General features: G+C 40.0%; 4 protein-coding genes and 1 pseudogene across 8 annotated transcripts; 3 read left to right on the top strand and 2 right to left on the bottom strand.

Moving 5' to 3' along the window:
* Positions 1–42,822: 42,822 nt before the first annotated feature.
* On the top strand, positions 42,823–77,058 carry si:ch211-247n2.1 (calcium-activated potassium channel subunit beta-2). 4 transcript variants are annotated; one of them, XM_047374181.1, is made up of 5 exons: positions 42,823–42,919; positions 69,194–69,301; positions 69,421–69,579; positions 71,091–71,286; positions 74,980–77,058. In XM_047374181.1, exons 2-5 carry the CDS (start codon positions 69,252–69,254, stop codon positions 75,262–75,264), a joined length of 690 nt encoding a protein of 229 aa, XP_047230137.1. In that variant the 5' UTR covers positions 42,823–42,919; positions 69,194–69,251; the 3' UTR covers positions 75,265–77,058. The 4 variants fall into 4 exon arrangements, with proteins under 4 accessions (XP_047230137.1, XP_047230134.1, XP_047230136.1 ...); XM_047374178.1 differs by having other exon boundaries at positions 69,409–69,579; XM_047374180.1 differs by lacking the exon at positions 42,823–42,919 and adding an exon at positions 63,805–64,199.
* A 3,354-nt stretch (positions 77,059–80,412) lies between these two features.
* Positions 80,413–97,966, top strand: LOC124873542 (annotated as a pseudogene).
* A 2,177-nt stretch (positions 97,967–100,143) lies between these two features.
* On the bottom strand, positions 100,144–112,423 carry uhmk1 (U2AF homology motif (UHM) kinase 1). Its single transcript, XM_047374512.1, has 9 exons — positions 111,617–112,423; positions 110,688–110,817; positions 110,078–110,264; positions 109,801–109,992; positions 109,543–109,637; positions 109,391–109,467; positions 109,219–109,317; positions 108,555–108,643; positions 100,144–108,402 (listed from the first exon to the last, which is right to left on the bottom strand). Exons 1-9 carry the CDS (start codon positions 111,912–111,914, stop codon positions 108,256–108,258), a joined length of 1,314 nt encoding a protein of 437 aa, XP_047230468.1. The 5' UTR covers positions 111,915–112,423; the 3' UTR covers positions 100,144–108,255.
* A 2,931-nt stretch (positions 112,424–115,354) lies between these two features.
* On the top strand, positions 115,355–125,418 carry akr1a1b (aldo-keto reductase family 1, member A1b (aldehyde reductase)). The gene is made up of 9 exons (XM_047375229.1): positions 115,355–115,490; positions 119,271–119,366; positions 121,187–121,306; positions 121,667–121,818; positions 122,891–123,086; positions 123,158–123,357; positions 124,698–124,770; positions 124,847–124,933; positions 125,199–125,418. Exons 1-9 carry the CDS (start codon positions 115,422–115,424, stop codon positions 125,262–125,264), a joined length of 1,059 nt encoding a protein of 352 aa, XP_047231185.1. The 5' UTR covers positions 115,355–115,421; the 3' UTR covers positions 125,265–125,418.
* On the bottom strand, positions 125,400–140,278 carry c9h19orf44 (chromosome 9 C19orf44 homolog). 2 transcript variants are annotated; one of them, XM_047375226.1, is made up of 10 exons: positions 139,862–140,278; positions 132,781–132,942; positions 131,325–131,864; positions 128,482–128,836; positions 128,342–128,353; positions 127,548–127,627; positions 126,960–127,410; positions 126,723–126,812; positions 125,882–126,048; positions 125,400–125,768 (listed from the first exon to the last, which is right to left on the bottom strand). In XM_047375226.1, exons 1-10 carry the CDS (start codon positions 139,979–139,981, stop codon positions 125,721–125,723), a joined length of 2,025 nt encoding a protein of 674 aa, XP_047231182.1. In that variant the 5' UTR covers positions 139,982–140,278; the 3' UTR covers positions 125,400–125,720. The 2 variants fall into 2 exon arrangements, with proteins under 2 accessions (XP_047231182.1, XP_047231184.1); XM_047375228.1 differs by lacking the exon at positions 128,342–128,353.
* Between the last annotated feature and the right edge of the window lie 3,901 nt (positions 140,279–144,179).

Below are 144,179 nucleotides of genomic sequence, written 5' to 3'. Positions count from 1 at the left end.
AATATTTTGGATTTTGGGAATTTCTTGGAAAATCCCATGCACACAAGGAAATTCCTTCCAAAAAAGCTGAAATTTGAACTGGAATCCTGCTGGAGAGGCTACAGTGCTAACATATGGTTTAGCATCCAAACAGATGGATTTAAATAAGAGAACAAATGAACCTAAAATGAATTCTTACATATAGATATTGCTGATTTGTGTGGAAAGACAACAATATTAAAATGTAAAAAAAAAAGAAAGAAATGTGCATTGTGTATAGTAGTTATTTGCCTGAAAGCATTTTTCTTTCTATTTCTGAAAATAGAAGTTTTGCCTAAATGATCCAATGTCCTCCATGTGTCTTTTGGTTCTTCCTTTTTATTTTGGCATTGGAAGAACAGAATAACTTAGAATCTGGAAAATTGAACAGGTTGGACTTTAAAGAAAGTGTATATTTTAACTGGCAACGCTAAAGTTTGTCTGCTTATCTGATTTACTTCAGATTGAGACCTTCTGCTTTGAAATGCTGGCAAAGGCTCATGTTTTCTGGGGCAAAGCTTTAAAAAGAATTTAAAATTATTATTGCACTAAATGTTATCATAAATAAAAAATATTCTTCTGTACAAATGAAACACTGCTAATAATAAAGCTTTGTGTTTATTTTCCACAAATGGAAAAGTACCTCTCATGAAGCCTTTTGCCTGTCTGTTTACTGCTGACTTACAGCAGTGGCTTTGTTACTCAGGCTATTTTTATTTGGTCTCCAAAGAAATGCTTTGATCTCTAAATGGTCCTTTCTGTTTGCTAAAATCACTGCTGCTGTTAGAAGAATATATGATGCTCTATTTGCTTTAAATATAAAAAAGGAACCAAGATCTTGTGTTAGCATTCAAACTCTGATAGAAGTGATTCCCTTAAAATAAATAAATACAATACAATTTTAGAGTTTCCAGTTGTTTTTTTTTTTATTTATGTAGCGCCAATTCACAACACATGTTGTCTCAAGGCACTTTACAAAGTCAGTTCAATCCAAGCATGCAGATTTCAGTCATTCCAATTAATCCTAACTGTCAAACTGTTCAGTCAAATTCTGTTTATTATTCAAATTTTAAAGATGGATGCTCATTTTGGATTTTCATCGCCTTATACTTTTACAGTTTTAGTTGTTTTATTCCCAAATATTTCTGTATATGAATAAAACCCATCATGGACCAATGTGTACCCATCTTGGGGATACTCTGTTCCTACTTTAACAACTGATGAGCTAAAGTAGTTTTTGTAATCTACTTATAGTCTTGTGAGAAAATGTGGTTATGTTACAGTGTTGTCCCAAATAGAGTACCTTGACTACAAAAGTACCAAAATGAATCAGGCAAAGCTAAACCAACCTTAAAACACACAAGTCAGCACAACAAGCATATGCTGGCATCTGCACATAAAGCACAGCAGCACTGACTGAAGGTTAGCTGGCTTTTAAATCTCCCACCTATCCATCTGGCCTCCTCATTGGCAACAGTTGTTTAGTGCGTGGTGCTGTCCAAGTGTCCTCCAGCCAATCTTCTTTGGACAGGTAAACCTTGAAGGCCCGTCAGTCCACCAGTAGAGGTAGACAGCCAATCAGCAACAGGAGATGAATTACTAGACAGAAACCTCCCGCATTGAAAGGCAGTACAGGAAAAAGGAAGAAGACCACAAGAGAATGGAGGCAGTACAGGCCTGGGGCCATCACAACTGGCCTAATAGGCTAAGAACCACAATTAGTGAAGGGGCTAATACAAAATCAAATTGGTTAGTTAAATTAGACAAGTAGGATTCAGTGTCTGTGCTGAGCTCTGGAACAAACTCCCTGAAAACCTTCTTTAAAGACTGAAAACATTTAGAAAACAGTGAACTGATGACCTGATCACTGAAAAGTGATTTAATAGTATATATTTCTACATTTGTTTTTTTTATGCAATGTCTTTCAAAGCGGTTTTTGGTATTTTAATGTTTCTCCTTTGCTTTTAGATAAAGCACGTTGTATTACCCAGTGACTTTTTGGTGCTAAGTTAACTTGATTTGCCTTCCCTAGATGTGAGATATGCCCTGTATGATTATTTATCTCCAGAACTCATCAAAAACACCTTAGTACTCAGAGACATAAATGCACATTCAATGGTTAAGTACATGGATATAAAATGAATTGTTTATAGATACAAAACTGAACTAGGATAGGAAGGAAGGGCAACAGGAATGGTACAGTTTGGTAAATGAGCAAGTTGAGATGGTGCCATTAAAAGGTTATTCAACGTTGTTCTTTGTGGAGGTTGTTTTTAAAGTTTAATTTTGCAGACTGATTGTGAGTAGTCAGTATCTTACCTGCAGGCACCAACAATCAGACTAATCTCAGAAATTAAAGTCATGGTAGAAGCTCTGATTGGGGAATTAACTGCTTGTCAAAGCAAGATTGTAAGCTACTGTCACGCTGTCTCTTTTCTTGCCATGTGTGCTTGGATTTTAAAAACATATGCATGTGTTGCATAGATCCAAATGTGAAGAAGATAATAAATATTTTTTTGGAACATCAACTTCGGTCATGTCTTTGAGTATGTGTTTCACTTTTGACCAATTTGAATTGTGGCTGTATATTGTGGTTGAAGGTGTGGGATTTAAATGCATTAAGACAGAGTATGTTACTTTACCAAATATTACTGACTTACTGCATTCTTTCCTTATTTTAAGATAAACTGGCCATCTGGGAATGAAATGTCAGTGCTCTCTGGGTGCCCCAAAGATCTCAAAGCTAAATTAGTCAGAAGCAGGTGATACTGTTGTTGTGACTATGAATCTGAATATATTTTTAAATATTTAATATTAATACTTTAATATTTTATCAAATAATATCTCGGTCTGTTAAGGGTTGTCCTGTGAATACCAGCCCAGTAAGGCGATGGTATTAGGACAAAATAGAAAGGTGTGAGACGGGCTCTGACATTATTGAACAGAAAAACTCTGCACACACAGAATGAATTTACACAATTTCTTAAAATACAAGAATTTATTAACAAAAATAAGTCAACTCAAAGTCAAATATACAGGGGTTGGACAATGAAACTGAAACACCTGTCATTTTAGTGTGGGAGGTTTCAAGGCTAAATTGGACCAGCCTGGTAGCCAGTCTTCATTGATTGCACATTGCACCAGTAAGAGCAGAGTGTGAAGGTTCAATTAGCAGGGTAAGAGCACAGTTTTGCTCAAAATATTGAAATGCACACAACATGATGGGTGACATACCAGAGTTCAAAAGAGGACAAATTGATGCATGTCTTGCTGGCGCATCTGTGACCAAGACAGCAAGTCTTTGTGATGTATCAAGAGCCACGGTATCCAGGGTAATGTCAGCATACCACCAAGAAGGACGAACCACATCCAACAGGATTAACTGTGGACACAAGAGGAAGCTGTCTGAAAGGGATGTTCAGGTGCTAACCCAGATTGTATCCAAAAAGGATGGTTCAAACATTGTATCCTGAAGGCGGTGCCGTGTATCAGGATGACAATGCACCAATACACACAGCAAGACTGTTGAAAGATTGGTTTGATGAACATGAAAGTGAAGTTGAACATCTCCCATGGCCTGCACAGTCACCAGATCTAAATACAGGTCCTTCTCAAAAAATTAGCATATTGTGATAAAGTTCATTATTTTCCATAATGTCATGATGAAAATTTAACATTCATATATTTTAGATTCATTGCACACTAACTGAAGTATTTCAGGTCTTTTATACTCTTAATACAGATGATTTTGTCATACAGCTCATGAAAACCCAAAATTCCTATCTCACAAAATTAGCATATCATTAAAAGGGTCTCTAAACGAGCTATGAACCTAATCATCTGAATCAACGAGTTAACTCTAAACACCTGCAAAAGATTCCTGAGGCCTTTAAAACTCCCAGCCTGGTTTATCACTCAAAACCCCAATCATGGGTAAGACTGCCGACCTGACTGCTGTCCAGAAGGCCACTATCGACACCCTCAAGCAAGAGGGTAAGACACAGAAAGAAATTTCTGAACAAATAGGCTGTTCCCAGAGTGCTGTATCAAGGCACCTCAGTGGGAAGTCTGTGGGAAGGAAAAAGTGTGGCAGAAAACGCTGCACAACGAGAAGAGGTAAGAGGTAACCGGACCCTGAGGAAGATTGTGGAGAAGGGCCGATTCCAGACCTTGGGGGACCTGCGGAAGCAGTGGACTGAGTCTGGAGTAGAAACATCCAGAGCCACCGTGCACAGGCGTGTGCAGGAAATGGGCTACAGGTGCCGCATTCCCCAGACCTGGGCTACAGAGAAGCAGCACTGGTCTGGGGTGCCGTGTCAGCTGCTAGTGTTGGTCCACTGTGTTTTATCAAGGGCAGGGTCAATGCAGCTAGCTATCAGGAGATTTTGGAGCACTTCATGCTTCCATCTGCTGAAAAGCTTTATAGAGATGAAGATTTCATTTTTCAGCACGACCTGGAACCTGCTCACAGTGCCAAAACCACTGGTAAATGGTTTACTGACCATGGTATCACTGTGCTCAATTGGCCTGCCAACTCTCCTGACCTGAACCCCATAGAGAATCTGTGGGATATTGTGAAGAGAACGTTGAGAGACTCAAGACCCAACACTCTGGATGAGCTAAAGGCCGCTATCGAAGCATCCTGGGCCTCCATAAGACCTCAGCAGTGCCACAGGCTGATTGCCTCCATGCCACGTCGCATTGAAGCAGTCATTTCTGCAAAAGGATTCCCGACCAAGTATTGAGTGCATAACTGTACATGATTATGTGAAGGTTGACGTTGTTTGTATTAAAAACACTTTTCTTTTATTGGTCGGATGAAATATGCTAATTTTGTGAGATAGGAATTTTGGGTTTTCATGAGCTGTATGCCAAAATCATCCGTATTAAGACAATGAAAGATCTGAAATATTTCAGTTAGTGTGCAATGAATCTAAAATATATGAATGTTAAATTTTCATCATGACATTATAGAAAATAATGAACTTTATCACAATATGCTAATTTTTTGAGAAGGACCTGTATTATTGAGCCACTTTGGGGTGTTTTGGAGGAGCGAGTCAGGAAACGTTTTCCTCCACCAGTATCACGTAGTGACCTGGCCACTATCCTGCAAGAAGAATGGCTTAAAATCCCTCTGACCACTGTGCAGGACTTGTATATGTCATTCCCAAGACGAACTGACGCTGTATTGGCCACAAAAGGAGGCCCTACATCATACTAATAAATTATTGTGGTCTAAAACCAGGTGTTTCAGTTTCATTGTCCAACCCCTGTATTTCAATCAACAAACTCTTTACTATGCTAAAACAATCCAACTAAACTACCAAGTAGAATTAAAGAATAACGAAGACTAATGGACTCTGTACAATATAAACAAGTTGACTAAGTTAGTTCCAAGACTAACTTCATGTCACTTCCAGATTCTTCAAGATAATCATTGGTTCTCAAACATAAACATGGCTGTTGCATCACTCTTTTCGGTCATGATTTTCAATCATCTTTAATCAACTTGTTTATATTGTACATAGTCCATTAGTCTTCCCTATTCTTTAATTCTACTTGGTAGTTAGGTGGATTGATTTAGCATAGTAAAGGGTTTGTTAATTGAAATATGTTTGACTTTGAGTTAACTTATTTTTGTTAATAAATTCTTGTATTTTAAGAAATTGTGTGAATTCATTCCATGTGTGTGCAGAGTTTATGCTGTTCAATAATGACAGAGCTCGTCTCACACCTTTCTATTTTGTCCTAATACTGTTGCCTTACTAGGCTGGTATTCACAGGATAATCCTTAACAGACCAAAATATTATTTGATAAAATATTAAAATATTAATATTAAATAATATTCTCAGATTCATAATCCTAACAACTCACACCCAGACTACAGAATGTTACCATTTGCAGATATGTGTTGGTGTGTTTTTGCTGTTGCATGAGTATACCTTCTATGTTTCTTTTTTTTAATGCCAGTGTTTAATTCCAAAAGAATTCAAACAATTCTGTTCTTCCAGTTTTGTGAAAGGTGTTGAAACAGCTCACCGCTGCATTCCTGTTAATGGTTAAAACCAAATACATCATATTATTTAATTCATCATTCCCAGCCTTTTGTTTAACTGATTTTCTTTTCAAAATAAGGCTGTATTCTGTTTCACAGCAGTAAATAATTCAGATCAGGATGGTTTCAGGTTATTCTATTCATCCAGTCTAGCATTCACAATTAATGCATTTGTTCTCCAGACATGCTGACTCCGACATTCTCATGGGACAAAAGAGAAAGAGACAGAAAGGAAGGTGAGGACAGCACAGAGGATTGTGGGATGTCGTATACTGGATCTGGACTCGAGTTATGCTGCAGGAGTCCAGAAAAGGGACAGACACGTTGCAACAGACCACACCCACTCGGGTTTGTCCCACTTCCATCAGGAAAACAATTTAGGAACATCACATCAAAAAACAAATAGACTCAGAAACAGTTTCTTTCCTAAAGCATTGAAGGCAATTGTCCCCCTGCAGGCAGACACTAAACATCCCTGCTGACAGTCAAACAAACCACCAGCCCATCTCATACTGTTTCAGCACAAGCTACACTTTATGTGAAGACTAAATACTACATGCCACATTCTATGTAAATATGTTCTATTTTTCTAAACGTGTTTTAAAATTTTGTAAATTTCTTAAGTGTCTGTAGCCTACATGTATACCTTTTGAGCTGGGTCTCAGCTAAATTTCATTATGGTGACATAATGACAATAAAGAATCTTGAGTCTTGAATCTTGAATATTAGTGCTTTTTGTTCGCATCTAGACCACATAAGAACCGATCCAGCTCCAAAACTACAGTACACTGATACTGTCACAGTGGGGTTTTGGAGTGGACCGAAGCGCAGACAAGAGCTTGGAAGCAGCATTTCAAAAAGCAGTCTCTCAGCTTTGATAAAAAAAAAGTCAAAACGTAATAAAACACTGCAGGTACTGAACAGGGTCGAGATCCAAACACTTACATTACAGACACTGCAGGAACATGGAGACTCAAGGCAGGGACGAGGATAAAGGGTCGAGTTGCAATGCAAGGAACCCACGAAAACATAATGAAACAAACCAACTAATATACAGAGAGAAAACAAAGGCAGGTAATCAAAGGAACTAAGGACAGGTGAGGCAAGGAGGCAGGAAGGCAGAGGGAACAGGTGAACCTAATACAAGTGATTAACAAGACACCGAGCAGACCTAAAACAAAACTATAAACAAAGATAAAAATAAAGCATAAGAATCAGGGATGAACATAAACTGAAGGAAACTGAGAAACTGAAGGGAACACAAGAAACACCAAATCTAAGAACGAACAAGGAACCCATAAAGCAAACCAGATTACAGAGTAATGAAACCTAACACCACACAGACTGAACTGACAGGAAGGGAAGCAGAGAACACAAGGACTAGGATGTAAACAAACAAAATGTAAACGATAAGTAAACACAACCTAACCAGAGGGGCTGGAGAAATATGATGATCAGTAAACAAAACAAAACACAAAGTCCAAAATGTCACATCCTGACAGATACCTTGCCATAAATATGAGTGATTTTTCTCAAAGGACATCTATCCCTACTTTAATCAATGGATAATGATGACTTCCAAGTGATGTTTTGTTTATTATTTCCTCCTGCGTAAGTCTTACAATTTCACTCATTGTTTCTGTTTCTTTGTTCTTTATTAGATTGTATCTTGTACCTTTTCTGGCTTGTGGGACTCCTAAGGCGGCTGACGGGTACCGTGAGGCCAAGCGTGCTGCGGCCCGGGCTGTGGCAGAGGCAAAAACTCGGGCCTGGGAGGAGTTCGGTGAGGCCATGGAGAAGGACTACCGGTTGGCCTTGAAGCGATTCTGGCAAACCGTCCGGCGCCTCAGGAGGGGGAAGCAGTGCTTCGCCAACACTGTTTATAGTGGGTGCGGGAGACTGCTGACCTCGACTGAGGACATTATCGGGCGGTGGAAGGAGTACTTCGAGGATCTCCTCAATCCTGCCATCACGCATTCCGTGGTGGAAACAGAGGCTGGGGACTTGGGGTTGGACTCTTTCATCACCCAGGCAGGGGGATCGCACTCCTCAGCTTCCCTGGTAAGGCCTACGCCAGGGTATTGGAGAGGAGAGTCCGACCGATAGTCGAACCTCGGCTTCAGGAGGAGCAGTGTGGTTTTCGTCCCGGCCGTGGAGCACTGGACCAGCTCTATACCCTCTACAGGGTGCTCGAGGGTTCATGGGAGTTTGCCCAACCAGTTCACATGTGTTTTGTGGACCTGGAGAAGGCATTCGACTGTGTCCCTCGTGATGCCCTGTGGGTGGTGCTCCAGGAGTATGGAATCGGGGGCCCTTTATTAGGGGCCATCCGGTCCCTGTACAAGCGGAGCAGGAGTTTGGTCCGCATTGCCGGCACTAAGTCAGACTTGTTCCCGGTGCATGTTGGATTCCGGCAGGGCTGCCCTTTGTCACCGGTCCTGTTCATAACTTTTATGGACAGGATTTCTAGACGCAGCCAAGGGCCGGGGGGGGTCTGGTTTGGGGACCAGTGGATTTCGTCTCTTCTTTTTGCGGATGACGTGGTCCTGCTGGCCCCCTCTAGCCAAGACCTACAGCATGCGCTGTGGTAGTTCGCAGCCGAGTGTGAAGTGGCTGGGATGGGGATCAGCTCCTCCAAGTCCGAGGCCATGGTACTCGACCGGACAAGGGTGGCTTGTCCTCTTCAGGTTGGAGGGGAGTTCCTCCCTCAAGTGGAGGAGTTTAGGTATCTCGGGGTCTTATTTATGAGTGAGGAAAGAATGGAGCGGGAGATCAACAGACGGATTGGTGCGGCTGCCACAGTAATAGGGGCGCTGTGCCGGTCCATTGTGGTGAAGAGAGAGCTGAGCCAAAAAGCAAAGCTCTCAATTTACCGGTCGGTCTACGTTCCTACCCTCACCTATAGCCATGAACCTTGGATCATGACCGAAAGAACGAGATCCCGGATACAAGCGGCTGAAATTAGCTTCCTCCGTAGGGTGGCCGGGCACTCCCTTAGAGATAGGGTGAGGAGCTCGGCCATCCGGGAGGGGCTCGGAGTAGAGCCGCTGCTCCTACACACCGAGAGGAGCCAGTTGAGGTGGCTCGGGCATCTATACCGGATGCCTCCTGGACGCCTTCCTTGGCAGGTGTTCCAGGCACGTCCCACCGGGAGGTGGCCTAGGGGACGGCCCAGGACACGCTGGAGGGACTATGTCTCTCGGCTGGCCTGGGAACGCCTTGGGCTCCCCCTGGAGGAACTGGAGGAGGTGTCTGGAGAGAGGGACGTCTGGGCGTCTCTGCTGAGTCTGCTGCCCCCGCGACCCGGTCCTGGATAAGCGGAAGACGACGAGTACGAGTACCTTTTCTTTTATTTATGCCGAACGGTCTATTATTTTCAAAGAATTCTTTAACATTTCTACCATTTGTATCTATGTGATCACGTCCTCATAAAGTGCTGTGAACATTAACATTAATCTCCACACCATATAATTTTCCTTGAATCTGTCTACTTACCTTGCTCAATATATTATGATTTAATTCTTTACATGTATTATAATAGTTCTTATTTGATATGTTTTCCTCACCTGCCCATATTTTCATAGTTATATACTCATCCTCTTTTCCTATATTGATTGTGTTAAAGCTGAATCAGAATCAGCTTTATTGCCAAGTTCGTACATACAAACAAGGAATTTGACTCTGGTACACTTTGCCCTTTGGTTTTGTTTTTGCATTACAGAATATACAAATTTACAATTTACAATGTACAATATACACATATATAAATAAAAAGGTGCATTTGCAACATCTGTATGCTGTTGTTTGGTACTCTATTGAATGTTCAACAGAGAAACAGCCTGGGGGAAGAAACTGTCTCTGTGGCAGCTGGTTTTAGTGAACAGTGCTTTGTAGCGGCGGCCTGAAGGTAAAGCTCTGAACAGTTTATGTGCAGGGTGTGTGGGATCTGCAGAGATTTTAGCAGCTCTTTTCTTGACCCTAGACCTGTATAAGTCCTGGATGGAGGGAAGGTCAGCCCTGATTATTCTCTCTGCAGTCCTGATTATTTGTTGCAGTCTGGACCTGTCCTGTTTTGTGGATGAGCCAAACCACACTGAGATGGATGAAGACAGGACAGACTGAATGATGGCAGTGTAGAAGATGACCAGCAGCTCCTGTGGAAGCTTGAACTTCTTGAGTTGCCTCAGGAAGTACAGTCTCTGCTGGGCCTTCTTTCGAACAGTGTCTATGTGTGAAGACCATCTCGGGTCCTCAGAGATGGTGGTTCCTAAGAACCTCAAGTGGTCCACGGCCGATACAGTGTTGTTGAGGATGGTGAGGGGTTGTGTGGGGGTGGTGTTCTCCGAAAGTCCACCACCATTTCCACAGTCTTGAGTGGGTTGAGCTCAAGGTAGTTCTGACTACACCAGTGGACCAGCCGATTCACCTGCTGTCTGTATGCAGACTCATCACCGTCCTGGATCAGTCCAATGACAGTGGTGTCGTCTGCAAACTTAAGGAGTTTCACGGACGAGTCCGCTGAGGTGCAGTCATTTGTGTACAGGGACAAGAGGAGTGGGGATAGAACACACCCCTGGGGGCCACCAGTACTTATTGATCTGGTTCGGGAGAAGATGCTCCCCAGTCTCACCTGCTGCTGTCGGTCTGTCAGGAAGCTGTTCATCCACTGACAGGTGGAGGCTGGGACGTTGAGCTGGGTGAGCTTCTGGTGGAGGATGTCTGGCATGATGGTGTTGAAGGCCGAGCTGACGTTTACAAACAGGATCCTGGCGTACGTCCCTGGGTGGTCAAGGTGTTGCAGGATGAAGTGTAGACCTAAGTTAACAGCATCATCTGCCGACCTGTTTGCTCGGTAAGCAAACTGCAGGGGGTCCAGCCTGTGATGTCTTTCAGATGCTTCAACACCAGCCGCTCAAAGGATTTCATGACCACAGACATCAGGGCTACAGGCCTGTAGTCATTTAACCCTAGGATGGTGGGTTTCTTGGGAACCGGGATGATGGTGGATCGTTTGAGGCAGGAGGGGACCTCACACTTCTCCAGTGATTTGTTGAAGATCCTTGTGAAGATCGGAGCAACTTGATTTGCACAGGCTTTCAGGCATGATGAGGAGACGTTATCAGGTCCTCCAGCTTTCTTTGTTTTCATGCGCTGAAAAAGCCTGTTTACATCATCCTCTGAGACCTTTAGTGCAGGCAGAAGATCTGAAGGTAGGGGGTTGGTTACTTTATGGGAGGAATTTGTTCCTGAATGGGATGTAGAGGAGATGGTTTGAGGTGTGAATGGCTTCCTGTCATGTCTGCAGTAGAAGCCATTCAGACAGTTGGCCAGGCGAGGACTCTGCTCAGGATGGGTGGGGGGGCTCCTATAGGCAGTCAGGTTTGTCAGACTGGTCCATACAGCTGAAGTGTCAAAGGTAGAAAGGCTGTTTTTCAGCTTCTCACTGTAGCTTCTCTTAGCTGCTTTGATCTCCTTTGTTAGTATGTTCCTGGCCTGCCTGTACCGCGCCCAATCACCACTGCTGTGAGCTTCTTCCTTTTTCCTGTGCAGATTCCTGAGGTGTGGAGTAAACCATGGCTTATTGTTCCCAAAGGTGCAGAAGGGCTTGGTCTGCACACACATGTCCTCACAGAAACTGATGTATGTTGTCACCACATCAGTTAGTTGGTTTAGGTCAGTGGCTGAGGTTTCAAAAACAGTCCAGTCTCTGCATTCAAAGCAGGCCTGTAGCATCTGCTTTGATTCCTCATTTCACTTCTTAACAGTGTGAACCTTGAGTTTGGAAGCTCTTAGTCTGTCTGTAGGTTGGGATGAGGTGGATTACACAATGATCCGAAAAACCCAGAGCAACCCTGGTAACAGCATGATATGAGTCCTTTAGAGCTGTGTAAAAATGGTCCAGTGTGTTTTGTATAGATTTCATAATTCCTCCACCTCTTCCATCAGATCTACCCTTTCTTATTGCAGTGTACCCATGTAAACAAAGTCAAGTTCTGGTTTTAGGCAGGTTTTTTAAATACACATATGACTGTAATTCCACAGAGTGGTGGAAGCTATGGCATCTAGGTAAGAAAACTATTACCAATAATAACATCACCGAATCAAACTTCAAAAAATCCAAACTAACTATTTAAGAGAGTAAAGAGGAAGAGAAATAATGCAAGAATACAGTCTTTTTATGCCTGTTTCGTTTCATCTATAAATAACTGCACTAATCATGCAGTAACAACTCCCTTGACTCTGAATGCAAACCACACACATTTCTCACTCTCTGTGTTAGCCGCAGTTTCACACTTCCGTTCTGACTTCTCATTCTTTCTCTCTCTCTTTCTTGTTTTTTCTTCACAAATTTTCCCTCACTTTACTCCTGCGTCTCCCTTTTGAACCAATGTTATATTCCAGAATCTCTTTCTCAAAAGCACAACTTGCATTCGTTTAGCTTCTGCACCGCCTTATTACATGTTCACCCCTGTTAGATTCTAACTGTGAAATTATTCAGTAACAGTCTGTTTTTCTCAGCTAATATATTTGACTTCGTTACCAATAACACAAGACCCACAGGCAGTCACCAGCCAAAGGTGATTTGTTATGAATTATTTTAAGGTGAATAGCTATTCAGTAACCTTTGACTTTGCTGAAAATAATGACAATGTGAACAACTTTCTTAGACAAAAAGGACCAGGAGAGAAAATACCTTTTAAGCACTGTTTCCAGCTCATAGGAAATAGTTACAGCAGTAGCTTGTCAGGGGCGCTGTTGTGACTATGAATCTGAGAATATTGTTTAATATTTAATATTAATATTTTAATAGTTTATCAAATAATATTTTGGTCTGTTAAGGGTTATCCTGTGAATACCAGCCCAGTAAGGCGATGGTATTAGGACAAAATAGAAAGGTGTGAGACGAGCTCTGACATTATTGAGCAGCAAAACTCTGCACACACATGGAATGAATTCACACAATTTCTTAAAATACAAGAATTTATTAACAAAAATAAGTCAACTCAAAGTCAAACATATTTCAATCAACAAACTCTTTACAATGCTAAAACAATCCAACTAACTACCAAGCAGAATTAAAGAATAACGAAGACTAATGGGCTATGTACAATATAAACAAGTTTATGTTTATGTTTGACAACCAAGGATTATCTTGAAGAATCTGGAAGTGATGTGAAGTTAGTCTTGGAACTAACTTAGACAACCATTCACAATGCAAGATCAGATAAAATATTATTTTAATAAAATAATGTTTTAAGAATGTTCTGCTGAATAAAACCAACCTTCTGGATGACTAATTCTCAACGGGGTCCCATTAGCTGCCTTTATTTATTAAAATATTTAAAGAAATATTATTAAGGAAATGGTCAAATATTTAAGGAGGTATTTTGGAAAAGAACCAAATCTTTCTGGATAAATGGGCTTACGTATGCAAGCACGTGTTCTAAGCTGTTAGCCGTTAAAGCTAACAAAGGAGGCTGATAGCTTAGCACCAGAATCAAACACATACCTTTAAAAATACCGTTAATAAAAGGGTTAAAATGCATAAGCGCGGAGGGCGCGTTATGATCAATCTTCTTTGTTTGAAATCACCCTTTAAATAAAGTTTGTCTTAACTTTATAAACACACAAACAGAACACAAAACTGAGCATGTGTGCTGCAGATAGCCTGCTAGCACTAAGACTTCATAAAATGAAAAACGTTTAGATCATTTCAATCTAAATCACTTCTATATTATTCTGCCCAAACACTTAACCTCATGAACTGTGGTGAGGAACGTTGTCCAGGCTGGCGAAGTTTGAAGAAACGTCCACAGTCTTTAAACGGTTAGCTACAGCTAACCTCATTAGCTGTGGGGAGTGGCGGCTGTTCTGTCGGCCGGCCAAACTGCACGTTATCGTAACCACGGTGATGCGGCTCCTGTTGTCCTTCTCTCAGGCAGGGAAAACTGCTTCACTCGGCTTGTAGAGACAGCTTCTCTACTGGGGACTTCTCTGGGACAGTTTGCTTCTGCAGGCCTCAGAGAGAAAGTAAGCAATGCTCATACCTTAATTTACCCCTTTTTATGAATGAATCCCGGATTCTTTCAACAGTAATTCATCACACTTAACTTAGTGCATATGATCGATGATCGTATGACACAATTGGATCCAGTTTGAAGAGTTTATGTCTGCTTGCCAGCAAAGAGACGTTTGCGTGGTTGCCTGTTACTGGCAAAATGCTCACATAACAGATCAAGCACGCACAGCCTGTAATCACACTTCATGCAAAAGACCCACTGTGCTTTAATGTTGATAATATAATTAATAGGGAAGAACTAAAGACATTATAAGGCAGATTAAAACCTTCATTTGCAAACAAGATGCTAAAATCACTTCTTCAGCAGGTGAAAAGTCACCACCTTAAGGCAGCTTTTCCATGTGGTGAAAAAGACAACGTATGCTTTAACCTTGTCACTAAACAAAACACATTGCAATACTGACAGTAACATTATGTTAGGATCAGTTTGATTATGTTGTGTAAATGCGAACATATGCCGGGGAAGGTTTTGTTTATGCAGTAGAAATTTATTTTGTGTCACCAAAAACAATTTAAACAATCAAACATGTTGTATATCGTTAAAATATTGGCAAAACAAACAACACGAATTTAGTAAAATCATTGGAAAATAATTCTATTTTTAAATGTTCGCTTTAACTTTTTTGCAGGACTGTTATGTGACGTTATGTTTTAAAATTAGCAAAGCTATAACATACAGATTGCCACCTCCTACAACAATCGGTTTCTATGTTGCTAATATTACGTTCAGGCTTAAATATTGTGGCTGTTTATGGTAAACTCAGAACTCTTCAAACATATAATCTCAAAAAAACAACAGAACCATGTGAGTCTCCAAAAAGAATTAAAAGATCAAGGAAGACAAATTAATTAACAAACAAATTTGTCTTTTATATTGTTAATATTGATTGTCCAATTTGTTGAGCAAGATAACAGAAATAATCTCGTCAGGGCAGATGACAGAGCTGCTGTGAGTAGTCCAACAAAAGTTAACTAACTGTAAAAGTCCAGAAAAGCAAGGGCCGAACGGAACAGAAGAAAAGAATCAGCAACTGGTGACGCAGCGTAACAATCCCCGCATATTTCTAGCAACACAGCAGAGGATCTGTTTGCTTTTCCTCTTGTTCCAACCAGTAGCACATGCAATTTCCTCATTTAAATAGGGCGGTTTGCACCTGCTTTGCACCTGTTATTCATAATACGCACAATCTTTGAAAATCGCATGCAACACGCCCACTTATTGCACGTGCATTTTATTGATAGTACACATAGATTAGCACCCGCTAGTTGGGAACTTTGAAGATCAGGCCCATAGTGTTGTAAATGTAGGCCATAAAAATTCAGTTTTGGTTTCAGAGCCCTACTTCCTCCTGTCTGCTTTGTCCCCTGCAAGCTTAAAACAGAGCTTCTTTTGGCTTTATTTTCATGATGCTGTTTGTTCTCTGATGTTCTCTAACAAACCCCAGAGGCTACTTTAAGTAAGTCTATCACATAAAATTCTAATACAATACACTCAAGCTTATGGTTGCAGTGTGACAAAATGTGAAAAGGTTTATGGTGCCTGAATACTTTTGCAAGGCACTGTAACTCACTTTGTCTTCTATTCTCTCTATGCTGTCTATTCTATGCTTCTGTCATCTATTCCTTCTACAGAAAATCTGAGATGGAAACGGAGGAAATAAAGAAGCCAGAACCTCTTCAGTCTAGAAGTGGTGCAGGTGGAGAGAAGTCTGTGGGTTGGCAGAGAGGCCGGGTCGCTGAGGGCATGTGAAGGCGAGAAGGAACATTAAAAATGTAATGAATTATTAATAACTGCTTGAAGGAGGATGTGAATGTGTGAGGAAGAGACACACATATGTGCTTGCACACACACAAAGGAAGAGATAAATATACTGAAAGACACATACAAAGTGAGAGGACCAGAAATAGCAAGCAAGAAGTGGAGTGCATATGTGAAAGAGCAGGCAACATCCACAGCTGCACTGGGTTCAATGACATAAAGTAAGTGGATTTGAAGTTTTTTTTTTAAGAATTAGACGGTGTTTATTGTCACTAAATCAATCACACATTTACACTTTTAACCAATACTTGTTCTTCAAATCAAAAAAACTTGCTCTGCTTCTATTTCATGAAAAAATAGCCTTAATAAGATGGAGCTGAGTGAGATGAAAAGGAAGAGGAAGCTAATGATTTTGGGCACATTTTTAACTTGGCCATTTCAGATTAAAATAACGTAGGCAGAGCTGTATGCTCTGAGTGAAAAAATCTTAAAAAGCTGATCTCAAGTCCTATGTGTAATAAAGAGGAAAGACACATGACAAAATAATTAAAAACCTGAAGAAAAAAATGCAAAAAGGCATTAAAATACAATAAAATCACTGACATCTGTCATTATACAGAAAACGATCCTGGATCCATCAATCCATCCATCCATTATCTATACCCGCTTCCTTCTTACAGGGTCGTGGGGGAGCTAACGCCTAACTCCATTCCTCAGGCGAGAGGCAGGGTACCCTGTGAATAGGCCAGCCCATCGCAGGGCAACACAGAGACACACAGGACAAACAAACATTCACACCTAAGTGCAATTAAGAGAGACTAATTAACCTAACAGTCATGTTTTTGGACTGCAAGAGGAAGCCGGAGTACCTGGACAAAACCCACGTATTTACTGGGAGAACATGCAAACTCCATGCACAAAGACCCTCGGCGGGAGTCAAACCCAGGACTTTCTTGCAACAGTGCTACCAACTGCGCCACCGTGCAGTCAATCCTGCATCTATTAGTAAAAATTAATATCATCTGGTTTAGTCCCGATTGATGGTCTATAAAAATATTTCTCATTATCAAGGTATAACACAAGAAACCCTTCATAATGGGTAAAAGCAAGGAGCTTTCTCAAGACCTTGACAAGTTTAGTGTTGCCAAACATGCTGATGGTACTCGTTACTGATGTATTTAAATGGCTGAATGTTCCGCGGAGCTTTAATGAATAGAAGAGTTCAGAAATGGAAAGAACATTGTTTGACCATAAACTAGAACTGACCAAATGCTTCTCATAAGACTTTTGATAGAGAAGTTAAATAAATAATCAGACCTTTGGCCCACAGACATGGACCACTCACAGGGCTTTAGAAAGACTTGAAATTAGAAGGTATTTTTCACTCAACATGGCCTCTATGAACACCTACCACACAAGACAGCACTGCTGAAGAAAAAGCACATAGTCTGTCTAGAGACAAAATGACACTAACAACCACAATACCACAACCTGCTGTAGGGATATAATAATTATATTTTTATAATTACATGCAAATTATATGTGATGGAAGCACGAATGGAAAAAAGTACCAAAACAATATTGATAAGAATCTGAAGATGAATTTTGTGGCAAGACAAATGGTATCAGAGAAAGAAAGAAAAGCTGAAGAAAAGGCCCAGACAACCACACTACTCAATTCTTTTAGGAGATCAATGAAACAAGGATCACAGTTCATACAAAATGCCCCTAAAACTTTCAAGTTCTGAAGAGAGATTTTTTGAAAGAATGGGGCAAATGGGCAGTACATGTGACAAGCTTCTACATACAGGACACATCTTAAAACTGTAATGACCAAATAAGGTTTTTCTATTACATATTAATTACATTTTTGTAAGTATGTTAAATACTAATTCTCTGTGCCATACAAGTGCCATAGAAATGATCCCCATTAGAAATAAAGACTAGATTGTCAAAAGTATTGGATCACTTACTTTCACACATATGAACTTGAGTGAAATCCCATTCTTATTTCATAGGGTTTAATATGATGTCAGACCACCCTGTGCAGCTACTACAGCTTCAACTCTTCTGGTGAGGCTATTAACAGGATTTAAAATTGGGTTTATGGGAATATCTGACAATTTTTCCGGTGCACATTTGTGAGGTCGGACACAGGATGAGAAGGCCCAGCTCACAGTTGCCATTCTGATGCATCATAAAGGTATTCAAACGGGCTGATGTTAGGGCATTGTAAACTGGTGTGCAGTCATTTTGGAACAAAATGGGGTCATCCACAAACTGTTTCCACAATATTTGGAACAATAAAATTGCTCAGAAAAACTAAGTATGCTGAAGCATTACAAATTCCTTTAATTGGGCAGAGCCTAACCCCTCCAAAAAAAGCCAACACCATAAAAGGATCTGCATAAAGCTTCATACTTCATACAACACAAGTCAGACAAGTGACATTCTCAGGGCAAACTGGGATATGACTATTGGATTGTTCTAGAGTCCAGTGGTTTGCATTGCACTTAAGGTTTGTATGCAGCTGCTTGGCCAGGGAAGCCCATTCCATCAAGCTCTCCACAGATTGTGCTTGAACTATTCTGAGGGCCACATGACATTGATTGTCATTGTACAATGCACCTGCTTTCTGGTTTTACATGGCCTACTAGTTTAAGGCTAAGTGGCTGTCATCTGCAGTTGCCTCCATTTTCTTAAAATACTACTAACCATTGACTGTGCCATATTTAGCTGTGAGGAAATTGCATGACTGGACTCTTTGCACAGTTGGTATTCTATAATGGAGGAATTCACTGTGTTCCTCAGAATCAGTCTGCACATGCCTAGGTGTTGTATTTTATACATCTGTGGCCATGGAGGATATTAGAACACCTGAATTCAAAGGATTCATGTAAACTCTGTTATGGTGCTTTGTTTTTAAGTTGTAAGGTACGTTTGTACTCATGTTTCTTGTCCTACAGTATTGCGCTTTTTGGCTGTGACAGTGTGAGGTGTTCTTCTATAAGCCCAGCTTGCAAAATAAGATGCTGAATTTATTTATATTAATGCCAAAGCACTTGTGAGAGCTGCAGCAGGTGATGAAATTCGAAGATTTCCCACTATGTGGAAAAATGATAGTTTAAGGCTCTTGCTAAGTGGGTCTTCACACAGGATTATGACTCTGTAATGCTCTATACAACCTGCAGACCATAGTCTACGGGCTATGGTTGATTGAATTTTGGTACATTTGGAAAACCTCCTTCATATTGCGGTCACCACAAAGATGCCATGTCTTTGAGATGCAATGCATGTTCTCAAAATGCTATCACTACATTCATACAGCCTAACAGTGCTCGTACCTACTTCCAGCTCAACTCTGAAAGTTGTTTTCATTCTTCAGAGACCTCTTTCTGGATAATAGCATTACAATACAATGGAATATATGATATGCATATGATATGCATACAGTATAGGGGTCTTTATATACTTACATTGAAGAAAACTAACTTTTGCAACCCTTTGCAAAATGCACAACTTTTGCAATAGTGTTAAAGCTAGAAATTGGTCAACATATTCTCTGTTAGATAGCAATATTGTCATTTTATTTTTTGTTTTATCATTTCCATGGTATCAATGAAAATGAGTATGGCACTGTACAGAAACATTCCATCAGTTCTGCCAAAAGTCTTCCAATATAATGTGTCTGATTATGTGGTCAGCAGCAAAGGAGCTCCTCAAGGCATGGATGACTTTGCAGGTTTCAGGTGTAGGTGGACAAGACATTAAGTACAGGCACCGGTGGAACACTTTATATCATGAAGCAGCACATATCATCCCATCATGAATGAGATTGTAACAAAGGATTGTGGATTTTAGGAGAAACAGTAAAGTGTCCTAAGTTATTTCATAGTAAATGGCCTGAACTTGAACTACAATCAGTCATCCACACATGAATGGTAAGTGGTACTGACAGACGTGACAGCCATACACAGCTGCCAAGTTGGGTGAAGTGTCTTGTCCAGGGACACAACGACTGAGATGGACAGAGCAGGGGTTCGAACCAGCAACCCATTGGTTACAGGACGAACTCATACCACCTGAGCCACAACAGTCCCAAGTGGAGAAGTATAAACAGTTTGGTTCCCTGGACGAGAGATCTAACAGTGATGCTGTCTACAACAAGGAAACTGTGCTTCTTGAGGAAGCTTCAGGTTCTTCAGTGTTTGAGAGCTACAAAACTGCAGCATTTCTTCCTCTTTGTCTGCAGCTCTCAACAGGTTGAATCTTTGAAGAAACCTTGGAACCAAAATGAATTGTGGCCTGCTGTTTGTACAGCCAAAAATAAGACTAGCCACCTGAAACTGGCTGTCTGAAATTCAACAATAAAGTATCTGAGCCAAAGAATCCAAGAAGAGACAGGTTATCTCTAATTATGAAGCAGTTTTCCTTCCATTGCTCTGACAAAGACAGCATCAAAAATCGCAGCTCCGCATGCCCGATGCATGCTTAGTGCGATAGTGCGAGCAGATACTTGCCCCAGCCGCTAGATGAAGATTGGCCGCCACCTCTTCTCTGTTCGTTGGACCTGCTGAGCTCAACGTGCTCAGCTGTTCATCAGAACGGTTCATGATAAGAGGATGTGTCTGGTCAGAGAAAATTAGTTTAGCATAAAACATCTATTTATTGTTTATTTAATTGTGTTTTGCTTTGTTTGTGGTGCTTAACTGCCTTAGTGCTGACAGGCTGCTGAATGTGATGCTACAAAGTTTGCATTGGGTTGTGCTATAAAGTTGCGACAAACTTTATTTGAATCAGTTGTTTAAATGATGATGATTCTTAAACATGAGTTTGCTCGGTTTTGTCTGTGTTTTCCCTTCATCTCCTTTTACTAACCTGAACAAAACATTTCTGCATAGTCCTTATGAACATGCTAAATTGTGTCTATGTTTTCCCAGCTGCTAATGCTAAAGCTAAAGCTCGGTTAATGCTAAGACAGTAGCCACCTTTAGTTCTGCTGCGTTTCCATTCACCTCGTTCTGTTTGTGCCGCAATTGGCCGTAACAAGCCACCAACAATCATACAGACATTAATATTTGTATAAGTACTACTTAAAAGTAAACGTGGAACTAAGAGGTGTTGCTAAATAATGCCACAGCACTACATGCTGTTTATAGAGTCGCTAATTCTGGGTGTAACCACGACGTCTGTCGGTTCGGTCGCCATCTTCTGAATCCATAAACGTTTTTGCTACCATCTTGGCAGTCCATCACTCCATTCTATCAGTTACTATGATGACTAGTTAACGCAACATTAAGAATCAGTCAGTCAGTCTTCTTTTTTTTCTACTGCTCATTCCATAGTGGGTCGCAGGGAAGCTGGTGCCTAGCTCCAACAGTCTACGGGCGAGAGGCGGGGTACACCCTGGACATTAAGAATCAATTGTTCAAAATGTTATTGATTTCTAATTCAGCAAGTGATATTGAAACATTATATCATTAAAATAGTGTGATGCTACCGGTCAAACGTTTTAGACACATTTTTTCATTTAATGTCAGTCAGTCAGTCATTTTCTACCGCTTATTCCATAGTGGGTCGCGGGGGAGCTGGTGCTTATCTCCAACAGTCTACGGGCGAGAGGCGGGGTACACCCTGGACATTAAGAATCAATTGTTCAAATGTTATTGATTTCTAATTCAGCAAGTGATATTGAAACATTATATCATTAAAACAGTGTTTGATGCTACCGGTCAAAGGTTTTAGACACATTTTTTCATTTAATGTTTTTATTTTTATTTTATGACTGTTTACATTGTACATAGATTCTCACTGAAGGTATCAAAACTGTGAATGAACACATTTGGAATTATGTAGCAAAAATGTTTAAATATGTTTTATATTTTAGATTTCTCAGAATAGTCACCCTTTGCTCTCAATGCACCCCTAGGAAGTTCTCTCAAAAGTCTTTGGAAAACCATTTCAGGTAACCACCTCATGAAGCTCATCGAGAGAATGCCAAGAGATCAAAGCAGTCATCAAAGGAAAAGGTGGCTATTTGGAATAATCTGAAATATAAAGATGTTTAGAATCATTTAACACGATTGTTTACTACATAATTCCATATGTGTTTATTCAGAGCCTTGATGCATTCCATGAGAATCAACAATCGAAACAGTAATGAAAATATAGAAAATCAATAAATGGGAAAGTCTATCTAAAATGTTTGACCAGCAGTGTATTTTCCCATCTGCAATTGGTTCTTTGAATAGCAACTTTTGTTCTCTGTTACCTTTTAGCTCGAATTGTGCCTCATTCTAAATTCTTTAAAGAAACCTTGGTTTTAAACATACACATTCACACTAAACTGTATTGTTTTATTAGTTATTGGTGTTTAAGTTTTTTTCTTATTTGTTCCTTTTTAATATTTTTCTGCCATAATTTATCAGTTTTTCTTATTCCTTGCATTTTTGATTAGTAGTATGGTTGCATGTTCTAGCCAAGTTAAAGAGTTTCTTGACTAAAGTATTTTAACTGGAAGTTGAAGTATTTTTTTAATAAATTCATATATTTTGGAGAGAAGTTGTTCGTGTTTATTCTTTATATGTGTAGTGCTTGCTGTTTGAGAAGTGCGTTAATTCACTCCTTCCTTTATTGTTCTATAATACCACACCTCTATTATTGTTGCACAACATAGTGCAGTCACACTTTTCTGTTTTGAGGGTCGTAAATTTGATCCCGTAATCACTTGTTTCATTTTCTTTGGGTAAATCATGCTGAACTCTCTCCCTTGCTCCTAACATGTTGATTGCTGGCTGTATTTAGAAAATAAAAATTAAATAAAATGGAGCTAAATGGACATTTTAAGGTATTTTGTTGAATACAAATGAGGTTAAAAAGTGGCATGTTTAATATTTAACACTATATGATGTAATTTTGTGTTTTAAATATTCCATTAGATTTGCTTGGCTCTAACAACCAGAGAGCATTGGGTTTCTGGGTAGATCAAACCCCTGCTCTAGCAATGATGAATGAGTATAGCAGGACATGTGAGTCATTAGGAAATTGAAGAACCACACAGATTGAGCAAACCTTTTACAGGATCCCATGGATAGCTACTTGCTGCTTGTCACAAAAAAAGCAAGCTGCTAAAGATTAAATAGAAAAAGGTTAGGGGTTAAGTGGCTACCAATAACTTTTGAGACTGAATGTCTGGATGTTATTCCCTACATAACAACTGCAGCTGTTACCAGCTGGAGTGTAACTACTTTTAATAAAAAGCTTCAGTGCCTATAAAGAGTGAAAGCTAAACTAAAAATTAGAATATTGAGAACAGGAAGAGTAAGTCTCTGTATGAATAGATAGTGGATGATTCTACCAGTTTAATATGTTGTGCAACTAGAAATTTGTTTTTATTTGTGAAAGGTACCAATGTAGCTACTGCTTGAGAATCAAACATACATAATATTCCTTCTATTAGCCGTCTTTAATATTTGTAACTTACTTGAGGATGGAATTACAGTAATGGTAAAAGGATAATATAGTCTGTATCAATTGATCCTGTCATCCCATATTTTTACTTAATGACTGAAAACAGGGTGCTCAGTTTTGCGAAATAACACTGCATTGATACATGCATTTAGTTAAAGACAACCCAAATAATTATATGCTCAAAATTGATTTCTTTACTGATATAGGTTACACCAACAGCTGCACCTCCAGTCACCAGTCTGTCAAGCTTCTGAAGTTTGCGGACGACACCACCCTGATCGGACTCATCTCTGATGGTGACGAGTCCGCGTACAGATGGGAAGTGGACCATCTGTTGGACTGGTGCAGCCAGAACAGCCTTGAGCTCAACGCTCTAAAGACAGTGGAGATGGTTGTGAACTTCAGGCAGAACCCAGCCCCACCTGCCCCCATCACCCTCTGTGACTCCACAATTGACACTGTGGAATCTTTCCGCTTCCTGGGAACCATCATCTCCCAGGATCTCAAGTGGGAGCCAAACATCAGCTCCCTCATCAAGAAAGCCCAGCAGAGGATGTTCTTCCTGCGGCAGCTGAAGAAATTCAACCTGCCAAAGACTATGATGGTGCACTTCTACACAGCCATCATTGAGTCCATCCTCACCTCCTCCATCACCATCTGGTACGCCGCTGCTACAGCCAAGGATAAGGGCAGGCTGCAGCGTGTCATTCGGTCTGCTGAGAAGGTGATTGGCTGCAGTCTACTGTCGCTCCAGGAACTGTACACCTCCAGGACCCTGAAGCGGGCAGGGAAGATTCTGGCTGATCCCTCCCACCCCGGTCACAGACTCTTTGAGACTCTCCCCTCTGGCAGGAGGCTGCGGTCCATCCGGACCAAAACCTCACGCCACAAGAACAGTTTTTTCCCATCTGCCACCAGCCTGGTTAACAAAGCCCGGAAACCACACTGACACTCTCCCTTTCCCCCACACCCCCCCTTTTTTTGCTGACAGGACACTTGTAACCTGTAACTATGCGTTACATTAACGCTCAGCTTGGACTCTCTTATACTGGACTCATCTTATACTGCTCTATATTTACTCTCACTCACTTAAAACTGTGCACTTATATTTATATTATATTGTAGATATGTTTGTACTGTTTAACTTGTACTGTATTGCACCGACTACGCCAAAACAAATTCCTTGTATGTCCAAAAACGTACTTGGCAATAAAGCTTTTCTGATTCTGATTCTGAATGGAGGAAGCTTTCTGTGTTTTGGCAATGCGATTTTAAAAGGGGACACCAATGTAGTCATTTGCAAACAAAGGGACTTGGCTGCTGCCCTCTTCGTCTTGTCCCAATCTAGAATGTTTTTCCCATTTGAATTCCCCACAAATCAAACTTTATTTTTTACTTTTATTTTGCTAAAACATTATTCCAAGATATTTCTTTATTTTAGTGGTTTGCTACTTACTGTTTCAAATTTTTTTTTTTTTTACGTGTCCTGTCTGGCAGAGTTGCACTCAGAATTGTTGTCTGAGTGCCGAGAAGAAGCCCAACAGATTGACTTTCACAAGTGGAGCATTACGGCTAATGCTTTAATGCTCTGTTTGATATTTATAAAATAAACTTTATTAGAAACTGCTTTGGAAATTTTTCAATTGTTGGAATACAGAGATAGAAACAAAAAGGAAAACATAAGACGCAAGAAACAGAGAGAGGTGGGGTAAAAAGGAAAAAGGGAGAGAAGGAGAAAAGAATAGAGGAGAAAAAGAAGGATGAAGCGAATACAAGATAAAACTCTAGTAGATTGTTTCTACACCTGCAGAAACATATGTAAGAACAGCTTTTTTACCAAAAGGTGCATGGTACTAATGAATGCAAAATGTATTTAGTGGTAACTGTGGCTCAATATATAACATTTGTGTATCTGTTAACACCTGAATTTAAACATCTGTGGGTTTAGGTGTGAGCGCGCTTGTGTATACAAGGTTTCTCCATAAAAATATGCAATAGGGAGTGTGAGGAGCCACAGACCTGCCCCCCTGGACCCGAGACAGACACTGAGAAGAAGACATCTGAGAAGAAGACATCCAAAGGCCTCCCCAGAGCACGGGAACCCCAGGAGAACCACCACCATGACTACCGCAACCCCTTCAGAGAAGAACAGGGGAGAGTCCCTGGGGAACCACCCAGCAGCCACAGTGCAGAAGCCCCAGGGAGCTGCAGCGACAAGCCCACAGGCCCCACCGGCAGCTGTCTAAGTTGGATCAGATCCAGCCATGAAACCAGAGAACCGAGATCCCGGGACACATCACTCTGGCCTGACAGAGCCCAGGGGCACATGCACCAGCAAGCAGCCACCGGGGGTGAGCCGGCACACACCAAAGCATCCAGCCCCAGACACCGAGAACCACAAGTACACCAGCGGGTAGAGACACAGCCACTGGCAGGGAGTGGGCGGGAAGGAAATAGGCCTCACATTTGATGGGGCGCCTAAACTGATCCAGGAGAGGGATATACAGTTATAATACACATTCCCACCCTCATACGCACACATAAAAAATACTCACACCCATGCACCCAACATAAAGACAAACAACAATGGACATCATACTCTCCATTTCATGATGAAACAGTCCCAACCTCCCAATGAATTCTGATCTCAACCCCATGAGCCCCCCACTCCCCATGAACCCCAACATGAATATCTCCACAGGGCCACCCTCAACCAGGACACAGATATCGAGCACATGCCCCCGAACCCAAACGCCATGAATCCCCTCCCCACAGGGGCACACCCCCACAGATGAGCTCCACCTAGGACTAGATTGTTTAATCTGTTAATTATGAATCGGGGCAAACAAAGATCACATATAGAGTACCTCAAGGCTCCATTCTTGGGTCACTTTTATACAACACCTACATGATCCTCTTAGCTTAGATTATGAAGTGCTAAGACATCTGTTACAATATCTATGTGACAGACATACAATTTTATTATTATTTCTGTGTCACTACTTTGTTCACTGCAGTCACAAACTGAGTGTGTTTAAAGTGTCTATTGGTGAATGGAACTGAACATCATCTGGCTTTAAGCAGAACAGTAATTGGTTTTGTTCCAAAATGCAAGGTTAGCAATAACCACTTAGCTAGACTAAGTGAGTCTAAATACCATAGAGCATGCAACAAAACCTAGGTATGATCATGGACACAAACCTAATCATAACAACCACATGAGGTCTATTACTGATCCAGACAGCTACCACTTAAAAGACAAAATGATCTTTTTTCTAAACAGGACAAAGAACAACCGCTGCAAAATTTTTATTTTTTAGCATGTCAAAATAATGAAGTTGTGTCTAAACAGTCAGTCAGTCATTTTCTACCACTTATTCCATAGTGGGTCGTGGGGGAGCTGGTGCCTATCTCCAGCAGTCTATGGGCGAGAGGCGGGGTACACCCTGGACAGGTTGCCAGTCCATCGCAGGGCAACACACAAACAACCATGCACACTCATTCATACACCTAAGGGCAATTTTAGAGTGACCAATTAACCTAACAGGCATATCTTTGGAAGGAAGCCGGAGTACCCGGTGAGAACCCACACATGCACAGGGAGAACATGCAAACTCCATGCAGAAAGAACCCTGGCCAGGAATTGAACCCAGGACCTTCTTGCTGCAAGGCAACAGTGCTACCAACTGCGCCACCGTGCCGTGTGTGTCTAAACAAGCCTTTTAAAAAATCTTTCAGACGGATAGAATTAAAAAATTTGCGTGTTAGTATAATTTCCTTTTTATGTGATGCTTAAATTTTTACTATTGCTCTTTTAATGTATTGTGTGTTTTGTATGTATTTTTCTTAATGGGCAGGACTCTGTTCCTTTGTTTTCCTGTATAACCTTGTCAATGACCTCGTGCATAAATGCTATACAAACGTACTTGCCTTGCCTTACAATTTTTAGGTAAAAATACTGAATATAGGTCAAACAAGAAATTCTACAGCTGCTTTCTCACTGCATCTCCTCCACAGTCTGTCCTTATGCAACTCAGTGTCCTCACTCAACTCTGACAATGTCAGCTATAAATAGCAGCATGGCCTCCAGTGCTCACAGCTCACATCCAAAGTACTAACACAGAAATACAACTTGACAGCATGTTCTGCACGATAATGACAGAGCTTTCATTTTCAGCTGGAGCAATTCAGTTTGTTCCCAGACTGAATTTGCAATGATAAGTTGCTTGGATACATGTGCATTCATTATTAGAGATAAAAGCATTACATGTTCATAACTTCCTGTTGGGTGACAGGGCAGAGGTTAAAATGTAAACTTGAAGCTGCCATGCAATGCGCATAAAAAGGGACAGCCTTCTTACCAAATTTTGCCTGGACATTTAAATGCAGCCCGACTTCAATGCACCATGCCACTATTAAATCATCTCCTATTCTCTTTTTAAAAGCCTTTCATGTTTTCATCTCTGGCTGTTGTGGATTTTTTCTTGGTTCTGAGTTGGACACCTCTAAAGGCTCTTTTTCTTTGTCTGGAGAAAGACAGAACCAAGGGGCGGGTGGGAGTAGGGGGACCTGGATGTTTTGAGTACCACCATGATTAAAAACGAACACTGACTCATACAGAGTTATGGTCTAACTAGTCTTTTAGATTTGTGAAAAGCATATTACTTGTGTTTGTAGAGAGTAATATGTGTGTAAATATGTTGTAGCAATGGTTTAAAATCTTATAGGTGGCCAAATGTTATGCTGCTGTATGGTGAACAGGTTGCAATGGGAAAAACAGGAACAAGATACATGAAGTGGGCAATTTCTTAAAATTTACATTTAAACACACACAGAGTGTTAAAAGTTTGAGACCATTAACGAAAAACATCCCAAAACAGAACTAATAGTTCCAAAAAAGGACTCAGTGGTGAGAAGCCCCACTGTTCTTGTTAATTACTTTAAAACTTGGACCTCCTTGGTGAAGATGGCATCATGAAGGCCATCCATGCCATGAAAATGGCAAAGTTTTTATAAATCTCGCTTGACATCTGTCTCCAAATGTTTTCAAGGAGATTTAATTAAATCTAGTTTAGATTCAATACAGGGGCCCATGCAGGATGGTCTAAAAGAGAGACAACCTTTGTCCAACGGATATTCTGAACTTGTCATTTTGTCATTAGGCTGTGTCATCACTGAACAGTCGAGGACCTACAGTAAAGATAGCAGCCCCTGCAACATCCCCATATAGTTGGCCATGGTTCCATTCCCTTACCAACCTGAAGCTCCATTGTTCCAACGAAGCAAAAAGCTCCCCAGATTACCATGTAGCTTCCTCTACTGTGCCATGTAGAACACATCTCCAGTACGATATCCTTGTTATGCAAGTAATGTTTGAAGTTATCAGGACTGTCCAAATTAAGTTCTTTCTACTCAGAGAGTAAAACTTTCTTCCGCCTTTCAATGCCGCATGCTTGCTGCTCCCATGTAAAGTCTGAAGAGGCAAGTTTGTGGTGTTAGAGGAGATGAGGAATTTAAAGATGTTTTTTGTTCTTTTAGGTCTAAAACTTTTTTTGTCACAACCCACTAAGTATTATGTAAGAAATTTAAAATGGCTGTCTTACTGTGTCCAACCTATGTTCAAGTTCAAACTCAGTTTTCTTTAATTTGCTTACTCTAGTCGTGGTGTGTCTCATATATTTTTCTTCTTTTTTCATTTTGAAGTTCTACTTACAACCTGGTTATGATCTTACAGCACAAAATAATGAATACTTGTAATTTCTTCCCTGGTCTTAATATTTTGATGCAGATTATATCTCTACATGAATATTGTGATTAGGAAAATATTTCTGCATCTTGTTTTTGTAATGTAGAAAACGTTTCTGGAGGCATGTATTATTTTGAAATATTGTTTTATAACCTTGTATTAACATGAATATACCGTTTGATTTTTTAGGTAGGACTATCCAGGCTGATATCTGTCAGAACAACATCCATAAATTTCATCAACATACAGGTTTTGTCGTCAGTCTTCGGTTAAAAGTAACACCATTCTCCATTCTCGTGTCATCTTGCTCTCAAGAAGTGCCAAGTCTTGGTTTGAACAACATGCAGACAAGAACATGAGAGCCGCATGGTGAATAGAAGAGTACTTACATAGGCAAGTAAATGGACATGGAGCAGGTAGCAACAGCAGGAACCAGTGGTGAGCAATAAAAACCAAAGAGTATAAATACAAAGGTAGGGTGGACAATGGATCAATGAACAAGTGGAGCTAACCAGTAGAAATAGTTGGTGACAAGGAGAATGCAGGGCAACTGAATGAGGGAGGCTAATTAACACAGATGAGCAGGGAGTCCAGGGAAGTAACACCTAAACACAAGAATGAATCATGAACCTAAAGCACAATGAATGAACTAACATGACAACAATTGAAGAACAAAAACAGGAACAATGCAGAAAAACAAACGAGGAACTCAACCTCAACACCTAATACAGGAGAATCATGACACTTGCATTGCTTTCCCTAACATCACTGTAACTTGTTGGTAGTTTGCCATTGAAGAATGTGAATGGGTGCAGTCCTCAAATTTTATGTGTTTTAAAGAACTCCTAAAAATGCTCAACACCGAGACATTAAGATGGTAATTCCCCCCAGTCCACCAGAGGTTTCCACTTCTCTGTGCACATGTTTTATTTGGGACAACAGTGCAGGGTTTATGAAAAGCCCAAAGAATGGAATCAGTCAGTCTTTCTATTTTCAAGTAATTAAACAAGTTTTCATCCTTGCTCTGATCATATATATAAAATAGTCAGTCAGGCTTAGAAAACAAAATCCTTGCTTTGTCTTAGAACCTTGCCAAACCAGAGATATTGTGTAACACAGGCAAAGAATGAAAACAAGTGGTGATATTTCTGTCCTGTTCCAGGCTTCTGCTGCAGCCAAGCTAAGCCATGCCAACTTTATTTATAAGCACTTCAAAAACAGCACAACTGACCAAAGTGCTGAATAAATATATATAAGCATTAAATCAGAAATACAATAAGAAATGTTAAAGATGTTGTAAAACTACTCGATCAAATAAAATGACCTTAGTTTTGCTCGGTTAAAAGCCAATTAAAAGAAATTTGTTTTCAGAGCACATTTAAAACTCCCCAGTGAAAAGGGCCTATCTCATCTCAACTGGTAGTGAGTTCCAAAGCCTTGGAGCAGCTACAGAATAAGCTCTATCACCTCTGAGCTTCTGCAGCTTCCTCAGCACATCCAGTAGAAGCTTGATGACCTGAATGAACAGGCAGGGCAATGTAATTGCAAAAGCTCAGAGAGGTAGGGCAGGGCAAGACCATTTAAAGAGTTAAAAACAAAGAAAATAATCCTAAATTGAACCCTAAAATGAACAGGCAGCCAGTGCGGTGAGGCAAAAACAGGAGTTATGTGCTCTCTCTTTCCTCCAGTTAAAAGATGTGCAGCTGTGCCAGCCACAGACAAGACAGGAATGTCTGTGGGACACCATAGTATAAAGAGTTACAGTAATTGAGGCATGTTGCGATAAATGCATGGATTACAGTTTCCAAGGCCTGTTTTAAAAGATTTTACCAGTTGTCACAGTTGATAAAAACTGGATTTTATCATCGAGCTAATCTGCCTGTCAATATCTAAATCATTGCCCATTTTTACCCAAAGGTGAGTGACAGTAGGTTTTATATACTGAGCCAGAGGGCCAAACTCTACAAAGGACAAACCACTGGAGACCCCAGGACTAAAAACCTAAAACCTCTGTCTATCTGTCATTCAAATTAAGGAATTAAGAGGCTCTTATGTCTTCAAGGCAGTGACTGCAATAGGCTTTGTAGGCGGCAGTATTGCATGTTTCCAGTCATTTGGAACAACTTCTGAGGATAGACAGTTAATAACAGCAAGAACAAAAAGCCTCAAAGTACAGATTATATCTTAAAATAACCTAGGTGGAAGTGCATCCATAACAGAACCTGAGTGCTTCAGATGATTAATAACTTTGTAAACTGTTTAAAGTTACTGGCTCGAACTGGTGAAAAGCAGCAGAGCAGAGAAACTAAGACTGGTGAGGCAGAGGCAGAGGCAGGGTGAGATATCTCAGCCCGAACATTTTCCACCTTATCCACAAGAACGTTCACAGACTCTTCACATGCCTCGAAGAAGGGTTCAGTGCAGACTGTTTGTAGAACATTTCAAACATTCTCACTAGTTTTCAACAATTTGCGAGGTTTGTGGCAGTTTGACAGGATAATATTTAACGAGTGTTTTCTTTTAGCAACAGTCCTTAAAATTGTGAAGTGACACTTGAAGCTAATCCTTTTTCCACTTTTTTCCGCTCTTCGACACTCACATCTAATCGAATGAGTTGATTCATCCAGCCATGAGTCAGACTTAGTTTTAGGCAACCTGGGTTTCAATAGCGCCACAGTGTTCCACCACAGTGGTGGTATGTAACAAAGAGCTAAGGTAATTTGTATGATGACATACAGTCTCAGGCAGACCTATGTTTGTTTGAAGAGCTTAGTGAACTAGACAGCAGTGGGAGGGTTAATAATATGCACTTCCTGAACAGGAGCGCTAGATTTAAAAGCTTTACCAGGACAATGTCAAACAAGGCATGCATTTGGTCTGAAAACACAGATCTTCAAGCTGGAGATAGTCAAACCAAAAGATAACACAAGGTCCAATGTGTGCCCCTGTTCCTGCGTCAACCCATAGACACACTGCATAAAATGAAGAGTCAATGAAGCCTAAAACTTCCTTCACCAAAGATTTGTCAGGACAACAAGCATAAACGTTAAAATTACTGACAATACATTATATTTAGACATTATTCTGATTAAAGTTTGGAAAATTCATTTAAAAAGTCCATATGATATTTGGGTGGTTGGTAAATTACTGTAAAAATTAAATATCGGTTTAAAGTGGCCAATTTCAAACAGAAGATGTTCAAAGCTGGACAGTGTCAAGTAAAGCTATTAAGTGGATCCCAGAATGCAGACAGGTAGGCAGAAGCAGCTCGGTGAGTAGAAAAACGTAATAAAAAGGTGAAAACTTACATTCAGCTTAGATGACTTGAACAGAGCTTGTGTGACAGGAACTTACGAAGAAGCTCTGGAGAACTGGAACCACGGTGGGATCCTGAAGGCTTGGAAACATAAGGAGACCCTGAAGGCTTCGAACCATGATGTGGATGCCTGGAGAACCTTCGATTGAGCTTTGAAGAGCAGCATGGACACCTGAAGAACCCTCAACGATGCTCTGGAGGACAACATGGAAACCTAGAAAACATTCAATGATGCTCTGGAGGACTACATAGAAAACAAGACAACCCTTAACAGGGCTCCGGAGATGTAGATGAAGTAAGTAAGTTGGTAAGTTGGTCCCTCGTCTGAAAGCTCAGGAACATGGACACAGAGTATGTCCTTCTGGACACTCTCGTCAGTGAACTCTGAAACATGAACACGAGGCGGGTCCACCCAGACTCAGCGGTGTGAGCAGAAGCCTCAGACGGACCATCGGAGGCCCTCGGAGGTAGGAGATAAGGTGTCGGCTGATTCCTCAGTGGCGTGAGCTGAGGTGTTGGCCGGACCCTCAATGGCAGGAGGGCAGGTGGTGGCAGGATGGGAGGCGGTGGCCAGACCCTCAGTAGCAGGAGCGGAGGCAGCAGCCAGATCCTCGGTGGAATGAGTGGAGGAAGTGGCTAGACACTTGCCGGCAGGAGCAGAAGCGGTCAGCTTACGGCGCAGAGGAGGAAGAGGCATTGATGTCAGCTGGCCCCGCAGAGGCAGGTGGCAGTTGTGGCTGAGATAGAGGTGATCTGCACTTATAATCAGCCCCTGGAGTCTCATAGCTCTTCTTCATAGCCACTATGTCTGATAAAAGATGTGGCAAAGTTTTTCAACCATGATAAAAACCATAAATCCAGAAGAGTATGACGATCAAATACCAACAGAGCTGAGAGAAAGATTTTCAGAATCATTGTGACCCCTCAGGCATATGGAGGGACAAAAGGGACTAAATTAAATAAATAAATATAACAATAAATAAATAAATGTACCATGAAATATCCGATTAAATAACTTAATTGTAGAATTTTTTTATTTATTGATTTACATAATTAAATAAATATGAATTTATACAAAAAAAGAGCAAAATAATTATATGTATGTTTAGATCATGGCCAGATAGTCCATAGAGGGTTGGCAGTCTCTGGAGCTGTTATTTTGGGGGTCACAGGCTGAAATGTTTGGGAACTCCTTGTATTAGATGATGGGTCATCAGTACAAATTTATGTTTCACACAAATAGTTTTAGGCCTTTGACTAACCTCTAACTGATGTCAAATGTCATTTGTATGAAGTGCTAGGACAAGTTTTTTTTTAACTTACTTGCCAGACCTTGTTTTAAAAGCGGAAAAACTCACATAACTTATTGACCATCGTCAATAAAACAAAACTTCACATTGACTTTTCTAATTTCATTGGCTATTTCATTATAAATCATTTGTTAAAATAAATATTTACCTTTTCAACAAACCAATTTCCATGTTAATCTACAAAACAGATTAGTGCTAAATGCAGTAATGCACTCAATGTGGAACTATTTGGGTTTTTAGCAGATTTCTTTTCACCTTTGTCCCGCACTGGTATTTATTTGTATCATGTAGGATGCAGAAAATCCCTTAGCTGTTTGTGAGAACACTGCTAAAGGTTTCAAATAAGTTGGTAACAAAAATGCAAGAAAGCAATTTGTGAAAAATAGAAGGGTAGACTGAAATGTTCAGATTATATTTTTAAGTACCCACCATAAATCCTGCCAGAAGCTCCTGAACTGCTTCATTATCCACCATGGCTGCCAACAAAAATTGCCAAGCGGAGAGACGGGTCCAGTTAAACCGATACAGCCAACACAAGGTCCAAGCTTTCAGCATGATCTAAGAAAAGTTGTTATTGCAACATTAAACTGATGATATGTATTGAGAACAAGCAAACATTTAGGATGCAGCACCTGATTCAGTTACAGACATGTGAAACAAATATTTCCAGCTCTGATTATGCTCTTTGTAGAGAGAATAATGTATATTAATTTGGATTTGTATGTTCTCTGTACAGCTGTTGTGCTGCCTGTCTCATGACATCTTGAGGCAATACCAGCAGGATATGGCAATTACCAGTAGGAAAAATAGCTAGAGGGAAATAAAAAAATTCAACAAGAATATATATGGATCCATTAAATTCTTAAGCACGATTTATTTTCGGGCTAAGCATCCACTTCAACGTTCATCATGACTTGTGGATCATCATTCTGGCTCAGAAACAAGTCTTTTCCTGCTGGAATGCTCCCTCTGTCTTATGTTTGTCATATCTTATTTCTCATTGTCTTAATCCTCAAGGGAAAAAACTCAACCATATTACATGTAAATGCTGCAGTATCCAAGTCATAATATTCATTCATCTTCTATACCACTTATTCCGTAGCGGGTCACGGGGAGCTGGGGCCTATCTCCAGTAGTCTACCGGCGAGAAGCAGGGTACAGCATTGTGTTTACTAAAACCGACATTCCCATAAAACTTGCATATTTGTGTTAATCAATGTTGCTTACTATTCTCACTACCTACTGTCAGGTCTTACACTTCTTCACTGTGAAATTAGTTGACCTGAATATTAACTATGCACATATGGTAATTTTTTTTTTTATCTACTTTTTTGTGAAATTCTTCAGTATATATTCATATATTCCCTGCAGTTTTTGTTGTTATGATTGTACGGTTGTTAAACACGAAATAGCCCCCTAGCCATTTACTTTAAGATAGAAGAAGTTAACTTTTGTCTTGGCCCTGCTCTAACTACTGTAGGTCTTAGCTTGAAAATTGATTTCTGTTTAATCAAATAAGACGCTACGACACGTAACTAGATATTGATTAAGTATCCTTTAAATCTACAAACCTTCACCCAACATTCTGAACAATAAATCTCTGCTGTTTGTTTTTTGATCTTTGTTGTGTCTTGACATGGTTAGTGGCTAAAGGAATCAGAATCAGAATCAGAATCAGAATCAGAATCAGAATCAGAATCAGAAAAGCGTCAGGGTGGTTTCCGGGCTTTGTTAACCAGGCTGGTGGCAGATGGGAAAAAACTATTCTTGTGGCGTGAGGTTTTGGTCCGGATGGACCGCAGCCTCCTGCCAGAGGGGAGAATCTCAAAGAGTCTGTGACCGGGGTGGGGGGGATCAGCCAGAATCTTCCCTGCCCGCTTCAGGGTCCTGGAGGTGTACAGTTCCTGGAGCGACAGTAGACTGCAGCCAATCACCTTCTCAGCAGACCGAATGACACGCTGCAGCCTGCCCTTATCCTTGGCTGTAGCAGCGGCGTACCAGATGGTGATGGAGGAGGTGAGGATGGACTCAATGATGGCTGTGTAGAAGTGCACCATCATAGTCTTTGGCAGGTTGAATTTCTTCAGCTGCCGCAGGAAGAACATCCTCTGCTGGGCTTTCTTGATGAGGGAGCTGATGTTTGGCTCCCACTTGAGATCCTGGGAGATGATGGTTCCCAGGAAGCGGAAATATTCCACAGTGTCAATTGTGGAGTCACAGAGGGAGATGGGGGCAGGTGGGGCTGGGTTCTGCCTGAAGTCCACAACCATCTCCACTGTCTTTAGAGCGTTGAGCTCAAGGTTGTTCTGGCTGCACCAGTCCAACAGATGGTCCACCTCCCATCTGTACGCGGACTCGTCACCATCAGAGATGAGTCCGATCAGGGTGGTGTCGTCCGCAAACTTCAGAAGCTTGACAGACTGGTGACTGGAGGTGCAGCTGTTGGTGTACAGGGAGAAGAGCAGAGGAGAGAGAACACAGCCTTGGGGGGAACCGGTGCTGATGGTCAGGGAGTCAGAGATGTGCTTCCCCAGCCTCACGCGCTGCTTCCTGTCAGACAGGAAGTCAGTGATCCACCTGCAGGTGGAGTCGGGCACACTCAGCTGGGAGAGCTTCTCCTGTAGCAGAACTGGGATGATGGTGTTGAAGGCAGAGCTGAAATCCACAAACAGGATCCTGGCATAGGTTCCTGTGGAGTCCAGGTGCCGGAGGATGAAGTGAAGGGCTAAGTTGACTGCATCGTCTACAGACCTGTTGGCTCTGTAGGCAAACTGCAGGGGGTCCAGGAGGGGGTCGGTGATGTCTTTTAGGTGTGAGAGCACAAGGCGCTCAAAGGACTTCATCACCACAGAGGTCAGGGCGACGGGTCTGAAGTCATTAAGCCCTGTGGTCCTTGGCTTCTTGGGAACAGGGACGATGGTGGAGGACTTGAAGCAGGCTGGCACATGACATGTCTCCAGTGAGGTGTTAAAAATGTCTGTGAAGACTGGAGACAGCTGATCAGCGCAGTGCTTCAGGCTGGCTGGTGAGACAGAATCCGGACCAGCAGCTTTCCGGGGGTTCTGTCTCCTGAAGAGTTTGTTGACGTCCCTCTCCTGGATGGAAAGAGCCGTCCTCGGCGTGGGTAGGGGGCTGGTGGGGGGGAATTTCAGGGTGGGGGTTGGAGGTGCCAAGGCCCCCTCTTGAGGTTGGAGAGGTGGGGGTGGTGGATTGTGGATTATATCATTAAGAATAAAATATTATACAGTTATGTTTTATTTTACATTATACTTAATTTAGGAATCAAAACTACAGGATGTATCATTGATGATGTGTACGATGTGATCAAAATAGTAGTAAAGCGGTTGGTGGATCCCTGGCCAGATCCCATTTACTGTCCATGATTTTTAACACAGCTATGTTTTGGATTTGTTAATAAACATAATGCATGCTTTTATGCTGAGATTGAGCTCAGTCAAGTGTATTTCTACCCTTTACAAGTCAGGATTTGCTATCAGGACTTAAATCATTTTTATCTTTATGGTATTATACAACAACAACAAAAAAAGAATACGGTAAAACTGATAAATTTTAACAGAATGGTGTTGTTTCTACCAACTAGACTAAGTGGCTGATGACCAGTTTTTAGGACAAATCAATATTCTTTCCATCCACATTAAAATAATCCCAGGCTTCAATAGAGCATTTTGTTTTTCACCACTGTGTGCTTCAGCCAGGCAGAACCAACTCTTCATTTGAAGTGCAGCACACAGCCTCTGGTCTCCCAGGCAACAAGCCAGGTTTCCTGGGGTAACAAATCACCGAAGCTCATTGGTGGGAGGATGAGGAGCTCCCTGCAGCATTCCCATAGCAACCAGCTCTGTGGTTTCTGAGAAATGATGGCATGTTTTTTATAACTCTAACACCAGGCTCAACCCCATACAGACTATGCATACTGCATACATTTCAGAACTGTAAAACACAAACTCCTTTCTCTTCAGTTCTCCTAACTGACAGAAGCAATAAAACGTGTTCTTCCTTGATCTTTCTTTGTTAAACTACTATGGCTTCAAGGTTTCACAAAATTTTATTATTGTTACCGTTGATTTCCTACCTGACTGAAAAGGGCAGATCTCTAAAAAGAACTATGTTTTTGAGCATTTGTGTAGCCTAACTGGGAAAAGAAAAGGGGGAGAAATTAAGGGTTATTTTAATGTTCTTCTCAGCTTTTGAATGATTTTGCTATCAAGAACAAATATTCTCTCTTACTCATCTCCAAAGCATTTGAATCCATACAAAAAACACAATTTTCTCAAAATTCTTTGCAACACATACCATCTAGTCTGCATCTAGAAGTTGTGTTCTATGTTCAGCACTGTAACTTGCAACTTATTTAGTGAGACAAACATTCAGAAATACGGCTGAGTTGTCCATTACTGCAGCTACCACTACCTTTAACAAACACGGCAGCCATGTTTAATTTTGTGGTCAGAGCTGCTGAAGAACTCCATACTTGCAGACAGGTGTGCAAAGTACGCTGCTCTGAAAATGTAATTAAACAGATTTTTCTTTCGCTAGATTAAAAAACAAAAAAGTCTGCATGCACATGGCCTCAGGGATTGCAGTCAAAAAACCCTGTAATATCTATGCCATGCTGGTTGGTAGCGATAATGTCAACATTAACAATATCAGAAGTAAAAGGAAGAAAATAGAAAACACAGTTTTAACCTAACAAAGTACACAAAACAAATGTAGCTTGTGTTTTATTTGGTGTCGTTTACCTTTTTCTGCATTAAATTCTTCAGTTAACATTTAAAGGTTCATTGAATTAAAAGTCTTTGAGTTTGGACAAAGCAAGACAGATGTAGAAAAACCCAGATAAATTGCTCCATTGCTGTTGTGGTCTGCAGCTCAACAAGTCAACGTAGACATGCTACATAATTCTTTGTTATCTTCTCTGGAAATGAGAAATGTACCATAGGCTTGCATTGCTAATTACTGTTATGATGGTCATTGAGTAAAACAATAGGCCAATCCTAGTTTTCTGGCTTGAGGCCTTAAACTGTGGTCGAAACCATTCCTAGATCTAAGTTCTGAGGTCTGACTTAGCTAAATGCAACCAAACATAGTCCTACATTTACATTTGTCTGTGATGCTAAATGTAACTACTTGGATCTCTTATGGTAATCTTGATATCCCAGTTTTTTTGTGCTGTGTAAATTGAAACTGTGGCTCCATCAGGTTAGTGAGCGGATGTAACAGATATGCCTAAGGTAGAACAGCAGTGACACTATTGTGCTCTGTCTGTTTATAGCAAGTTTCCATCATTGATGCATAGCATATTATATTTGTGTCCAAAGGTGTCGAGCAAAAAAACTAAAGGAAATGCAAAAAAACACACATGGGCGATCTTTTATCATCCTAGTCTGACTCAGTGGTTGCCATGGTAATGTGCGAGAAAAAAACACTGAGCAGCAGCACTATGGTTTTCATTACTGATGCAACATTTACCATAACCCCAGCAGCATCCTCCCCCACACATCCACACACACAGATCTGCACAGGCAGAGAGCACTTTCTCACTTTTACCTCCAAGAGTTTGCAGATTTTTTATGTAGGTCACCTCTTTTTGGAAGGAGAGATGGAACAGGAAAATGCATCCCACTACAGTAAATGCTGTTGATTGGACAGAACACACGCATAAAAACACTCAGAAAGTACTCTCAGGACTAATTATGAGTCCTCATCTCTCTGTGATTCTGTGTTTCTCTGGCTCCTACCCACATGAGGGATTCTGGGAGGTTGGATGTATTGTTCTCCTTTGTCCTTTCTTGATTTGACTTTATCTACATTCACTTTACCTCCTACATCCGCCTAGCCTGTGAGCCACATCCCCTTTAATACCTCATCTTTCCTTCCTTGCCTGCGCCAAACACAGTGAAAGAAACACAAATATTAACTAATGCAGAAGGAGCTGGGTGAAGTGGAGTCACTGAGTCCACTTGGATCTGCTAGGGTGGAGTTTGAAAATAGAATGCCGAGTTAAGCCTGAGTGAACCCTGTTTCAAAACATTCCATGTCAGAGGCTGAAACTCTGAAGGATATGTGGAAATATCACCTCCTACAGACAACCAACACCTTGCTCTTGTCTGAATATTTAGCTCCGCAGTGACCCCTGTAGAGCCCTGTGCAACACTGCAGTCATGATTAGTTGTAATATGACTGCCAGACCGTCTCTGCTGACACTCAGTGGTAAGTCTTATAGCAGCTTTTGTTAGAGGACCCAAATTACACAATAATAGAGATTTCCTCCAGTTACACATTATGGTGTGTGTTATGTGTGAAAGTCAGGGCATAGAAGTCTGACTAAAAGACAGCACAATACAGTTAACAATAAAGAAATTATTTGAATTATTTTTATTTCATTACATCACACTCTGTATGAATGCTGTACCATTTTTGTTATTAAGCGTGTAGCTAAAAGCCAGGATCTGAGTAAATTAATCCTTTTGCTGCTTTGTACCAATTTCATATCAATTCTTTGCCATTTTATCTATTTTTAATTCCATTTTGTAGGTACAAACCATAGCACATTAATTCTTTTATAATTTATTTTGGCAAGAATTATGGAGAGAAATGGTCATAAAATGCTCAAACCTCATATGTTATATAATCAAATTGTATATTATAAATTAAAACATTGTCTTACACTCTTTTTTATTTTTATTTTTAATTGATTGACTTGTTTGACTCCCCGTGAGGTTGACTGAGTCTGATTCAGATTTTGACCCCAGATAAAGACAATCATTTTAAATGGCCTCTTTGCAAATATTATTTATTGGAGTCATACAATCACATTTCCTTTTAATAGACAATGACCACATAAGATTAGATTAAATGTTAATTCTCTAAAACAGATATGACGTATCCCACTGTCAGGTAAGAACTGACACATACAGGGGTTGGACAATGAAACTGAAACACCTGTCATTTTAGTGTGGGAGGTTTCATGGCTAAATTGGACCAGCCTGGTAGCCAGTCTTCATTGATTGCACATTGCACCAGTAAGAGCAGAGTGTGAAGGTTCAATTAGCAGGGTAAGAGCACAGTTTTACTCAAAATATTGAAATGCACACAACATTATGGGTGACATCCCAGAGTTCAAAAGAAGACAAATTGTTGGTGCACGTCTTGCTGGCACATCTGTGACCAAGACAGCAAGTCTTTGTGATGTATCAAGAGCCACGGTATCCAGGGTAATGTCAGCATACAACCAAGAAGGACAAACCACATCCAACAGGATTAACTGTGGACGCAAGAGGAAGCTGTCTGAAAAGGATGTTCGGGTGCTAACCCGGATTGTATCCAAAAAACATAAAACCACGGCTGCCCAAATCACGGCAGAATTAAATGTGCACCTCAACTCTCCTGTTTCCACCAGAACTGTCTGTCGGGAGCTCCACAGGGTCAATATACACGGCCGGGCTGCTATAGCCAAACCTTTGGTCACTCATGCCAATGCCAAACGTCGGTTTCAATGGTGCAAGGAGCGCAAATCTTGGGCTGTGGACAATGTGAAACATGTATTGTTCTCTGATGAGTCCACCTTTACTGTTTTCCCCACATCCGGGAGAGTTACGGTGTGGAGAAGCCCCAAGAAGCGTACCAACCAGACTGTTGCATGCCCAGAGTGAAGCATGGGGGTGGATCAGTGATGGTTTGGGCTGCCATATCATGGCATTCCCTTGGTCCAATACTTGTACTAGATGGGCGCGTCACTGCCAAGGACTACCGAACCATTTTTGAGGACCATGTGCATCCAATGGTTCAAACATTGTATCCTGAAGGCGGTGCCGTGTATCAGGATGACAATGCACCAATACACACAGCAAGACTGGTGTACTCTATCAAACAGTGCAGTTAGATTCAGTTATTTATTCAAATTGGTTAAAAAGTTTTTATATCTAAGGAAACCCAGCAGATTGCATCAAGTCTTTGACTTGCAGCATTCACTCCTCCTGGTTGAGAATGTAGCAACAGTGGACAGTTGCTTGCATTTGCAATCCCTCATATTGAGGATGCATGTAGCGACAGTGGAGAGAAAAACTACCTTTTAACAGGCAGAAACCTCCAGCAGAACCTGGATACATTTGTGCTAACTTTATGCATGTGGAAAATCACTTTGCAGATACAAACTGATCATACATGATGCAATTCAGATGTTGGAACAAATAAGAAAATATCTCTGGACTCTATCCTTCACACTACCACTGAATGCATATCCATCATTTATTCCTTCATCTCTGAATGGGGCCTTTAATCAATGTAAAAAGTTGGGATTGTGCTTTGTTAGGGATTTATATATACAGGTTGTGTTTGCATCGTTCCAGCAGCTTCAGGTGAAATATTGATTGATTAACACAGACTTCTTTAGATACCTACAGGTTAGACATTTTGTAAGTACTCATCTATGATGTTTTATGAGAGCTTTCAAAGACTGGATCACATCACTGACTGATACCCTGCACTTGGAGAGGATTCGTTACATTCTTAATGACAGACTGGAGGATTTTGAAAGAATTTGGAAACTGGTGATCTTATATATGGGAAAGACAGTTAGAGTATACTATGCAACTGGTAGCTTTACGGCACCTAGGTAGCACCTACTGGGGTGCTTAATAGGGAGGGGGATTGGGGGTTGGGTTATCCTGTTTCTGAAATTTTAAATGCAGTAATTCCATGTTGATTGTTGACATGTTACATTAATGCCTTCAATAAAGGCATTAATGTAACATGTAACAATTTATTTTTCCATCCCCATTTGCCTTTGGGACCTAAACTGGAGCTGGTATTTGGCAGTTCCAAAACACAGTTCACAGAATATTGTTAAATAACTTTTAATGATTTGAATAAGGAAGAAAAATCAGGTAGCAGGAAAAATAGTTAACCTCTGCTTTCAAATAATTGGATGTGTGTGCAGTTGTGGCCTCCTGCTTTCTGGAAGGTAAAAAAAAAGTTTCCACTTCCTCTTATTCTCCATCTGTTTGCTTATGGGATTCCAGTCCATCCTGTGGACCTGGGTGTTGGCAGCCCTCTCATTCTCTGGCCAGCTGACACAAACAGGAACAACTTTATTCTGCCCAGAAGAGCTTCAGAGAAACCATCATCCTCTGCAGCCAAGGGTTAGACTGATATTATTTATTTCCATTCAGTCCACTTCATCTTTATCCTTGACCTAACACTTTTACACTCTTCACAATGTGACACATTGTCTTGTATATTTCGATTCATTACAGTGGAGGTTGTGGCCCTTCTAAGCCATTGTTAAACTGTTAGATTATATTGTTTAACTTTCAGATTGTATAGCTGGTATGATTCTTTGGTACAATTTTGAAAGCCCATTTGTTTTCACACTTTACTCAGTTATCCCAACTACATCTCAAAAGAGCAGATTATATGAAAAGGTTTTTATAAAAATATACATGGATTTTTCATTTTCTTGACCTACTCTTTTCTTTTTTTTACTTACTTAGTGTCATGTTTATGGTTTTGCTGTGGGACGTGAGGCAGAAAGCAAACACTGAACATGTTGAAATTAACAATAATGAAGTTCACTGACAAATGATCTTATTAACCCTTTAACATCCCACCAGAAAAAAATTCTTACTTAGGAACATTGGGATATAAATAGGACCATGCAAAGAAAGAACTATAAAAATAAAATTATAAAATTATATTAATGAATTTTTCTTTCATATTCAAATATTGAAAGTGAATCTTTTGATCATCTTCAGTCTTAATCAGAATCGTAAACGTATACATTTTAAAATATTGTTTAATGCCACTTCTGCTCTAATATCAAGAAAACTACAAAGGATAATTCATAAAATCCATGATGGAATGCTAGGAGTGTTTGGGATTGCTGTGGCTTATATAGACTATTTAGAGTGATGATAATATCATTTATTTCTGTGCTATAATGCAACAAAGTACTAAAGGGGTTCTGTTTAGACTATTTTAGCTCTGCCACCTACTAGTGGATAAATATGTAATTTCATTTTGAAAGGTTATTCAAGAGGCTCAAGCTGACAAGGTGGTCACAAGTATCGATGTAATTATCAAATAAAAGCATATTAAAACAAAAGTGTTTAAATTGGTCAGTGAGGTATAGTTGGGTAATATGAAAACTGTAAAGGTGTTATGAGATGTAAATTGGAAGTTTTTAACCTTGATTCAAACCATTAATTTTAGAAAAATCTTATGCCATTAGCATTACCACAAGCAAGAATATTGACTCTTAAAATTTTAAAAGTGGTTAAAATGATCCAATTGGGCCCTAAAGTGAACATCAACTTGATTTACAGTTACTTAACAAAACAACGTTTCTAGATGTCCTCTGGATGGGCTACTTTTTTTCAAAGAGAACAGATGAAAGTTATAGGAACCTGCGTGATTTTACATCTGCATTATTTTACTTTAATTCAGCTCAAAAATACTTTATTAATCCCAGTAAGAAATTGATTGTTGATAAAACTCATATAATCTTTGGAGATGTTGTAGATGATGATGTCTGTGGGCAAGAAAGATCTCCTAAAGCACTCTGTCTTTGAGTGGGTCTAAAGAAGACTGTGACTGGAAACACTCTGCTGTTGTATGACAGTCTAATGAAAAAAATGCTCAGTGTTGTCCGTAATGTTCTTTACTTTATAAAGAATCCATCTTTGTACAGTTATCTCTAGAGGTTAGAGAGCAGTTCCCAAAACAGAGCCAGACCTCTTTATCATCTTGTTGAGGTTTATTTAAGCCCTTGGCTCTGATGCTACTACCACGACAAATGATGGCAGAAGAGATCACACTCTTCACAACAGATTTATAGAAGATCTGCAGCATCTTGCTGGAAACACTGAAAGACCGAAGCTTCCTCAAGAAGTAAAGTTTGCTCTGTTCCTTCTTCACCACCTCCACTTGTTGTCCTATGATGGAAATAGTGTTTGAGCTTAGGAAAATGTTTCATCTTTTTGAAAAACTAACAACATGAGAATTTTTATTTTTATTTAAATATGTCGAGTTTTTATTTGCTTTGCAGTTTCTCCTTGCTTTACCATTTGGTTGAAATATATACCCCTAAACCCCACTGACACTTACCATCATTCAATAATCAGTTTATGCAGCGAGGGCCAATGTGTTACTACTGCTGCTGCTGCTGCTCAGTCTAGCAGCATGGGAGGCATGCTGAAGGCTGCCAGTGCTGCTCTATTCATGATACACTTAGTATATGTTGCACATCCTGAACCGCATGATGCAATCATAATGGAATATGAAAACCTAGAGCAAGGACAGGTTTTGAAGACTTCTCCATTTCAGAGTAAGTTTAGATACATCTATTTCAGGCCAGGAATGTCATAAGTTTAGAACATGATGTGTAAACTTGTCATAGTAATAAGTTCTGCCATCTTTTGCACCTCATTAGTAACTGTGAGAATGTTGCTCTAGGAATGCTTACCTAAAGTTGCTTGAATTGCAATTTTTTATTCAGTTTGGAAAAAACCAATTTCTTAACCCAGCCTAAGGAATGAGAATAGGTTAACATGTTTTTTCTTAACTGCTGCAGTTTCTGAGATGTGTGTGCAGCAACATAGTTTTATCAATCGTTGGCAGCTTTGTGGACGTTCACTCGTTTAAAAAAAAGTTTAACCCTTAAAATTTGTGAGCAAATCAATTGTATTTGTAAATTTCTGTCAGCCTAACTTTACAGTAGCAGATAAACCCATAATAAGTATTGTTTGATGCAATGTTATGTAATGTTAGTGTTAAGTAATGCTAAGAGTGCAAGAAAAATATACAGTAATGGGTGTAAAACATTTCTAGTCTGTAATCCTTTAAATATTGGTGACCCTAGACCAGGGGTCTGCAACCTTTACAATCCAAAGGGCATACAGTATCTTCTATGGGATAATCATATTTGTGGAAAATTAAAAAGCACATATTTTCCAATCTAATGACAAGAAAAATACATCTAAAAAATATCACTGGTACCTTTTTGTCATTCTGTTGTAGAAATTCAATACAATTATTACAAAATAAGAAACAGAAAACCTGCATTTGTTATAATATCTCTCTATTTAAAAACATTAGTTTGTTTTAGCCAAAGTTACTAAGAGTCATAACAGAAGGTCCGAAGAGCCACTTGTGGCTCCGGAGCTACAGTTTGCAGACCCCTGTCCTAGATGCTTTTAGTTTTATTTCTTAAATATTATTTTTTATTTTAGGTTAGCTGTAACTATGGTTATTCTGTATCTATTTTCTGGTGCCTTTTTGAACAACAGCAACATGCTTAAATGATGCTTTCCCTTTTCTAAATGTAGTTTGCTTGTTTTTCAGGCTGATATTTGGTTTTAGTACAGGATAGCATTTAGGTCTTTCTTGTTTCCACTGTTTTTGTGTAATCTCAATGTTCAAATGAGCGTACCATGGCTACTATTCTGCAGCTCTTCTGCCAACTGAATTACTTGTACTAGAATGACTCTTCAGCAATCTGGATTATTTTATTAATGCTGCATCGCTAGGAGGAGACAGCAAGTCTGATCACGACTATTAACACCAGCTGTCCCTACCGCTCTATTGCTCATTCTAACAATCACAACAGAAGTGACAGTCTGACACTCACTGTCCTTCACCTCCCTTTCTCTTCTTCTCTATTTTTAATTTCTCACCACATTTACATTTTCCTACAAACTGAGGAAACAAAAATAATGAACTTAAGACTCGATGTGTCTTTTAGCTTTGATTTAAGGTCTCCTCTGACCTATTTCTTCTTTTGTACCACAACAAATATATAAATGGAACAGGAAAAAAATACACCCCTACTATGTAAGGAATATGATGTTGTGAGAAGTAAACACCTCTTTGCAAAAGCAGTGGGACGTTGTTAGGTATTATTTAGTCAACTCAGAGGCAAGAACGATACAGTCAGAGTTACTTGCAGCAAGGGTAGCCCACTTTGCAGTGCAACTACAAAGTTTTGACACCCTATCTCTTTATTTATATACACAATTCAACAGACAGTTCAGACAGAGTGTATGTGTGTGAGACAGAAAGGAGGCTGGTTCTCACAAAGATAACAATAATTCACACACACAGGGAGGAAGGCATAGTGCAGGTGCCTTGCAACACAAAGTTTTTACATGAGTGATAACAAGTTTTCGCACCCATCCAACAGACGTGTGGAGAAGATGTGACTATGTTTCATTAGTATCTACCTTGCTTGTTTGCTTTTTGGAAATATGCCAAAATGGTATTCTGCAAAGTTTTGAAGAAACACACTGAGGGCTAAAGGAAGGTGTAAATATACTTGAACCAAGCAGGATTAGTCACGATTCCTGATGAAATCATAAAAATAAAAGAATAATACTTAATGAAAATAGTGAAACATAATAAAGGAATTTAAAAATCTGCCCTGTTTATGTCATCATTGTACTTTTTCTCATTTCACTTAAGCAACAACTTCTTTCGATTTTCTACTGTAAGGTCATTTTATGAAATACAATGTATGAGTACACTCAGGCTTTCGATGTGATTTATTTACAACATGTCATCATAATCGTCCCCTTCATTTTCGTGCATTTCTACCTGGTTCAGTGTTGCATATGCCACCGTGACTGACTGAGTTACTATTCTTTGTACCATGCATTTGCAACATGGGATAATACATATTGACAGGAGACACAGAAGGCCCATGCATGCTATTACTGCAACTAAGAGAACCTTAAACAGATTTATCCATCCCCCTGTGAGCATCCAATCTAACCAAGAAGAGTTAGGATCTGGGTGGTCATGTGCCATGACATTTTGCAGATTCCGTAGGTTGTTTAATGCTCCCGTTATGTTTGCAGAGTGTATATTATCTGGGATATATGTGCAACAGGTGTTATTCAATAGAACACAAACGTCCCCCGTTGATGCTGTTAGAATATCCAAAGCCATGCGGTTCTGAATTATCATGGCTCGCATAGCGCTCATTTCTGTGTTTTGACCCTCTTCTTCTATTATGGAGTTATTTAGAAACAATCCAAATCGATAACTTAAAGTTTCCACGCGCAGCATTAATTTGCCCACACCTAACCAGTGTAAGAGAGATAATAATGTTTTATCATCTTTAGACCAAAGTTTAAAATCATCTGGGACATTTGTTCCCCAAATGGGGTCATGTGGTTTAACATCTATTTCCCTTTTTGATCTCCTATGTGGTATAACTATAGTCTGCTTACTAAGTACCACAGTGTGATCTGATGTGAAATCTGGGGCACATACACCATACCAGCTGGGTGGAAGTACATAAGCGTTATTACCACATAACCCTTCTATCCAGTATGTGCCGTTTCCGGGATTATTCCTGTAAGTGTAGAAGTGGTTACATTTCGTAGTATTTCCTACAAAATGAGTATGATTCCCTGTAATATTTTGTCTTATGCAGTGTCGATGGTTTCCGGGGTCTGTTACATATGCTTTGAATGGTTCTGATTTCCCTGTAATGTTGAGAGGTTGCCATTGTTTTCTGTTGCAAGTGCAGTTTTCTGGGTCACAACTGTAATTTAATCTCTGGTTACTGAAAGATTGGTCTGGCATAAAAAATTACTTTTTATTTGTATATCCTATCAGGCCCATTGATATGGCGCAACTTGTCTCGGTGAGGTTCATAGCTTTGACATATATAGTGGGGCCTTGGGAATGCACAGGCATTATAGAACACACACAACAATCAGTTTTATTTTGAGTTTTAGCTGTGTCATACACATAACAATACCAGTAATTTTGCAGAAATGGGTGCGTCATGTCCTTCCGTCAGTGTTCTGAGATGGGTCCCGTCTGATGTCCATCTCTTCTGGTTCGGTATCACCTCCTGTGGATCTTGCTTTAGACAGAGAAAGAGTCCTGCTACCAGAATTAAGCTCAGGCTTATCAGTCCTGTCCACATGTTACAGAGAGCCATTTTATAATTGGGCGCAGATCAGCTGTTTTCTTCACCGGTTTGAGACGCTGGGCCATATGGGTCCTCCAACTCCTTTGAACCCGGACTTCCTTCTGCTTACCCCGTCGGTTGGTTTGGCTCCTGTAACGGCAAAACTGGCTTACAGTAGGGGGTGCTCCAATCCTTCCTGTGGAGTGTCTTAATCAGGACCAGGTCTCCAGGCCTCAGGTCATTCTGTGGGATAGGAGCAGAGATTATCGGCAGACCACTGGACATTTGTTCTTCTTTTGTCTGCAACATTTTATTCATCCACTCAGCTAATGAAGTTTCCTGTTGTGCTTTCTCTATGTCATTCATATCAGAAGGCAGAGGAATGTACTATTTCAAATGGAGTGAGGCCAGATTGATTTGGAGTTATTCTCATCCATAGTTTGACCAGAGACAGAGTCTGGCCACGGTCTGCCTGTCTCCTCAACTGTTTTTCTCAGTCTGTTTTTTATTGTTCCATTTGTTCGTTCAACCAGCCCAGCAGATTGTGGGTGGTAAGAACAATGATTTTTTAACTGAAACCCTAATGCTTTAGAGCACAGTTCTATTACATTATTTACAAAATGAGTCCCATTATCTGATCTTATGATTTGTGGGATACCATATGTAGGGAAGAAACGTGTCACTAAACTTTTTGACACCGTGAACGCATCACAGTGTTTTGCAGGGTATATTTCAACCCACTTTGAAAATGCATCTATAACCACTAAACAATATTTCTTTCCCCCTGACCATGATAACTATGAAATCCATGTGTATCGTGTGAAAGGGATGAATTGCTGCTGGGAACTGGCCTCTTTTGGGTCTCATGTTCCCCTGTGGATTATGTTTGATTAGTCAGAAAAATTTAAAGCGTAGAATTGATGTTTCACCAGATGTGACATATTTCTCTGTGACACGTGGCATTTGCCATGAGTCACCACCGCCGCCGTTTTATATAGATTTTTTGGTAAAACGGGTTTGTTTTCTATGTGGTATATATCATCTTTTTTCTCAGCTCTTCTTTTCAGCCAGGCCTTTATTTCAGTACTGGGTGCTGTTTGTTGCGCATCTTTCAGTACTGACATGTCTATAAATAGCAGGCCAGTCATTTTTAGTGTTAGGGGTTCTGTTGCAGCTTTCTTTGCAGTTATGTCAGCAAAAGTATTCCCCTTTGTTTCCATGCTAGAATCTGTTTGGTGAGCCTTACATTTACAGAGTGCTATTTTACCAGGTAGCTGTATTGCTGATAATAATCTTTTCAAAAGATTAAAATGTGTTAACTCTGTTCCTGATGATGTTTTAAAACCTCTATTCTGCCAGATTTTAGCATGGTGATGTACTGATCCAAAAACGTATTGGCTGTCTGTGTATATAGTAAGTATCTGTCCCTCATGTAGTTCACATGCTCTCACTACAGCATACAACTCTGCAGTCTGGGCTGAGCATGTTTTGGGCAAGGATTTAGCTTCTATCATGCTGTCAATGGTTGTCACTGCGTAACCAACTCTATTTTTCCCATATTCATCTTGTGATGCGGGCCCATCTACAAACACAGTTTGTGAGTTAGGCAGTGGCGTTTGGGAAATGTCCTGTCTGGGTTTGGTGTCCTCTTCTACTTTTGCTTTACATGAATGTGGCTGTCCGTCCTCTGCCGTAGGTATTAAGGTACTTGGGTTTAACGGGCCACATCTTTGCAAGGTGATATTTGGTTGTGAGAGTAGTAGAGAAGTTAATGCAATATGTCTTGCATGTGTCAAAAAGGGAAGTGAGGTCTGTAGTAAAACAAGTGAAACAGAATGGGGAACGTTTAACGTCAGCGGGTGGCATAGAACTATTTCAGCTGTTTGCTTCACTGCTTCAGCGGCAGCAGAGCATGCTTGTAAACACGCAGGAAAAGCCCCGGCCACCGCGTCGTTTCTTTGAGTAAAAGGCTAGGGGTCTATCTTTAGACCCAAAGGGTTGTGTCAGTACAGCTTTCATATAGCCCTGACATGAGTCCACGCACAGCGTGAATGGTTGGCTGTAGTCTGGTAAGGCTAATGTAACTGGTTTGCAATAAGTTCTTTAAGTTAATAAATGCTTTTTCCCCCTCTTCTGTCCAAATAATTTTGTCCCTTAATGTCATGTTTATTCCATAAATCATTGATTGTAATGGTTGCACTATGGCTGCATAGTCGGGCAGCCACTCTGCAGAAATTACAAAGTCCTAAAAAGGACATCATTTGCCGTTTTGGGGCTTCCTGTATGGCTGTTTTTCTGCTATTCAGCAGGGAGCGTCCATTCTGTGACAGTGTGTGCCCTAAATAAACCACTTCATTTTTACAAAACTGCAGCTTGTCTCTTGAAGCCTTGTGGCCTGTTTGGTGTAGGTGCTTTAACACAGTAATTGTGGCCTCTTCACAGTGTTTTTCTGTGTCTGATGCTACTAAAATGTCATCCACATATAGCAGAACTTGACTGTGTTCTGGTATTATGCAGGTGCTCATTGAGTACCTTAATGCTTGTGTATATACATGTGGGCTTTCACTGAAACCTTGTGGAAGCCTAGTATAGGTGTATTTCTTTCCTTTACACTGAAAACCAAACAAATGCTGTGATTCTTCATGCAGTGGTACTGTGAAGAAAGCATTACTAAGATCTATTACTGAGAAATACTTTTTATCTGGGGTCAGTGAATGCAGCAATGTGTGCGGATTTGAAACATCTGGAGCTGCATGCTGTACAATATCATTTATTTGTCGGAGATCATGGACCATTCTCAACTTTCCGGTGCTGGCTTTCTGCACTGGAAAAATAGGTGTGTTACACGTAGCTTCAGGGGCTTCTCTTAATATTCCTGATTTTAACATGTCCTGTATTACTGGCTTAATACCTTCCTCGGCTTCTGGCTTTAAGGGGTATTGACGGACTAATGGCCTTTTTTCAGATATTAATTTAACCTTGTATGGTGGGAACCCCTTTATTAGCCCTACATCAGTTGATGATTGGGACCACAGTTCAGGTGGGACAGCTTTCAAGGCAGAGTGTTTTAGATTTTGTTTTTCTTCAGCCAGACACTGTAGCTTTCAGTCAGCTTCATCCATATGCGTTTTTGGATGTACTCTGATCACCCACCCTAGAGTGAGTCTCCAGATCCCTGTATTATGATCTATTTTCCAGTCAGAGTCTGTTGATGCCTCATATCTCCCTCTCTCAGCTCTTTGTAGAAAATGTTCTGAATTCTTCCATTGACCCCCTACAGGTTTAGTCAGTGATAGATGAGGGGTGTGGTCTTTAAACAGTTGTAGTTGTTTTTCCGACAGTAGGACTGAGGCAGAGGATTTCCCTGTTTTGGGGTCAACATACAGATGCTGTATGGTAACGGTTTGATTATTATCTCTATGAAAAACAGTGTCATATTGATAATCTGGCCCTGGAGTGTTTTTGTAACTCATAGTCACATGGAGTTCAGTGTCTGGCATGTACTGAGTTTGTTGAAAAATTTGTTTTTCTCTTGTTTTTCTTAGCAGCTCTCTAGCTGTTGGGGATGGTCCTAGATCTAGAGACCAGTAATAGTGTGGTTGTGAGGACCCGTGCACAACTAGGGCTCCCTCCTCAACAATAGCTTTCATGCCTGTTTCTGTAGACACGATGTTTATGTGTAACTTCTGCATAATGTCTCTCCCTAGCAGATTTACTGGACATTTCTGACTGATTAGAACGGGAGCCTGGCATGTGGATCCTGTTTCAGGCTCTTTTATGATCATCGGTGTGCTTAGATAATGGACCTCTGATGTACCGGCTGCAGATCTAACATGTACTGCAGTGTTAGAATATTTTACTCCAGGTGGGGGTTCAGTTAATACTGTCCTACATGCCCCCGTGTCACACAAGCAGTTGTACACTTTTTCATTTATTATTATGTTCTTGTAGGGTAAATCTTGTGATTTGCTTAACGCTATCAATTCTAAGGCTGCTTGTATATCAACTTCTTCCATATCAGAGTTATCTTCTTCCCCTGCAGAGGGCTGAGGCTGTAATTGTCAATTTTGGTTGGAGTTGGGGTTGTATACCGGTTTCTCCTGACAATCTCTTGCAAAATGTCCTTGCTTGTTGCAAAGCCAACAGTTCTCATCTCTTGCTCTGGAGCTTTGTAAGTTTATTTTGCATCCTCTTGCGTAATGCCCTGTTTTGCCACATCTCTGACACACAATGCTTTGTGTGTTTTTGAAATCTCCCCCTCCTCTGCTCCCTCCGCCTCTAAATCTTCCCCTCCCCCTTGACGAGTGTGTTGCAATGTTATTAAACCATCTTGCATTGTGAATGTGTCTGTTTTCCTGTGTTGTTGCATTTTGTGTGCATGGTCTGCATATTCCAACGCCTGGGTGACAGTGCCTGTATTCTGGTGTACCCAATGTTTATCTATGTACCGTCTGAGCTCAGGTTTTAATCCTTGCAAAAACGCTCTCTTCAGCTGCTGTTGATATGCCCCGCCTTCTACCTCATTGTATGGTATAGCAGAGTTTGCTCTGAAAACACGTCTCATTATATCCCAAAAATCTTGTGGGTCTTCCTCATCTTTCTGTTTACATTGTGAGATTTTGCCGTAATCTGCTGTCTGTGTGTATTCTGTTCTGATTCGGTCATAAAGGATGCGTAAGGCATCTCTTAAATCCGCTGAATTGTGCACCATTGAATTTCCCTGGGCATCATTTCCAGTGAAATCTCCGGCTGCTCTACACCAGCGATGGCCAAAGAGCTGAGAAAGACAATGGTGCATTTCTCTGCCATTAAGATGGAAACTTCCTCTGAGTTTTGTGATGGCTGCTAAAAATTCCGGTACACCTTCCTGTATGTTTGGGATACCTTTTAAAGCGGCAGTTCTGTCTTCCTGTGTCCATGGCCTATATACTAGAATGGTTGGCGGCTGTGGATTATCAGCGTTACCTATGTTTGGATTGGCCACTTCTACAAGAGGAAATGTGTCTTCCTCTATTTTTTTTTTCTTCAGATGGATGAAATTTCTGTTTGTGAGCCTTTAAGGCTTCATTTGGGTATAAGCCGGGGTCAGTAGGGGTTTTAACATTTTTTTTACTCCTAGTTTGTACGCCTGTGCTCCCCCAGAAATTAGGAGACCAGGAGCTCTGTTCTTCTGTTTTAAAAGGGTTGCTTGATTTATCTGGCTTTTTGTAGGGGATTTGAGGAGGTGCTGCTGCGCCTTCTTCCTCCTCCTCCTCATGCTGTATCACTGCCTGTGCAGCAGGCGGCTGCTCTCCTGGAGGCTGCCGCCTTTGCTGTCTGAAGGCAGCTGCAGTTTCCTCCTCTTGCCGCACCATAACTGCGGCTGTTAACTTTTCTTTTCGCTTCTCCCTCTTATCCTGCCTCTGTATGTCTCTCAGCTTGCTCTGTTCCAACCATTTTTCTGACAGTTTATATTCAACCTTCCTTTGTTCTGTCTTTTGTCTCTTTTTAGTTTTCATTATTTCTAATTTTAGATCCCCTTGTAATTTTAAGACAGCCTTTGTTTCTAATTTGCCCAAAAACCCATGTTTTTTATTCCACCTATGGCAGATCATGCCTGCTCCTTCCACATAATTCTCCATAAATTTTACATCTCCCTCCAAATTATTTTTCTGTTTACTTTGTTTTTTGTGCCTTGCAACACAAAGTTTTTACATGAGTGATAACAAGTTTTCGCACCCATCCAACAGACGTGTGGAGAAGATGTGACTATGTTATTAGTATCTACCTTGCTTGTTTGCTTTTTGGAAATATGCCAAAATGGTATTCTGCAAAGTTTTGAAGAAACACACTGAGGGCTAAAGGAAGGTGTAAATATACATGAACCAAGCAGGATTAGTCACGCTTCCTGATGCCAAAGCCGCACTTCAGTATCGATTCCAGTTTAAGCTTCAATATGCGCCACAAATCCATGTGACACAGGTATACATATATACCAGCATATTTGTTGGAATAAATAACCGGCCTGTTATTATTGGACATTAGATAGAAAGGGACGAAGGGACATTGTGCCACATTAGCATGAAAAAGCCATGCTGTAGTTGTTTTTTTGTTTCTCTAAGCTGCACCTGACCATTGCCTGTGTTAATTACATTGTGTACACTAATTTCATTCGGTCTTATAATTCAGCTAATAATGACTAAGAACGATGATCACTTTTAGACAAATTCATAAGATTTGTAGCCATAAATGACAGAGTTTATGCTGTTAGGTCTCTACTGAGAGGGCTCCTCTGGGAGACCCTGCGATGTTTGTTGTAAGCATGTGTTGCTTCATGTAATTAATCAGTTAGAATTGTAATAGAATCCAAAAGCTTTAATTCAGTTTCTCTGCTGAACATTTCACAATGTGCCCAGGCAGTTCCCCAGTGTCTATTCCAAGACCAGCAAGTGTTAAGCTTATTTTAAGTATTTCAGTATTAATGTTCTCCTCACTCTGTCTACATGTTCATTCTGTAGTATTTTGGCTGCAACTCTCCTCCTTTTGTGTTCTCCAAAACTCATTACTAGGCCCGCTAGAGTAACTTGGGCTAGTGAAGTCAGAATGTGATTGGCTGATCAAAACGTTTATCAGAATTCACACGGAAGACTGAGGTATGCAGACGAAGAAGCACAAACTGCCTGGTGACCGGAAAAACGACGTTCAGAGATTGTAAGATTAGATTATTCTATCCATCAATTGTCTGTTCCCACTTATCCTTGCAGTGTCATAGGGTCCAGTGGTCATTGTAAACACTGGACAGGTCTGGTTTTGTTTTTTTATTTTAAATAGATAGTGACATAAAAATCATATTTTTAACTATTTCTTTTTTTTTTTACAATTATGTATTTACCTGTTTATTTGTAGATTTTTCTACTGGTATAACTTAAGGCCTTATCTGAATATCTTGAAGGCCCTGACTGCAGATAGCACATGTTGGAATGCTATAGAGGTCAAGTACAGAGATCTTGGACTATTTCATTTGTTCTCAAATGTTGAAATATTAATGTATGAAGCTGAAAGCTGAACGATCTAATTCAGGGTCCGCACCTCAAAAACCAAGATGGGTGCTTGATGTATAAGCATGGTCAAAGTTGCAGTAGTGGGTGGGATGTATTAGACAGCAAGTGACACATTTGTTTTTACATTGTATCCTTAAAGTTGATTTGTTTTAAGCAGGAAAAAATTGGCAAGGGTAAGAAATTGACTGTCTGCTAACAACCAGACAGTCGGAGCAAGTCCAAATGCTTCCTACGTCCAAAGTCTGTGCCAGAGGTAAAGGAGTATAATCCTAAACTATCTATCAGACCAAATAAAGAATTTCAGTAGAATAAATCCTGGCTGTGCAAGGCATCTAGTCAGTTCTTAGGGCATTAAGCAAATATTACTCTTGCTATTTTTAACTGATTTCAAAAACCTGAACTTAAAATAAAACTAATTTAAATAAGTCCTCATGACATCACATGTTAATCACAAAATGTATTGAAATAAAGTAGTGCAGAGAGGTCATACAGTATCAAAGCTAATTTGGCCATAACATTCATTTTAGGTGGTGGGGGGGTTGGAGGGTTTGAGATTTATGTCTCTCTATGTTAAAAATGTTGTAAGACCATAAATCTGTTTTCTCTCAAACACAATTAGGTTTAAGACGTGATTTAAAGTTAGGTTACCGAAAGGGTATCCAAGAAAAGCGTTATGTGAGCATAGGTTTCCATGTAATGGCATGCATATATGCCAGCAAGCCCAAACATCTCACAGAGAGCAGCAGCACCTGTGCCAGCACCACACCACCTGCCAGTCCTGCCTTCCAGGAAGGCGAGCAGTCAATGCGTCAGACAAGCATGTTATGACCTGCTCCCGCATGTATCTATATAGGCATCAAGTGATGAACTAAGGCAGTATTTGAAGTGCTTTGTGGCAGTGTGCATTATCCTGCCAAAAGAGACCTTAGCCATTAGGGAATACCATTTCCATTAAAGGTTGTGTCCTGCAACACTGCTTGGGTAGATGGCTTAAAGTGTCAACCACATGGATGGCAGGACACAAGGTTTCCCAGCAGAGCATTGCCCAACACATCACATTGACTCCAATAGCTCCAAATTGCATCTGGTGCCATCTGTTTGCCCGGTAAGTGACTCACCCACATGGCAATCCATGTGAAGAATCTTTCATTGTTTCATGACCCAATACTGATGGTCATAAGCCGAATGTGGGTGGCTTATTTGGTGGACACGAGTCAGCATAGACACCCTGAGTGGTCTGCAACTATGCACCCCCATTTGCAGATACTGCAGGGCCTTGTGTATTTTGATACCTTTCTAGCATAAACCCACATAAACTTCTTCAGCAATTTCAGCTACAGTAGCTTGTCTGTTAGATCAAACATCTTGGGCCAGCCTTTCTGGGTAGGCGTAATGCCTACCAAAGTTTTCCAAAGTTCATTCTGTGGACAAGAGCTGCAGTTTTGGTTGATGCCCTGACCCAGTCATCTAACCACCACAGTTAGGCCCTTATCAAAGACATGTTATTTTATGAAATATATATAGGATACAAACAGATCGGAGACCAGGAGAAAAGTCTCATCTTGAGATTATTCCTTTTTCCATTAATTTAAAACAGGAATAGTGTTCCTTTTTCTAGTAACAGACTTATTTCTACACACGTGGACAACATTTTCCAACATGCTTCAGCAGAATTATTTAAAAAAATAAACTCATGAAACAGGCCTGGACAACAATGATGGTACCCATGAAAATAATGTGACCAGAGGGACATGTTAAATCAAAGTGTGTCCATTAATTAGCATCACAGGTGTCACCATTCTTGTAATTAGTCAGTGGGTCTATATATAGGGCTACAGGTAGTCACTGTGCTGTTTGGTGACATGGTGTGTACCACACTCAACATGGACCAGAGGAAGCGAAGGAAAGAGTTGTCTCAGGAGATTAGAAAGAAAATTATAGACAAGCATGTTAAAGGTAAAGGTTATAAGACCATCTTCAAGTAGCTTCATGTTCCTGTGACTACAGTTTCACATATTATTCAGAAATTTAAAATCAATTTAAGACGGATAATACGAACGTTAACAAAAGAGCCCAGAAAAACTTCTAAAGAGATTAAAGGTGAACTTCAAATTGAAGGAACATCAGTGTCAGATCGTACCATCCAACGTTGTTTGTGGCAATGTGGACTTTATGGGAGACGACAAAGGAGACCATTGTTGAAAACAAATCAGAAAAAAGCCAGACTGGAATTTACCAAACTACATGTTGAAAAGCCACAAAGCTTCTAGGAGAATGTCCTTTGGACAGATGAGACAAAAATTTAACTTTTTGGCAAGGCACATCAGCTCTATGCTTGCAGACGTAAAAATGAAGCATATGAAGAAAAGAACACTGTTCCTGCTGTGAAACATGGAGGAGGCTCTGTTATGTTCTGGGGCTGCTTTGCTGCATCTGGCACAGGGTGTCTTGAATCTGTGCAGGTATAATGAAATCTCAAGACTATCAAGGGATTCTAGAGAGAAATGTGCTGCCCAGTGTCAGAAAGCTTGGTGTCAGTCGCAGGTCATGGGTCTTGCAACAGGATAATGACCCAAAACACACAGCTAAAAACACCAGGAATGGCTAAGAGGAAAACATTGGACTATTCTGAAGTAGCCTTCTATGAGCCCTGACCTAAATCCTATTAAGCATCTTTGGAAGGAGCTGAAACATGCCGTCTGGAAAAGGCACCCTTCAAACCTGAGACAACTGGAGCAGTTTGCTCATGAGGAGTGGTCCAGAATACCTGCTGAGAGGTGCAGAAGTCTCATTGACACTTATAAGAATTGTTTGATTGCAGTGATTGCCTCAAAAGGTTGTGCAACAAAATATTAAGTCAAGGGTACCATCATTTCTGTCCAGGCCTGTTTCATGAGTTTTTTTTTTTTTTTATAATTCTGTTGAAGCATGTTTGAAAAGCAATGTCTGACTTTCATTTGTTCACTTTCATAGAATTTTTATTCATTATTACCTTTGTCAGATTCAAGTTATTTCTGTGACCATTTTGGGTTTTTCTTTCATTAACCGAGGGGTACCAACAATTTTGTCCACGTGTGTATGTAAAAGAAGGAAGGTTAAAGGAAGTTAACTGGCAAAAAAACTAACTAAAACTCAACTTCTGTTCACTCTTAACAAGCTCATATGAATTACTTCTTCTACTTAAACTCATCTACTTCCTTTATCTCTGCTCCTTTTCAGCTTTAACTTTCTTTTTCTCATTTACATGTCATCTGTCATGCTTCTCCTACATGAGTACAGCTTCAGTTCTTCATGATCTCTTCCAACTACTCCCTATTTTTGGTAAATATCAAAATGTTATCTGCAAAACATCATAGTCCATCTGGACTGTTGTCAGAACGTATCTGTTAATCTGTTAATATCATGACTTCTGGTGATGTCTTGCTAAAGGAAACAGCATAAATGTGGAGTTCCAATAGGCAAGGCTAATGGAACTTGCGGGTATTCTTGGGGAGTTCAAGACAATAAGAAGAGAAACCAAGATGGACTCACAGACTAAAGCCTTGCTGGAGAGAGTGGAACACTCTGTTGAGGACTTAAAAGCTCAAATTGTGCAACATGACGGGAGACTAAGTTAGGTGAAAAAGAGGATCGGCAAAAAACAAGATGAGTCCTTGTTGAATGAATGTGCACTCCCTTACCTACTCCGCCAAGAAAAACCTCTTAACAAGCGATTCGAGTACCTGAAGAACAGACCTAGGCATAACAATGTACTGGAAGGCAGCAAGGGCCAGGACATTATTGGCTTTTTCAAAGATTTTATATTAGAGGTCCTGCATCAAGCACCAGAGACAAATAAAAGTTTAATGACCACTGGTACCTAGACCCAAAGAAACAGGTCCTCTCTAATGTCCATAATCTTTAAGTTTCTTGATTATTTAGCTAAAGATGCTGTAGTCTGCCTGTCCTGGAGCCAGAAATGTATTACCATCCAAAGCAAACCAATATACTCCCGCCATGACTTCTCTCCTGAACTACACATTTAATTCAATTCAATTCAGTTTATTTATATAGAGCCATTTCACAACACATGTTGTCTCAAGGCACTTTGCAAAATCAATTCAATCGAATCATACAGATTTCAAGTCATTCCAATTAATCCCAACTATCAAACTGTTCAGTCAAATTTGGCTTATTATTCAAATTTTAATGATCATTTTTGGCCTTTCATGGCCTTGTAGCATTCACACCTCCCGGATGTGCATATAGAGACAGCGGACAGTCACTTGCATTGATTTTGTAGCAATCCCTGCAATGCTGATGGACTCTGGACCTAAGCTTTAGGAAATGGGAATCTTGGTAAAAATAGATGAAAGGGATCAACTGGAGAAGGAATGGAATTGATGGTTAGAGAAAGGAACAGAAATAAGAGATGTTATACTTTACCTCTCTGACTGCACTGCCCTATTCAAAGGATCTTAAGAGGTGCCAAAAGTTTGGTCCGATGCTTTTATAACTGTTATATATATATAAAAAAAAGGAAGGGAAAGACACTACACTATATTGCCAACAAAGTACAGAAATATGTAATCAAAATTAGGTCATCCAAATTAAACAGGGTTTGTCAGCGGGCACCATGGTGCAAACAGTAATTGGAGGGCAGTGAATCTACAGTCAGTTGCCATGTCCTTGAAACCAACTCTTTTTTCCCCCTCAGTTTAGATGCTGAGAAAGCATTTGACAGGGTGGACTGGGTGTATTTACAACAAACTCTGATTAATATGGGCTTTAAGGAAAAAAATTTTCAATTTATTTTATTAATTTACCATGAAGGGATTTTTTTTTACTCAAAAGAGGGACAAGACAGAGAGGTACTTTATTTCCAGTCTTGTTTGTTTTTAGCCCGGAACCCCGGGCAACAGCTATTAGGCAAAATCCAGGAATACATGGGATAAGGGAGGAGGGGTTAAAGAGCACAAAATAGCACTATTTGCTGATGACATATTACTTTTTATGCAGAAGCCAATAGTGATTCCAAGCACCCCATGAGTGCACTGTTGGCCTACTCAACTTAATAAGATGGTATCCTTCCATCAGTATAAACAGAGATTCAGATAAATGGGGATTATTAACGCCTAACCCTGCACAATTACTTAACTCATTAAGCCACAAGGGGTTTTAATGCAATTTGTGCTCAAAACAAAACACCTAAATATAACTGAGTTTTTCTCAGAAACAAACCCTACACAATTAATCATTGTAAATAATTATGTGAGGGATAATTATTTTCTTACTTTGCTGCTGGTTGAGTAAATCCAGGATGGATTGTAACAAAACATTTTTGGAGTCTATGAGCTCTCTGCTTTCAGCTGACATGCTGGTTGTGTGTGTAGAAGCTGTGTAGTGTGCAGCTGAAACGGAATTGTTTTTGTTTGTTTACTTTCTGATTCAGCTGCTTGTAGTTTTAACTGTGCTTGGTGTTCGTAGAGATGCTTTATATCAGCCTTCAACATTTCTGTGGATACCACACATGTATATGTTTAATTAAGGGGAGTAATGAAAGTAGAAAAAAAAAGGTTTAATACTTCCCTTAGCACAAACTATAACAATATAATAAAAAAGATAAAAGAAGATTTACTGAGGTGGGAGGTTCTCCCAATATCTTTGTTAAGGAGAATAGAAATGGACAAAATTAACATTTTACCGAGGATTCTCTACTTATTTCAGTCCCCACCCATACGGATTTCTATCCAAACATTTAATGAGCTTATTTTAGATTAGCTTATTTCCAAATACATCTGGCAAAATAAAAGCCCTGGAGTTTGGCTAAAAACCTTATGTTTCCTAAAGGAAATAAAAGGCCTTGCTTTTCCAAACTTAAAAGATTATTATTGGGTTGTCCAGTTTCCTGCTCTAACTCAGTGGATTAATAATGACCATGAGATGGGTTGGGTCCAAAAAGAGCAGAACTCACTACATGGATTTGGTCTCTCTACCTTCTCTATTTCAAAAAATATAAAAATAACCTCAAAATGTTAGAAACCTGGATCAAACACACTTTAGGGGTATCGGATACAGTTAGACAGAGTTAGAGGAGTCCACTTGCGTCCTCAAGAGTGATGTTACTCGCTGGTAATGTAGACGTCAGTGTTGGATAGTGGTTTCAAAAGGTGGAAATCGATAGGACTGTACACAATTAATCAGTTCTTTTAGGATTATGATATTAAATCATTAGAAAAATTACAAAGTCATTTCACAGTTTTGTTAATAATAATAATATTAATGCATTGTGTTCAGACTCACAGAGAAGTTATTGAACAAGACTTTATTATGCTAATTGAAAAAAACATCTACCAACTAAAAATCACATTTCACATGTGTTGGAGGTTGAAGCAGATATGTCAGATAACACGTTAAATATAAAAGAGAAATGGTAGATGAAGTAAAGCACTATAATTCAAGATGGAGAATGGGAAGACATGAGTTTGAGTTGTTACAAAGGTATTAATAGTAATGTATGGAAGGAATTTAATTGGAAGGTTAAAATAATTTAATGCTTGCAAGACATTCTAACAAAGCAGGGACAGGGCATAAAAGACTGAGACAGTTGAGGAATGCTAAAAAAAACACCAGTTTGGAACCTTACACTAGTGAACATGTTAATTGGAAACAGGTGAGTTTTATTATTGAGTATAAAAGGAGCATCCCCAAAAGGCTCAGTCATTCACAAGCAAGGATGGGGTAAGGCTCACCACTTTATGAACAACTGTGTGAGCAAATAGTCCAACAGTTTAAGAACATTTTCCCAACGTACAACTGCAAGGAATTTAGAGATTTTATCATCTACAGTCCATAATATCATCTAAAGATTCAGAGAAATCTCTGCATGTAAGCGGCAAGGCCAAAAACCAGCATTGAATGTCCGTGACCTTTGATCTCTCAGGAAGCACTGCATTAAAAACCGCCATCTTTCTGTAACGATATCACCACAAGGGCTCTGGAACACACAGAAAGCCATTAGTTAACACAGTTCATCGCTATATCTACAAGTGCAAGTTAAAACTCTACAATGTGAAAGCCACAAATTAACAGCACCCAGCAACGCCACTAGCTTCTCTTTGAGTCTGAACTCATCTGAGATGGACTGGCGCAAAGCAGAAAAGGGTGCTGTGGTCTGACCAGTCCACATTTCACTTTGTTTTTGGGAAATCATGGAAATTGTGTCCTCTGGGCCATAGAGGAAAAGGATTGCGCCGCCATCCAAGCAACGTCTTTTTCAGGAAAGTCCATCCTTATTTCAGCCAGACAATGCCAAGCCACATTCTGCACGTTTTACAAAAGCATGGCTTGGTTTTATAGAGTGGAGGTACTAGAATGGTCTGCTTGCAGTCCAGACCTGTCTCCCATTGAAAATGTGTGGAGCATTACAAAGCACAAAATACAGCAATGTGGCCCCGGGCTGTTGAGCAACTAAAGTTGTTCATTAAGCAAGAATGGGAAACAATTCCTCCTACAAAGCTTCAACAATTAGTGTCCTCAGTTACGTTTATTGAGTGTTAAAAGGAAAGGTGCTGTAAGACAGTGGTAAACATGCTCCTGTCTCAGCTTTGTTGGAATGTGTTGCAAACATTAATTCAAAATGAGTGAATTTTTGCCAAAAAAACAAGAAAGTTTATCAGTTTGAACATTAAATATCTAGTCTTTGTTGTGTTTTCAGTTGCATATAGGTTGAACAGGTTGTGCAAATCATTGTATCCTGTTTTTATTTACTTTTTACTCAACTTCCCAACTTCATTGTTTACTTTTTTTGCCCTATTAAATAACAAAAACATAAATATACATAGCTCTAAAAAAAACTAGACTCTCAGCTGGTACCTGATTTAATCCCACCTCTGCCTTGACCCCACATATCACTCCCACAGATCTTCACCACTCTTATTACTTCACTCTCTGTCCTAGTCTATTTACACACATTGCAGATACCTCCCACATCTATGCTGACAGATGCAGATGACGCTGATATTATCTCAGTTACAATGACCCAACTCAAGAAGACCAGTCAAACAAAGATCATTTACACTTGTTCACCTCTGCCATAAAGACAGGGTCAGAAATAAAAGCTTGGATCCAGATATTTGATATAAGCAAACAGCTTTTATATTCTCTGTTTTCTTCCAAGAAGGATGTTGAGTTTTAAATTTAAGTCTTTTAAGTTAGAAATTTTTTTTTCGTGTTTTTCAAGGGTACAAGACTTAATTTCCTCTTATCTGTAACTATTACTTTGGAGTTCTTATGTCAGACAAATTTTACTCGAGCAACAAACACAGACAATAAGTGTTTCAAAAGGCTGCACATGTTTAGGATAAGGAAATGCAGGATGAGAATATGCATGGACAAGATATGAAGTGACAGGTACCATGTTTGGAGAAAAATGCTCTGACACTTTACCGGTTGATCTTTTCCGACTCAGCCACCAGAAATCAGGTGAGTTCTGCTTGATCATCCCTTCTTAGTTGCCCTATTAAATATAAAAAATTGGCTTATGTGTAGGGCTCCTGACGTTGGTGTCCTGTTTAAACCATTTTACATTTGATACTTTGTGTAGATTATGACAAGGGAATAGCATTTCCATAACACCTTAGAAAATGCATGGCAAATCAAACCACCCTGCTGGAAATTACTGGCTAAGAGGCGAGCTGGGATTCTAATCAGGGCATATGGTGTAGTTTTCATTAAGGCAAAATCCTCTGTAGGCTGCAGCTAAGAGTTGTGTGGTGGTAAAAGGCTGGTCTGTTAAACAGTGTTCAGATAACCCAGTTGTTTAGAATAGAGATACGGGCTTGGAATTCTTCATTAGGACATTCTCCCAGCTGTCTTTGTAACCATGTTCATATTTTCCATGTTTTGCTGCCTCATGGCTTTGGGTTGAACAACAGCTGATGGAACGGTCAGCTCTCTAGCTCTGCCTTTCATGATATTCCAACTCTTCTACTTGAATAGTTTATTGATTGCTTTGGCCAAATGTTCAAATCATTGTCCTGCTGTATGGCATGTTGTACGAGTATTGAATGTGCGTCCAGTGCATCGTCCCCCCACATAACTGCCCTGCTATCTCCGTCAGCAGTAAATTCATCAGCACAGGCCACTGTGCCGGTCATACTGGCATCCAGCCATGCCTAAACTAAGCAATGGAAGCTCCACCATGGGGCATATGAGTAGGTGTGAATGTGTTTTACCTAACTTGTTATGATATTAAAGATGCTTTTTTTCAACAGTGACCAACTTTTTTGTTCCCCAGAGTTTCCCCAGAAACAGTGGTCTCTGCTCTACCACATTTCCTAACTTGGTTTTCAGATAGTTGCTATAAAGTTCTAAAAACACTCCCCCTAAAATGCATAAAGATTCATCTTTATTTCCAAAGGACTTACTAAGTCAGCACACACACCAAAGAAAAGCCTCAGTAAATATGCATCCTGCTCCGATGAAGATTTTTGCTTCAGAACTAAACTCGATTCCTCTCTATTTTGATATGACTCATTGATAATGTGGTTCATTACAAGCTTACCTTTGTCAAGAAAAGTTCTTGGAGGGGACCCAATGCAGATAGGCAGGCAGAAGCAGCATGGTGCTTTGGGGTTTTAGTTAAATGTGTATAGGGAAAACCTACAGAAAGACTTGTTCTTCTGCTTCATAAACAAGAATAATTTAATAGATGTTCCATGGTCTGATGTCCTCCACAGCTGTGGTTCAGCCTCAGTTGAACATACACTAAAAGTGATGTGAATGGATTTGGATTGATTTACGGTTTATTCTAAATAGGGATAATTGTACACTGCTCTCAGTCTGAAAATCATCACATAATGATATCAATGCTGAAACAACAATTGATTCTACTTTTTCTTTAACATAGAAGGTACTCCTAGATCAGTGCTTCTGTGTTTCTTTTTCATGTGTATTCTTTGTCTTCTCAAACCCCTAGTTGGTCGTGGCAGATGGAACATTCACACCAGGCCAGGTTGTGCTGGAGCTTTCTTCCTGTTAAAGGGGAGTTTTACTTTTCACTGTTGTTACATGCAATGCCTGCTCAGTATAAGGGACTGTTGTGAAGATGACACAATGCAAGCGATTGTCCACTGTTGCTACTGTGGAGGACCAATCCTGCCATAATTAAGAATAAATACAGAATTAAATAAATGGCTCAATATAATAAGTACTGGGCCAAAAAGTAGCTAGAAATATAAATTAGGGCGCTATTAAATGCAACAAAATAATAAAAAGAAGAGATTTATTCAATTATTGATCAGTAAATCATATATATATGTATAAATATACACACACACAGTACAGACCAAAAGTTTGGACACACCTTCTCATTCAAAGAGTTGTCTTTATTTTCATGACTATGAATATTGTAGCTTCACACTGAAGGCATCAAAACTATGAATTAACACGTGTGGAATTATATACTGAACAAAAACATTTGAAAAAAAAAACTGAAAATATGTCTTATATTCTAGGTTCTTCAAAGTAGCCACCTTTTGCTTTGATTACTGCTCCGCACACTCTTGGTATTCTGTTGATGAGCTTCAAGACGTATTCTCCTGAAATGGTTTTCACTTCACAGGTGTGCCCTGTCAGGTTTAATAAGTGGGATTTCAAGTCTTATAAATGGGGTTGGGACCATCAGTTGTGTTGTGCAGGAGGTGGATACAGTACACAGCTGATAGTCCTACTGAATAGACTGTTAGAATTTGTATTATGGCAAGAAAAAAGCAGCTGAGTAAAGAAAATCGAGTGGCCATCATTACTTTAAGAAATGAAGGTCAGTCAGTCTGAACAATTGGGAAAACTTTGAAAGTATCCCCAAGTGCAGTGGCAAAAACCATAAAGCGCTACAGAGAAACTGGCTCACGTGAGGACCGGCCCAGGAACGGAAGACCAAGAGTCACCTCTGCTGCGGACGATAAGTTCATCCGATTCACCAACCTCAGAAATCGCAGGTTAACAGCAGCTCAGATTAGAGAACAGGTCAATGCCACACAGAGTTCTAGCGGCAGACACATCTCTAGAACAACTGTTAAGAGGAGACTGTGTGAATCAGGCCTTCATGGTAAAATAGCTGCTAGGAAACCACTGCTGAGGACAGGCAACAAGCAGAAGAGACTTGTTTGGGCTAAAGAACACAAAGAATGGACATTGGACCAGTGGAAATCTGTCCTTTGGTCTGATGAGTCCAAGTTTGAGATCTTTGGTTCCAACCACCGTGTCTTTGTGTGGCGCAGAAGAAGTGAACGGATGGACTCTACATATCTGGTTCCCACCATGAAGCATGGAGGAGGAGGTGTGATGGTGTGGGGGTGCTTTGCTGGTGACACTGTTGGGGATTTATTCAAAATTGAAGGCATACTGAACCAGCATGGCTACCACAGCATCTTGCAGCAGCATGCTATTCCATCCGGTTTGCGTTTAGTTGGACCATCATTTATTTTTCAACAAAACAATGACCCCAAACACACCTCCAGGCTGTGTAAGGGCTATTTGACCAAGAAGGAGAGTGATGACCTGGCCTCCACAGTCACCGGACCTGAACCCAATCGAGATGGTTTGGGGTGAACTGGACCGCAGAGTGAAGGCAAGAGGGCCAACAAGTGCTAAGCATTTAAAAGGCTTGAAATCCCACTTATTAAACCTGACAGGGCAAACCTGTGAATTGAAAACCATTTCAGGTGACTACCTCTTGAAGCTCATCAACAGAATGCCAAGAGTGTGCGTAGCAGTAATCAAAGCAAAAGGTGGCTACTTTGAAGAACCTAGAATATAAGACATATTTTCAGTTGTTTCACACTTTTTTGTTCAGTATATAATTCCACATGTGTTAATCCATAGTTTTGATGCCTTCAGTGTGAAGCTACAATATTCATAGTCATGAAAATAAAGAAAACTCTTTGAATGAGGAGGTGTGTCCAAACATTTGGTCTGTACTGTATATATATATATATATATATATATATATATATATATATATATATATAAAACAAATTTTCAGACATTTTTCTTGTACTCGTCGTACTCATTGTCACTTTATCCGGGACTGGGTCACGGGGGCAGCAGACTCAGCAGAGACACCCAAAAGTCCCTCTCCACAGACACTTCCTCCAGCTCCTCCGGGGTAAGCCCAAGGCGTTCCTAGGCCAGCCGAGAGACGCAGTCCCTCCAGCATGTCCTGGGTGTCCTCCTGGTGGGACATGCCTGGAACACCTCCTGAGGAAGGCGTCCAGCAGGCATCCGGTATAGATGCCCGAGCCACCTCAACTGGCTCCTCTCGATATGGAGGAGCAGCGGCTCTACACCGAGCTCCTCCCGGATGGCCGAGCTCCTCCACCTGTCCGGCCACCCTACGGAGGAAGCTCATTTCAGCCGCTTGAATGCAGGATCTCGTTCTTTCGGTCATTACTCAAAGTTCATAGCCATAGGTGAGGGTAGGAACGTAGACCGACCAGTAAATCGAGAGCTTCACCTTTCGGCTCAGCTCTCTCTTCACCACAACGGGCCGGAACAGTGCCCCCATTACTGCGGCAGCCGCACCGATGTGTCTGTCGATCTCCCGCTCCATTCTTCCCTCACTCGTGAACAAGACCCCCAGATACTTGAACTCCTCCACTTGAGACAGGAACTCCCCTCCAACCTGAAAAGGACATATCTAGAATCAGGAATCACGATGGGTCAGCTCAGTGATGACATATTCAAATGTAATGTATTTGTCATTGTTTTCTTAGTGGTATTGACTCACATGCAGGTAAATACTGACTTTAGCAAGAACACAGAACAAAGTGCTTGGCCAGATGAAGTTACCACAAAGGTTAACACTCAGGCACTGGAGTGCTGACAGCTCCACCATCCTTATACTCCTTCAGGCTGATGAGAATGAGGAACACCTGCTACCCTCAGCACCAGGGGATCTTGCCGGCATCTAGTGGTGATTAAGTGTTAGCAGCCGGCAAAAACAATACATGAAAACTCCCAGACTCCGACAGTATTCTGAACACCAGTTCGGGCTACATTCAACACTTTCATCAGCTCCTATATTAGATGAGAAATATAATCAGGTTAAGGTTCATCTAATCATGATCGTAAAATTCACTTTGTATTTGCAAGTTCAGAGCATGTTGAAGCAGAATTTCTTCTCTGACAACATCAAAATAGATTAAAATTCACCAGAAATGTAGTTTCTCTTCAATGATTGAGTCTAAATTAATTAAAGAACCTTTTTTGTGTAAATCAAAACTGCAGCCTACACTAAAGTATGCACACACTGTAAAACAGTAACGTAACTGAATGATGTAAAACTTTAAAGCGGTCACAGAAGGACTCTCTGATATCATAAGACTGTCTCTACTAATTACCAGGAAAAATTCAGGGAAAAAATGATCATGTTTCTAACTAGGTTGTTTGAAATTTTGCTTCATTGTTTATTGCAGGTGAATCACTTCTTCCAGCAGCAGTGGGGAACTCCCATTTCCAAACTCCTCTGAAACAATGTTTTTATGGGTTGGAACTAAAGTCACAGACAGAAGAAATGAACGCATGTATGAAAATGATGACTCAGCTTTGACATGAGTTTGTAAAATGTATTCTTGCTGAAGTAAACAGTAAACATATGACAACAAACTCACATTATTTTAACCCTGTTCAGTTCTATTTATAGGAGGATTCGGGACCATGAAGTCCTGGACAGAAGGAAGACAGTAACGGCTCTGAGGGCAGGCGAGGACAGAGCTATATTGCTGGGCCTCAGCATGGTCTTTGTCTCTGTCATGATGTACTTCGTCCTGGGCATCACCATACTACGCTCTTACTCTGACAGGTACTATTCTATTTTTTGACATTTGGTCAACCTTGAGAAAAGTGATCACATCTGAAGTCCCTTTAAAAAGTATTCATAGTACTGCATCTTTTATACATTTCATAACTTGACAAGCACAAGTTTAAAAGTGTTTTATTTGGATTCTGTGAGATATACAGAATTTTGAAATACATATGCTACTTCTTTTTTTATAATTATTTACAACATAAAAATCTGAAGTGTGGAATGAATCCATATATACTCCACCTGAGTGAATATTTGGTAGAACCACCTTTTACTACAATAAAAGCAGCAAGTCTTTAGGAGTCTGTCTTTACTAGTTTTTCACATGTGTAGACTAACAATTTTGCCTTTCCTTGCAAAATAAATCAAGCTCAGATTGGATGGAGAACATCTGGGATCACCAATTATTGAGTCTTGCCACAGATTCTCAGTGAAAGTTAGGTCTGGACTTTGACCGGACCATTTTAACACACGAACATGCTTTGGTCTAAATAATTTCATAGCTCTGGCTGCATGTTTAGAGTGGTTGTCCGACTGGAAGGTAAACCTCTGCCCTAGTATCACATCTTTTGCAGTCATCTAAAAGGTTGACCTGAAAGGATTTTTCTCTATTTCCCTCCATCTATCTTCCCAAAAATTCAGGCCAACTTTTCTGTGTTTGTTGAAGAGAAGAATCTCCCACAACAGAATACCACCATGCTTTACTGTTGAGATAATTCAATTCAATTCAATTCAATTCAGTTTTATTTAAATAGTGCCAATTCACAACACATGTTGTCTCAAGGCACTTCACAACAGTCAGGTACATACATTCCAATTAATCCTAACCATTGAACAATGCAGTCAGATTCAGTTATTTATTCAAATTGGATAAAACGTTTTTCTATCTAAGGAAACCCAGCAGATTGCATCCAGTCAGTGACTTGCAGCATTCACTCCTCCCAGATGAGCATGTAGCAACAGTGGACAGTCACTGGCGACAGCAGAGAAGAAAAGCTCCCTTTTAACAGGAAGAAACCTCTAGCAGAACCAGGCTCAGTGTGAGCGGCCATCTGCCACGACCGACTGGGGGTTTGAGAGAACAGAGAATGTGTTCATGGGTTAATTGTGAGGTTAGCTTTCCATCACAAATAGGGGTTAGCATCTTGACCAGTATATTTAATGTTGATCACACCTGACCAGTGCATCATCTTTCATGTTTACTGTGTACAGCACAAACTTGAAACAGTACTTTTTTGGCACTGTTTTACCATTAGCTTTCTCTAGGCATTCCATAAAGTGAGAGGTTGTTCACTAATTTTGTGTCCAGAAGTTGTTTGGTTATATGGAATTTAATTTTTTTCCTTTTACTTAACCATTATGTCCTACTTGGTGTTGGTCTATCCCATAAAATCTCAGTAAAATACATTGCAGTTTTCTGTTGTAACATGACAAAATACAGAAAAGTTCAACAGGGAATGAATACTTTTTTAAGACACTCTTAAAAATATCTGTTCTTGTCTTTACAGTGTGTGGACCTATGAGGACAGCTGCACCATTGTGAACTCCACCATAGTATGGGATGTAAGCTGTTCATACAGCTGTGGAGTAGAGTGCTGGAAGAGTTCCCGTTACCCTTGTCTCCAAGTCTATGTCAGCCTAAACTCATCAGAAAGACTGGTGCGATTGCTGCACAATGAGGAGACACAGGACAGCAATCCTGAGGTACGCAACGACAGCTGCTGCAGCTGTAGCTTCATGTAATTTACATGTTATGTCCTGTTTGGAAAGGCCAAAATATGGGGTAAGAACGCTGTCAAAAACAATGTGTATGTAAAGACGGAAATGTGTGCATATTAGTCAATAGTTGTGCATAAGTAAAATGCAAAATAGGTTTTGTATATGACGCCAAGTCGCTGATGTAAATTCGTATTCTCAGAGAAAAGAAATCTTATTCACTGTTATAGCATATTGTATTCATAAAGAATAAAGCACAACTGTAAACTTGAACTTTGTATTTATAATTTCTTGAAGCTGTAACATTTTATTTTGTATTCTTTTAGAGCAAATACACAATACTTCTTTTGGATTTTACTTATGCACAACTATTGACTAATATGCACACATTTCCGTCTTTACATACACATTGTTTTTGACAGCGTTCTTACCCCATACCAAAACTGATTAGAACAACAGATGCTGTAATCCAGAGCATATTACTGTGAAGTGTCATCTCTGCTGCCTGGATATTGAACTGTTAGCAGTATGTTTTTGGCCCTGTTTTTCACCAGAAGAGTTCACCAACGTTATTTTGGCGACCACTTTCATTCCACCATCAGCTGGTACCAACACTGCATATGATGTCATTGGCTCGTTTGTTGCTAAGCTACAGACACAACACCCCGATGGGTTTGTGGCAATATCTGGCGATTTTAATCATGCCTCACTCTCTGCTACACTCAACGTTTCAACAGTTTGCCAGCTGCTCTATGAGAGAAAAAAAAATGTTGGATTTGTCAAGGATGCAAGGACCTATCTTTCAATATGTTCAGTTCAGGAACAAGCTCACCATCCTCCTTCTACGACCCACTAGAGTAAGCAAACAAGCACATATCAAGATCCCCTGCAACTTGCTCATAATTTAGGTGTTCAAGCTGAAGACAGCATGATACACCTGCTTTAACAAACCCAATGTCATATGGACAAAGCAGGCAGCACTGCTAGGATCACGTTCTTTGATGTCTCGAGTGCATTTAACAATGATTATTTACAGTGGATGCCTCTCCTTCGGTCATCTACCATAACCGGAGCTATCAGCCAGGAGATGTGTCATCAGATGGTTACCAACAATCATCTAATGTTTTGACCTTTTATCATAACACTCCCCTGAAGGCGAGTCAGCAGTGGTGACCAGCCACTATTCACTCCCTCCCTTGTAGCTCATATTGTACAGGTTTCTTCAAAGAGCTGTTGTTGATGCTGATGGCGGTAGGCAGGAGGGATCTCCTGTAGTAGTCAGTCTTACATCATGTGGTCTTGACAATATCTGGGAATTGAAACCTTCTCTTTAGATCAACCCTACGCTCCCAACCTGGTGCTGACTGCAGGAGGTTTATCCTGTTTTTTGGGGTTGCTGGTGGCGTTGATATTGGCGTTAATGGCTGCTCGATGTGCATCCTGACAAGATGTGTACTGCGGTTTCCTTTTGGCCACAAAGCTAGCATGTTGGGTCATCTATCATGCCCTATCTATGCAGGTTCACAGAGGTTGGAAGGGTATCATAGATAACCCTCAGCAGGAAGGAGAAACAGAAAGGTTCAAGTCTCCACAATTCAGCCCATGTAAGCCTCCGCTTAGGAAGTTCCCATCTTGTCCAGGCACCCTGAGATCCAAGCTCTACATCTGTTGTTTTTTCCACTCTTCCTCTAAGTTCCTTATTTCTGCCTGTAGAAAGGTTTTCCCTGTGCGTTGGATTTTTCCCACCTTTGGGAGTTGCTCAATCCCAGTCCCTGCCTCCCTATACATTGTACACCAATGATGTCCTTAAGTTTGAGGTTTCCTTCTGCTTGGGCCATTTATACTGAGGCCTTCCACTTTTCTACTGATGTTTGTTTCCGGCTTCATAAGACAAGACCGAGTCTTTACATCTGCAGAAATACTCTGATGACACTGCAGTCATAGGGTGTATCAGAGATGGAGAAGAACCTGACTGCAGAGTGTGTGGACCGCTTTGTGGCATGGTGTGGGAACAATCATTTCATCTTGAATGTGAACAAAACAAAGGAGATGATTGTTCAAGAGAAACAGGAATAGGTGAAACAATATTTCCATCATGGGAGAAGAAGTGGAAGTAGAGCATAAATATCTCATTGTTCATCTGGACAACAGACTGGACCTGAGATGCAGCGGTGAAGCAGTCTACGAGAAGGAACTAAGCACACTGTACTTCTTGAGGAAGCTTAGGTCCTTCAGTGTTTGTAGCAAGATGCTGGATAAGGTTTTTAAAAGAGAGCGCAATCTCCTCCATCTTCTGTTGAGGTAACAGCTTTAGAGCCTTAATAAAGCTCAACAAGCTGATAAAGAAGGTGGGCTCTGTTCTGGAACCTTTGGAGATGATTGTGAAAAAACGGATTGTTAATAAAATGAAGAACATTACAGACAACCCTGAGCATCCTCTTCATCATACAACAATGGAGTGTCTTCAGTCAGCTTCCTTAGATATTATTGACCATAAAACATTGAAGAGCAAGGAGATCCTTCCTGCCCACAGCCATCAGCACTACTTGTATAATAAAAGTACAACATTTAATTTCCCTTTGGGATTAGTAAAGAATTTTGGAATTGAACTGAATATAAATTGTTATAGAGAGGGAATAAAATAAAAAGATAAAGAGCAGACAAGTTCAAAAAATATCAAGAGAAAAAGTATAATTTGCATGCAAAAAACTCCCTGAATAACAAAAATAAGTGATTGTCCTGCTTGTTTTTAAGGTGTGCAAAGTGCTTCTAGGTGATGTGGAGCAGGAGAATGACAGAATATTTGAAAATCACAAGGGTCACATTTAACACACTTTACAAAGTGGCATTAAATAAATGCTAATAAATATGCAACCAAATAATGATTATGTCAGCTTACACTAAATAAACAGCAGCAGATAAACAACACAAGTGCCAAGTTTTTTTAAATCTTGTCACCCAAGGGGAGTGTTGAGGGTTTATTAATAACTAACTGTGAATTTCAAATTGGGAGAACTGGTTCAGGTCTATATTGCCTTGTCTCTTGCACAAAGAAACATGAACTAAAACACATTCCCCTAATCCTTTTGCATTTTAAATGAAGCAGCATCTTTTCTTGTTGTTACATTTCAATTTTAGATATCATGAAATTCTTTGTCTGACTTATTGGCCGAGGGCAGATTTTATTTTCAATCTGAAGAGATTTTAAAGACTTTGATCTGAGCTTTCCTGTAGAGAAATAACGTTTTTCTGTACATAACCCGCCACAGTAGAGCCACCTTATCTACAAGGTGGATTTTATTTGCATGTGTCTGTTTTTTGAGAGTTAACATTTGACATATGGTTATTTTTGCTACTTTTCTATTATGTCAACCCTTGTCTCCAAACTGAGATAGATATTGAACTGAGGTACAGCCCTATTGAAGAGTATATCAAATGTTTAAAATGTAATTTTGTTTTTAGAGTATCTTTCATTGTTCCTTTTTATTTAATCATACATACCTAGTTATATAATGTCAAAATTACATTTTAACTAGTGTCAGCTCCTTAACCCACAATTGTTATCATAATACCTAAGTTTCAGTCAAACATTTAGATTAAGAAAAGAAAAATGTGAAGTAGAGGTCTGTCTCTTATCATACAAAACACAGTGATTGTATTTTTTTTTGTTTTCTTTTTTAGTGTTTTTACATTCCAAACTGCCATAAGGACTATGCTGCCACACACGCCATAGTTAAGAACATTTCTCAGCGACTCAGATCTCAGCATACAATTCAGTGTTATGTTGACCCAACAGAGAAGACAGACAACGCCATCATGACCCAGATTTATGGTCGAATCGCCGTCTTCCACTCTTTATTTTGGCCAACCTGCTCTTTGTTTGGAGGAACTGCCATCATTGCCATGGTGAAGCTAACCCAGTACCTCTCCTTTATGTGTGAGAGACTCAACCGCATCAAAAGGTGAAGGCCTACAAGGGCAGGTCTCAGATGGAATCTCAAAGACAGATTGAAAGGTTTTATTGTCTCAATCAGCAAACAAAGGATGAGGCAAAAGCAAAAGAAAGCTAAGTGTAGACTGCAATTTTGTTGACTAAATACATCTGTACATGCAACCTACATAAGAAGCTGACACGAATGAGGAAGCATGGAATGAGGTATGTTTCAAAATTGGCAGATAAATTATTTTTTTTCTGCAGTTCATAAACAATAAGTGCTGATGGTGGCTGAAGCTCATTACCTGTAGTTGAATTTCAACAGATATTGAAATTACCCCTTTTGAACAAACAGTACTTAAAATATTGTTCTCCTTCTTTAGAGACACGCATATTAAATATTTTAACAAACATTATTAACATGTCTTCCTTTATCCTTCTGTAGCCCAGTAGATTGAAGGATTAATACCACCATCATGTCTATGTAAATGCATTGATTAGCATAGGAAATTGGGTAGAGTCATTACATAAAGGTGACTGTGGCTCAGTAGGAAGAGTAGTCGTCTTGCAATCAGAAGGTTGTGGGTTTGATTCCAGCTTCCTCCTGCCATAGGTCGATGTGCCCCTGGGCAAGGCACTTAACCTCAAGTTGCCTACCGATCTGCGTATTGGTGAATGAATGTGTGAGCGTTAGTGAGTGCAATTGGGTGAATGTGGCTCTAGTGTAAAGTGCTTTGAGCGGTCTGTATGACTGGAAAAGCGCTATATAAGTGTAGTCCATTTACATAAAAGTAGTATTTGTACAATTTTTCATTCATCCACAGTCACTGTCCAAGGACCATGAATAAATAAATGGGGTAAATGTCCAAACTCCTAAAAAAGGAGAGGAAAAGGTGCATTTTTACAGCACAGACATCTCAGTAAAGTTAAAGGTTTATCAGACAAAAATACACTAGTCACAAGTAAGACAAGGCAAGTGTATTTATGTAGCACATTTCAGCAACAAGACAATTTAAAGTGCTTTACATGAAGAAAAAAGTACATTGCAGTGACAAGAAAACATTAAAAAGTAAATTGCAGTGTCATGATTAAGGAAAGGAAAGAAAAATAAAGAATGGTAATGCCAGCAGAATAACAGCAGGGAACAGCTTCTCACTGTGGACAGCGATGTCTTTTATCCTGTCTGTTCCAAGGTGGAAAATCCTAACTGACCACCATCTACATCCTTATTCAAAGAGGATGTGCAGGTGTGATAAATAAACTGAATTTATATATAATATGGGTGAATGTGTAGTACTTTCAGTGGCCTGTGTGACTTTAGTCGAACTCCAAAATGTGAACAAATTCATATACTAATATGCCAATGGGGAGTCAACCTAAATGTCTTGGCCACAGGCACATCAACAAGTGGCAGGGGAGGAAGTTGAATCAAACTCAAAACCTTCACATGGCAAGACAACTGCTCTCCCTGTTGAGTCGCGGTCTTCCCATAACTGTGTGTACAGAACATGCTCAGTGTAGGCTCAGCACATGTGCAACTCATTTCATCCAGAGACCATTTTTTATTTCGTGACTGGCTGTTTTATGTTTTGTTTTCATTTAGAATTTCACTATGTGACACTCATTTTAGCAGCTGATAGTTATTGTAATGTGTGTTTTTTTTTTGTTTAAAGTATATATGTTCTTGAGAATGTTGCTTTAAGAGCAGTGATTAATGGCAATTGTAAAAACTGCTGCTGTTTAATGATTATTCTAAAGACTTTGAAAGCATCCCAAAAAATATGTATGTTTACTGTTTTAAATAAATAGACACATGTCTCCTGTTGGAATGTGAGTTTGCAATATGTGTTTTGGAGGAACAAATATATATTTAGGATATGTGAAGCATTTTTTATGCTGGAAAATCTGATTTGGGAAAATCTTCCGCTAACTTTCATACCAGTTTTCAATATAGCAGGGCAGATAAAGTTAAGATTTGCTAAGAATTGTGCAAATTGTGATAAAAGCATTAAGCTCAGTATTACTACCATGCAGAGGTCAATTTTGCCCAACTGGCCATTCAAATTTCCAAGATGGCAGTCATTCTTCAACATTGCCACCAAAACGTCTCACTGAAACACGTTATGCTTGTAAGTGTGGGTATAATTAACTCATTTTGATGATCTACATATCTTCCTAAATATTCAAGCCCCCTGATGTACAATGTTATTTCCATAGCCTTAAAATGAACATTTTCTGTTAAATAGCACGATATTTGGGATTTTTAAAATGGTAGCCTGCACTGATTCAAGGTTGCTAGTATATGGGTTGTATGGGTGCAGTGATAGAACTAACACCTTTGTTCAGGAGTCAGCCACATCCCTTGGATGGACTACTGACAGTGGTCTTCATCACTGGCCTAACTCTCATCTATGGCTCCAAGAAGTTGCTTTCTTCAGACACAGGAACCAATCATTTCCAGTATTTCTCAGTGATGACAGCAGTCTCCATACATGGCAGAAGTCCTAGCTAGCAGAAACTCTTGAAGTGCCAGACAGAGAACCAGCAGCAGATGCAATCATCATAGACTGCTCAACACTGATCAACACATTACAGACACACACTTCCAAGACATTTGATGCCTATACCAGATGCCATGTTAAAGGTGGAATCTTATGCTGCAAAGTACATCATTTTTGATATTTACAATAAGTCAAAAGCAGAAGCCAGGTCAAAACAGGGACCAGGTACAAGGAGAACAGTGACAGAGACCAGTAAGACACCAAGAAGACTGGGCTGTTTTACTTTCTTGCAGATAGAACATGCAATCCAGACAACAGGTACCCATGATTGTGACCAAATGAAAAGATGCCATCAGCAACACACCAAAGCCTCTTGACACTGTATCTCCATGTTCCTGTGTAGAAAATCTTTGTTCATGCTTAAGATGCAGCAATCGATTGTACCAAATCCATTATCATCAGAGCTAATGACACTGATGTCCTTGTCACAGCTATATCAGGACTGCCATCACTTAAAGACAATGGATTTGGCCAAGAATTAACTCTTCATTTGATTCCTGTTCATCCTGATGTTGCAGCTGCCATTGGATCAGAAAGAACTAGTGGATTACCTTTCTTCCATGCATTCACTTGATGTGAGATCATTTGTGCATCATATCTGAAAGAAAACAGCATGGCAAGCTTGGAACATATGTGAGGATGTACCTAAAACCTTCACCAAACTCAGCCAACAACCAACAGAAGTTACTGAACTTAACCTTATGCAGTTAGAGAGGTTTGTTGTTACAATGTATGACCGTTTAAGTGCACTAACTAGTGTCAGTGACGCATGACTAGAACTGTTTGCTCAAAAACAGAGGCCTTAGAACTCAATTCTGCCTACACAAACAGCCTTAAAAGAACATGCAAAGCATTCTGCTAATTAAGTTGGGATTATATGAGGATAAACTATTCTCTCTATGCCAGACATCAGTAGTCCAATGGATAGGGGATGCACAAACACTGAAGAGAAATGGCACATAGATTGGTTTGTTCATGTTTCAAGAAGACTGGACAGTGAGATGTAGAGATGCATACAGAACGCAGTAAAATGGACATTACACCTGACCTTGTTGCCCTGTGGTTACCTGCTTAATTTAAATCCTCCCTGATTAGTGTGGCTTTTGTTTGGCTTTATGCCATCAAGCTGATTTCACAAATGATCTTTTAGTATAAAATACTAGAGGATTATAGGAATAATTTCTGTCCCAGTTGATTTGTATGATGACGTTTTCCATTTATATAAATTTGTAGTTATAAGATACTTTATGATGAATCTCATCTTGTGTATCCACAAGGAACACTCTATAAATGTAACTTGTTTCCTTTGATGTAACATGCAGCTATTTAGCTCTGATAAGACATTCCATACCATATGATTTTGTAGTATTGCAACTATTGATCAAGTTGCACCTTAGTTTTGTTATTAGATAAGTCATCGTGTATTTCACATAATACCCTTATTTCAGTATTTTTGACAGGATTAAGTTTTGCTTCTTTGAATTATAGGAGTTTTCTCTCGCCATACGGTTTTACATTCTGTCCAAGTTGTTATGCTCCGTGAATGACACGTTGATGATAACAAATTTAGTGTTATAGTGATCTCAACTCAACACCAGTGTGTTTGTTTTTCTTTAAAATGTGCTTTTGATTTGGTTTTATGGTGCTCTAGCATGGGAAAATGGTTACATCATGCTTTAAAATAAAAAGCATTAAAATTTAGCAACTGGACAAAACATCATGAGGAGAACCATGTTTGATAGTGGCCATCTTGAAAAACAGCCACCATCTCAGATTTTCAAATGGCCAGATTTGATCTATATATCCCATGGAACAACCATACTAAATCTTAAGCTTTATCATAATTTGCAGTTATTGTGTTATCTGCCCCACTAATATGTTGAATGACCTTTTTTTAAACTTCTTTTAAATTTCTTTTATCTGTGTTCTTGTGATGTCATCTGTCTCACTGAAACACATTAACTATCAGTTTGTGTACACATATAGTCAATGTTAGAACATTTTAATTATATTTTAGAGTAAATCCAATCTATTAATGTATGTTAATGATACATTCAACATAAACATAACCATTTTCGTTTTTCTCTCACCTTTTGAATTTTTCCAGTGATTTGGAGCCAAGAAGAAAGTAAAGTAACTAATAACCAGACAGTCACATTAATTATTACTGCCTCTGACATCTGTGTCACATGGTAGCATTTTCTGTCTTTTGTTTCGACAAATGTACAGTCTAAAATCACTACGTAAGAAACTAGGAGAATATGAAAAGGTAATTGTCATTTATTTGCTTTGCCTCACTGTTGCACCTCATATAACACTAATAATAATTATCTTTATTGGTCATTGCACATGTATTTTCGTTGTCCGCTGAGCTAACCCCTCCCTCCTACTTCCTAAATTCTAAAAGGGATTGCTCAATCCAGCTCTCCATCCAACGGGTCCGGACTTCCCCAAACTTGAGAGGTCTTACTAAATAGGTTTACTGAAAGTTCTGTTTAAGCTGGTGTCGGGAAATGACACGCCTAGCCTTTAACAGCCTACATCCAAAAGTCTCAATCTTCTTCAACTGGATGTCTGGACGACTGAGTAGCCTATCGCAGTCATCCACACTTTCAACAGTCACTTTTGTTCACGGCTGCTCATTCCCTAATTTACAACTGGCTCTTGGTACATAGGCTAGGTTAATTTTAGTAGCTCAGCACGAGCCAAAAGGGCGCTATTTTAACAAACTTGACCAACTCAAAAGTTGTTTATGAAGAGCTTTTTGTGTTTTTATGATTTTACTTTACAGACCACAGCGGAAATGACAGGTGAAACAGGTGGGTCAACTAAAGAGTTACTAAATGTGTTAATTCAGTAATGTAAGAAACTTACATTTAGGACAAGACGTCTCAATTTCCATGCCTGCTTCTTGCTTTCAATCATTTTACTAACTTTAAGTGTCTTCTGCAATCCAATTTAGCTAGAGTTCAAAATTCAACATGTTCGGGCAAATATGACTTGGGCAATTATGCTATGAGGTCAATAAAACACAGACACACACAGACACACACACACACACACACACACACACACACACACACACACACACACAGACACACACACACACTGTTGAACAACAGTTTTAGGAAATTTACTTTGGGAACTTGTATATATATATATATATATATATATATATATATATATATATATTGCAAAAGTTACTATTGAAAATTGCAATCTCATATTGCTTTACTTTGGATGTGTCAAACAATTCTGCAGAGAATGAGCGTTGCAGTTCTCAAACGCCATGTAAACCACATATGTGCCCCGCAACTACAGGATCAACAAAACTTTGACTCAAATGTCGCAGCAATGACCCAATATTATTATTCCTTAATCACACTACGGTATCTGTCTTATTCACCTCAGGAAGCTGGATGCTTGAAACTTAAGGTAAAACTTATGGCATCACTTACTGCCTGATTCATTTGGGTAATAATTATCCGTCTTCTTGGCATTTCAATTTCATTTCCAAATGGTCCACTGACCCTTACTATTTTTTTAAAAATCCTGACAGTGATGTCATTACAAAATAATGTATCACATGATGCAGCAAAATACTGTGACTTCCACACCATTGATCTAAATATACATGCCCTTTTCAGAACTAAGTAAAACAAAAAATACAGAAATGACAAGAATTGATGTTCACAAAATCCTCTTGGTTTCCTCATGCTTGTTAGCAAGTAATGTGTTTTCAAAATGCCAGTGTACATCACAAGTGAGGAAACAGTGTGACAGCATCTTAACATTTATTCTACATATGCAGAAACTGATGTTGATCAAGGCCAAGAGTGGGACATCTTTGACATTAATAACATACAGGTTTGTTTGAGACATCATTATTTTTGGTCATTTTGCTGTTCTCAGAGTCTGTGCTTAAATTTTCATGAATACCCACAATCCTTTGCAGCTGCTGGCCTGGATCTCCTGGAGGGAGATATCGAGCAGGATGAAGTGAGTCCACATAGGATTATGAGTCATAGAACTGTACTTTCATTCCATTTACTTTGTGTTTGATCCAAACCTATTTGTTAAAATATAACGTTATTATACATTATCTGATACTGTCCAGTAAGTAAATTGTGAAATCACAACAGAATTCACATAACAATCTTTGATGACAACTACTCTATAACAATTCTACAACATAACAGAATTCCTCACTCGATTTAGATCCATGACAGAAACTCCATCAAAGGGGATAGGTATCGCTGGCCAACAACCATTCCCTACTACCTGGAGGACAGTCTGGGTAAGATCATTGAAAACTGACACTCAGTGTACCTACACCAGAAACTCACTAAAACAGGCTGCTATAAATTGTCTTTTCTTTCCTCTGCTCTTTGTAACATATAGACATTAATGCAAAGGGTGTAATTCTGAAGGTATTTGATCAGTACAGACTAAAGACCTGCATTGATTTCACACCATGGAAAGAAGAGAAACAGTACATCTCTGTGTTCAAAGGCAATGGGTGAGTAGACAGGGTGTTGCCTTCACTAATGGGGCATAGCATGAAATTCTGGTCACTATGTATAAACTATCATAGTGGGCCCCCATGTTCTCTTGATTAATATCTGTTACACACATTTGGTCATGGTATAGGAAAAGAAAATAATAAATATTATCTTAGTTTGGCCTCTATCTTGAGAAAATGCCTAACTGCCAGCATTAACATTTGCTATACTTTCAAAGGCATATGAGACAGGTTTTTTTCTCTACCTATTTTTTTTACACTGAATTTATACACTGTATCTTATAATTCAATGCAGGCTTCACACTTTTCCAGTGCATGGGATTTTGTTTTCCAATGCATTAAATTAATTTATTCATTAATACTATAAGACAGCTCTTTTCCAAGATAAAATATTTTTATGTATTTAATCATACTCAAATGTCTTACAAGTTGATCATACAATTGTCAGACTCAGTCTTTGTCATCATTCATTGTGGCTTTAAAGTCGCATTTCACCTTTTTTTAACCCTCTGTAAAACAATGGCAGGTTGTTTGGTGTCACAGATTCTTAATATGTCGTAGGTGACTACTAGAAAAAAGCTGAATTATTTATATGAAGTTGTAGAGCTTTTACTGCAAGGTCCATGACATCAAAGAGTCAAATGAATGGTGTCAATAACTGTGGTGCTAAAGAATTTATAGATTATAAAGATTTTTAAGTATTTTATGTTGTCAAAATGAACTGATAACTTGTGTTTACTCTGAGAAAAATGCTACTGAGTTTAGCTCAAGCTGTGTGGAATGTGCTGCTCATCTCTCTTCTCAAAGAATTGAAAATTGTCTCTCCCTTTCCCTTCTCGCAGTGCAAACGTTACCTTTTTAGGGGCAAGACATTACTTTTTCCTTCCTCTTTCTCCTCTGCTGGCCTGGGTTGCATTATTCTACAGTCTATATATCATTTGACTGAAGCATTTGCCCCTATTTAAGAGGTGTAGAGGTCTTGGAGAACATCCATGAGTATTGTTAACACAAAATTTTGTCTCTCTTCATTCAGCCAGGGTTAATTTCATTATTTAAAAAATGCAACACATAAAAAAACATAGAATTTCAAGCTTTTCAAGGCCTGGAATGATGAGTCAAACTGTGTGACCATTGAGAGATAACAGTGTGTGCATCTTGATTGCTTTTTCTCTCTGAAGCTGCTCCTCTTTAGTGGGTAACCACCGCAAGGGGAAGCAGCAGCTGTCCATTGGTGCAAAATGTGACAAAGTGGGCATAGTTGAGCACGAGTTCCTACATGCTCTAGGTTTCTGGCACGAGCAATCCCGAGCGGATCATGATGACTACGTCAATATCATATGGAAATACATTGAACCCGGTAATGCCTTGATTCACAGGACATGTATCATTGTGTGTGTGTTTTTTCTTCAAGCTGATTTCTATCAATTATTCAGTCTTTTTGCCAACATTACAAAGGTAACCAACCAAACAACAGTATTTGTATGGCTGAGGTCAGAGTGTGGACCTCATTCTGTGTGGAAAGGACTTTAGATTCAAATGTGTGTACGTAGGTTTTTAATATTGTTCAACTTCTAGCAACTAGCACATGTATTTTTCTTTTTGACAGTAGACCAGTACTCTCTTTAGCGATTGGCATTGGCTTGTGATACTGTTTCATGGAAGGGCTAAAATCTCCTGATATTTTACTGTCATCCAGGAAACGAAAGAAACTTTAAAATATATAATGACACTGAGTCCGATGCACTGGGGGTTCCATATGACTATGGATCTGTGATGCACTACGGTAAGACATACTTCAGCATCAACTCTGAGTCCACCATCGTCACAAAGATCCCACAATTCATGGATGTGATTGGTCAGAGGATGGGATTCAGTGCCAGTGACCTAACCAAGCTCAACCTCCTCTATATCTGCAGTGAGTCATAACATGGCGTCATCTGAGAAGGGCAAGTGGCTTAGATGCCACTAATTATAAGTACTGCATATAGTCTTAAGCTAAAGTTATTAGGAATTTTATTTTGTGAGTTCACAAACAATTTCTGAGAAATTCAAGTTTGTTTTTAAGAAACATTTGCCTTTGGCATAAAAAGATCAAAAAGACAGTGTTAAATGCTAAACTCAAAACTAGAAGTTTGCTCAGTGTGTTTTTAAAGTATTGAATGGTAATTTTGTTCCTGCCTTTATACTAAACCAAAAGGAGGCAATTACAAGAAATGTTAGAAAAGTTTGTTTTTCATGCTACCTGATGCTGACATGCAATGGGACTTGCAATAGGCTTCAACGTATTAGCTGTGAGGAAGCTGTGAATATCTTAGCTGCAACACAAGCATGCAGAAACTAGAGATGACAATAGGTATTATAGCCCGCTTTATTAAGGAGATTAGCATCTCTCATACTCAGTTAAATAGGCCTCTGTAGCACCTGATCCAGGCCCCCAGCTTGTTTGTTTTCCGCCTTCTGCTCTGCTCACTTTTACTTTATGTGTACTTTATGACACAAATGTTTCTAAGCAGATTTTAGATTTGTTGACCATAAAGATTTAATGCAATAAAGTTTCATCCTTAATTCTGGAGATCAGGTTACAGCCTCTTGTTGTTTCAGTCAGGTCTTCCGTGTGGCTCAGATAAGAGGCCTGACAACATAGCAGATCAAAGGTGCCATCATTCAAATCGCTTACATAATAAGCGTTCTCAACTGATTGTTGATAAATTGTAGTAGATTGGTGATAAAATCTGAATGTCTTTTAAATATAATCTCGAGTTGTTGTTTTTTTACCTTGCTTTATGTAAAATTGTACAAAAACCCAGCATTCACAGCATTTCAGATAAACAGGGGAAAAATGTGTGCTGGAAAATGAATGCAGTAAACAGAAAAATACACATTAGAAGATGCAACATTTAAAACTATAAATGGTCATGTCTTGAAACACATTACACACTTTTGACATATATCCTACCACCTTGTATGATTTGATGAAAGGAAAGAGGTTTGGGAGTTAATAATAATAATAATAATAACCCAGGTACCACTGAGGCTCAAGTATATCATAAACAGGAAGATGCTGGAACACCAGTGTCTCAGCACATAATAAAGCCAGTTTTGTATCAACATGGACTGAGAGGGTGACAACCAGGAAAGAAGCCCCAGTCCAAAATTAACACCAACAATCTGAACAAGAATATAGCTACACCTATGGACAAGCCTGATGCCTTCTGGGAAAAAGCTTTATGGTCAGATAAAAAAATGGAACTAATCGCACAGAGTGACAAGATTAATGTTTGCAGGAGCAAAAGCAGTATTTTCAACACTGCACCAGCAGTTAAGTATGGTGGTGGAAGCATCATTCTATGAGTCTCTTTTCCTTCCACTAGTAATAGTGCATTGCACAAAGTGGATAAATAATGAAGATGGAGGACTACCTATAGGTTCTTCAAGTTTTGGATTGGTGACCTCACCTTTATTAAAAATGTATAGACTATAAAGGTACATGCCAGAAAAAAAAAACAACTGATCACAATGAGTTCGAACAATTCTTAAAAATATCCACCCAGGAATTTGGCGGAAGCCTGTGAGCTGTATAAATAATAGATATTTAGATATGATCTACTATTCCTTCATATAGCTGAGACTGTCTCTTCTCCACAGCTAAAACCTCCACCTTCGTGGACAGTTGTGACTTTGAAGAAGCCAACATTTGTGGGATGATTCAGGGTTCTGGCCCAGCCATGTGGGAACAGCGCAGCTCTGTGTCTGGAGGGCCTCAGACTGACGTCACCAACATGGGACAATGCAAAGGTGATCTTCCAGTCATTACAAATGTGTTGTGCTGCTTAGCATTGACCTTCAGGATTGTTGAACAATTGCATGATTCAACGGTCAGGGTTTCATGGAAAGAAACGATACCTTCAATGTTTGGAAAAATGTAAAATAAACTAAAGACTGGAAGCATTTATGGGAACATGGTGTCTACCACTTGTCAGCATTTTATCTTTGCTCTTGGAATCAATCAGCTAAAATAAAAAAGATAAAGAGTGGGTGGGGTGATTTACAATAGCCACCTGTACAAAGTGCAGGCATCATATTGGCAAACTGCAACACCCAGTTGGTGTGAAATGTTTTGTTGACGGTTGCATGAATGGTGTGTAAAATGATGTCATTACTAAAAAAGGCCTGGTCGTTATAGAACATTTCATCATGTTGACCGTGTGGTGGGAAAACCCAAAGCTTTTCCAAAAGAAAGAACACATTCAATAGGGAGTGGAGCATCTCTCTGTATGGGATAGAAACCAGGAAACCATTTAACATTCAAGTTAAAAAAAACAGGATATTTGTACAAATGACTGTGTAAATTCTGAAGTATTTCACTAGTTAGCACAGACCATGTTTTTATATAATGTACTGCATGTAATATATAAACAGAAGTAACACTCCGGTACGTTTTTAATTTTAATCAAAGATTTTTACATTTTCCTTAAATATTTGGTAGTTTTAGATCTAGAGTTTTCTTGATGAACACTGCTTCCTCTTTCTCTCTGTTACTCTTATGCCTGCTGTGATTGTGACTAAAGGTTATATCTAGATTTTAAAGCAAGGATAACTGGACCATAACGGCTCAGTTATGGTTGAGGTGCAAACACATCCTCCATTTCTGCTACCTGTGTGACCCCGTCTCTTTTCCAATAGTTATGGTCAATTTGACAGAGAGAGGTATCCCAATCATGGTTTTTAGTATAACAATGGCCATCTGTGGGCTCTTGATGGACAAACTGTCTACTTTTAAGGCTAGGCTTAAAACTTTCCTTTTTGATAAAGCTTATAGTTAGAGTGGTTTAGGCTGCTGGAGGACATAATGACCACTTTCACCCTCTTCGCTACATTCTCACACTACTCTCCAATTTTGCATTATTTGCTGTTATTTCAGCTTTTAATTTTGTTCTCCCTCTTTTCTCTTCCTAGAAGCTACACCTGGCCTGGCTCTGTGTCTACCTGTGACACCTTTCTGGAGAGGGGAATCGTCCGAGCTTCTGCTGGCAACAACTTAATGCTCACCCTCTACTGATGATCCACATAGCCCTGTCTTTTAGTATTTAAACCTTTCTCTCTCCTAGACATGGAAATTGACTGAGCTTTTACTGTGACTAACTCTATGTGCTCTCTTTCAGACTCTAACCTTGAAAACTGGCTTTAGTGGCTTTCTAGATGAAGTCACTAAAGGAGCTCCATCCATTAATATTTACTTTTCCTTCCCATAGAAAGTACTCCAGGATCAGTGCTTCTGTGTTCTCTTTGTGTCTCTGCTCTGTTCTCTCAAACCCCCAGTCGGTCGTGGCAGATGGCCGCTCACACTGAGCCTGGTTCTGCTGGAGGTTTCTTCCGGTTAAAAGGGAGTTTTTCCTCTCCACTGTCGCTACATGCATGCTCAGTATGAGGGATTGCTGCAAAGTCAACGCCAGTGACTGTCCACTGTCTCTACATGCTCATCCAGGAGGAGTGAATGCTGCAAGTCTCTGACTGGATGCAATCTGCTGGGTTTCCTTAGACAGAAAAACTTTTTATCCAATTTGAATAAATAATAATGACTGCACTGTTCAATGGTTAGGATTATTTGGAATGTATGTACCTGACTGTTGTGAAGTGCCTTGAGACTACATGTGTTGTGAATTGGCGCTATATAAATAAAACTGAATTGAATTGAATTAAATTGTGATCTGAAAGTAGAGTGGAAACTGCTATATCATATTTGCACTGCCATAACATTGGTGCCAAGGACCAGGTTCTTTTCTTTTCTTTTTTATGTTTGTCATCTGTTGCAAGTTTATCCCTGTTAACAAACTTTAGATAACTTTAGATAGAAGCATACGGATTTACTAAAGCATTTTGTTTTGATATATTACCCATTATACTTGTCATTTAAAATGCTGATCATGGAAATCTAGACCTCTAGTTAAAAGTGAGAGCTCTGAAATGACCTTTTTGACTATGTCTCCGCAGGAAAAGGCTACTTCATGCATTTCAGCACAGAATCTGTTGAACCAGGTGAGAGTGCTTCCCTTGAGAGCCGTTGGCTTTACCCCAAACATGGAGCTCAGTGTCTGCAGTTCTTCCTATATAACACCGGGGCAGTTGATGATGTTCTGAATATATGGGTCAAAGAGTATGACTCAGCCAACCCCAGCGGTAAACTCAAACTATTCAAGAGCATTTCAGGTGGGAAAATATTTTCTTTTTATCAGCAGGAATCTGTACTGTGGAGACTGTATGATTTACAAAATTGGTACTTTGGTGACATCTTGTGGTAAACCCATAAATACTATCAGAACTGAACAGTCATATTTAAATACAAATTAAGATCTGTTGCTGCTGATGCAGAGAAATAAACAAAATAATAATTCTAGGGAAAAACATCTTCTGAGTGTTTTTTTCTTTTCCTTTATAGGAGGTGTTATGGGCTCCTGGGAGCTGCATAACATCAACCTGAACGTGACCCGGAAGGCCCGGCTGGTTTTTCAGGGGGTGAGGGGAAAGAGTCCATCACATGGAGGTTTCTCTGTGGATGATATCAACCTGTCATCCACAAAATGTCCTCAGCACATCTGGTACATCCGTAACATGACTGGCCTGCTGGCCACCACTCCACCAGGAGAGAAACTGTACAGCCCTCGCTTTCTGTCACCGTCGGGTTACTCCTTCCAGGTAACAATAAAAAGGGATAAAACTGTTAAATCACCTTTGAACCTAAGTGACAACGCAGAACTTTAGATAGATGTTAATGTGTATAAATTCTTGATGCAACCTCTTTAGGCATAGGGGGAGGATCTGAAGCTCTTTCAGTTCTAGAACCTCACTAGATAAAATAAAATATTTCCTTGTACTACCTGGACAGTGAAATAAATAAATAAAACTATAAATATCCCATAGTTTGACCACTTGAAAGAACATTGGCCTTATCGTCTTTCACAATGTTGTTTTAATGCACTGAGAATTAAAAGCAATGTTCATATAACTCAGCTCAGCCCAGCCTTTGGGTCATTATAAATGTTTATAGTGAACTCCATGACTGCAAAGTGCCCATTTCCTGTAGATGTAAAACAAGCCCTAATAACTGTCCTCCTTCACTGCTGATCTTAGATGTTTGTGCTGATATCCAGGCACCCGTCCACAGACACTAGATGCTCATCTAGGAGTGAATGCTGTAAGTCAGTGACTCATCTGCTGAGTTTCCTTAGAGAGAAAATATTTGGGCCATTTGAATAATAAACTGAACCTGACTGCTTTGTTTGACAACTAGGAACAATTGGAATGTATGTAATTGACTTGGAATTTTATGTATGATTCGATTGAATTGACTGTTTTTACAATATTTTGCACATCGTGCCTGGAGACAACATGTGTTGTGAACTGGCACTGAATAAATAAATTAATTGAATTTAACTTGCTTAGTGCAGTTTTCACCAGACATCTCTACCATCTCCTCTGCTCAGATGTAGTGTGTGCTTTCATTTTCTTCTTATCGAGAGGACTAGCAAGAATTACATATTGGACTCTGTGATGCCAGAAAAACATTCAGCAGAACCATATTGGTTGTGATTACCCACATTGTTCTCACTTTGTGCTTTATTTCTTTGTCATTTAAATGTTCCCACCCCTTTGTATGACCTAAAGCACATCAGACAATAAGTCACTAAGTCAAAAATTGACAGGTAATAACCAATCACAAAATGCAGAAGTCCTTTGCAGTTGTAATTCTGTACATGTTGAAATTGCAAGGATGTGATTGAAATTCATAATACAGTATAATGCAGCTCATTCTCATTCAGTCTTTTTGAAATAGTTTTTTATGAACTTTTATATTTACCATTTTACCTGTGGCCGGTAAATATGAAGATGGAGTTTGTGGGAACCTTTTGGGATTACTACTGCATGGAAAACTGGCAGCTTCACTGAATATTTTCTAGTTGTAAAAAATCTCTCCCTGTTGAATGATAGACATCAAAGTGTTTGAAAAATGACCTTATATACTATATTTTCAGATAAGGCAATAACAGCTGGTTCTCTAAGGTCATTGCTGATATCTTTCTGCCATGGCATGGTATTAGCACATACAGGGGTTGGACAATGAAACTGAAACACCTGTCATTTTAGTGTGGGAGGTTTCATGGCTAAATTGGACCAGCCTGGTAGCCAGTCTTCATTGATTGCACATTGCACCAGTAAGAGCAGAGTGTGAAGGTTCAATTAGCAGGTTAAGAGCACAGTTTTGCTGAAAATATTGAAATGCACACAACATTATGGGTGACATACCAGAGTTCAAAAGAGGACAAATTGTTGGTGCACGTCTTGCTGGCACATCTGTGACCAAGACAGCAAGTCTTTGTGATGTATCAAGAGCCACGGTATCCAGGGTAATGTCAGCATACCACCAAGAAGGACGAACCACATCCAACAGGATTAACTGTGGACACAAGAGGAAGCTGTCTGAAAGGGATGTTCGGGTGCTAACCCGGATTGTATCCAAAAAACATAAAACCACGGCTGCCCAAATCACGGCAGAATTAAATGTGCAACTCAACTCTCCTGTTTCCACCAGAACTGTCCGTCAGGATCTCCACAGGGTCAATATACACGGCCGGGCAGCTATAGCCAAACCTTTGGTCACTCATGCCAATGCCAAACGTCGGTTTCAATGGTGCAAGGAGCGCAAATCTTGGGCTGTGGACAATGTGAAACATGTATTGTTCTCTGATGAGTCCCCCTTTACTGTTTTCCCCACATCCAGGAGAATTACGGTGTGGAGAAGCCCCAAAGAAGCGTACCACCCAGACTGTTGCATGCCCAGAGTGAAGCATGGGGGTGGATCAGTGATGGTTTGGGCTGCCATATCATGGCATTCCCTTGGCCCAATACTTGTGCTAGATGGGCGCGTCACTGCCAAAGACTACCGAACCATTCTTGAGGACCATGTGCATCCAATGGTTCAAACATTGTATCCTGAAGGCTGTGCCGTGTATCAGGATGACAATGTACCAATACACACAGCAAGACTGGTGAAAGATTGGTTTGATGAACATGAAAGTGAAGTTGAACATCTCCCATGGCCTGCACAGTCACCAGATCTAAATATTATTGAGCCACTTTGGGGTGTTTTGGAGGAGCGAGCCAGGAAACGTTTTCCTCCACCAGTATCACGTAGTGACCTGGCCACTATCCTGCAAGAAGAATGGCTTAAAATCCCTCTGACCACCGTGCAGGACTTGTATATGTCATTCCCAAGATGAACTGACGCTGTATTGGCCGCAAAAGGAGGCCCTACACCATACTAATAAATTATTGTGGTCTAAAACCAGGTGTTTCAGTTTCATTGTCCAACCCCTGTATACAGGTCCTTCTCAAAAAATTAGCATATTGTGATAAAGAAAATTTAACATTCATATATTTTAGATTCATTGCACAATAACTGAAATATTTCAGGTCTTTTATTGTCTTAATACAGATGATTTTGGCATACAGCTCATGAAAACCCAAAATTCCTATCTCACAAAATTAGCATATCATTAAAAGGGTCTCTAAACGAGCTATGAACCTAATCATCTGAATCAACAAGTTAACTCTAAACACCTGCAAAAGATTCTTGAGGCCTTTAAAACTCCCAGCCTGGTTCATCACTCAAAACCCCAATCATGGGTAAGACTGCCGACCTGACTGCTGTTCAGAAGGCCACTATTGACACCCTCAAGCAAGAGGGTAAGACACAGAAAGAAATTTCTGAACAAATAGGCTGTTCCCAGAGTGCTGTATCAAGGCACCTCAGTGGGAAGTCTATGGGAAGGAAAAAGTGTGGCAGAAAACGCTGCACAACGAGAAGAGGTGACCGGACCCTGAGGAAGATTGTGGAGAAGGGCCGATTCCAGACCTTGGGGGACCTGCGGAAGCAGTGGACTGAGTCTGGAGTAGAAACATCCAGAGCCACCGTGCACAGGCGTGTGCAGGAAATGGGCTACAGGTGCCGCATTCCCCAGACCTGGGCTACAGAGAAGCAGCACTGGACTGTTGCTCAGTGGTCCAAAGTACTTTTTTCGGATGAAAGCAAATTCTGCATGTCATTCAGAAATCAAGGTGCCAGAGTCTGGAGGAAGACTGGGGAGAAGGAAATGCCAAAATGCCAGAAGTCCAGTGTCAAGTACCCACAGTCAGTGATGGTCTGGGGTGCCGTGTCAGCTGCTGGTGTTGGTCCACTGTGTTTTATCAAGGGCAGGGTCAATGCAGCTAGCTATCAGGAGATTTTGGAGCACTTCATGCTTCCATCTGCTGAAAAGCTTTATGGAGATGAAGATTTAATTTTTCAGCACGACCTGGCACCTGCTCACAGTGCCAAAACCACTGGTAAATGGTTTACTGACCATGGTATCACTGTGCTCAATTGGCCTGCCAACTCTCCTGACCTGAACCCCATAGAGAATCTGTGGGATATTGTGAAGAGAACGTTGAGAGACTCAAGACCCAACACTCTGGATGAGCTAAAGGCTGCTATCGAAGCATCCTGGGCCTCCATAAGACCTCAGCAGTGCCACAGGCTGATTGCCTCCATGCCACGCCGCATTGAAGCAGTCATTTCTGCAAAAGGATTCCCGACCAAGTATTGAGTGCATAACTGTACATGATTATTTGAAGGTTGACGTTTTTTGTATTAAAAACACTTTTCTTTTATTGGTCGGATGAAATATGCTAATTTTGTGAGATAGGAATTTTGGGTTTTCATGAGCTGTATGCCACAATCATCCGTATTAAGACAATAAAAGACCTGAAATATTTCAGTTAGTGTCCAATGAATCTAAAATATATGAAAGTAAAATTTTCATCATGACATTATGGAAAATAATGAACTTTATCACAATATGCTAATTTTTTGAGAAGGACCTGTATATGCTTCAGGCCTGCAGTCTACCAAAACTCCTGCTTTTAAAGGAGTGTTCCCATCTGATGACAATTAATTAATGACGTGTACTTGATCAGCAACATCTGATGGCTACTTTCTCCATTTATTTCTACAACGGCAGAAAGGGTGGAATATTTTAGTCACTGTTTATGAATTTAAAATTTATAAGCGGCACTTTAACTTATGCACATAACTATCTCACTGAGAATTTCCTGTGTTGGAAATCTGAGATGACAGAAGGTAAAAAAAGACATGGAAACTGGATCTCAGAGACCGAGAACTGTAGGGTTTTGTAATACTGACAAGGAGTAGATGGACTTCCATTTTCATTTCACATGTTTTTTATATTTAAGTCATTGTTTGAGAGTTTTGATATTTTAAACTTTGCAACTATTAAAGAAGTTATTCAACATTTACTACAATTACCCAGTAACAAACTTTACAACATAACAAACCTTTTATAAAGAAAAGGACCAGTTGCTGGGTTAGGCACATGGTAAGTTTGGTTTGCACAAACAAATATCGCTTAGAAAATAATTTTCTTTCTTCTTTAGAGCTGTACAAATTATGTTCACCCCATCGGTTTCTCCATTTTTCTCTATATTTGTTCGGTGTCTTCAGGTGGGTGTGTACCTTAAGAGTGACATTCCCGGGTACATAGGTACCTACTTACACCTAACCTCAGGTCCCAATGACCACAACCTGAAGAGGCTACCATGGCCCTGATGGATCAGCAGTCTGATATCAGACAGCAGATGAACCTGCACTGGATGGTGACCACCAACCCCAACGAGATGTACTCAAATGGTATGAAAGTGGTGATGGTGGGACCTGTAGATACATTTTCTATAAGCTGCTGTGCCAGTTTGTAACCTGTTGGTTTTAGGTACCAAGTATCGATGGGATGACCCCAGAAAGGTGGGATATAAAATAACCATGCCTGATGGCAGCTCTTACTATCGAGGCCCCGGCTTTGGGACCAGCACCTTCATCTCACACAGCAAGCTGATGAGTAGGAGCTTCATCAAGGGAGACGACTCCTTCTTTCTTTTCAGTCTTGAAGGTGGGGAGTCTTTTTTATCATTAGATGATTGAAGAGGATGATGATGTCACACAGAAGACTTACATAAACAGACAGTGTGATGGCACCTCTGACAAAGATGTGGACAGAAGGCTTTATAAGGTCATTTTTTATGGCGGCAGCACAATTTCACACAGAAAACATTAAAAAGTCTAGTCTTTAATTTTACTGTTTGTTTTCAACAAAATCTCAGCTTACTTACATTACAGTGCCCTTTAGAAAATGCTTGTTTCAGAACAGTTCCTAATTTATACTTTACTTGTTGACTGAAGAGTCAACGAACTTCTAACCAATTTCTTTAAGCACAGGAACCCATTTTTTATCTTGCCAGCATGTCAACAAAGCCTTGGGTTCACCTGGTCTTTATGGCAACCATTGGATGCTATATACATATGCCAACTAGCTGTTCAAAAACCTAAACACGTTAAGTTAGCTAAACTTTCCGGGGACTTTAACAAACGACCAAGGTAGGTTTAGCCTTAGTATGAATGTGTGGAAAATCTCTTTATAACCATAGATAAGCATTCCGTGGGCCTGTTTCTCCTCCAAGCGTCCTGGGAACCTTGCTAAAGTGCATGGTGTTATGGCCATTTATGTTGAATTTTGTAAATCATAAGTTCTATTTACTTATAGGTTGTTAGAATATATTTCAGTTGGTTTGGAATGATGATATGAAATTAATTGTTTGGAATTATTATGATTTCTTTGGTAACTTTTAAGCCCCTCCCAGTAATTTAAGAGATTAAGAACACACTGTGCGGCGCTTGTTGAAAAACAAAATGTCCGGTGTGATGACGGGAGGTTTTTTACAATAATGTTTTGACCACTTTTCGACCACTTTTTGTCCTTGTAAGATGTGTTTAAGCCAATTTTCGTTTACATCAAAGTTGTAAGAATTTTTTGGTTATTATTTTGCCTATAATTTTGCAAGAAATAAAAAGGTATTTTTCAAACAATAAAGTCAGAAGTGCGTTCAAGAAACTAGACCACCTGTTGCCACCGACGGCCTTTTTTTGGAACTATTTTGGCTTGGAAACAGAAAGGCCGTGACACATGGTATCATGAACTCTGAAATCCCAGGACATTTTAAATGAAAACTGCCAGTAAACTGAGAACAGGTCATCAGTGAGTTTTAATGAATGGTCCAAAACATATGGCTAAATCAGCACAGAAATGGTTCCCCAGACATAAAATCAACTTTCTGATCACTGTCTTTAAAATAAGTACCAACAAATGTTCTATATCTGTTTATACAGGTGCATCTGCAAAAACAATATTGTGACAAAGTTCAATATTTTTTGTCACTCATTTCAAATAGGTAGAACTTATATTTTATATCGATTCATTAAACATAGAGAGAAATATTTCAAATCTTGAGTGTTGTATTCAATCACGTTCATAGAAAGTGGAGTAGTTGGAGAAGGTGTACCAGCAACAGGGACAACCGTAACCTAGCGAGGATTGTCAAACAAAACCCATTCAAGAAAGGTTGGCAAGGAGTGGACTGAAGCTGGGGTCAGCACATCAACAGGCACTACACACAGACAAATTCTACACATGTACTACAAGCGTCTTAGCTGGGCTACGGAGAAAAAGTACTGGACAGTTGCTTAGCATTTTGAAGTCCTGTTTACAGATGAAAGTGAAGTTTGCATCTCATTTGGAAATCAAGGATCCAAAAGCTGAAGGAAGAGTGGAGAGGACCAGAATCCATGTTGTTTGAAGTCCAATGTGACGTTTTCACAGTCACCGATGGTTTGGGTTGCAATGTCATCTGCTGGTGTTGGTCCACTGTTTTCCCAAGTCAACACAGCGATCAACGTGGAAATTTTAGAGCACTTCATGCTTCCTTCTGCTGGTAAGCTTCATGAAGATGCTGATTTCATTTATCCAACAGGACTTGGCACCTGTCCACACTGCCAAAGGTACCAAAAGCTCAATGACCATGGTGTGACTGTGCTTGATTGGCAAGGAAACTGGTTGGACCTGAATCCTCTAGAAAATCTACGGAGAATTGTCAAGAGGAAGATGAAAGACACCAGAACCAACAATACAGATGTCCTGAAGGTGGCTAACAAAGCAATCTGGGCTTCCATTACACCTCAGCAGAACCACAGACTGATCACCTCCATGCCACCCAGTAACACATTCAAAAGGAGGCCCAACCAAGTATTGAGTGCATAGAAATAAACATACTTTTATAGAAGCCTGGCATTGCTGTTTAAATTATACTTTTTTATTGAGCTCATGTACTATTCTGATTTTCTGAGACACAGAATTATAGGTTTTTATTATCTTTAGCCACAATGAACAAAATTACAAGAAAGAAAGGCTTGAAAAATGTCACTTTGTGTGCAATGAATATAAGTTTTACTTTCTGAAATGAGTGAAAAATAAATTGGCCTTTTTCACAAGTCACATTTTTTGAGATGTACCTCTAATGAAGCAAAATACAATAATCGGCCTGAGATGCAGTTCGTTCTTTATTTCCTGCAGCAGTTCGGTGAAGTGGTTTCTTACTGTCAGTATAATGACGATGCCAGCACCACTCACTGCCTTTTCCCTGACTGGTCAAACATTTTAAACTAACCTACGGTCCTTTTTATTGTTATATATCCTCTCCTAGATATATCTGGACTACTGGCTCCTCAACCTCTGCCCCAGTCTGTAGTTCCTTCTGCTGGCCCTCTCATCAAAGCAGCTGACCAATCAGCTCCACAGGGAGCAGGCAGTAAGATCACTACGGTTACAGCTGTGGGAGCATGTGTAGCAGCAGCCATGATGGTAGTTACCATGGTGATTGCGGGTAAAGTCTGGAGGCTGAATAGAGGAAGAAAGGAGCAATATGTGAGCAGTGAGTGCCTGGTCATACAGGACATGCCTGGCTTCATGGACAGTGTGAGTTACAGAGTCAGCACAAATCTCTACAGTGTTCCTTAAAAGATTCATGGCCCTTACTATATGTCACATTTTGTCACGCTACAGACAAACTTTGACATAATTTAGATTTTATAGAACATTCCTCATTTTGAAGTGGAAACAAAACACTAGATTGTTGTTTTTAACCCTAATTAATATATAGTGCAACAAACTGCCATACTGAAAGTACAGCTTCTGCTGAGCACAACTCAATAGCTGATACCTGATCAGCTTATCAGACATGTTAATAGATGTCTTTATCTCAGCCACATTTTTTTTTTTTTTAGATCTTTGTGTTAGCTTTAAAGCTTTTATCATTTTCCTTTCTCTTCACAACTATGTACTACCTGTGTTGCTCTATCAGATCAGAAATAACCAGTAAAACACTCTGGTGTTTGTGGTGTAATGTGACAAACTGTAGAAAAATTAAGATGTATGAATACCTTTTTAAGGCACTGTACCACTGCAGTTCAAACCATGTTGTGCTTTGTCTCTCCTTCTAGTTCTTTAATTTAATAAGAAACATCAGTTAATATTTTCTTTTCCCACTACAGGAGCATCCAACCAGAGACTTACCTTCTCCTTTGTTTACTCCGTGATGGCCAGGAAAAGAACTAGAAACCGTCCAATGACCAGACAATCCAAATGAGAACTTTCACAAGGCTTTCACAAAGTAAAGTGTACTGTTTTGGCTTCAAATAAAATCTTTGCCAAGCAATTGCTGTTGACTTCATCATCCAGTCCAGCTTCCTTGAAAATGAGTAGGTCAGCCCTCAATAAATCAAGAACCATCTAAGCTGGTCGGACAACTATCCGCCATATAAATAAAGGGTTTTTGTGGAAAAAACAAAGACCAAAAAAAAAAAACTTGCTTTATTAAGTTTTAAAGGTTAACTTTATAGAACCTATGTGGTGGTTTTCCAGGCATGTCCAATGGATGGAGACCCAGGACTCAATGGAGAAAATATACACTCACCAGCCACTTTATTAGGTACACCTGTCCAACTGCTTGTTAACGCAAATTTCTAATCAGCCAATCACATGGCAGCAACTCAATGTATTTAGGCATGTAGACATGGTCAAGAGGATCTGCGGCAGTTCAAACGGAGCATCAGAATGGGGAAGAAAGGTGATTTAAGTGACTTTGAACATAGCATGGTTGTTGGTGCCAGACGGGGTGGTCTGAGTATTTCAGAAACTGCTGATGTACTGGGATTTTCACACACTATCATCTCTAGAGTTTACAGAGAATGGTCCGAAAAAGAGAAAATATCCAGTGAGCGGCAGTTCTGAGGGCGCAAATACCTTGATGCCAGTGGAGAATGGCCAGACTGGTTCGAGCTGATAGAAAGGCAACAGTAACTCAAATAACCACTCGTTCCAACCAAGGCATGCAGACGAGCATCTCTGAACGCACAACACGTTGAACCTTGAGGCAGATGGGCTACAGCAGCAGAAGACCACACCGGGTGCCACTCCTGTCAGCTAAGAACAGGAAACTGAGGCATATGTGTAGAAGTAAGTGCATTTGTGTTGAGTGGGTGTGAGTTTGTCACCTGGAGGTCCACAGTTGTTAGAGTGGTGAGAACAGTAAACCTGTAACACAGAGCACCCCTGAGGAGCAAAGGACAGTTGGACTGGACTCCAAGAGGCCACTGCAGCTCCAGGCGGACAGATACAAGGCATCACCCCACGGCAGGCGTACAGTAGTAGACTGTCAGTGAAGCACAGAAGCAGTAGCCCCCAGGCCAAAGAGGCGCAGGGTGACATGTAGAGCACCACATTAGATCAGCTGATAAACAGCCCGTTTGTGTTTTCATTTTTATTAAACTGTCTCTTGCTCCAGTTTCTTCCGTTTGCATTTTAAATCTTGCAACCTTGTTAGGATCCAGCAGTGTGCAATGCAACATCTTTTAACTTCATCCCTGGTTTCAAGATGTTGATCAGGAGAGGAGGGGACATTTCTTGTAAAATCCACTTTTTTTAAACCTTAAATACATTTGGTTTTGTACTTGGAGTCTGTAGGGGTTCAGAAAGATTTAATTTAGTCTCTCCAGGTGCCTCGTAGATATCTTTATATTCTGTTTGGGTCATATTTTTCAGTTTTCCCTGTTCTCTATAACGTTTTTTTTAACTTTTAAGTCATAGAATTTGCTGCAGAACAGCTAAACAAGGTCATGGACTTCCAGCTAACCAATTTCACGTATCCACCATTTTTATTTCTTGTTGAGATTTTGTAGTCCAAGCTCAAGAAAGCCAACGCTGCAAGAAGTCTAAATGTTCGGTTGTTGAGTGTATTAACCCACATAATTCATTACACTGTCCCCCAGCATCAGAGCCTCTTCAAAGTGCCTGGATACATTTTATTTTTCATGGAAATATTCCCACATCAGTGAGGAAATTTCTCCATCTGAGCGAAGCACTTCAAGATGAGTTCTTCAGCAGCCTCCTCCAGTATCAAGAAGGGGTGGAGTAGAACGCTCTTTGACCTGGAGGGGGGCGGGGTGTGAAGTGCCTCAATGGCATTTAAAGAGACAGCACTAAAAGGAGTTGCTCTCAGACACACAACAGAACAGGGGTAAAAGAGGAGTCTGTGGAGCTACAATAACAAGGAGTTCACACCAAAACATTGCAGTTCCACTTTATATAGACCACAGCTGAATGATTCAAGTGTGAAAAGGAAGGATTTGAAAGCATGACATGTCATCTTTACAAAGTGTTCATTAACCCAGTTCCTCAGGAACAGTTCTCCTGCTTGTTTTAGAGGCTTCCTTGTTTCACGTTTGGTTAAATAAAGAACTGGATGACATGCTGGGGAGATTATTCAAGACTGATATGTCCTAAAATATGCAGGATAATAAATGAAGATAAAAAACGACATAAACAACCATAGAGTTCAGAGTTAGAAGTTTTATTGTGATCTTCTCAAACAGCATGAGTGCTATAGTTGAAACAAATGGAGGGCTGTAAAACACCAATAAACGTATATATTGTGCTTCACTTTTAAGTTTCAAAACATGAAGAAATAATCATTTCACCTTTGGGACATTTCAGAAGAGTTCTTGGAAAAACTGAAATAAAAACTGTTTCACAGGGAAATCGAAGCCCGGATAAAGAGCCGAGACCATTCCTGGTCTTCTTCAAAACAATCACTGTTCCATCATAAAAGGCAACAATTGTTCTACAGATTGTCTCATGACTTTCTTAAATGATTTAAAGACATTTTTGAGTTGCCAACACTCAGTAACAATAATGTGCAATCTCTCCCTTAATTCTTCATCTTTTGGTTTGATCCAGCTCAGAGCTTGTTTGGCTGTTATGTTGATCGCTAGAGCTTTACTGCTTTTTCCTCGTCTCCAACATGTTAGTCAGAAACAAGGTAAATCAGGTACATTTTAGAACAGGACTCTTTAGTTTATTATTGACATTTTAAGGCAGGAAACAGTCATTCAGAGCTGTGCAAATCAAGATTGTAAATGACCTTCAAAGAAGACGAGTAACAAGAAACTTCACCAAATCTTCTGCTCCCCAAAACAGAGCCTTCACAGGATCACTGCTTTGGTGTTTGACAAAAAACAAACACTATGTTTTTTCATCTCGGTTTGCAGATATGCATCATATGAAATCCACCGGCTCGTCAATATTGTTCCCAGCCGATATTTTAAAAGACACGAATTAAAAAAGTGCTGTGTGTGTTTAACTTTAGCGTGTCTGCGTAAGATTCTTATCTAGTTCCAGTTATTGTGTGTAGGAGATAAGACTGGATATTGATATTAGAAATCAAAGGTTTTCAACATTCTTTACTACACATCAGCAGCTACACAAAGCTTCAGGTTTTTATCCAAACACACCCCCACACACACACAATTAATGTTTGTCTCTGCTGACAAAGGTATGCCCCCGACAACACTACGATGAGGAGCTGTCTCTAGAAAAATGCTACTCAATTTAAAGTAAATACACCATCAGTGCACAAACTTAATGCAGGATTTGGATTTTTTGTGATGGATCAACTAAAATACAAATCATAAAAGTTTGGTGTGTCTTACTCAACCCCGTTTACTCTGATACCTTTATGTGAAATCTAGTACAAGTATCTTCAAAAATCACCTAATCACATGTAGGTCATTTAATCTCAGTATAAATGTAGCTGTTCTAAGAAGGCCTCAGAGGTTTGTCAGGGAACATTAGCATCATTAAGACCACAGAGCCGACTGCTTGGGGGTAAACTTGTAGAGACGTTTAAAGCAGGGTTAGGTGACAAAATAAAATGCCAAGTTTTTTACGTCTCACAGAGCTGTGTTCAGTCCATCATCTGAACATAGAAAGAGGATGGCCTAACAGCAAACCTACCAAGATATGGCCATCCACCTAAACCGAGTACGTTAATGGCCAATAGTAACGCTGGAGGAGCAGCAGAAATCCCCAGCTCAGGTGGAAAAACCTGCTGACAGGACAACTACAGTAAATAGTTTCGATCAGTGGTGGGCACTCCTGGTTCTTTGGGGCTGGTGTCCCTACTCCAAAACACCCAAATCAAACTGCTGGCTTATGTCTTCAAGCTATCACCAATTCTGCAGGAAGCTGCTAATGAAACAATTTCTGTGATTCAGGTTTGTTTAATCAGGGAAGCATCTAAAACGTGCAGGACACTGGTCCTTAAAGACCAGGATTGCCCACACCTAGTTTAAAAGCACGATATCTACCAGCGTATCTACGATAGAATGGTCAAGGCAAATTATAGCCCTAAAAGTTCAATAAAGCATCTGTGGCAAGACATTCTCCATCCAGGCTGGCCGGGCTAGAGCTGTCTTGTATAGAAGAACAAGCAGAAATTCCTGTGTCTGTGCGTGCAAACGTGATCCAGACACAGCCACAAAGACTTCCAGCTGGAGTGCATAAAACGGGGGTTCTACTAAGTATTTCTTCCTCTTCACAATTATGCACTACTTTGTGCTCAGATATCACAAAAAGTCTGAACAAAGTACAAAATGTGAAAAAGTTCAAGGCAATCTTTTTTACAACACAAAAACTGCAAACCCAGCATTAGCCATATAAAGGTAAACTAAACGATCCAATGCATGTTAGCGCCTAAAGACCCAGTGAGTTTTCAGTTGTCTGTGTATAAAACAAAGGGATGAGATAGCTGAAGACTGTACATGAAATATTTTTTTATCTTCTGGAGTTCACCTGAAACACCAGTGTTTGTGAAGCTTGATTTTAACATTGTTAAAGAAACATGCATAGTAAGAGAGAAAGCAAGGCTGATTTGCATACTGAAACACCACTACTTATTAAATGTGTTCAAATCTGAGACATTTTAAGGCATGAATGGATTATCTTAATGTCATTTTGGCAGCTGGAGACACAAACCTGAGTGAAGTTTTTCGCATCAAACAAAATCAATGGCAATCAATTGAGCTACATTTAGCATAAACCTCTGACGCCAATTTAGTTTGATTTAAAGAAGGTGGGGGGTGGGGGGGCTGGTTGACCTTTTGTCCTTTAACCTTTCATTAATAACTTTAAAGCAAAAGCAGAACAAACGTAGAACAAATGTTTGACACCAATTTTGTTTAATTTGAACAAAGTGGGTGGGGGAGGGGGACTTCACTCAGGTGAGACAAAAACATGAGTTTATCCCTAAAACAGAACAGAAAACTAATAATAATCATTACTGTAGTGTTGTTAATGCATAATGGGTGGACTGTCATATTTACAGAAGCCCAAGTAGGAACAACCTTACAACCTTTTGCGGTTTTGCAACCACAACAACTTTCCTACACACCCAAGAAGTGGGTTGATGTGGAAAGCAATCAGCATTTGTTGCAATATACAATTTAAGCCACTAGATGTCCCTAGTACCCACACACTACCTGTAAAAATTAGCTTCACATTAAGGATTAGTTTGGTTTTTTGAGTGATTTTATCCCTTTGCTTCTCTTCCTTGCCTCTGAATTGCAGTGGCTTAATGTTTGTGTGCAAACCGGCTCATTACTTTAAAGATGTGAGCACATCCAAAGCCTGTGGTGTGGGACATTAATCGACACTTTTAAAACTGCAAACCAGTAAAGTAGGCAGCACGAGCAATTTCTTAAATGCTCCACAAAACCAAATATATGTAAATTTACAAAACAGCTGTGTGTCCAGACATCTCTTTAAGTAATTCTTGACAACAGATCTGCAAACCTTCCACCACCTCCAGGATCTTTATCCAAAGTAAGGACTCAAAGTTGATATAAAGGTTGGATATTTCCTGTTGTAGATAAGATCTTGTGTTTGCTCTTTCAACTAACAGAAAAGCTGATGAGTATCTTCCATCAGGAAGTAAGAAAACCTATCTGCATCTCCACCCTAAAGCAAACTGAAACACTGAAAGAACCTTGTCTTGAATGGAAGAATAATTTCTCCAAATTTCAACATCATTTGTTGCCCCTCCGTGTAAACAACCTACAGTGTTCACTTTGGCAGTGTTTATAGTCAGCTAACCAAATGATCTTTTTAAATGTTTTCAGGGATTTTTAGTTCATTATTTCTTAAAACCAGAGTTTACTTGTCAAACAACGGCCATTTGATGCTTTGCTGAACCCCGTCACCTGCTAGCAAGACAAACATATCCCTGAATCAGTACAGATCCTACAAGCACCTGAACTGTTCGAGCAGACACTGAAACTTACTCAGTAGCACAGTCTGGACCCCTCTGGGGATCATGAATCAACAGGCGAAGGGCCCAGAAATCTTCTTCAGAAATCTAACAATCAAACAAATATAATAACAGTAAAGCATATTTATTATATAAATGTTAGAAATAAAAAAATGCTTCAGTATTTTAAAACAGATAAAAGCAAAACATTAGCTGTTGATACTGCCATGATATGTATCCACTGATAGATATTTAATTCATTAGAACCACCGCAAATAAAATATTCTTTTTATTTGATCAATGAAATAATTTGCATTTTGTAACGGGACCATGTTGAAGAGCTTGGTGGTATAACCTAAAGCTGAAATGCACATCCGATCCCTTTCACATGCCAGGGCTCTGCAGCATTCCTGTTTTATCCTATTTGCATCGTCTGTGTTTTTATGTTCTTCACATCCCACTATAGCAGTCTGCTTTTCCTATGAACGACCACAGATTATTTTTTGTCAGCGTCAAGCTGACAGCACCACTCTTCTGTGGGGATGCTGTTCCAGAGTAAAGAAGACTGCTAATTGTAGGCGAGGTGTTGAGATGTAGGAAGCTAGTTAAAATATAATCTGTCAATACTGCTCATTCAGGCTGCAAGAGCTCTAGAGAGCAAGACTTTCAATACCGGGACGGTCAAATGCTTTAAATCTCTGTCTGCTATGAAACATGCTGGATTGGGGAAAGTTGGAAGCATTTTGGACATTTCAGAGGTAAGGTAAAAATTCTCTAGAGAATACAACCAAAATGTTTTGTAGTGCTAGCCAGAAGATAATATAAGATACTACAGAAGGTTCAAAATGGCCGCTGTACTGGTTTTACGTCACCTGTGTTTTTAATACAACGAATGACCACCCATGGTAGGAAGACTATGCCCAGGGTCATAGTTGATATGAAACTATTTCTACTGAAAACAGCAAACATTACTGTATCATTTTCTGAAGCTTTATAACTAATCCTAAGTGAAAGTACAACAATAAACTTGAAATGATTTAAACAGAAGACTACAGCGTTGTAAGTAGCTCCGTGTTTCAAGGTTGTGACGAAGTACAAGGCATGTAATGAAAGAAAATGTTAGATGAGGTTGTGGTTTTCAGGCTGGTACAACCTGCTGCTCAGTAAATTCAATAAGGTCTATTTCAAGTTACGCATAAATATATTTAGTCCAAAGACCGCTCTGTTAGGAAACAGGAATTAGCTTTTCAGGCACATACATATAAAATTTATAGAAAAATACACTCCTATATTATGAGAACCTTCTAGACACTGAATCACAATTTTTCCATTAACTGTGTTTCAAGATCTTTTGTTGGACATCCATTTACTTTAGGACGCACCTAAGCTCCTTAAAAAAGGTTGATTCTAATATGTTCTCGCTCTTTTACATTTTGTGCTTCTGATACCAAATCATTAAAGACTTCTTCTCTCAAAAATCACTGCTGATGCAAGCAACGCCACACTTTTGGAAGCATTTTCTCCCAAACCCATATAGAACGTTCTGACTCATCGTAGGAACAATCAAACCTTACTTAGCAGGTAACGTCGAACAAAGGAGCAACACAACAAGCAAAGAACCTGTCGTTTTTACCAAGTTCAAAATACGCGTCTTTTTCCTCAAGCCTGTCAACATTTTGAAGAGGCACTTGGAGTGATTCATGTTAAAACCTCCAAACGGAACAAATGTCTCTGCTCATCTGTTAACCTTATGTAGCATTTGTTCTAAACTGAGTTAACAGTCACTACTTGTTAGCTCTACTAACCACCAGTTTAGATTTAACAGTTAGGCCTAACCAACAATTCAACATTAAGCCTAGTTTTAGCAAAAACCCATGAAAAAGTCGTCCAACGCTGGCTTCAGATGGCGAGTTTAATGACATATTTACTGGATTCAGATCTGGTTCATAAATGTAAATCCATACCAACCACAAGCCTTTACTAGCATGCTAGGAGTGATGTTTTATAAAAAGGCCGAAACTAACTATTATTGTTTTGTAGTGCTAAGGCTTATAACTAGATAAAATATATAGTGTCTGCTGAAGGAAACACAAGAGTGGCCAAAGCTGCATAGCATCATTTTGGGGATTATTTCTTGGTCTTTAATCCAACTGATTCACTAGAATTGGTCATTTTTATCTCAGATGCTACATGTTATCTGTTGTTACAGCAGCATTTTAAATGTCGTTCGACACTTAGAGAACTCTTGACTTTCAGGATGACAGACGAGTCTGGTGTGCACAACAGGAGAGCTTAGGAACTGCTTGTTCTACAACACTAAGTCCAGAACGCTGCAGAAATATCCAGCTTTTGTCATCCAGAGTAATCTGCCTTGAAGCAGTCAGGATGGAAAATGCATAACAGGAGCAAAACGTTCTATTTGCCAACCTCAAGAAAACAGAACATTCTGCAGGATTTCAAACACAATGCCCTCTCCTAAAACTAGCAGCTTCTATCCAAACACAGACATCACCACAGTAATGCTACAATGCTGGGTTAAACAGTATGCAGCTACTGCAGAACCTCCAACCGGACCTGTGCAACCTTTAAAAGTGCAATGTGTAGAACAGAAAAGTGGTGCCAACAACAAAAACTCACTGTAGTTGAGTGATGGCTGACGGTGTTCACTTTAAATCTGCATCAGATTTATGGAGCGGCGCTTTGGCTGAAAGCAATCCTGGCTGAAGTTAGAAGACATTTTCTACTTCTGGAGGAACTAAACTTGGACGGAACAGTTTCTGGACTAGAACAAATTGTTAATATCTAAACCTAGGTTTCACAGGGTTCCTACACACTCTTTGTGTAAACAATACATAGATTGTTCTTTCCGCCCATTTTTTTATTTTCATTCAAAGTTTCACAATGCAATTATGGCAGATTTTTCTACAGAACAAACCCGCCTCTCCGCCACTACCATCTGCAATAAGCAGATATAGAAAATGGATGGATATTTCTAAAGTGGGCAGGCTTTCAATATTGTTCCTGATATACCCAGAGGCTAAGAAGACGGAAGAACAGAAGGCAGGATAAAATGAGGAAAATAAGGACACAAACAAGTAAACAAAGAAGAAATGAAAAAGAAAGTAATGGAGGAAGGATGACCTGAACCAGGAAAGGAGACACAGAAGGAAAGAAGGAAGAACCAAAAGAAGGAAGATCAGTATAGGGACAAAAGGGGAAAGCAAGGAAAAAAAAAAAAGATGGTGGGATGGAAGACACAAGGAAGGAAGTTTGGAGAAAGGGAATGACAAGGAAGAAGAGACAAAAGGAAGGTAGGATGGAAGGACTGACGATAGGACAGAAACTAAATGGAAGGACGGGAGGATCCAGAACAGGAAAATAGAGAAATCAAATGCCATCCTTTCACACACAGCATAGGAAATGTGTTCCTGTGGTGTTTCGGTGCTAGCCAGACGGGGGGAGTATGTCCCTTGGTACCACGCCTGTACCCCAAAATACCTAACAGCCAAAATAAACAGATAGTAAAAACTGCTTTAAAAACAGAACCACACACTAGCTTTCCCTGCAGTAAATCTTTAGAGACTCAGCATAATCTTCTCATTGGAGATATAGTCTCAAACATCTAAATCACATGATGCATGGAACAAAGTACATCCCTCACAGACAGCTTTAAATTAGCTTTTGCATTAGTAATTCATAATGCACTATTCATAGACGATGTAGTTCAGGTTGTCCTGCAGCACACTGGGATCAATAAATGAGCCAGATGTATTCACAGTGAAGCTCTAAGTGGATGTCTGCATACAACGGAGACAGCCACTTTCAGCTTCTGCTCTGCAAGGAAACAGATTATTGAGCAGCTACATTCACTTCAAAACTGAATTAAACTACAATGCAGTTTCTCATAGCCGCTGTATTTTAGAATGACAACTCTTCCATTGATTACACTTTGCAGAACTGCTCTTATAAGAGACACAATATAATAAGCATGTCAGTTTTAAATGCCTTTTATGCTTTAGTGAAACTTCAGCAATAGCCACAACATGCAGATTAAGCCTGTAAGCATTGCAGCAGTGGGTTAAACTGGAATAAAGCCTTCATTTCTACCTCCAAATGCTGCATAAAGATGACAATAAATTCATCCTAAAAATGTAAATATGTCATCAGAGTGGCTCCAGCTTTAAGTCATCTCAGTTAGAGTAGAATCAATATTACAATTCACAATAGAAGAGGCTTTGTGATCTAATGTCTACATCAGCTTCCAGGTGTTAAAAATATTCCTACACCGGAAATCGACCAAAACACAATACCGTGCATCCCTAGTTTTCTTTAAATGAGACTGATGTAGAGATGCAGACTAATCTTTACTGCACCGTCTGGTAGAGGTAACCTCTTTTGTAGGCGCTCAGCGGGTAGAAGGTGGCCACGACAAACCTCCCATCAAAGGTGCGGCCCGTCAGCAGCCGCTGGGCTTCTTTGGAGTCGCTGGAGTTCGCGAACTCCACAAACACCTGGAGGGAAAAATGTATTCATAGGATACGCGGATGAATAGCTGAATAGTTTGTATTCCTGTATAAACAGCCAAATACTCATGCAACCATACAGAACATTCAGTACCGACTCAAACTCTCTGCCTTAATGACCGGGCTGGAAATGCTCTTACCTGCCCTTTCCCAGGGTTCTCCTTAGGAAGGAGCAGAGAAACCACTGAGCCGTACTTCTGGCACTCCTCTTTCATGTCCTCCAGTATGTCTAGGAACAGCAATCAAGACACACATTGTTAGGTCTTCAGCTTCTTCTTATATTCACTTTGGTTATACTGTTTTGTAAATTCAGTTCCATTAGCTAATATAAACCAATAACTCACAGCGTTATGACACCCTGCAGGTAGAGGGAGTAACAGTGCTCATCGAATTACAGTAAATAATCTGCTGAAAATAAATGAACTTTCATATGAATGTCGCCTCATTTTAAAAACTGAGGGAGCAAACTAATGTATTTAAAACAATGGGAGCAACAACTAATTTCTTGGTTTTTGTGGAGTATGTAGAGATCTTAAAACTCTCACAGCTTTCTCATGTTATCATTTGTTCTCAGAAGACCTGGAAGATGTTCTGGCTTTAACAATGCAGAGCACCATAGTATTTCTCAAACTCTGATCGATATGACTACAGTAGATTTTCACTGTGGAATGGGCTCCTGAGAGGAGTCAACACCTTCACAAGGTGACTTTAAGGTTTTTTTTTTTTAGGCACAGAGACATCAGAAGAGGTAATTGCAATGGTAAACTATATTGTAATAAAAAACAAACGATAAAAACATAATACCTTCGTACTCTTCCTCATTGTGCAGGTGGCTGTCATCGATCAAGTTGAGCAGACGCAGTACAGGTGAAGGCAGCAGAACCAGATCCTCAATGTGAGGCGCTGACACACACATTCACACACAGGTAAATATAGCAGACTGGCAGCTGTGATGATGTTAAATATCTCCACCTACCGAAGGGAATACTGAAGAACGGGCTCAGCAGGGCAGCTTCAGCTGTGCATCTTTGTTTTGGATTGTTTAGAAGCATGCTGCACACACACAGTCAACAACCCACTTCACTGCAAGGGAAAGGACAGTGGTACTGTCTAGAACATAATACCTACCTTTTAATAAGGTCTCTGAGGTGATAAGCTGGGATGGCAGGACACATCATGCCGTTACTTGCAAAGATGTGGTTGACGATGGCAACACTGTTGTCCTACAGCCCAGAAAGAGAGGTTGTGTGATCTGATTTCATAATCCAACAGATCTGCATTATCAAACATTTCCTGGTTTTCAACATGCAAAATGTGTAAAAGTCAGCATTTCTTTAATAAATTGGGTCCTATTGGGTTTTGGTTCTGTGGAGGACTGTGTGGTACCTTCCACTCCTGCGAGCGGACAGTGTCTTTCAGTTTGATTCCTGAGAACATCTCCAGCAGGATAACACCTAGGCTCCAGAGGTCGATGGCAGCTGTGCAGCCAGAGTCTCCCTCCATCCCAGCCTGGGCCAGACTGTTCTGGAGTTCAGCTTCCGGGGCACGATATCCATCGGTTTGGATGTACTTTACATCCTAACAAATAATGTATATTTTTAAGAAATCTGAATCCCTGCTAACCCATGTTCCATTTTTTCCACAATCTAACATGAACACCAACCTGATTTCCCTGTTTGAAGCTCAGGCCAAAGTCGATTAGCTTAAAGCACTCGTCGTCGGCGCTCCAGAGGATGTTGCGTGGTTTGAGGTCAGCGTGAACGTAGCCCTCCCTGTGAAGGAAGGAGAGAGCCTCCAGGATGTCTCTGGCACAGTGCTGCACGAGCCACATGGAGTGGCCCTTCTGGGGTCTGCTCAAAAATATAAAACATCGGGAAATACAATGAAATAGAATTTGTTGGTTTTATTTGCAACTGTACAGAAGAAGCAGTGGTGGAGTGAACACACAACAAATAATTGCAATGCTTTTAAAATCCAAGAATTGGGTGCAAAAGGTTTAATTCAAAGGGAAGTTTTTCTGAGAATAAATCAAGATAAGTGAATGTAAACTTCTGTAAGCAGCTGTTGGCAACAATCACTTGAGAAAAAGACAAGAACTACAAAAGGTTTTTTTTTTTTTTTTTTTTTTTTTTAAAAGAAACTTCCTGACATTCCTGTTTGTAAGCATTCCAACAGGCAGGAAGCTCTGATTTTGAGCACCTACAACAAATAGGTTTCCTGGTCAGAAACCAAGTGAGACACAGTGTGATCAGCTGCAACACGGCTTCGCTTACCTCCCGCCCTTGACTCCACTACTGCGTGTCACCAACAGATCAGACACGCTGACATCCAGGAGCTCCAGCAGAAGGCAGCGGGTAGCGACTCCCACACAGTTGTGGTTGGTGAACACACCATACAGCGTGACTGACAAACAAGAGGACATATGCAACATCAAGCACACTACTACTTGCAGAAATACTCACAACTTTTTCAATTTTGTCATGTTACAAACACAAACTTCAACATTTTTTAAAGACATTGCATGTGGTAGATGGACACATAGTATCCACAATGAGATAAATGGGGCAGAGGTTCACAACCCTAAAAACACTACCAGAGATGCAATGTAATGTCTAAGATTAAAGCATTTTCACATGTTAGAATGGCCCAGGATTTTATTTGACAATTTGTGACAAAACCTGAAAATTGATGGTCACAGACGCTTTCCATCCAATCTTAATGAGCTTCGGCAATTTTTAAAAGAAAATCAGCCATTAATTTTGGTCTCTGGGTGTGCAAAGCTGGTAGAAGCATATCAGAAAGATCTGTAGCTGCAGCAAAAGTTGCTTTTTCAAAGTGTTAACTCAATGGGGCTGACTGCAACTGCACATTTTTCAGGTAAGTTTTGAAAACTGTTTAACGTTTATCTTCCACTTCACGAATATGCACTACCTTTACAACCTATCAAAAAAAACTCCCGAAAAGTGACTGAGCTTTGGGTTTTAACGTGACAAAATGTGAGTACGTTTAAGGGGTTTTAATACTTTTGCCCAGCACCGTTGATGAACTATGGAAAGTCACTCTGTGTTTTTTGCTAATTACTAGCAACAGTTTCATGCAGCAACATCTCACAAAAGCAACTACTCAGGCAACTTAAAGAAAACTACGCAAATACGTCATCTCTGCAATCAAGCACGCAGAAGTAGTCAAATAATGATTTTACCAATGTTCTTATGTCCCTGGATGTCCTCCAGCACGGTCCTCTCTTTGTGATAGCCGTAGTCCCCTCCCTGGGAGTCGGCCTGGAACTCCTTGACGGCGGCGGTGGCGGCTCTGCCGGAGCTGACTTGGTAAACCGAGGCCGAGACTCCCTGACCGAGCCGGGACTGAACGGTCCAGATTTCGCCGAAGATCTCAAACAGCACCGGCCTCATGCTCTGGTCCACGCTGACCTGGGACGGCGGGATACTTCCTGGAGCCTGGACCTTGGAGGTTGGTCCGGATGGGACGCAGTGAGCCATCAGAGGGTGACGAAGCAGATAAGAGCAGAGACGAGGAGGCAGCTAGTCGACAGGAAGAAGCAACTGCGGGAACATTGGGAGCCTAGATCTATATTCACCTTATCAGCGCTATAAATAAAACACCTGGACGAGTCAATGCCAATTAACACACAACGTGGCTACATCAACAAGCGTGTTTAAGCTGAGCGCGGAGAAATGTCGGAGCATATTAGAAGAAGGTTTGCAGTCATAACGAGTCAGCTGACAGATAAAAGTTAGCCAACTTAGCTTCTGCAAACAGTTCAACTAGCCACCGACACTGAAGACAAAAACACGCCGCTCGCACGGCGCATTGTAAATAACTTCATCCATAATGCACCGATAACTCCTAAAGCGAACAAACTTTGTACACGAGCTTTATAAAAATGTGTGTTTCAGACCGCTGGGAAGTTTCGCTGAAGTTGCATTTCAGGTTGTTGATACTTGACTAACTTCCGTTACTCCTTGCCTCTGTCTACTGTTTTCGCATTAATTCTCATCGTCTGCCCCCTATCGGTACGGAGCGGACCTACACTTTGTGTTTTTGTATTAAACAACGACTTAGAACAGTGATTTTAATGATACGTTTGTCAGTCAGTCAGTCATTTTCTACCGCTTATTCCATAGTGGGTCGCGGGGGAGCTGGTGCCTATCTCCAGCAGTCTATGGGCGAGAGGCGGGGTACACCCTGGACAGGTCACCAGTCCATCGCAGGGCAACACACAAACAACCATGCACACACTCATTCATACACCTAAGGGCAATTTAGAGTAACCAATTAACCTAACAGGCATGTCTTAGGACTGTGGGAGGAAGCTGGAGTATGATACATTTGTTTAATATACAAACTATTAAAAAATTCACAACGATATACTGTTAAATAGTTAACACAGTATGACTGAAAATATGATTTTTTTTTGTCCTTTAGACTACATGTTGTGCAGTATTACCACAGAAGTGAAAGAAAACCTCTGGCTGTAAATAACATACAGCAGATTACACACTCTAATAAGAAATACACAGCCTAATAGGTATAATAAATTAGATCAAGATGAAAAGGGTATAAATACTACACATATTTGTACTAATTCAACCTTTTGTACATGTAACAATATGTGCATGTAATATTTACATTGTACGTAGATTCTCACTGAACGCATCAAAAATGAGAATGAACACATATGGAATTATGTAGCAAACATAAAATTATACTTAACTTTTGTTTTATATTTTAGATTCCTTAAAGTAGTAGTTATTTCACACTTTTTGTTTACGGTATAATTCCAAGTGTGTTCATTCACAGTTTTGTTGCCTTTGGTGAGAATCCACAATGTAAATAGTCATGAAAATAAAGAGACCCATTAAGTGAGAAAGTGTATCGAAAATGTTTGAACGGGAGTGCACGTATTTACAAGAAAACAACAAAAATTTTATTACGCAACAATTCTTTTTATATTTTTATATTTAAATGTCTTGGTTAAGCGCAAAGTGGAGCCAAAGTCAAATTCTTTGTTTGTGTGCACAAACTTGCCGAATAAAGCTGATTCTGACAAAACAGTGTTCACATAAGGTTATACATCAGTATTTAAGATCAATTATATACATGTCTATACAACAGTAAAAATAAGAATTAGATTTTCTTTAAAACAGGTTTGTTATTATCCCCAAAAAATAATAATAATAGGACAGTACACCTATTCATAACAAGAAAAAGGTGGACCACTCCACGTCGGGTGTCAGTCTCTGCTATAAGTGGAGGAGTTCCAGTATCTTGGTGTCTTACTCACAAGTGATGGTGGAATGGAACAAGAGATGGATCAGAGCCTCATCTGCAGTAATGTGGGGGTGGCTTTGGTTGGTCTGTCACGGTGAAGAAAAAGCTGAGTCAACAAACAAAGCTATACAGGTGGCTAAAGTAAGCTGCCACTACAGGGTGGCTGGATTCATACAATTCAGCCTTGGATGGATGGATGGATGGATGGATTAAAATTGGAATTATTCACAAAACTAGATTTTCTAGATTGTCTTTGAGCTTTATAATGAACCAAGAACTGTCAGATCTTCACACAGTAGCTAAACATATACCAGAACCCAATAAAAGGCGAACGCAGCCTATAGATAGAAAACGTCTTGAGCAATTTAAATAGCAAACTAAACTGACTGCATTGTTTGACAACTAGGATCAATTGGAATGTTTGGACTTGACTTGGAATCTGAATGATTCAACTGAACTGAGTAAAGTGCCTTGAGACGACATAATGTAAACAGGGGCTATATAAATGAACTAAATTGAAATATTGTGGTGAATTGCCTGGCCTGCGATCTGGCTTAATACATTGGTATACAGAGGCATTCATGGCCGACTCGGTAATTGTAAGATGCCCAGGTTCTGTGGCTTCAAAACAAATAGAAGAATTTTTAATTTTTAATTCAGTGGGTAAATCATTTATCCTCCAACCCCATGCTTGACAGATGATATGAGAAGTTTGAGTAGAGATGCTATATTCGGTTTATGTCAAACATGGTGCTGTGCATTTGGTTTAATCTGTCTAAAGGATGATGTTCAAGAAGTCTTGTCGTTCATTCAGAAGCCAGTTTGTAAATGTAAGTTATGCTGCCCTGTTTTAAGAGAAGAGAAGAGAAGAGAAGAGAAGAGAAGCCATACTTATTTAGTTCTTTTGTAATTGTACAGTCAAGAACATTACTATTTAACATGCTACGAGCAACCCATGGAGTCTGAGCAGCTCTCGTTTTTTTTCTTTTACCAACTAACATTGGGGTGAATTTGCTGGGATGTCTGGGAAGACTCACAATGGAATCCCATTAATGGCCTCAATGTGGCTGTTTGGAAATGGCCTTATAACCGAAGTTTTTCGTTTTGACACTGAGTTCCCAGTTTGATGGGCAGCAACAATTGCTTCTTTAGGTCACTGTTGATTTCTTTCCACTTTGGTATTATCTTACACCTGTCTGCTCTAGACCTGCAAACAGCCCATTAGAAACATCTGATTGCTAATATACCACATAAATCCTGTCAAAACAGCAGCAATGCTATATTCAGTTTTTCATACCCTACTTTTAACATTTTGAATTATTTTTTTGTTTTATATACACTGACTTGGCTGAGTCTGTTGTGTGCATTTGTTTCGCTTATTTTAGATTTAAATATTTTAACCGTGTTTTTTATCCAATGAATAATTTTTACTTTACAAATTTTTGTAAAGCGCATACTGTGTAATATTTTAGAAATATTTTCGCCGGAAATCAAGGAAGCAGCCTCCCGGAAAAAGAAGCGTCACCACAATCAGGATGGTGTGTTTGTACATTTGAACATTGAAAGTGGTAGTTCTGCTCTGGAGGACCAAAGGAAGAAAAGAGTTGTTGAAGTAGCAGGTGGCGGTACAGCTTTTAGAGCAGCTCCTCGGTGAGTTGAACAGCAGGAAGCGCCATGTTAATATTCTGTCATTTCACGGCTGATAACAAGCAGCCATGCTCTTATACAGGAGTCAAATCCTAAAGCGAGCGTTACCTCGTTTATTCTGTGAGGCCGCTAAGAGGGTAAGATGACTGTTGACTTTTCTTGTCTGTGTTCAATGTTTAGCCGTGAATAGCGGTCAATGAACCCTGCGAATATACGGATTAGTGCCATTCTGGAGAACCATTAGCTAGTTGCCTTTATTAAGTGAGCTGCAGGTGCGACTTGGCTTTACCAAGTATATCTGTATAATAAATTGAAGGCGGTGATGAATGACTTTGGTGACCACATATTTATTAGTTGTATTCAAAATATCCAGCGTAAGTAATTTAATTGCGATAAATGCGAGCTGCTGTTGTTTGCTAACATTAGCTAACAGAAGAAGCGGTTACTACAAAATATATATATTTCAGTCACGCGCACAGCTGGCTGCTAGATCCGGGAAGTCACGTGATCTGACAGACCGCATTTACGTAGATGCCTCTTTGACTGGGTTGGCCCGCTGCTGAAGCGTAACCCTGTGTCCGCCATAATGCCGGAGGCAAGGCTGTGATGTGAACTAATACAAATAAAGGGACTTTATTTTATAAAACACATTTTAACAGAGATTTACGTTAATGCCTCATCTTATTTATTCACACACTTATGTCCGTAGGTACGACGGAGAATCAGGGCCAGGCTAAGAAAGGTTTTTTTTTTTTTTTCTTTACAAGAGTAAAGTCAATATTTTTTTGAGAACTATTACAAAACAGCGTAACTCTCCACGATTTGGTTTGGACACATAAATGGTTCGAACAATTTAATGCTGAACACATAAGATGCAGTTTGGCTCTCCAACTTGACTCCACAAAAATGGCGGCGACGTCGGAACGCCGTTCAGCGTTCGATAGGGCGTCTACGTTTTAATGTCTATGATTTAAACAAACAGATAAAATACCTTTTACCCTGAAATGTTCTGCAACACGTTGTTCTGGGCTAAGGCTAGTTTTACACATCTTCGGTCCATTACCTGACAAATTTAAGAAGAATATGTTTGGTTTATTAAGTTTAACTCTTGCCTATGACTCATTGTGGCAGAAATAAATGATACATCATTAACTAAAGGCTAATGCATCTCTCAAGTTCCATGTCTTTGTTAGATTTCTTTTTCTTTTCTTTTTAAAGCCTTGACTTTCAGATGCTCTTTATCTGCTGGAGATTCTATAGAAAAATAGAAATAAAAACCTTTAGAAATCCTGAAAGGCTACAGATTAGGCATGCTTTAGAAGATTACTAAATGTCTTGCAGTTTAGGGAAAAACATGTCAACAAAATGTCTCTAACTTCTGCACACTTTCATATATAATTTTGATTTTACTTGTATTTTTTTAATTTAATTTCAACTATTTTATATAACAATTTATTTTGTTCTGTTTTTTTCTTTTCATCTGCCATAGGAAATCATCTGTTTACATCTAACTAATAGAGGTATAAAGTGTGCATCCTTTAAAAGCCTAAAAGCAGTAATGCTCTGATGTCTTTTAACCAGACCATAATAGATACAGATCGCTCTAGTTTAATTTTGTAACAGAGGCAGCTAACTCTTTTGTTCTCTCTAACCCTATGTGCATGGCTCTGCTTCCCACTGTGACACTGACTGCCCATTGTGCGCCCAGGTAACCACGGTGTGCATTTTACGCTCAGAGCGGGGTGTTACGAAGATGCTGCTGGTACATAAACTTCACCGCAGCCTGTTCTGTCTGTATTTAGGCAAGCCTTTTAACCTCCCATACTGCCTAAGAGTTTATTTGGTACCTGCTGTGTGTTCCGGGACTGTTCAGATAACCTCTAGGCTACAGCCCACCTGCTCAAGCCAGACTCCATCAATGAATGTTATGTCAGATTAAAAAGAGCACTGGTCAACTGCTGAAGTAACTGCTTTTAATGAACAACTACCTTTGCCACAAGTCTCCCTGTTCTTTTTGCTGACGGAGTGTGACGGGCAGGATGCTGAAGAAAGCGTTATTTTACTTCTTTTAAGTTAGTTTGATCTGCTCTTATTCATAATTCTGAGATAATTTGACTGGTCAAAACTGGAGTGAATTGTTCTGAACTAAAAACTGTTTATTAAAAATAATTCCTCTTCTGTCAAATATTTGTAATATATGTAAATGTTGATTTTTAAAACTGTTTTTGTTTGTTTCAGAAACAGAACACTGTTTTGTATTCTGCCTTTAGTCTAGGATTATCCGGTCCAGTTTACTGGACTTTAAAGTATTTGATATTTCTAGCTGTTTAAAAGTAGGATGGAGTTCTTAAAAGTAGAACTAGACCAACAGCGAATACATGCATGTTGCTGATCTTGTGATGACAATAGGGTGCTGGTTTAGATAAAATGATCTCAAATGCTTTAAAAGGGAAACCAAACCCAGAAAGACATTAAATAAAAAATGTAAGCTAATATTTCAGTATATTGAAGAATAGATGAAATGTTGCTGAGCCGAGCAGAGGAGGCTACGGTTTGCTGAAGAAAGCGTTTACAGGCCTAAAGAGACATGGTGTAACATTTTGTGGACTGATGAAAGCAGGATTGCTCCTTTGGGGTCTAGGGGATGCAGAAAGTATGTCAGATGAACCCCAAACATCGAATTCAAGCCACATGCATGGTGGTATCCCTGTACAGAGGGATGTTTGGCATACTATGGTGTCAGAGCTATTTATCACGTACAAGGGATTATAGATCGCTTTAAATGCATCATGGTACTTGCAGAGGTCGTGTTGCCTCATGTTTCAACAAGTATGTGATGTAAAAACATGAGTAAGCAAGCAGGGTCCTGGTTGAGGAGCACCAAGACTAAGGTTATGGAGTGGCCAGCCCAATCCCTGGACCTTAACTCAATATGACAGATGTGGGGTGACAGCCAGCATGCTGTTTGTAAAGTTCATCTAAGAAATGCAGTATATGCCAGCCCTGGGCAGAAATCCTGGGCAGAAATAACTTTGAACAGGTGCCAGAAGTTGTTTAACATTATGCAACAGAGATGTGTAGCAGTTCTCAAAAACTGCTTTTACAACAACAAAAAAGTTCAGTGATTCACAGCAAAGCTAAATCTTCAAGCATTTTTCACTTTATTCAGTAAATGTTTGAGTTTGCAAAGAAAACTGCTGAAACATCTATTTTCTAACAGATCATTTTCCTGTTTCCTCGCTTTCTGTAAAGTGAGACCACATTTACTCCATGCAAGGCTGAAAATAAAGAATTCTAAGAATTTAGTTTTCCTCACTATTACTTTGAGCACAACTGTCCCTGTAATGATATTTTCTCATCGTGTTGTTTGCCACTAGGTGCTGCTTCAGTAGTTCACCTGTGCTGAGAGGTGCCCAGGTTGATTAGTTATCCATAACAAGCTGTCAGTTTCTAACGGGTTTTTTATCCAGTGCACTGCACTTTGCAGTAGCTTCATTTTGGAGTTAGGATTGTAATGTTTCCTTTTCTTGACTGTTAAGTGGCTTGAGATTGAACTGTGTGACCCAAGTAACATCAGTAGTACCACAGTTTGAGCTAAAAGCCTCTAAAATGTGAAAGTTACTGCATTAATGCGACAGTCTCTTCTCCTGTATGTTGTTTAGAACAATGTAAGTCAGTGTCCAGCCTTTCATATGATATTGTAGCATCTACATTGCCTTTTGAACAATCTCAAGAGCACAGTCTGAATAGATTTAGTTCAAGTTAATGTCTCCTGAAGGATTGTTTTTCAACAGTCCTAGTCAGAATAGTGTTTACATCTGTGTAATTATGATAAGTATGTTCAAGGTCAATTTAGTGTTTTTCTGTGTGCCTCGGACCTCAATGTAAACCACATTTCTCGTCTTGTCCATTTTAAGGTATTTTGGAGAGACATGAACGACTTTGCAGTTCTCAACACGGGGCGCAAGATGCCCCTCCTTGGGCTGGGAACATGGAAGAGTCAGCCAGGACAGGTAAAAGTAGCATGTTTATCATGTTATTCATCTGTTTTAAGTGATGCTCTACAGTAGGGGAGGGTATTTATCATGTTTAGAGTTGTTATAAACATTTCTTAGAATAAGAATTTCAATTTATCATAAAAACAGTCAATTCCAATAACTAATGATTGTCAGCATTTTATTATTTTCTCTGCTGTTGATTCTATGAGAGCATCAATAAATATCAATACATTTGGAAATAGGATTAACTGCAGTTACTGTGTGGAGTTTAGTGATAAAATTCCTACTTCTGTATAGAATTAGTGCCTGCACCTAGGACTGCATTTCTTCGCCAAACATTTGTTAAGGAAGGGTTCAGATTTAGGAGCTCAGTGAATTCCTGCATGCTACCATGATTGATGCCATATGTACAATAGGCGTATTCATACAATTATCTTGCGACTAAATATTCCACAGTCATCTTTTAGTGGTATTATAACAAGGTGGATGCAGCGGGGAGAGCCAGCTACTCCACCATGAGGTGGTAGGCCACGTAAAATCACAGTGGGGTCAATAAATGCTGAGGTACATGGTGTGCAAAGTTCACCAACTTCCTTTAGAGTCTGTAGCTCCAGACCTCCAAACATAAAGTGGTCTTCAGATTAGTTCAGAACAGAACAATGTAGAGCGTCAGATGCAGTAGCACTGAACTCTAGAACAGTGACTCTGGGAGTCATGAATAATGCCCTTCTGTCTGGTAATTCAGTGGATGGGTCTGGGGTTTGCAGTTACCATGGGAACAGCAGTGACCTGACTGCATTGTGCTAAGGGTAAAGATTGGTGCAGAGGATATTGTAGTATGAGCTGATTTTCAGGAGTTGGACTCAGCCTCTTTGCTCCAGTGAAAGGAACTCTTAATACTTGAACATACCAAAGCCTTTTAGACAGTTTCATGGTTAAATCTGGGAATAGTTTGGAAACAGCACCTTTCTCATCTGTCATGCACACCACTGCACAAAGCAAGGTCCATCAAGACATGGATGAGGGAATGTGGTGTGGAAGAAGTTGACTGATCTCTAGGATTTTTAGAGTGGCAACTGGGAGCCAGGCCTACTCGTCCAACATCAGTGTCTGACCTCACAAATGATCAGATATTCCCATAAACACGCTTTTGCACCCTGGTAAAAGCATTCCCAGAAGAGTTGAAGCTGTTGGGTTGACATTATTTGAAACCCCATAGATTAACAATAAGATGACACTTGAAGGTTGTGTGTGAAGGCAGATGAGTGAATATGGTTATATATTTTCCAGCAACTGTTTGGTTTGTTGTCATGCTTGCTCAGTATGAGGGATTGCTGCAAAGTTAATGACCTGATTCAGTTGGTTGGGCTTCTTTAGACAGTTGTTTTCATCACTTAGCACAATCATCTGAATTTTGATGACATTGGAACATGTGTAATTAAATGTGATTCTGTCTGATTGGATTGATTAAAGGCCTTGAGATTACATTTGTTGTAAATTGAGGCTATATAAATCAACATCATTATTATGATATTATTGAGTTTATCTGCTTTACTAACTGAGAATGTAGGTGTTGAGAATGTTTCACTGCCTCCAAGTGGACAAAAGTGTCAGTTATGCTGCCCTTAGTTTTATGTATTGCTGTATATTAAGTGGCCTAACCTATGTCATTTACACCACGTTTTGTGTGTGAATTTTAAAGTGGGATACAGTGTGTTGGCAACCTGTTGATATAAAATCCCATCAGACGTAGGAATTCTTAATTTTTTAAGACCTTCAAATAGGTTTCTGTGTTCTTCATAACTGTTCAAGTCTCTGCTCATCTAAACTTCCAGGTGAAACAAGCAGTTCTATGGGCATTGGAAGCTGGCTATCGCCACATTGATTGTGCAGCCATCTATGGGAATGAAGTTGAGATTGGAGAAGCTCTGCAGGAGATGCTCGGGCCAGACAAGGTAAAGCAGCCTTTCTACATCATAGTGGAGACTTAGCTGATGTTTCTACTGCTTATTCTTCTGTCTTCTATTATGCAGATAAATGTTCCACTGACAAGGCTGTCACAAAATGTTGAAATCGGATCAAATGTTTAACATTGTTTACAGATTGTTTTTTTCTGCAATTGCTGTAAAACGTTTTGTCCTCTGATTTATTTCATTCATGTCACACATTAGAAGTAGGCATGGGGTTTAATGTGTTACCGTTATTACTTTAAGAGTTATGAAGGTGATTTAAAGTTAAATAACGTGATCTATTTAAGACCCTAATAATATCCCTCCTTACTAATGCCACCCTGACACTCTTGTCTTGCTCCTCAGTCTCTGAGACGAGAGGACGTCTTCATCACTTCTAAGCTGTGGAACAACCGCCATCACCCAGAAGATGTTGAGCCCTCCCTCTTGAAAACACTGAAGGACCTGAAGCTGGAGTACCTGGACCTTTACCTCATCCACTGGCCCTACGCATTCCAGTATGTGCAACAGTTACTTGTGATCTACAGTCATGAGAAAACGGCATGTCTCCACTGTGGTCCAGCGCCTTGTAGAACCCTCTTTAGTTGCAGTAACTGTGGTTGGCTTCGGACTTTCAGTCTCTTAATTGTTGTGGAGAAAATATGGCTTTGGTCCAATTCATTGACGTTTGCCGACATTCATTTATGCACTGCTCCTTTTCAGGACCCACCTAAGTTTAATTATGTTGAACTGATTCTGATTTGGATTGCAATGCCTACTTTTTTTTCAGCCATGATGTTGTAGAGTTTGCCTGACCAAATTTCAGTTAAGCTACAGCTATCAGATGGATGGCATCTCTTTTTTTCCCCAATGTGTTTGTGGTACTAGTGCCCTTTATTCACAGTTATTATTATAAGAGTGGGGCCTGGAGGCAGCGAAGGTCATGAGAGAGAGAGGAATGTGCCCAATGGTGTCATTTTTGATTCTATAATACTTTATTACACAGGAGACTTCAGGTCCTGTGGCAGCTAGCTGAACCCAAGCCATCACACTGCCACCACCATGCCTGTCAGTTAATAAGAGGCGTTTGGCAACCATGGTGCTGTGCAGAGGACTACGGCCCAACATTTCTACTTTGGTCTCTTCTGTCCAAAGGACAATGATTCAGAGATGTTGTGGTTTATCAACATGCAGCTGTATAAAGTCATACTCTTTGTAGAGAAAAGTAGATTTTCTTCCAACAGTCCTTCTAAACAGCTCATGATTATTCAGTTTAATTTTAATTGTATAATCCTGAAGTTTACATGTTAGGCGAGGCCTGTGAAGTGTCAAGTGAAGCTCTTGAGGTTTTTGCAGTTTCATTGATTAGCAGCACCTTTTGAAGCAGTAAATGTGCATATGATTTTTCTATGCTGGCTTCATCTTTAATTAATAAAAGAACCTTAAGTTTTGCCCATGTCTGAAATAACATTGATGAAAACGTAAATTTTCCGATTACTAAAGGTGGACCTAAACCTAAAATCTGAGATGTCTGCAGATAAACTGTACTTGACTATGGCAGACATGTAACTCTCCTTCTGTGTTTGCTAGACGTGGAGACGTTTCTTTTCCTAGAACAGAGGATGGCACCTTGCTGTACGATGACACAGACTATAAGGTGACCTGGGCAGCCATGGAGAAGCTGGTGGAGAAGGGCCTTGTTCGATCCATTGGCCTGTCCAACTTCAACAGCAGGCAGGTTGACGACATCCTGTCTGTGGCCAGCATTAAACCTACTGTTCTACAGGTATGTGATGTTTGTGAAGATGATGAATGAAGAACGTTAGCTGCACTGACGTCTGTATCTTTGTCTGGCAGGTAGAGAGCCATCCATATCTGGCCCAGGTAGATCTGCTGGCGCACTGTCGAGATCGGGGTCTAGTGATGACTGCGTACAGTCCTCTGGGGTCCCCTGACCGAGCCTGGAAACATCCAGATGAACCCATCCTGCTAGAGGAGTCAGCCATTCTCTCACTTGCAGAGAAGTATAAGAGGTCCCCTGCTCAGATCATCCTGAGGTGATTTTACTAATAACTGGACATGCATGCATGTAGCACAGACTTTTTATGTCCTCCAGAATTGACCTGTGTCAAATATTCTGGAAAAATGCTGCTGCAGCGCTTGTCAGGAATCCCTGACAATTCAAGACTAATTACTCCACGCTAGTACTATGGTACTTGCTCATTTTGCAGAAAAGTTCCAAAGAAAAGGGCCGTTTCATTGCTGCTCACCAGAACCACTGTAGTGTTTGTGGCACATTTTATCTTTTAAAGTCAGAAGCATGCTTCATAATGCTGCCTAGTGAAGATTTAGGAGCAAATGTCAAACCTGAAACATTCTGGAACCAGTTCTTTTCTTTCCCCAAAGCCCGAGGGCTCACATTGTTCTACTGAACAAGGATATCGGAGTATTGATGCCTCCAAACCATACAGAATGCTGCTGCCCATCTCTATGGAAACATCGCATCGCACTGATACTTCAATCCCTTCACTGGCTCCTCATTCCGTTTAGAGTTGATTGCAAACTTTTAATGCTTGTTTTAAAGCTCTAAATAGTTTGGCCCTATTGTATTTGTCTGATCTTTTAAATGTTCATGTGCATGGCCGAGTCTTTAAGGCCTTAAATCAGCACCTGCCAGGTCTAAATATAAGCACTGGGGTGATGTGTGTGACATTTTTTACATCTCTACGCTAAATTATTCCTTGTTTTATTTTAATCATTGTAAAACACTGTGGAGACTATACAAATACATTTATTATTAGGGGTGTACCAATTGATAGGCCCCAATTTCTTTAATTTTGGGAGATTAGTAATTAACCAATACTTACACTTGAAACTGATCTTATCAACGGATCTTATCCACTTGTCTAACCTATTGTGCAAGTTTTATTTCTTTTTAAAATTTGAAAAATGGAAGACTAAAGAAACTGCAAAGTTCTAAATGTTTCATTTATATTTGAGAGCCTCACCTCATGTGCAGGTAAAACACGTTTGTATTGTTTGGCGGGTATTGTTCAATATTGTTGATTGGAATATTGAAGGCGTCTTGTGACCTTATAACACCTGACAGTGTCAGTTATAAAAAAACAAAAAACAGAATCAGAATCGGCAGGCCAGGCTTTTTAAAGATGGGTAATCTGAGATCGGCCAGAAAAGTGCAATTGGTGCAACCCTATTAATAATTCTTCTTATTATTATTTAATAACTTTTCTTTAGTTCAGAATAGTGGTGCACACGTCTATTTTTCTCCAGAATTCGTATATTTCTTTATTTAAAGAGACCTGACATGTTATTAGATGTCTGGCTTAAATCATCTGTTGCAACAAGGAAGTGTTAAACTGACCTCTGGTCCTTGCAGATGGCAGACACAGCGAGGAGTAGTAACGATTCCCAAGAGCGTGACAGAGTCACGCATCAAGGAGAACATTCAGGTAGTCCCTTTGCTTTATCTGCAGGTTTTAAAAAGCCATTTCTACTTAAAAAGTTGTCAACCTGTTTTTCTTTCAGGTGTTTGACTTTACCCTTGAAGCAGAAGAAATGAAAAGCATCACAGTGCTAAACAGAGGCTGGCGCTACATTGTACCAATGATTGATGTAAGTACACAGCATGTTCTCCTTCTTGTTATGCTTAGTATTATTACCAGGGTCATTTTTACTGTTCTAGGAGGCTCTCCAGCCATTTGTAGCAAAAAACCTAAATTCTGGCCCACAATGTCATTAATGAGTCAGCTTAATGGGTGTCAGTAAAAGCTTGGGGTAGTGTTCTCAGACAGTATAAGTAGGTCGACAGCAGAGAGTTGCAATAAGTGAGTATTAACATAAACACTGTAGAAACTAACATTGGTTTGAAATGTTTCAGGTGGAAGGAAAGCGAGTTCCCAGGGATGCAGGACATCCATATTACCCCTTCAATGAGCCCTACTAATGACTTACACTAAAGCCGGAATTTGTGCCTTCAACTTTAACCTCACATAGCTGATCATTGTTGTTCTGTGCTTACTGTTCGAACGCACCATGCTGACAGTCCAAGACTGAAAAAGAATTACTGTAACTTTTTAAATAAACATTTTGTTACTTCATCATGTGGCTTTATTTACATGGCTGATGTTAATGAGGAACATGTTCAAGTTCCTGCTGCTTGTTCATGTCTGCTGTGCAGTGACTTCATACTGGAAAAACTGTTCTGAATATCCAAAGTATTGGAAACAGCACTTTCAACAGTACTGTATTAACTTTCTGTCAGTTGTTTTTCTTTCTATAAATCCATTAATAAAATGTTTTTGTCCTGGCACAGCAGCATGTGAATCTGTGGCGGCTGCAGGATGTCTCTGAAGCAGCTGTGACGCCCTCTGGTAGCCCATCATTTCCTGCAGAACCTCCTCTAGGCTTTCTCCTTTGTAGGTTTGGAATGTTTGTGCTTACAGATGTTCTGTAAAAACAATTGGAAATGCAAAAGAGCAAACATACATCATTAAAATCATTTTAAGACAAGAAATGCATAAATCACCAATGAAGATCCAGCAACAAGTGTGTAAGCATTGCCTGGATGGTTTCCTCCAGTGTGGTGTATCTGTAGTTGGGTGGTCCCAGGCTTCTTAGCAAGCAGGAGTGGAGGTGTTCGCTGCGGTCCATGAACTGCTTCGTCATGGTGAGCTGCTGTTTCAGCATTTCATTGAGCGCAAATGCAGCTGGGTCAAACCTGCTGATGGCTGATGGAGTAAAACAAAACTGGTCAATAGCGCTATAAAAGAACTGGCAAGGTTTGATATCCTTACTGGCCTTGTAGAGAAGGTCCTGATACCTGTAGTTCTTACAGATTATATGTCCAATGATTGTTAAGGTGAAAATAAACAGGAAATATGTGGAAAATGTAGCTTATTTTTTAGTGTAGTTAATTATTATTCCACTGAAGAATTGGACCAAAAAAGGTTTCTTTGTATAAGTAAAACCTGGTCAGATAAAAAGTGTATCGGGTAATGGGTCTATCATCAGAAGACTTAACAGAGGCTCACAGCAGAACATTTAATTATTTGAGTTTTTCTAAAAAATAATAGCAGCCATAATGTGTGAATATTATTAATACTGGGCTTTCTAACTTGAAATCTATTTCACATTTTCTCAGCCTGTATAGTTCTGCAGTGGATTGCCTGATAAAGTAGTTCAAGCTAAAAAAACATGAATAGAATATAAGAGCATCATGAGACAACCAGAAATCTGAGAGCTGGATGCTGTTTTCTTCCTCTGGAACAAACAGGACTTTTGAAAGCAACCTGCAAACCAGCATTTCACCCATAGATGGAGACACTGCACCACTTTAGGTTCAGAGCCAATCAGCCATCAGTGTTCCCCAATATGGCTTTCTGCCCAGGGTCAGCAGACCTACCTTCCAATCTCTCTGCACTGTCAGTATGGGGGACCACAGCAGTGGGCCTCATGTACATCCTGCTCACTGTGGAGTCCAGTGGGGCAACACCTTAAGAGAAATGAGAGCTCCAGGTCAGGAAAAGTTTCATTAACATGATCGTAACTCGCTTTGATAAACGCTAATGAGAACATTGTGTGAGAGAACGGTTCTCTATTACATCTGATAGGTACAAATAACACATGAGCATGAACTAACCAGCTGACCAGGAGTCAGCCAGTGGATCCGGTTGAGTTTGTACTGCTGCCTCTTTAAAATTCCTCCTGGTTGAGGCACGCCTTCTTAAATACTGAGATGAGCTCCAGCTGCTACGTGTCATTGAAGTTCTGCTTTTGCTTAAGGACTCCGACCTCTGACCTAGATTTGAAGTCCGGCGGACACTGAAGCAACTTGGCTCAGAGAAAATAGAGGAATAATCATCGTTTGTGTTCTTGTGAGATTCGTCTGTCCAGGAAACCTGTCTGACCTCTGACCGCACCTCTGCTTCATCCTCATCATCATGTCCCAGGTGTTCTGAGATCTGCCTGGCGCTAGAATCACTGTCAAAGTCACTGTGATAGTCTGGAACCACCTCTTGCATCTCCTCCTGTGGCGAACGCTGGTGTCTACTTTGGGATCCAGGAACAGGGTCGACCAGTTTGTTTTCATTCTGTTTAGGCAGCAAGAACAAAATTGTAAATGGACTTTTTTAGTAATTTGATGAGATCCTGAACCAAAAGACAAACAGACAACTAACACTTTTAAAAACTGATAATGTTTACAGAAGAGCAGTCTTTCATTTCCCACCTGTCTTCCTGGCGTTTCTGAAGCTGTTCCAGTAGATGCAGGAATAAGCTCATCAAGTGTCATCACATTGATCTTGAAGTCTGCCGAAAAACAAATAAAGTTTTAAATGTTGATGCACACAGACGCCTCAGACAGATGTAGCATCTTTGCTACATCCTTGTTGAAAGCTTAATGTCTTCCAATAGTATTCACTCTCCTCCACTAAAACTCTGAAAGACATGTCGTGGCAGGCGTCTGAATTTAGCCTAGAAATATCATGTAACGGCGAATATTATTGGTAAAATTGTGATGACAGTATCAGATGACATCCCCCTCTCTTATCTGTGTTTCCAACATTGTGTGTATCCTTTAGCATCTTGGGACATCTATGGAATAAAGGTTTATCCAACAGGGCACAGAAAGTGTGAGCATCTGATACTCGGAATACAGTGTTGAAAAAAAATTAAGACACCCGATTAAAGGACGATCAGTTAGTTAGCAAGTAAGTCACTTTTTTTCAAACACTTAATTCAGCCCGCCTTTATTCTGATACTGCTGACTAAAATCCAGTACAACCATCTTCAGACGTCTGCTAAATAGTAAACAGGGTCCACCTCTGTTAGTTTTATTTTAAGTATAAATTCAGCTGTTCTGTTATAGAACATTGATAATCGGAGAAGCAGCTAAGAGTTCCATGCTAACTCTGAAGGAGCCGGGGAAGTGGGTGTTCCCAAGAATAAAAATTAAATTAAATATATTGACATTTTTGTTGGAACGTGACAAATGTGAAAAAGTTCAATGGTCAGTGTATGTACCTTCTAGGGCTTCTGGGATGCATGAGATGAAGGAAGGACAAACATAATGGAGTTAAGGAAGTACTCACAAGATCAATATGCAGCAATGTTTAATAAAGGCTAAATAATGTTAAACTCCACTGATCAATGATACCTCTCACCTTCTGAAGAAACTGAACTCATGTGACTGTGTGGATCTTCAGAAGCAGGCTTCACAGGAATCACGTCCTCCAGAGAAAGTACTTCATCACGACTTGACGAGGACGAGTGGGAGCGCCGCTGCAGAGTGTCTGGATTCTGAGATGAACCCAGTCGGTCTGGATGTGAGGGGTGGGCATGGGGAGGAGAGGGCGAGGGGGAGAGCACAGAGGGACTGAACTGGGCATGGGCCTGGCCGGTGAATCGAAAAGGGGAACTGCGACGTGACGGAGAAGCAGGAGAGCGTGGTGGTGCGACGTTGGAGGGTGATGAAGAGCAGGCGGCAGCAGGAGGGGATGGGCTGTGACTGCTGAGTGTCTGTGTGAGGCGGAAAAAAAGCAGCTTTCACTTTTTCAGATCAATAAGGCAGTCAGCTTTCATAAAATCCCCTTGATGGCTTCAGTGAATGCAATCCAGGGAAAAATCCAATATTTTCTGTTTAAAAACACATCCTATATCCATTAGCAGTTTTAATATTTGACTGTGTAAAAGTCTACCTCTGCCTTATGATTCAGTTGTCTCCTGTGAGACCTTACCAGTCTGTCACTTCACTGTGGAGGAAGTCTTTGCACCTTTCCTTTATAATGTTGCTGCACGTAAGTGAAGCACTCCTGTTTATACAGAGCTCTCTTCAGGTCCCCCTACAGCATTTCAATCAGGTCGAGGTCTGGACCCTGGCCCGGTTATTTCAACAATTTCATTCATCTTTTTATATCCAGTTCCCATGGAAATGTGCTGCTGTGCTTGGTTTGAGACCAAAATGATTTAGTTGAATGTTGCTCAGACTGACCTAGTGGTGAACCTGCTGAGACATTCACTCCTGCAAGGTTTGGCAGCCATTTTAAATATTATTCACTAATAAATAATATGTTTTATTGAAGAATGGTTGATTTCTTTGGAATAGGCCTTATAACAGAGCTTAATTATTCAAACGCTCTAAATCACAAAAACAATGTAATCATCAATAAACAATTATTTTGAAACTAATACATTAGCATATTTTGCTTTGATCCTCGTGCTGCTGCTGGAGGAGCAGGAGGATCACTTTATTTTCTTCATAAGAATCTTCATTTGAATAAATACTATACTCAATAAGAATGTTTCAGGGAAATGTAACGTTTAAAGCAGCTCACTGTTTTTCCAAGAACAATAGATAAAAGTTTTTAAATAAGCATGACTTCATTATTGACCAAAATAAGCCTATCTCATAACCCTTCCCTGATTGATTGGCAGTGAAGGTTGCTTCTCAAGGTCATTGCTGATATCTTTCCTACTTGGCTTTGTGCTGTCACACCTCTGAGTGTCCAGACAGGACATGGCCCTGTTACTGGTATCCGTAAATAATAAAGTTATAAAGGTTGCAGCTTCCCGTCACACAGTTCCTATGGTCTCAGAGGACTGAGAAAGTTAGGGATTGATCAGTTTTTTTCCAGCTGTCTGAAAAATAACCAGTGTTCTCTTCCCACATCTTGTTGCTGCTCACCTCTGGTCGGCTGGTTGAAAGAAAGCAACTATACTTTTTCTATGCTTACAATAAAGAAAAATAAGGCTGTTTGGAAGTAATAGCTAGGAAACAAAAGGAACACCACCCATCAATTTTTTTAAATTAACCCTGTTTTGAAACTACAGTTGGAAAGCTATGATCAGCATATCTGTTAAACAGCTGACTGGGAGCTCTCCTTAGCCAGCTTGAAATCTAATATTTAATCCATCTAGCATGTCAAAAAAAAAAAAAAAGAAATGTATAAATAATGGTAATATAATTGTGATGATCAATATGTTATGATTTTAGCTGCTGATGGAATAGTTTTCATTTCTCGATTTTACATGAAACCAAATAGATCAGGAGCTGGAAGGTCCAATTTTCCCTTGATCGGTTCCCAGCAGTCATCAGCAGATCAAATACGGAAAAATGTTAATGTTTTCTTATTCATTCAATACATCAAAACTGAGAACTCCCACCATTTCCTGTCTCTATACACATCAGCAAACAGCATGTTTTCTGAAGCACTTTATGAGTTTAGGGACATGTCCTGCATAATTAGCATCATTTTGGAATGATTTTGTTTTCTATTTATTTATTTATGACCTCTAACAAAGAACCTGCAGCACAGTTTTTTTTACTTTTATCCTTCACCGCCTCTGAATGTGAACTACCGGATCAGCCTTCTGTAATCAGATCATGTCATACAGTTTATCCTTCTTTAAAATTTTAGGTGAATAATGTTATATCATAAACTGTTTATTTTCACTCAAGCCTATCATACGGTGAGAATCTCAGGCAGCCATGCTTTCTCTAGACTACAGAAACGTATTACTGTTCATTTTAGCTTTTCATCTCATCTAAACACTTGGAGGAATGAAGATTCCAGAAACGTTTAAAGCTATTAATTTAAAACGTGTTTTTAGTAAACCAGTTTCTATGTGGTTTGATGGCATTTTTCAACCCAATGCCAGGCAGCCACAGAAACAGTCAGTCAGTTAGTTATGTACAGAAATAAATTCTGCAGACTGATCCTATTATTATTATTGCCTAGAAACAGCTTTTACACCAACAGACTTGTGGATAAATTATATTCATATCTCTTACCTCTACGTCTTCATTGCAAACAGTTTATCATATTAATTACACATAATCTGATGACTTGGAATGCAAACAGTTGCATATTTAAAGTGAACATTTTTTGTTTGAAGGTAAAAGAAAGAAAAACGTTTCCAATACTCTGAAATAACAGATTTTTTCAGAGGGTTTTATAGTTAGACTACCTTGAAATGATGGAAGTAGACGAAGTGAAAGCAAACCTACCCTGTGTGGCATTTTCACAGATCCTAACATGCTAAGTGACTCTACTGAGTCACCAATCAGTTTCTTCATGTCTTCTTCATCACTTTCCAGACTTATGCCACTCATTACTCTTCTGGGCTTCCTCTCCAACCCTCCAGAATGTACAACAGGATCACTGGCTCTTGATCGGGACCTAACACCAACATCTGCAGGGTTTGCTGCATCAGGGGAAGCAGTATTAGTGCGTTGAACAGCTCCTGCTGTTTTTTGTTTGAGGAAATGGTTTTTCTTCTGGCTCTGGTCACTGTCAGCCTGTGCTGACAGCTCCACAGAGGCCTCAGTGTTCTGGAGGGCAGCTGCTGTGGCCTGTTTAGCCTGCTCCAGCACCTGCTTGCGGCTCCGGACATGACTCTCGATTTCAGCCAGTCTACGTAAGACTGGAGCCTGAGAGCCACGCTGGGCTCGATTCCTGCTGACAGGCGAATGGCTGCTGTTAGCTGGTTTTGGAGCCTTCTTTAAGAATCTGCTGCCTTCTCCCACTGAACTCTGAGGCTTGAGATCCTAAAGAAAAATTATAAATAGATAATAGAAAGAATCAAACCAAAGTTTAAAGACTCAGTTAAATGATAGACTTAAATTATATGGAGTGTTGAGTGGTCATCCTGACCTCACCTTTTATTTCACTCTGACCATTCAATGCAACAATTTTAAAGAGCCCATTATGCAATGAACTCTAATTGACTCTTTGGAGGAGAAACAGGCCCACAGCATCACAGATCTTTCACTATACCTAACAGTGGACATGAGCTGATTTCTGCTTTATCCTTCCTTTGTTTTATACCAAACTCACCTGGAGAGTTTATTGACTAAAGTTAGTCTTAGTCTCAACTGATCAAAGCAAACTCTTCCAGTTAAGGTTCCACCAAAATTAAGCTAACTTTGCATGTTTTAAGTCTTTATTCTGGCATCAATCAAAAAACAACCAGTTGTTGGTTGTTATGGAAACCAGGTGACCAGAGGAGGACATTATTTACAGTAGTTCTCCAACAGTGAGATCTAGAGATTGTTTTACTGTTCAACATGTGTGGTGGCAAAATGAATGTGGATCCTCATCTAGCCTAGTGCTTGGGGGCTCCAGTGTCACATCATATTTATTCTCCAGGGAAACACAATTGATCTACCAATCAGCGGTAAACAGAAACTCCAATCAGCTTAAAAAAGGAAATTATAAATGAGCAAAATGCTTTACTGTTTTGTTTTACTTCGATTATTAGATGTATCAATAATTATGTCACCTTTGATTAAAAAGGTATTTTAGGTGGATTGTTTTCTAAATCTTTCAGAGTGAAATTATGTTACTGCAATTTTATTTTAAGGCTTTATACACATCTTGACCGGGGTGCCAATAAATTTCCCTTGCACTGTATATAGTCCATGAGATACAACAATATTTGATGATGACATCACTGTAAGTTACCTTGGAGGAATCTCCCTTTCTCTCAGGGTCTTCTTGTGTATTAGCAGGTCCGGTGGCTTCAGCGCCGTGCTCAGAAGCAGAGCTCTCTGAGGACAGGTCACTCAGGTCAGGGAAGAAAGTGTGGCTGTTTGGAGGAACAGATCTGGTTCTGAAGGAGCCACCCTGGACAGAAAGAACGTTTTAACACATTTGTTTATGTACTAAGCTGTCGCACAAATCATGTCAAAGAATGTGAGCAGTTACCCTTGATTTTATGCTGCTTTTCAGCACAAAGGTAGAATGAAATACTTGATTTTTTGTTTCATTTTTGTCATCTACAGAAAAAAGCAGAACATTTCACTGTTAACAGGACCAGCTTAATTAGCAGATCCTACATCTCATTACCAGCATATGAGAAAATATTGCATTTTATTCACGCTTAAACAAGTTTAATCAGCTGAATAGCTGCATCTGTGGATTCCAAACTGTCCTGCTGCTAACAATGCAATCACTAGTAAAGCCGAACGAGAACTCAGATTGAGCCTGTTTTATTACTTTCCATGTTCCATGAGTAGCCATTATTATAGATGCCTTAAATAACACATTAACTTCATTTCACTTTCCAACTGTCTAAAAATGATGTGATTTATGTGTTAAATTGTTCCATTTCTGGGCTGAGCCCCTAAAATCACAATTTCCTAACAGTAACACAGATAACATTCCCTAAAATGGCTACTTCTACTTGAACATTTGGATGATACTTGTGACCTCTGCTCTCATTTGGATTCACTTGGAAGTACTTTACGTTTAGACTGCATTATTGCCATCTTACTTCCTCCTGTTCGTTCGTTGGACCCTAATCTGCCTCCATGTCACTGTGTCTTGTAACATCCTCCTCTGTTGCACCAACCCTCTGCATATCCTCCATCACCACATCCATAAATCTTCCCTGTGGTCTTCTTTTTTCCCTGGCAGATCCATATTCACAGTTCTTCTACCAAACCATCTGAGCAATGCTTCTCAAACCTTGTCTCCAAACCACTCAAACTACCTCTGCCTTTGATGAAATTTCTACACCAATCAGCCACAAAATTATGATCCAATAATAAGTTGATTCCCCCTTTTGCCATTAAAATGGTCTTGACCTGTTGAGACATGGACTCCATTAGACCCTTGAAGGCTTGTTGTTGTATCTTGTGGTACCACAATGTTAGCAGTACATCCTTTGAGACCCTTTAAGTTGCATAGCTGTGGCTTCATGGATCAGAGTCGTTTGTCCAGCACATCCCACAGATGCTCAAATGGATTCATATCTGGGGCCAAGTAAACACCTCTAACTTGCTGCACTCCCCAAAGCATTCCTGAACCATTTACTATTTTTGGTAGGTTGCATTATCCTCAAAGAGCCCACAACCACAAGGGACTGTTTTCATTAAAGGGTGTAAATCAGTGGTCTCAAACTCCAGTCTTCGAGTGCTAGTTTCCTGCAACTTTTAGATGCATCCCTGCGGATGGATCTCTTCGGTAACGCACCTGAAACAAATAGCTGGACTGCCTCCTTGAATAGTTGCTGTGGATTTTATTCTGCTTCACAGCACAGTGGTAGAATGAGTATGCAATCAGGTTATAGAGAGTCCTGTTAAAAAACAGTTATATGATTCAGGTGTGTTGAAGCCGATCTAAAGAGGTTGGACAATGAAACTGAAACACCTGGTTTTAGACCACAATAATTTATTAGTATGGTGTAGGGCCTCCTTTTGTGGCCAATACAGCGTCAATTCATCTTGGGAATGACATATACAAGTCCTGCACAGTGGTCAGAGGGATTTTAAGCCATTCTTCTTGCAGGATAGTGGCCAGGTCACTACGTGATACTGGTGGAGGAAAACGTTTCCTGACTCGTTCCTCCAAAACACCCCAAAGTGGCTCAATAATATTTAGATCTGGTGACTGTGCAGGCCATGGAAGATGTTCAACTTCATTTTCATGTTCATCAAACCAATCTTTCACCAGTCTTGCTGTGTGTATTGGTGCATTGTCATCCTGATACATGGCACCGCCTTCAGGATACAATGTTTGAACCATTGGATGCACATGGTCCTCAAGAATGGTTCGGTAGTCCTTGGCAGTGACGCGCCCATCTAGCACAAGTATTGGGCCAAGGGAATGTCATGATATGGCAGCCCAAACCATCACTGATCCACCCCCATGCTTCACTCTGGGCATGCAACAGTCTGGGTGGTACGCTTCTTGGGGGCTTCTCCACACCGTAACTCTCCCGGATGTGGGGAAAACAGTAAAGGTGGAGTCATCAGAGAACAATACATGTTTCACATTGTCCACAGCCCAAGATTTGCGCTCCTTGCACCATTGAAACCGACGTTTGGCATTGGCATGAGTGACCAAAGGTTTGGCTATAGCAGCCCGGCCGTGTATATTGACCCTGTGGAGCTCCCGACAGACAGTTCTGGTGGAAACAGGAGAGTTGAGGTGCACATTTAATTTTGTCGTGATTTGGGCGGCCGTGGTTTTATGTTTTTTGGATACAATCCGGGTTAGCACCTGAACATCCCTTTCAAACAGCTTCCTCTTGCATCCACAGTTAATCCTGTTGGATGTGGTTCGTCCTTCTTGGTGGTATGCTGACATTACCCTGGATACCGTGGCTCTTGATACATCACAAAGACTTGCTGTCTTGGTCACAGATGTGCCAGCAAGACGTGCACCAACAATTTGTCCTCTTTTGAACTCTGGAATGTTACCCATAATGTTGTGTGCATTTCAATATTTTGAGCAAAACTGTGCTCTTACCCTGATAATTGAACCTTCACACTCTGCTCTTACTGGTGCAATGTGCAATCAATGAAGACCAGCTACCAGGCTGGTCCAATTTAGCCATGAAACCTCCCACACACACACATGGAAAAGGGTGGCTTGTCCTCTTCAGGTTGGAGGGGAGTTCCTGCCTCAAGTGGAGGAGTTTAAGTATCTCGGGGTCTTGTTCACGAGTGAGGGAAGAATGGAGCGGGAGATCGACAGACGGATCGGTGCGGCTGCCACAGTAATGGGGGCACTGTGCCGGTCCGTTGTGGTGAAGAGAGAGCTGAGCCGAAAAGCAAAGCTCTCAATTTACCGGTCGGTCTACGTTCCTACCCTCACCTATGGCCATGAACTTTGGGTCATGACCAAAAGAACGAGATCCCGGATACAAGTGGCTGAAATGAGCTTCCTCCGTAGGGTGGCCGGACTCTCCCTTAGAGATAGGGTGAGGAGCTCGGCCATCCGGGAGGGGCTCAGAGTAGAGCCGCTGCTTCTCCACATCGAGAGGAGCCAGTTGAGGTGGCTTGGGCATCTATACCGGATGCCTCCTGGACGCCTTCCTCGGGAGGTGTTCCAGGCACGTCCCACCGGGAGGAGGCCCAGGGGTCGGCCCAGGACACGCTGGAGGGACTATGTCTCTCGACTGGCCTGGGAACGCCCTGGGCTCCCCCTGGAGGAACTGGAGGAGGTGTCTGGAGAGAGGGACGTCTGAGCGTCTCTGCTGAGTCTGCTGCCCCCGCGACCCGGTCCCGGATAAGCGGAAGACGACGAGTACGAGTACCTCCCACACTAAAATGACAGGTGTTTCAGTTTCATTGTCCAACCCCTGTATGTCTACAATGAACAACTTACAGCCTGAGTAGTCAGCTGATCTACTGTGAAACAAAATAAGCATATTTGCATAATCACACCCTGCCTTTATAAAAAAACTGAAAAAGAAAATAAAAAAATTGGAGTACGAACGAACTGTATGTATATATTGTTCTTTTTATCTTTTATTTCATTTCCTATAATGTATATTTTTATACTTAATGTCTGTACGCTATGGGCTTGTGAAACCAAAGTCAGATTCCTTGTTTGTTGACACAATTTTGGCCAACAAAGCTGATTCTGATCCAAAGGTTGCGGGACACTGGCCCACAAGGACTGGTGGTTGAGACTCTCGGTGTATGTGGACTGCAGCAATGCTTAGTTAGATGGTACACATCAACGTAACATCCACATGGATGGCAGAACCCAGGATTTCTCAGCAGAAAATTGTCATAAACATAACAAAGCCTCTGCTGACTTGCCTTTTTTCCACAGTGCATCCTGGTTCTGGTGCCATCTGTTCCCCAGGTAAGCTAGGTGCCCAAACATCCATGTTATGTAAAGAACCACCTTCTTCCATTGCCAATCGGTAATGTTAGCACCACAAAGGTCAACTATTTATATCCAGCTCGTCGCCATCTTGTGAAGGTCCATAAACATTCTCATCGCCATTTTAGTAGTCCATTACTCCATGACACAGCCAGTTAACAACAGTAAGATCAATTGTTCAAAAGATAATTGATTTCTAATTCAGCAAATAACATTTCCTAAAAATATTATTTTAACAAGATAATACTGGCTGATTAAAACAGCATTAAGAATCAATTGTCCAAAATGTTACTGATTTCTAATTTGACAAATCATTCTTTAAATTATTTTATTAAAATAATGTTCATTAAATTCCTCAAAATAAACCATGGTTCTTAAAAATAAATATCCACTTTAAACTGATTATTGCAATATTTTTTATTGGTTCTCCTTTTTTAATTCATCTGTATATAGTTCATGAGTTTCCCTTATTCTTTCATTTTGCTTGTTAGTTTGCTTAGTTGAGTTGTTTCTAGCCTAGTTAAAGAGTTTGGTAATTAAAATGCTTTAATTTGGAGTTGAATTGTTTTCTTGATAAATTCTTATATTTTGGAGAGAAGTTGTCTGTGTTAATTCCATGTATGTATAGCGCTTGCTGTCAGCAAACGCCAGTGCTCAAATTACCCTTTTCATCGATTGTTCCATCATACAACACCATGTCGGCCTGGTATTCATTGGATAATTCTTGACCGACTGAAAGTTGTTTGACTAATGATTCCTGATCAGGTGGTGTCCTGATTTGAGTCTGACTGAAATTCTTTATTTTAACTTTATTGGTAATAAAACATAAAGCTTTTTACAAGGGCGGGAATGGGACGTCCTTCCTTGGAAGCTTTTTGTTTCCTTCTCATCTGTGCTTTCATCACTGAGACCTTTAGCATTATGGGAAATGTTATCTGTGATGAGCATCTGCTGCTGTGAGACTCTGTACAACTGGTTTAATATTGACATTAAAAGTGCAAGTTCATAACACCTGGAAGATAGTAGCCAAGAATTATTGCCCTCCAAATGGTCCTTTGTGATATCAATATTGAATGCGCTGATTTAGTGATCATATATTTGCAATATATTGTGCAGCCTTAATACTGACCTCTGCAGAGTGGAAACAGCCCTCAAAAGCTGCAGTTTGGAGATGCTCTGACCCAGTCATCCAGCCATCACAGTTTGACACCAGTTTTGACCATTTCTTCCTAAATGGTGACGGAATAAGGCCATCTGAAGGCCATCTGTCATTTTGACAGTTTGCAACTCACACCCTGACCACTTTGAGGCGGGTTAGCAAATTAAGTAGCTGTTTCCTCCTGCTGAAGCAGAGTGTTTGCCGGGATCAGGAAGCTCCTCATTCGGAGATGGAAAAACACAACAGATTCCACATTTTCATCAGTTGTTAACAACAATGAAGTTAAACTGAAATATGTTAATGAAAGACAAGGTAAACCCTGAAGTATACAGGCGTGTTACCACTATGCCAACCAGGCTTTGGCAATGACCATGGAGTAGCAAGTGTTAGTGCCAAACAATCTGGCAAAAGTTCTGAGGTAATTTCTAAACAGTTTGAAGTCCATCATTCTACAGAAAGAAAGATTATGTACACATGGAAACATCTGCCAGTGTACCCAGAAGGAGACGTCTCAGCCGGCTGCTTCTTCTCAGGCTCTACAGGCCTCAGTTAGCATGTTATAGATTAAACTGTTTGACAGAACCATTAGCAAAAGACTGAACAAGTATGATTGTTTGGAAGCGTTGAAGTAGAAAGCCTTTTCTCACTACAATAAATATGGCAGAACAGCTTAGGTTTGGAAAGTTGCATCTGAATTAAAGTCTAAAAATATGTCTGGCCCATTAGAACAAATGCCTCAGATGAACTGTCTAGCTTGGTGATGAAGGTGAAGATGATCATTTGGGCTTGTTTTGCAGGAATTGGGGTCATTAAAGTCACCGAATCGATCATAATATACCAATGTCATTTGTTCTGTCTAACTGGTGATGCCTCACCCCACACTGGGTCATTTGAAGGAAAGCAAGCTAATCAAAAACACAATGGCTGTAAAAGAAAGAATCAAAGGTTCTAAATGTTCCAGCCGCAGTCCACGCTTCAGTCTGATTGAAAAGCTGTGAAGATCTTAAGAGAACGGTGCAGAAACAAACATCTGCATGTCTCATAGAACCGAAATAATGTAAAGAAGAATAGGCCAAGGTTTTCCTCCATGATGTGAGAGACTGATAAAGTCAGACAGACAATGACTACTGAGAGTTGTTGCTATTAATAGTTTTTCAGTCATGGCTCTTCCTTTTTAGCTTTGTCTTTAAATAATTTTAGAACCTAGAATCTGAGTGCCACAAGTTGTTCTAGTTTCAGCTGCCTTTGACACTAATCTGACACAATGAAGAATCTCCTTCAATAGTACTCCAGGAAATTAAGACACATGAATGTAATTTTGCTTCCTAAGTTCCTTCTGATATGACTCAAGTTATGCCCTGAAGCATATTTAAATGGCAGCAAAAAATAGACATGAAGAATGATTATACAAAGGAACAAAAACACAGATATTTTCACTCTAACATTTATTAAGTGTGGAATCTGTTGTGTGTTTTCGACTGAGTTTAGATAAAATCATTTATATTAAGGACCAGATTTGTTATATCTTCATAAGTTAAAGCCTGAAAATGAACGAGTGTTCTTTATTTTTACCATGACTATTTTTTTACCTCAACAACTCCTTCTCAAATTCATCCAAGAGCTCGTCAGGTTTCCCCCTTTGCAGCTGAAACAAAAATCCAGATCTTTCCAATATAAATATTTATATACTTCTTTACCCGCCACGAATCGGATGAAAACACACTTTAAACATGACACTTTAAACATGACAGTGTCTGTACATACCTGTGTTTTGGTCGGTGAGTCCCGTGTGGAGCCTCCTCCGTCTCCTCCGCTGCTCCTTTTAGCTGACAGCAGCGCCTGCGCTCGGTCCAGAGCCGAACTCCGACCGCTTACCTTCCACATCTTTCAGCTGCTTCTCAAAAGCTGTGTGGATCGTTTCTGGTGTTACATGTTCCTTTCTATGGTTTTTACTACACTGGAGAAACGTTCTCAGCTAGTTGGTAGCTAACCCGATATTAGCTTGTTTTAACTGCATCTTGCTCTTTCTTTGGGTTCGTTCTGAGATATCATAACGTCTCTAAACAATTCAGCAATACCCGACCAACACCAGACAACATAATAACATCCTTTTCATCTTGTTTTTACTTTTTACTCACACCAGCAGACTAGCGTCCCCCGTTTCCATGGAAGAACTTCTGTTCTTCTTCTCTGTAGTGAACGGAAAATGGCATCAGATCAGTAGCGCCACCTACAGTCTGAATGTACAATGCAAATCTTCATTCATTCATTCATCTTCTATACCGCTCATTCCATAGGGGGAGATAGTGCTCATCTCCAGCAGACTATGGGCGACACAAGATTTACAATGAAAATCTTTTATGCATAAATCCATCACTTTCATGTGTAAAATCTTGTTTAGCCTTTTTTTTTTCATTAGGTGTTTTAATTCGTCTTTGGGCATTATGAAAAAAAATATCGTGTTGTATAAATTATTTTGTTTTAAATAGTTTAAAGCTCACACAAGGGGGGAATGTGTATTTAACAGGTGAATATGTATTGGTCACAATCCTGAGATATTTGAGTTTTGTTTTTCTTTTGTGTTTGTGTTTTGTTTATTACCTTGCTGTTTATTGTGTTCTTAGGTCTTGCTTTCCTTAATTCATTTCCCCTGTGCTTATTATTGTTGTTGTATGTTCCTTATTAATTCAGTATTTGTGGTTTTTCTACATCTTGAACTATATTCAGGGGCTGGATTCATCAAAGGCTGTATTTGTAGGCCAATTACGTTACAGCGCGGCGACGAAGGCTGTCCCAATTCATTAATCCTTCCGAGAACCCTTCAAATGCGCCCGACAAATGTGTCCATCTTTTGCCCGATTTGAAGGATGGGTTGTGAGTATCCTTCGCGGTCCATCTTTTCCCATGATTCATTGCTGGTCGAAGCAGATTGGTCAAGCAGGGGCAGCCATGGCGGACCATAACGGCAAGAGCTGTGATTAAATTGTGAAAAAGTACACTTTCTGTGACACAAATGAACTTCTGCAGTGTTTTTAGTGTGGGAATATAACTGTGTAGACGTTTAATATCTGCTTGATTTATCTAGACATCGCTTAATTTCAAATGTGCTCCGACATGTTTGGAGTTTTCCGCTCCCGCTGTAGTAACTGCCAGCTTGCTTCTCCAGCCTTCCTGGTGGTGAGGCTAGACCGTCCCAATTCGCAGCTGCTCACTTCCGGCCTCCGTGGTTTTAGCAGTTGACGAAGGACCCAGCACACGTAGACCGGGTCCTTTGAAGGATCCAGTCCCTGAATTGGGAAATAGTGAATTTCCTGACTTGTTTCAGACCACTTCCTGAGTTTTCCACTTGAAATCAGCCTCTACCGCATCCTAATGTTATCCACCTGTATGTCATTGTCTTCCTTTGTTTGTTTGTCTGTTTATACCTCACTCAGCGCAGCTTCCCCTTGCTAGATTGTCTTCATCTCTTTTGTCAAGTAGTCCAGCTCTAATTTTGTCTTCCAATGATTTTGACCCAACTTGTGTGTTTGGACTTTCCTCTGCCTCTGTTCTGGATACCCCTGCTTAGATTGGATGTTTGGGTACTGACTTGGAGTGTGTTAGAGGATTCCTGTATTTTACACCACTGTGTTGGGTCTTACATTAGAGTCCTTTATTCCTGTGCTTTACGACAGTAGTGTGGGCTTGTACACATTGCCTTTGAAGACATTTATTTGTTCCTCAAACGCTGCTCTCACAGATGCCATCTTATGGTTGTTGGACTGCAGTCAGTATCAGTAATAGCCATAATCTGGGTCAAGGATCCACCTTTATGGACACCCAGCCATATACTTTGGCTCAGCACGGATGAATTGATTTGGGTCTACCATGTGGTTTTTTTGTTCTATATTCTTCAGGATCTTCTGAGAAATTTAAAATAACCTGTCTCACTTGTAGTGGAATTTCCTTATCAAAGTGTGAGAGAAGTTGACTCACAACAAGAGAAAATCCAGACTTTGTCTTTATAAGTTTTGTTCAAAGGCATTCAGCGTTTGAAGACCCCGTCACTGAGGTTAGTCAGTGAAGCAGAGCCCCGATCAACATTTACACACAGTATTTATACCAAACATGACAGTGTTATCTCAACTTCAAAGAGTCTGTGTTTTATGACCCTAGACCCTCCTCGGATCAGAGGTAACAAAGTTATCTACGAACAGACCCATCTGCTCTTCCTGAGGCATCACCCTAAAGCATGGGTTTTAAGCATTAAACTGCTGATAATGGCTTTTACAGCTTCCTCCTCTAACACAGATGTTCTGAGGAGTGAGGTAACCTAAAGGTCATACACTTTGGAACACTTAATAAAATAATTTCCATTACACACTACATCCAGTTTTGGCAGAGTTGGTACATTTCAAGAGGCCTTGCTTTTTCATCTTCACACTGAGATAGCCAAGAACAGCTTATTTTGTTTTTTCCAGCTGCACTTAAAGCATTCGAAAAGGTGTCTGAAGAAATGCCTGTCAATAGTCTACTTATGATGAGGAGGAAGAAATGGGTCATAGTTAAAAGATTGTGGATTCTTATCATGCTCTTAGAAATTTGGAGAGTATAAGCTCTTCTAAAACCTACATCTTTGCACTGGCTCTTCTTCAAGCTGAGCATAATCTGCTGAAGACAGAAACATGAAGTCTGAAACTAACCCTAAACAGTCATTTAATCCAAATGCTTTGTTGGCACCCTGTTCTGCAGTGTAGCCAAAAATGAAAAACAGAGCCTTAACAGTATTGTATAGAATACAAATAAGCTTTATTGTGTACCAGCAGCAATGTGAGAGGCAAGTGGAAGCAAGCAGATTCACACAAAGCTAAAACATATTGAAACAGTAATAATAAAAGATGGTACAATAAGGGCAGATTTACAGCATAAGAAAACCATTTTGAATACAATGCAGTCATTCAAAATAGCAAATTTAGATTCAATAAAATGATTTGAAAATGTACAAAAAGCATTTCTGTAATTGTGCATGAGAAAAACAACTTACTATTTACAAAAAAAATGAAAAAACTGCAGGGATGTAAACACTTATCGAGGTTTTTTGGGAGCAGTGAGTGATGTTTTAAAGCAGTCTTTTCACTCAGGGAGCTCTCCAGTTCTGCAAGAGCTTCGTGCATGGGGTACGAGACATTGACCTAGAGTGATATTATTTTTGATAGAGTCCTTCTGTCTCCCACCATCTGCACTGGGTCGAGGGGGCATTCTAGGACAAAGCTAACATGCTGGGGTCTGTTTCACAAAGTGGGTTTAGTGAAAACCCAGTTTTAGAAGTAAGTATCTGCATACCCTGGGTTTTTAGTTTCAAAAAGCTAGGAAGCCGTTACGCTCTGTCAAGTTACTTCTGCAACATACTCTGTGAACCAACCCTGCTCGGTAGCAGGATTTATTAAAGTAACCCTGGGTCGGGCCTATCTTTTTGGCTGAGACCTGGCAAAAGGAAAGTGTCAGAAATGTGTCCTGTTCTGGAGCAGCCTGTTGATGGAGCGCAAATATGCTGTAGTAGTCTTCCTCGGGACAGATTGATCAGAGCGCGATTAGATGCCTTATCATTTCCGGATGAATATATTTTCGATCGTATTTCGCCACAATCAATAATTGATATCGATAGTGTTATTAGATCGCACATCCCTTTTGACACAATGTACGCTAGCATCTATCTATCTATCTATCTATCTATCTATGCTCCCTCACTAAATGGAGTGCTAGTCTTGCCCTTGGTGAGTTAATATATCTGTATTATATTTTAATCAACATTTTCCTCCTATTGCAGATGAAAATGTAAACTGCATCCTTTTACTGTCCTAGGAGAGTACAATGGCTACCTTCTCATAAGGTTCCCCCGTCAGCCCTATTTGCTGACCCCTTACTCTGAGCCTTAGCCTAGCCAGCAGCACCGTTATAACGTGGCTCACATCATCATAGGATTGCTGCAGGCCTGGTTTCAGTTCCTTCGCACACTTAGCGATAGCTAGAAAGGAGTTGTGATTCTACACTACATAGCCTTTATTAGAGGCAAAAACTGTCCTGTTTATGAACAAATTGTTCC

Source organism: Girardinichthys multiradiatus, chromosome 9 (genome assembly GCF_021462225.1).
Source record: "Girardinichthys multiradiatus isolate DD_20200921_A chromosome 9, DD_fGirMul_XY1, whole genome shotgun sequence".
In the NCBI taxonomy this organism is placed as follows: Eukaryota; Metazoa; Chordata; class Actinopteri; order Cyprinodontiformes; family Goodeidae; genus Girardinichthys; species Girardinichthys multiradiatus.
This window is presented reverse-complemented; position numbering and strand designations above follow the sequence as displayed.

Bases quoted from the DNA above. Each gene is read 5' to 3' on its own strand.
- si:ch211-247n2.1 (XM_047374178.1), top strand. From the start codon at position 69,252: ATGTTTTTATGGGTTGGAACTAAAGTCACAGACAGAAGAAATGAACGC. The intron at 69,302-69,408 runs GTATGAAAATGA...AACCCTGTTCAG, and splicing joins GACAGAAGAAATGAACGCAT to TTCTATTTATAGGAGGATTC. The intron at 71,287-74,979 runs GTACGCAACGAC...TTTCTTTTTTAG, and splicing joins CACAGGACAGCAATCCTGAG to TGTTTTTACATTCCAAACTG.
- uhmk1 (XM_047374512.1), bottom strand. From the start codon at position 111,914: ATGGCTCACTGCGTCCCATCCGGACCAACCTCCAAGGTCCAGGCTCCA. The intron at 109,318-109,390 runs GTAGGTGGAGAT...TGTGTGTGTCAG, and splicing joins GTTCTTCAGTATTCCCTTCG to CGCCTCACATTGAGGATCTG. The intron at 108,403-108,554 runs GTAAGAGCATTT...TTTTCCCTCCAG, and splicing joins AGAACCCTGGGAAAGGGCAG to GTGTTTGTGGAGTTCGCGAA.
- akr1a1b (XM_047375229.1), top strand. From the start codon at position 115,422: ATGCTCTTATACAGGAGTCAAATCCTAAAGCGAGCGTTACCTCGTTTA. The intron at 119,367-121,186 runs GTAAAAGTAGCA...CTAAACTTCCAG, and splicing joins GGAAGAGTCAGCCAGGACAG to GTGAAACAAGCAGTTCTATG. The intron at 124,934-125,198 runs GTAAGTACACAG...GAAATGTTTCAG, and splicing joins ACATTGTACCAATGATTGAT to GTGGAAGGAAAGCGAGTTCC.
- c9h19orf44 (XM_047375226.1), bottom strand. From the start codon at position 139,981: ATGTGGAAGGTAAGCGGTCGGAGTTCGGCTCTGGACCGAGCGCAGGCG. The intron at 132,943-139,861 runs GTATGTACAGAC...CTTTCTGTCCAG, and splicing joins ACTCACCGACCAAAACACAG to GGTGGCTCCTTCAGAACCAG. The intron at 131,865-132,780 runs GTAACTTACAGT...ATTTTTCTTTAG, and splicing joins GAAAGGGAGATTCCTCCAAG to GATCTCAAGCCTCAGAGTTC.